At 37.3% G+C, this 144,179-nt stretch overlaps 1 protein-coding gene across 2 annotated transcripts; it reads left to right on the plus strand.

Annotated features, from left to right (window-relative positions):
- Positions 1 to 13,122: 13,122 nt before the first annotated feature.
- On the plus strand, positions 13,123 to 110,349 carry LOC129512947 (cytochrome b5 reductase 4). Of its 2 annotated transcripts, none has more exons than XM_055330543.1 (16): positions 13,123 to 13,324; positions 18,385 to 18,538; positions 37,479 to 37,579; positions 41,279 to 41,360; positions 49,189 to 49,218; positions 52,590 to 52,650; positions 53,825 to 53,882; positions 55,375 to 55,468; positions 57,373 to 57,405; positions 59,565 to 59,687; positions 72,469 to 72,609; positions 74,292 to 74,441; positions 77,213 to 77,363; positions 77,674 to 77,760; positions 87,273 to 87,437; positions 110,205 to 110,349. In XM_055330543.1, the coding sequence occupies exons 1-16, from the start codon at positions 13,250 to 13,252 to the stop codon at positions 110,332 to 110,334; spliced, it is 1,635 nt and encodes a 544-aa protein (XP_055186518.1). In that variant the 5' UTR covers positions 13,123 to 13,249; the 3' UTR covers positions 110,335 to 110,349. The 2 variants fall into 2 exon arrangements, with proteins under 2 accessions (XP_055186518.1, XP_055186519.1); XM_055330544.1 differs by lacking the exon at positions 110,205 to 110,349 and adding an exon at positions 92,225 to 92,752.
- Positions 110,350 to 144,179: the final 33,830 nt, after the last annotated feature.

Below are 144,179 nucleotides of genomic sequence, written 5' to 3' on the forward strand. Positions count from 1 at the left end.
AACTCTCAACCAAGTGTTATAGAGAGAACATACCTCAACATAATAAAGTCCATATATGACAAGCCCATATCTAACATCACACTCAATGGTCTAAGGCTGAAAGCTTTTCCTCTATGATCAAGAATAAGACAAGATTAACCACTCTTACTGCTTTTATTCAATATAGCATTGGGAGTCCTAACCAGGGTAATTAGGCGCAAAAAAATAAATAAAGAAAGAAAGAATAAAAGATATCCAAAATGCAAAGGAAAAAGTAAAACTGTTTCCATTTGAAGATGTCATGATGTATAGAATACCCTAAAGACTATGCAGAAAATGCTAGCTAATAAATGAATTCAGTAAAGTAGCAGGATACAACATTAATACATAAAAATCAGTTTGGTTTCTATAAACTAATAACAAATTATAAGAAAGAGAAATTATGAGAACATTCCCACTTACAAATGTGTTAAAAAGATTAAATTCCTAGGAATAAATTTAAGTAGGGAGGTGAAAGATCTATACTCTGAAAGCTTTAAGATATTGATGAAATAAATTGAAGCAGAAAGAAACAAAAAAATGGGAAGATATTCTCTGTTCATGGATTAAAAAATTAATATTGTTAAAATGCTTATAATACTCAAAGGAATCTACAGATTCAATGCAATCCTTGTCAAAATTCCAATGGCATTTTTCACAGAAATCAAACAAACAACCATAAAAGTTGTATGGAACCACAAAAGACCCTGAATAGCCAAAGTAATTCTGAGAAAGAAGAACAAAGTTGGAGGTATCATGCTTCTTGATTTTAAACCAAATTTAAAGCTGTACTCATTAATACAATATTGGCATAAACACATACATATGGACCAATAGAACAGAATAGAGAGCCCAGAAATAAACCCTTGCACTTATTCTCAATTAATTTATGACAAAGGAGGCAAGAATATGCAATAGGGAAAGAACAGTCTTTTTAATAAATGATGTTGGGAAAAGTGGACAGACACAAGCAAAAGAATGAAACTGTATCAATATCTTGCACAACACACAAAAATCAACTCAAAATGTCAAATACTTAAACATAGGATCTGAAAACATAAAATGCCTAGAAAAATAAAAACATAGGCTGTAAGATGCTTGACATCAGTCTTCACAATGAATTTTTTTTGGATTGGACACTAAAATCAAAGGCAAAAAAAGCAAAAATTAAATTAAGCAAGTGGGACTACATCAAACTAAAAAGCTTTTGTAGAGCAAAGGAAACCATCAGCAAAATGAAAATGCAACCTATTGAATGAAAGAAAATATCTGCAAATCAGACATCTGATGAGGGGCTAACATCCAAAATATATAAAGAACACTTTATACTCAATAGCAAAAAAGCAAACAAGCTGATTTAAAAATAGGCAGAAGATCTGAACAGATATGTTTCCAAAGAAGATGTATTGATGGCCAATAGGTATATGAAAAGGTGCGCAATATCACTAATCATCAGGGAAATGAAAATCAAAACCACCTCACACCTGTTAGAATGGCTAGTATCAAAAAAACAAGAGGTAACAAATGTCATCAGGGGTGTGGAGAAAAGGACACACCTGTGTACTGTTTGTGAGAATGCAAATTGGTGCAGCCACATGAGAAATGATATGGAAGTTCCTCAAGAAATAAAAAATAGAGCTACCATATGACCCAGCAATTGCATATCTGGGCATTCATCCAAAGGAAACAAAAACACTGACTTTAAAAGATATCTGTACTCCCATTGCAGCATTATTTATAAAAGCCAAGACATGGCTATCATCAATCTATCAATAGATGAATTGATAAAGAAAATGTAACATATATATTACATAAAAAGAAGGAAATTATGACATTTGGGATAACATGGATGGCACTTGAGGGCATTATGCTAAATAAAATAAGTCAGAGAAAGTCAAATAACATTTGATCTCACTTATATGTGGAATCTTTAAACATATAAACAAGCCCTAACTCATAGATCCAGAGAAGAGATCAGTGGTTGCCAAAGGTAAAGGGGGTGGGTGTACGAAATGAATTAAGGTTGTCAAATGGTATAAAATTCTAGTTATAAAATAAATAAGTCCTGGGGATGTAATGTACAGCCTAGTGACTATAGTCATTAATAATCTTTTGTATATTTGAAAGTTGCTAATAGAGTAGATCTTAAAATCCCTATCAAAGGAAAAGAATTGTAACTGTGTGTGGTAATAGAGATGTTAACTAGACTTGCCGTGATCATTATTTCATAATATATGCACATATTGAATCATCATATTGTACACCTGAAATTAATATAACATTCTATGTGATTATATCTTAATAAAAAAGCACATATTTTAAATGTGCAAGTGGGACCCATATAAATTTCTAAATAAATTTTAAATGTAACATAAATAAGTTCTTTTGGTCTTGGCCACACCGGAAATGAGCTTCAATATCTGTATAAATAGGTGGAACAAATAGGTAAATATATACATGGTCTAGTTCCAGCAATACATATTTCTATCTCTTAGTTTATCTAAATTTGATCAAGTTTATATTTTACCATATTTTTTTGTTAACGGGTTCTCCCTTTTTCTTTCTAGCAATGTATTTTTTCACAATTTTGAGATACTTTATGTTCTCTCAGATTCATATCTCATCATCACATTACTCCTCTTCTTCCTCATGCCAGATCTAGACACCTTGATTAAACTTGCTTCTTGAGTAATCACTGGTGTGCGTATCCTCCAACTGCATGAGAATCATCCCCATGGCTACTGATCTCATTTCTTCTTTCCTCCGAGGGGACCTGGAGCCATCGTCTAGCCCCCTTTCTCTAGAGGCCTCTCTGCTCCTGCCTCATCTCTTTATCTTATATTCTTTTGCCTCTTGCACCCTAAAAACAAAACCCCCCTACTGACCCAGCGTTCCTCGTCTCTTTCTCTTTTCCTTTCAAGAAGGTAATCTCAATTTACTGTTTTATTTTTTCACCCCTACAGCTCAACTCACTAAGAAAAAGCTTCATCTCCATACACTTGAGATGTTGCTTAAAAGTCCCTCATGGCAGCTAATTTCCAAATTCAATGAACACACATCCTTGTTGGACCCAGTGGTGGCACTTAATTTCTTAGGCATTTCCTTCTTATTTGGAATTCTTTCATCCCATTGTCCTACCACACTTGATCTACAAATACACCTTGTACTACCTACCATCACCATTCCTTTTCAGGGAGGTTTTGTTTTGCTTTGCTTTGTTTTGCATCTCTTCTCACTTTACAATCAAATGTTGCTCTTCAGAGCTCTGTCCTTGGTGCTGTTCTGAAGCTACAAAATTTCCTGGGAAAATGAATCAGTCCCTACTGTTTTATATTACTACTTCTTTTCTTAGGACTCCCATTTAAATCTTAGTCCTAAACTCTCTAGTGAACTCTGGACCTCATATTTCTGATTGTCCTTTGTATAGCTTCTCCACCTACATGTTACTAAGTCTTTTAAAATCTGTTAATTTTATTCTCTCCCCCTGTTATGACAAACAGCACTGTTCCAGTGGAAAGAGGTTCCATCAGCTTGTATTCATAAGTGAAGATGGCCTAGAGTAAATCCTACCCACCAAAAATGAAATACCATGAGTCAGGTATAAGCCTCTATGTTTTAAGGCTATGAGAGTTTGGAGTTCTTTGTTATTGCTGCATAGCCCAGCTTGACCTGACTGATTCAAGATCCCAAACCAAATTCATTATTTTTTCACTATTTTGCACACTATTAACAGAATAAAGCAACCTAAAGGCATCTCATCTGTTCTTCCTCCTATATTCCTTGTTTTCTCTGTCTTTGTTTGGGCCACCATAATTTACTGACTTAACCAGATTAGAAACCTAGGAGCATATATAGATTCTACTTTTATGTCTCCCCCACATTTTATTTTATTTCCCCCACACACACACATTTTATGATTTAAGTAGCAGTGTAGATTCTATTTCCTAAGTATCCCTCAGATATATTCTTTCATTTTTCCATCCTTACTATACATCTTCTCATTACCTTTTGCCTGAACTATTACAATGCCTTTGTAAATGATCTTGTTTCCAATATTAGCCTTCCCTAAATCTGTCTTCCATATGGCTGCCAGAGAGACTTTTATTTAATGTTAACTTGGACCATTCCATTCTCCTGTCTAAAATATTTCACCAGTGCTTACAGAATAAAGCTGAAATGCTTTATTATGGTATATTAGGCTCCTGTTAGCCCAAGCCCTTCTATCTCCTCAGCCATATCACTGCTCCAGCCATTTCTACTCCCTAGAAGCACTGTGCCTTCTCTGCCCCCTCCTGCACCATGTACACAGACTACACTATTTCTTGATCCTTCCAGAATCCCAGTTTAGGTTTCCTTTACTCTAAAAAGGTTTTCCTGGCTGTCCCAAATAGACTTACCAATTCCCTCTCTTGTACCACTTCTCAGGTTAAAATGTGGTTTTGTCATTGAATGTGACACTTTTAAAAAAATCTTTGCTTATGTGGTCATTGTGATGGTCATAGATCACAATGACCGTAACCCTCTTGAGGATGTTGGATGGGGTGTGGAGCCGATATCTTATTCACCATTACATCCAGAAAGCACAATACTTACCATATTACAAACACCTTAAAAGATTTTTATGAAACCCAAATGATGAAATATTTCATCAGATAGCTTAACATCTGTTAAGGGCTATCTAACATTTTTAAAAATAGCTTAAAGTTTGTTGAGAGCTTCTTATGTGTGAAGCCTTGAAGGAAGCATTCTGTAAATTTTGTTTTATTTAGCCAGTAATGTATTAGGTACCTATCCTTACTGATTTCATTATCTGAAACAAACCAATCATTATAGATCCTTAAATATTAATTAGGTTGTTTTCCTACACAACTACTGAATGAATAGCAAAGACACTATTGCTTACATTAAAAGCTTTTATTTGAAACTTTTAAGAAGTTCAACTCTATTATTTAAGACATTTTGAGAAAAATTATGGCATTTATACATCATCTTTCCTTTGAGGCATAACACTTTTCATACAAGGACCTTTGTAATAAGTGAGAGTTAGCTTAAGTAAGAGAAAGAGGGTCACGGAGAGGTTGACAACTTGTCCCATAACTTTTCAAGATTTCATCATCATTCTACACACACCCTGCCTCCACAAAATAATTTCTAATTATCATTGAGTGACAAAATGCCAAGTAGTGACTGACGTCTATACATGATATTCAATACTTCTCTCTTCGGGGGACACTGATAAGATAATCAGGGAAAATCACAAAGATAGGAGAAAATAACAGAGAGCTAGATGCCTGAATCACACGACTCCAGTCTTCCGCTCTGGTGGCTGGAACGTTCAGTTTTGTACAATTCATTTTTTTTGTGTGATTTAAAAAAAATTATCTACAAATAATAATGGGCAGAACCTAGTCTGTCAATGCACTAACAAACATTTCCTTTGGTAAGGAGTCGGTTCATTTCGCCCAGCTCTTACTCTGCCCGAAAGAGGACTTAAGGCCATTCCTTTCACAGTAGCCTCATCCCAGCTTGGAGCAGGCGGGGGATGCAGAGCCTGCTGCAGGGACCACCTTCCAAAAGGCTCCGAGTCAAGTAATTAACCAGCCACTTGGCCTTTTTTTTTTTTTTTTTTTTTTTGCAGAAATACACAAAATGTGTAGAATCGCTTCATTTTATCTCCTCCTAGACTCTTGGAAATTGGCTGCTCGGGCGAATGTTGTTTTTCCCCCGCGGCCATGTGTCGAAGGGCGATTAACGCCAGCTCGGCGCAACCCGTTCCCGAGCCATTTGGGAGCTGCACGCGTTCGCACCCGCGGCCGGGCCCATTCCGCCTTCACGCGCAACCTTTTTGTTTATGCGGCTCGCGGGGGAGAGAGGGGCGGGGAGGGAGCGACCGCGTCGGGAGGCAGCAGGCGGCCGGGGCTGCAGATATAAAGCCCAGGGCTCGGGCCTGGCCCGCGAGCCGGCAGCCGCCTCCCGCTCTGCCCCGCCGCGCCATGGAAACCGGGGGACCCTCGGCGAGCGGACCGGGCGAGCGCGCGCACCGCCGCCGCCTGCAGCCCGCGGGGCCCGCCCGCCCGACGCGGCGCGGGGGCGCGCACTCCGGCGGCCGCGCCTCCGCCTCCCGGTCCCCGGCCCCGGCGCCCGCGTCTCCGCAGCTCCTCCCCTCCGCTCTCCACCCCGCACCCGCCCGGGGTCCGCGCTCGGCGGCCGGCGCTCCGGCCGGGTCGGGGCTCCCGTCTCCTCCGCGCGCCTCGTGCCCCCCACCCCGCAGATCCGCAGGCTTCTGGAGACCGTGGGCTGACGCCAGAGGCTCCAGGGAGGAGGGGGCGCCGCCACCCGCGGCGGAGGCGGTGAGTGAGCCGCGCCCCCCCCCCCGGGAGGGGGTGCAGATGAGCCACCCGGACTGGGTCCGCCCTGCCCGCGGGAGATGCGCGCGCCGCCCGTGGCCCTCCCGGAGGCCCTGTGCGTCCCGATGCTGCGCGAGTGTCTCCCCGAGCTACGGGGCCCCCGGATCCGGCCGGGAGCGAGGGAGCGAGGCTGCTGAGAGCCCCGGGATCGCATTGCCCGCAGGCGCGAGGAACGCTTGCTTAGACCGCTTCCCCCCATTTCCAGAAGGTGACTGATAACTGCGGTTCATCTTCTTTCGTCCCCAGATGCCGGACAGCCGCGGGGTGACCGGAGCCTCAGGAAAGCTTTCTCAATACAGACACCCAGTCAGGTGAGTTGCAGGCCTCTCGGAAGGTCTCTGCTCTTCCAGCCCAGGGTAGAGCCCGGAATCGCATCGCCTGGCTCCAGGGCTGGCCTTGCCGTTTGTTTTTTTTGTTTTGTTTTGTTTTGTTTTGTTTTTGTTTTTGTTTTTTCCCCTTGGAAAAATCTGCCTTCACGGATCCCAGAGGTCCTTTACTCCTTGAATTGGTAAATTCATGAAGAACTGTTAATCAGCGCACACTCAATAAACTCTGAGAGAATATATTATAAGGAGGTGAAGTGGATGGCATCGTGAAAGTAAACCGATGACATAGTGTGTCTACACACCAGTTTCTTTGTTTTGTTTTGTTTAATGCTGAAGGGTTCTCAAGAAACGGACTTCACAACAGGCAGAGTGTGTTCTTATTCTCTTGCGAACCAGAGGAAGAATGGTGTCCAGAGTTGTTGTTGTACAGCAAATCGAGCTTGACTCGTCAGAGAAAATGGAGTGTAATGAAAGTCCTAAAGATCACTAAGCTTCGGAAAAGGGATCGAGGGACACCACAGGGAAAAGCTAGTTTACTGTTCCTGGCCATAGGAAGTCGGCCTCTCTGTAGAATTCTTTGCAGCTCTTACTCAGGTGAAAGGTTCATTCTGCAGCTTGTTAGCTTCAGAGAGCTGTGAAATGGAGAACTGTATGATATTTCTATGTATATGTTTATAAATAGCATGTAGAAGCCAATACATGTTGATTAATTTCCTACCGTGTGCTAGCACTAGGGGTGGACACAGGAAAAAATAATCACACCCCTTTGGCAAGTGTTGTAATAGTTTAGTTACAGCGGTTTTACCAGTATGTGCAGGACACAGAGTACCTAACTCTGCCCCAGGGAGTGGGGAAAGATCCGGGAAGTGTGTATGATGGGATGTGGTTGCCTAGCTGAGTCTTGAAGTTAGCTAGATGGATGGTAGGTGGGGGGAAAAGGGGACAGAAGAAATACTATAGGAAAAGGGATACAGGGTCATAGAACAACATGGCTCCCTACCGGAGCATCAAGGAGCTGGAATTTGGGTGCATGAAGCTGTGGTCATTCTGATAGGTGAGCCATAGGTGGGATCTTGTACCCGTTGGTATAGAGTTTTGCCCTATTCCTGAATGTGGCACTGGGAACCCATGGACTTTATTCTGTGGATGTATCAGGAGTTAGTCAAAGGTAGTGTGGTCAGATTTATATTTCGGAAAAGCACTAAAAAAATGGTGTATAGGCTTATTTAGAAAACCAGAATGAAATTGGAAGTTACTGTAATTTAGGCAAAATATGATAAAGAGCCATTCTAAGGCATTGGAAGTGGGGATCGGACTGGGTGAATTTGGGGAACGCTTAGGTGACACAATAGATTAGGTTTATAATTTATTGGATATGGTAGGTAAAGAACAGGTAAAAAGAATGGCTTCCAAGTTTGTGGCTGATGACCAGATGAATGCTGTATTAAGAGAGTGGAAATTAGGACTTAGATTTGGGGAACAAGATAACAAGTTCAGTTTTATATATCATATTTATTGTGTCTTATGGGCTATCCAAATAGGTATGTCCAGTAAAGAGCTGTGTGTGTGTGTGTGTGTGTTTGTGTGTGAGTGTGTGTGTGTAAGGGACCCAGAGTCAAGAACTGAAGTGGAAATACAGGCAGTTGGGAGTCTTCAGTAAAGGAATGGTTGAAGAACTCTTGGCAATGGATCAGGTGTTCCAGGGGAATGAGAGAGGAGAGATGATCACACTTGATGAGACACTAGGGAAGGCCAATACTAATCTATATACTGAGAAAAAGAGAGCCACAAAGGAGATTGAGAAGAATCACTCAGGACAGGGAAGAATTCAGGAATGTATGATGTTCCCAAAAGAAAAATGGTCAGTAAGAGATTCTGGACAGAGTATGGTAACAATTACACAACATTCTTTGGGTTTGACAGTTCTACTTAAGCATTAGAAAATCAATTATTTCCTATATAAGAAATCCCTTTCTTTTCTGAACTACTGTAGCCATTTATTTTTACTTCTTTTAGGTTAGTTTTATTTTTATTAATTTCTCTCTTGAGTAGTATGGTGTATTTCTCATTTGTTTTATTTAATTGTCAGTTTCCTGAGGATAGGGAGAATTTTTTCATCTTTGAATTATGAATTATGTCTGGCACAGATCATAGAATATTTATTGAATGACTGAATTATGGATGGTTGCTTAGTTAGGCACCAAAATTAGAAACTTTTGTGGTTTTTTTTTGTCATTTCGCTAGAAACATTTATAAACTGCATTACCTGTTTTTCTGCCTTTTAAAATGAAGTGTACTGAGCATAATATAACCTCTTTGTTAAAACCTCTCTCTTATAAATGGGCACATGGGACTGGTTACCCTAGACTAGAATGGCCACACTGTTGTTGGCGAGTCAGCATATCCTTCTTTTCTTTACTTTGGAGGAAAAATAATAGAAGATTAAAGATTGCAAGATTAAAGATTAAATTGCAAGATGGCAAGATTAAAATCTGTCAAAAATGAAATTCTGAGGTAATTGTGTTACATGCAAATTATATAAAGCCAATATTATTTTTAACATCTCAATAAGGTATTTTCAAATTTAGTTAGATGGGGGAAAGGCAGGGAAATGGGATCAAGGTTGGAGTTAGAGAAAAACTTCTTATAGCCCTGGTGTGAGTGCATAGAAAAACTTTAAAATATTGTTTTTTTGGGCAGCCCAGGTGGCTCACCGGTTTAGCGCCGCCTTCAGCCCAGGGCCTGATCCTGGAGACTTGGGATTGAGTCCCACATCGGGTTCCCTGCATGGAGCCTGCTTCTCCCTCTGCCTGTCTCTGTCTCTCTCTCTCTTTGTGTCTCTCATGAATACATAAAATAAAATCTTAAAAAAAATACTGTTTTTAGTACTTTTCTTTTTTTTTTTTTAAAGATCTTTATTTATGTATTCATGAGAGACACACAGAGAGAGGCAGAGACATAGGCAGAGGGATAAAAAGGCTCCCTCTGGGGAGCCTGATGTGGGACTCAACCCCAGGACTCCGGGATCACGCCCTGTTTTTGTCTAAATTTACATTGGGTACATCTGTAACTAGCCACAAAATCTGAATTTTAAGCAAGACACTAGGTGATTTCTGCTTTTCTGGAAGGTGTGTAGTATTTTGTCATCTTTACAAAATTGTCAGAATTTTTTTTTCAAAATTGTCAGAATTTTTAATGTAATGGTAGGATTCATTTTTTCCCCCAAATGAATTTGGAACTTGGAAGACAAACCTTTTGTATATTGTAAGAATAAATATATCCATAATACTCAAAGTAAGCTAAATATTTATCACAAAGGGTTTTGTGTGAATTTGTTTGATCCAATTTATAGATTGTATAAAGATTTAAAATGACTAGTTGTTAATACTTTGATGAGTAGACCCCCATGACAAACGAAGACAGTATCTTTTTAAACTATGTAAAGGCATACATCAATTGTTAAGTATGTGGAGCTCTTAAAATTTGAACATTTCATGAGTTTAAGGATTCTGAATGTGAAAAAAATAAAGCATATTATGTTGTCTGCTTCTTTCAGACTATTTTGGCCAAAATCAAAGTGTTATGATTACTTATATCAAGAAGCAGAAGCTCTTCTGAAAAATTTTCCAATTCAAGCCACAATTTCATTTTATGAAGATTCTGATAGTGAAGATGAAATTGAGGAGCTGATCTGTGAAAATTAATCTAATTAGTTACTTGTGATGACATTCAAAGCTTAAATTTAGTGTACAAATGTATCATAATCCTTTAAACTAATTTATTTGTATATAAATTATTAATAAAATGAAATATTTTGTAATCCTATAGTAGTTTGGCTTTTTTTTTTACCCCTACACTATAATTCAATGTTGGAATTTAAAAATAAATGCCATTTATGGATGTCTTGATTGGACTGTAAACATTTGGGGCTTACAAAAGATAATTTTGAACTTTTCATCAAATTATAAATTTAATTTTAGTTATAATTTTGCAAATATTTAGCTAAAACTTTGCAAAGAATGACAATATTTAATTTCAAGACCAAATCTTGTAACATCTGGTATTTTCTACTGATCTCCATTAGATATTGTAGTTGCAAATGGATATTTTTAGTTAATAAATAAAATCACCTTATGCTACCAATCACACAATATTATGTGTTTGCTAGCAGATGGCGAAAAACACTTTAAATCGTTGACCATAATTGAGAAGGGAATTCATGCCATGGCTATGATATTTTAGGAATTTTTAATAAATGATGAATCAAGTTATACTCACATTAATACTCTTCTGCTGTCCTTAAATCCAGTAGTAAAATAGCATTGGTGTTTAATAATTAGAGCACTTCATTGAGAGATCCTCAGAATTAAAACAAAAAAAATGTTTAAGTGAGCAGGACTCATATGGAGTCTAAGAAAGGGGAGTCAAAAGTTTAGAATTTGATCTTTTCTATTTCTGTACATGGGAGAGCTAAGACATTCTGCAAATATGAAACATTATTCAACAATGTCACTTTCCTTTGTTCTGGCTCCTTGATCCTGATGTTGTCATGGACGCTTTTTCCAGTGAGATAAATTTTCCGTGATTGGCATTTTTAAATGTAGACTTACAAAAGAACACATCATCATTAAATGACAGAGAAAACAGGAGCACATTGCAAGGTAGGGGTAACCCAATATGGTCATGAATTTCTTTAGTTCAAATACAGTCACACAATAAGCATTTTAATTGCAAATGTTTCTTAGTATCCTAGAATGATGATGGATAGAGGTGAAGGTCAGAGATGGTTACCTGGCTAAGAAATGCCTATTACTTGAATGGCTGCATAGATCACACGCTTTTCCTTCTAACTGAAAAGATACTACAAACATTGATTTACAGGCACTTTAAGGACAAGGCTGTTGAAGTAGAGCAAATTCAAATCACGTGTCAGAGTCAGGAAAAGTAATAATGGCAGGTGGATGGGGATAATGATTTAGAACTCTGTTTCTTCTGAAAACTTTCCCTTCACTGGACTCTACACTCAGGATATGTGTTTCCCCCAAGAGATATGCAACAAAACAAAACAAAACAAAGCAAAACACAAAAACCACACCACATCACCAATCTGGATCTTGATCATTAGGGACTTGTTTTTTTTTTATTATAAATTAATTTTTATTGGTGTTCAATTTACCAACATACAGAATAACACCCAGTGCTCATCCCGTCAAGTGTCCCCCTCCGTGCCCGTCACCCATTCACCCCCACCCCCCGCCCTCCTCCCCTTCCACCACCCCTAGTTCATTTTAGGGACTTGTTTTTAGCCGCACAGTTATCTGAGCTTCTCTCAGTATGTCAGAAAAATATGATGAGCCACTGACCTTTATTGAGTACCTACTATTTTTTTTAAAGACTTGTTTATTTATGATAGACATAGAGAGAGAGAGAGAGGCAGAGACACAGGAGGAGGGAGAAGCATGCGGGGAGCCCGATGCAGGACTCGATCCCAGGACTCCAGGATTACGCCCTGGGCCAAAGGCAGGTGCTAAACCTGCTGAGCCACCCGGGGATCCCCGAGTGCCTACTATTAACCAGAGACTATACTAGGTAGTTGACATATGACAGCTCATCTCATTCTTACTGAGACCTAAATCTATTAGGCAGAATGGGGAAAATGAGACTTTGAGATACTAAATTAACTCGCCTAAGGCTGTTCATTTATTAAATGCAAAGAATCCATTCAAACTACACCTATCTGACTCTTAGACATAACTGCTCGTCACTACATTTGGGGATGGGCTGTATCAGTACACAATTCCCTGTAGCTTTCAGTGAAGACAGAGAGTTAGATGAGGAGGAAGAACCTGAGAGTAGATGAATGGAGACCTCACTAAGTTTTTTTTTTTTTTTTTTTTGACTCCTTCGTTAGTCACTCCGGAGGGTGGCAGTTTGCGTTTGACGCCGTAACTCTTAAACGTTTTCTTTCCTGTACAGCCGGGTGCTGTAGAGGAGAAGAGTGGCAGAGAGATCAAAATGCTCTGATAGTGTTTTGTTCGTTTTTTTTTTTTTTTTCCATTTTTCAAGTAGTGTGCTGGTAGGGCTTTAACGACAGACGACGCGCGTGCTCCGGGTCAGCAGGAGTCTGTAGGAAGTTACGCTCGGGTTCTGTCAGCACCAAGGCTAAGGAACAGCTTCCCTCCGTCTCTAATCCTTCCGCGGAATAGCTGTCACCTCCCTGCGGTGCTGAAATTCGGGCTGCAGGACTAACGCCGCACACGCGCTCCTGTTGGGTCCCGCCCCTGCCGGCGCGGCGTTCGTCCTTTGGCTCCGCCCCCCTCACGGCCTCAGCGTGCTGCGTCACGGCGCGCCTCACCCCGGGCGACCCCGGAAGTGGGTCGGGGGCTTGGCCTCTGCCCGGCCTGGGAGCCGGAGCGGGAGGTTTTACCTCCGAGGGGTCGAGCGGAGCGATCCTGTCCGGCGGGAGACCCCGGGCAGGGCCCGGGCCAGGGGTCCAAGATGCTGAACGTCCCTTCCCAGTCTTTCCCGGCCCCCAGCTCGCAGCAGCGAGCCGCCTCCGGGGGGCGTAGCAAGGTAAGCGGGTGACACCGCGCGTCGCGCTCAGCTCGTCTGCCGCGGCCGTTCCTCGTACCGAACGGTGCATTCTCTCTCGGCGCCCTCTTCCACCTCCTGTCCTCCGCCCTAGCCTTCCCGCCTCCTGCCTTTGCCAGCGATCCCTGTCTGGTGCCCGGCCGTCTGCAGTCCTCCAACTCTACTAACCCCCATCTCCCTCTCACACCTGCTGGCCCTTTCCTTTCCCGTCCCCATAGCCCGTTCTGGTGAAGTCTTTTCCCGCGAATTAAACGGAGTTGCATAGGACAGGGCCAGCACCGTGCTTGCGGCGATCCTAGGCGCTCCGTTATTATCAGCTTCCTTCCCTCAACCTAGCCTCGTCTCCGGTCTTTTGTTCTGCGCTTTCCGAAGGAGTTTGTGAGTGATGTGGGTTCTGTAGGAGAAGGGAAAGGTTGGGCAGTGGCGACAGCGACCAGTGACCACGCTCCAAAGGTGGGGACTCCTGGAGCTCGGGAAGATGGGGGCGGGGCGGCGCGGGGAGCGAGAGCAAATGTCTACGATCCTCCGGTGGGTTTGCGGACGCTTCTCTGAGTCACGCTGCCTTTCTTCCTCTGGTACCTGTTCTTATCACACTGTCTTCTCTATTGGTATCCCTTTGCTGACTTTGAGGCTAATATAATACTCCTAACTTTTTGTGGAACATAGTTACTGTTGGCAACAGGTGGAACACAAATGTATTTTTTAAAGACTTTTTAAAAAGGATTTTATTTATTTATTCATGAGACGCACAGAAAGAGACAGAGAGGCAGAGACACAGGCAGAGGGAGAAGCAGGCTCCATGCAGGGAGCCCGACGCGGGACTCGATCCCGGGACTCCAGCATCATGCCCTGGGCTGAAGGTGGCACTAAACCGCTGAGCCACTCAGGGATCCCATACAAATGTATTTTATATTTATAAAATTTAATAAAATTGTCTCCGGTGTTCATTGCAACGTTAGGTGTTAAGTACTGCAGTTATTGGTTGGTTCCTCATTCTGTAAGCTCATCTTCATGTTTTGTTCATGTTTTGTTTTTGAAACTTCCACCTACTTGGGCCACCCTCCCCCCCCCACCCCCTCAATTTCTAGACTCATGGGTCTTAGCTTTATTTAGGATCTTCTCTGACTTTTTTTGTTTCCCCTCTCCACTTAAACCTGGCATTTGACTCCAGATCAGAATTATGGACTCAGGGATCTGTAACTTTCATTAGCTTTTCAGAAATCTTTAATTCCACCTATAATAATAATAATATAGCTGAGATTTATTGTGTTTACTGTATTTATGTTCTAAGTGTTCTGAACGCTTCATGTATATTAACTCATTTAATCTTTACAGTAATTTTGTGCTTTTGTTGTCTCTATATCACAGAAAAGGAAACTGGTTAAGAAATGTTGCTTTGGATCCTAAAAGTTTGTTGGGATGTGACTCTGGCTATAATATTTCATTTATTGCTCCATATATCATCTAGCTATCTAATCATCTGTCCCCTCCTTCTTTAAGGATTTTCTTTTTAATTTATTCATTCATGATAAACAGAGAGAGAGACGCAGAGACACAGGCAGAGGGAGAAGCAGGCTCCATGCCGGGAGCCCGATGCGGGACTCGATCCCAGGACTCCATCCGGGACTCCAGGATCGCGCCTCAGGCCAAGGGCAGGCGCCAAACCACTGAGCCACCCAAGGATCCCCCTGTCCCCTCCTTCTTGATGTTTGACCTGTTTCTCTCCTTGAACTAAATGCTTAGCTAAATAGTATAGACTTTCTGGAGAAAGAATCTGAATTAAAATATAAGAGCTCCTGGTCCTCTGTATTAAAACTAAAAACCACATTCTCAGCATCCTTTTAAAGAAGAAAGCTCAGAGGCAAAGACAAAAGGTCCACAGGTGGTGATGGTAAAGTTGAACCTTTGGGTCCAAAAAGAGAACAAAATACAATTATTGCACAATTCAAAGGGAAACTCAGAATTTTAAAGTGAGGTAATCTTACACATGTTAGAACCTGAGTCAGGATTGTATGAAATGGGTAGAGGTTGAAAAAATAGAAGCTAGTTGGGGAGGATATGACTATATTTAAAAGCACACACTTTTGAGTGAGAAAGACCCAGATTCTTTTCCCAGCTTCCATGACTTAGTGTCTGAGTTTCAGTTTTCTGAGGTGTAAATGAGAATAATAGAACCCAATTTATAGGACTATTCATAGGATTAAATGAGATAATGTTTCTCTTAGCACAGTCTTGGTCTGTGGTAAGCCCTCGCTGTGTTACTTGCTCTTAGACTTTTATTTATTTATTTGTTTATTATTATTTTTTAAAATATTTTATTTATTTATTCATGAGGGACACAGAAAGGCAGAGACACAGGCAGAGGGAGAAGCAGGCTCCATGCAAGGAGCCCGATGCGGGACTCGATCCCAGGACCTGGGATCACGCCCTGAGCTGAAGGCAGCCGCTCAAGTGCTGAGCCACCCAGGTGTCCCTAGACTTTTATTTATATTCTATGGATTGTTAAGTGTTTGTTGTGTAAATCTCTGAGGACAGCGTCTAATGCATAGTATGCATTGTATATAGGGTAGCTACTATTTCTACTAACACTAGTAAATAAATATTTTTTGAGAACCTACCACATGCTGGAGATGGAGTGTCAGTTTCCAAGGAGTTTAGTCTAATAGGCAGTACAGACTAATAAATAGTTATAAATGTCATTAAGTACTATAACTGTGTTATGACCACAGAGGGATTGGAGTCAGAGAAGTCTCTTGGAGGAGATAGTGTGCGTCTGTGGGGTGGGAGGGGGGTTCTTGAGCCAGGCAAAGGAGCAGATATTTCAGAGCAATCAAGGAATCAGTTCCTGTTTGGCTAAAGCATGTAATAGGAAAGAGCAAAAATTAAGACTCAGAGCTAGTGAGGTAAACAGTGATTGATACAAAGGGCCTGGTAAATCACTCTAGGGAATTTAGAGATATTATTATATGGTAGTATGGGGAGCCAGTGAAGGAGGAAGGGCCCATGATTAGATTTACATTTTTGGAAGATTATGTGTAAATACCCAGTGGATTATGGAATCCACGTAGACAAGAGAGGTGAGTGACTTTGGTTTGAGATGGGAAAGATCATATCCTCATATTTTACTTCATTTATTGAGATCAGGTGACCTAGAGAGTTTCAGGGATGGTAAGAATGGGATGATGTGATTGGTAGGAAGGAATGCAAAATTGCAATGTTACCACATACCTATTAACTAGGCTATTTAGGGGATAAATGAATACCTACGATAGATGAGATTCCAGAAAGTGAGGTATATAAATATCTTAGTCTATTCAGTCTGTTATAACAGAGGACCATAAGCTTGATAAGCTAGCTTATACACAGCAGCAATTTATTTCTCACAGTTCTGGAGGCTGGGAATCCTAAGATCAATGCACCGGTGAGTTTGGTATCTGATGAAGGCCTGATTCCTGGTTCATAGCCATATTTTCCCCACATCCTCACATGGCAGAATGGATGAGGGAGCTCTTTGAGGTGTTTTTAATAAGGGCATTAGTAGCATTCGTGAAGGCGCTGCCTTTATGATTTAATCACCAACCAAAGACCTTACTTCCTAATACCATCACACTGGAGGCTAAGATTTTTCTTTTTCTTTTCTTTTTTTTTTTTTTAAGACTTTATTTATTTATTCATGAGAAACACACAGAGAGAAGAAGAGACATAGGCAGAGGGAAGAGCAGGCTCCCTATAGGGAGCCTGATTGTGGGACTGGATCCCAGGACCCCCAGGATTATGCCCTGAGCCGAAGGCAGATGCTCAACCACTGAGCCACCCAGATGTCCCTGGAGGTTAGGATTTCAACATGAATTTTGGAGGGGCACAAACATTCAGTCTGCAGCAATAGACTTCTTTGAACATGCCTTCTTTTACATTAAATATTCCTCTGGTACTATGTTACAAACTGCTTATGAGTTTAGAGCTCAATTCCATCTTTGAAAGGTTGTCTTAACTGTTCTTAACTGTTAAAATATTAGTAATATCTCTCATCCAAAAGCATATTATTTAAAGCATATTTTGAAAAAACAAAAAGTTGGGACTCCTGAGTGGCTCAGTGGTTGAGCATCAGCCTTCAACTCAGGGCATGATCCCAGGGTCTGAGATCAAGTCCCGCATCAGGCTCCTTGCAGGGAGCCTGGGTCTCCTGCCTATGTCTCTGCCTCTCTCTCTCTGTGTCTCTCATGAATAAATAAATAAAATCTTAAAAAAAAAGAAAAAGAAAAAGCTATCAAAACCAAACATCCTTTACTAAATCTTCTGTTCAGGGGTAGGTAAACTTTTCTGTAAGGGGCCAGATAATAAATATTTTAGGCTCTGAGGGCCCCATGACGACTGAGTCTCTTCACTACCACCACTACCACTTGTGAAAATGATTCTGAACTCCAGGGTGTAGAGAAACAGGCATGGGCCAGTTTGCCAAACCTTCCTTCGAGCGTTACAGTTTTTTTTTTTTCTCCATTATTTGATAACTTTTGTTTCTTAGTGAATTCTTAGAAAACAGATTGCTGCCTTATGATTTTCTAATGTCTTGTGTATATTGACAATCCAGAAAATCAACTTTAGCTGGCCATTTATATTTTCTTCTATTAAATCTCTTGTGACTTTTGAGGTAAAGAAATTTTGGTCCAAGTTGCTAAGTAACTCCAACATGTGTGACAGAGTGGAGCCAGGACCAAAACTTGTTTTCTCACTCCAGGTTCAGTGCTGTTCTTGTTTCGTTAGATACCATTATGATGAACGTTTGCATGACAGCATTTCTAAGCCCTACCTCATAGTCCAGGTAGTTTATATTGTTCTATTTATAATTCTGATACAATGGAGATGATTTTGACAACCACCTAAATCTGTAAAACAAAACAAAACAAAATATAGAATTTGAATTTTCTTATCTTTTTGAATGAGAATAAGAGAATGAAGCAGCCTTCAGAGAAGCAGCGGGTAGGAGTGGGGAAAGCAGCTGACTTCAAGAAGCCACATTGAGTTCTTTCCTTTTCCTTTCTTAGGTCCCCCTAAAACAGGGCAGAAGTCTTATGGATTGGATTCGCCTCACCAAAAGTGGGAAGGATCTAACAGGATTAAAAGGCAGGTTAATTGAAGTAACTGAGGAAGAACTTAAAAGACACAACACAAAAGACGATTGTTGGATATGCATTAGAGGTACGTGGTATTTATTAGGTACAGCAACAAGTTGTAATGCTATGACCTCATGATCATATTATTTGGTGATACGATTCACAATTAGATAACAACAATATGCCTTACACTGGGCTACAAAGTATATAATTCTGAATTTGGACAGTATTTCTTTCTTAGGTAACTGTTTACGTACCATGCCTGCACTGTAGTTCCTTTGAAAGAAAACAAGCATTTGCCAGGCAATTATTCAGGAACACTCCAGTTTACATACAGTAATGGCCCACCTTGGTGCCTGATAACAGTCTTTGTGAATGGGAGAAAGTGTTTTGCCAGAAAAAATGTCTGTGAGCATCGCAAGTAAATCAGAAGATCTGTGTTTAGGCCAGATCGTTAAGTTCTCACATGAAGCAATTTTTATTATTTAATGTAAGTTTCATAGCAATATTAATTACCTGATTTTTCGCCTGTAGCAAATCAGAAGCGCCAAACTAGAAATGAGTGGGGAGGAGAGTGAGTAGAGAGATATAGGAGAGTAGTTGGTGAAGGCAGACCTCATGGTAATCAACAACCTCACATCTCAGATGGGAACAAAAGCAACAAAGAACATGGAAATGTACAGTTGGCTTCCATAGCGATGTCATTGAGTCATCCAGACATTGTTAGGTATGCCCACTGTCTTCAGTTTAAAGGGTTGGTCATTCATTGCCATTATACAATTGTAATTTTATCATTGTAAAATTGTGGGATGTTGTCCTTTGTCCTGATTACACTGTAATCTGTATGAGGGAAGAGACCATGCCATGTTAGTCATACTGCTCTGTCCTTGGTGCCTGGCACATAGAGATCATCAATATTTGCTGAATGAATGTGCTTAACATTTGTAAGAAGTTTTGTTACTTAAAGAGGTGTGTGGTTGTCATGGTAGTTTGGTGATGTGATAAATGCAAAGACACCAGTAGACACTATTAGTTTGCTAGGGATGCTGAAACAAAATAGCACAAACTAGATGGCTTAAACCATAGAAAATTATTGTCTCACTGTTCTGGAGGCTAAAGTCTGAGATCAAGTTGCCTTTTTCACAAGGCTATGAAAGAGAAATCCGTCTGTGTCTCTCACCTGGCTTCTGCTGGTTTACTGCCCATCTTTTTTTTTTTTAATTTTTATTTATTTATGATAGTCACAGAGAGAGAGAGAGAGAGAGAGGCAGAGACATAGGCAGAGGGAGAAGCAGGCTCCATGCACCGGGAGCCTGACGTGGGATTCGATCCCGGGTCTCCAGGATCGCGCCCTGGGCCAAAGGCAGGTGCTAAACCGCTGCGCCACCCAGGGATCCCTGCTGCCCATCTTTGAAGTTGCTTGGCTTGTAGAAGCATTACCCCAGTCTGCCTTCAGCTTCAATTGCATTCTCCCTGTGTACATGTCTGTGTCCAAATTTCCTATTTTTACAAGGGTACCACCAGGCATATTGGATTAAGACCCTACCCTACTCTAGAATGGCCTCATCTAATTATATGTGCATTGACCCCATATCCAAATAAGGTGGTGTTCTGGTTTACTGGTGGGTAGGAGTTCAACATATGAATTTGGGGGTATGCCATTCAACCCATAAGAGACACAAGTAGAACACTGAAATTTTTTTCAGTGGCAAAGGAGTGGACTCTTCCAGCCGGTGATGGCATAGCTTGTTCTAAGACAGAAGAACAGTTGTTCAACTCCCCAAAGTTTCTCAGGGAAATACAACTGTGTACCCACAACCTGAAATGAGGATTCTGCTAGATGCAGAAAACTCTTTTTGGCATTTTATTGTATTCATTTAAACATTTTTTTAAAAAGGATTTCTTTATTTATCTGAGCGCGAGAGCGTGCACACATGTGAGAGGGAGGCAGGGCAGGGGGAAAGGGAGAGAAACAGGCTCCTTACTGAGCATGGAGCTTGACACAGGGCTCCATCTCATGACTCTGAGATCATGACCTGAGCTGAAATCAAGAGTCGGCCACTTAACTGACTGAGCCACCCTGGCGCCCCTTCTTTTGCCATTTTATAGGTTTTTAATGCCTTCCTTGTGCTCTCTCCATGCTGCCCACCTGTTTTACAAGATGTAAGTACCTGGTAGAAAATGACTGCCACCCTCTGCGTGAGTGTTTTCTGCTAGACTGGGTGAAGTGGCGGTCAGTGTCCCAGGAGAATATCTCAGCTGGTCCAGGCTGTAGACACACGAATTCTGTTTCTGTATAGTAGGAAGCCGCTTCTTCAGAAAACTCACTTATGTGAACCCTCAGTATCTTAGTGATGTTAGATAAATAAAGCATTAATATAAGACAGTCATAGTTTATTATTCATTTGGTGTATTGATGGGTATAAGGGACTAGTGTGCTATGTTGGATGTATCCTGCTCCCGGTTATGTATCTCCTATAAGGATTTAAGGTATGGCACCTTTTCTGGTAAGATGATTGATTTAAGGATAAATTTGTTTAAAGGGTCTGTTGGAGAATGTGTTCTACTCTATTAATAATAAGCCTGGCAGTTGTGGACAGGTTTTGATCAGAAAATAAGGAGGGAGTACATCAAAGTGGAGGGAAAAGCCTAACCTATGGAAGCAGAAAGTCTTGAGATATATTCTGGGATTTAGGTTAACTATTAGAGAGTTATAAAGAAGACTAGATAGAAAGGTATGCTAGGTCAGATTGTAAAGGACCTTGAAAGCTAGGCTCAGAAATATGTCCTTAATTTAGATGACAGTATGAGCTCTAGGAGGTTATGAATATGGGTACAGTGTGATTAGAATATGCCTTGGAAACATCAGTTTAGTGGTAGGTGTAGTGAATTAAATGGGACAAAAAGCCTATCGCTCCTTAGAGAAGTTCAGGTGGTATTGGAGGAACCAAGACAATGGAAAGTAGGTTGAATGTAAGACAAACAGAACACTGGTAATTTCTAAGACAGTCGTAATTTAAAGTAAGCATGTGATTACATGTTACTGTCTTTTTCTTATTAGTTGCTCTAATTAAAAATATAAATGATAGCTTCTTAAAAGGGGAAAGATGCCAAATTTAGCTTCCAAGATCAGAGATAGTTTAGGCTTAATTTTTTAGCTAAGCTGTACCACAGCGAAACATGGTATCATGGTATCATTTTTCCTTCTTGATAAAATACTAAATTCTTCATTTGTCTAACAATTGCCCCAGTTTTAGGTCTGTTGAAATTTCAGCTGATTGGGTTAAGATAGACACAATCTTTTTAAGAAACCTAGAAAATATACACTGTGGTGTGGGTTTTTATGGCTACTATCATAGACATTATTTTCTTTTTATTTTCTTTTTTTGAATATATATTAGTGTTTATCCACATGTTCAAGTATGTTGAGTCTAGTCACATTCCTGAAAATGATGGTATGGAAAGAACAATTGGCTGGCAGCAGACTGTAAGACATAAACTAAAATGTGAGCACTGGCTTAGAATGATCTGTAAGGCAGTATATGGAGGTTCCAATTTGTTCACTTAATAATCACCATTTTCTGTTAAGTATTTAATTACTGTAATGCAGTAGGAGGTAATTGGAATGTTGAGGGAATGGATAGGAGAGATAATGCCTTTTAAAAAATCTTGTTGAATTTACCATTGATGTAGAATTTTGTAGTTTTCTCCGTTATTGCTGTTCTTTCTTGAAAACTAAAGATGATTTACAAACATGCGAAACTTTGAGCAAACATCTAAATCACTCATCTGTGAGAGCTCTGTAGAGCCTAAATCAGACATTGTTTCCCCTGTATTTATTGTAGGATGTAGTCCGTATGGGTAATGATATATTAAATTAGAAAATCATTTTTTGGCATCCAGATATACAGCCTTTGATCTCAGACGGGAATGTTAGTCTGATACTAACAGTTCTTTGAATGAATGGTATTTAGAAAAAGTTGATTACTATCAGTAGATTGGCTGCTCTGTTAAAAATTGATCAAATTTGGGATACCTGGGTAGCTCAGTTGGATACGCCTCTGACTCTTGGTTTTGGCTCAGATCATGATTGCAGGGACATGAGGTTGAGTGCCAAGTTTGGCTCTGTGCTCAGCAGGGAGTGTGCTGGAGATTCTCTTTCTCCCTCTCCCTCCACTTGTACATGCACATGTGTGCACCCTTTCTCTTTTTCCTCTCAAATAAGTAAATAAATAAAATTTTAAAAATAATTTAGCAGATTAAGTTGCTCATAAGGGATTTAATGGATTTCATTTATAACTTAGAAATAAACATGCTTTGATTTCTCCTAATGCTGATATACTAGTAAATTGAAGAGGCCTGCTTAAGATCACTGTAAAAGTGACTTCAAATGGGACCTTATTCTTCATGTTTCATTACTGTTTAGAATAGTTTGGTGCACCTGGGTGGCTCAGTCGGTTGAGTATTGGCTCTGGATTTTGGCTCTGGTCATGATCTCAGGGTCCTAGGATCAAGCCCTGCCTCAGCTTCATGCTGGGTATGGAGCCTGCTTGGGATTTTCTCTGCTACCCTTTCTCCTCACTGCATGTTCTCTCTCTCCTCTTTCTCTCTCTCTAAAAAAAGAAAGAAAGAAAGAAAGAAAGAAAGAAAGAAAGAAAGAAAGAAAGAAAGAAAGAAAGAAAGAAAGAAAGAAAAGAAAGAAAGAAAGAAAGAAGAGAAAAGAAAAGAAAGAAAAGAAAAGAAAAGAGAAAAGAAAAGAAAGTCTTGGCAAATTGATTCCGAGAAGTACATTTAGTCCTATTATATTTCTAATCCAAATTCCTAGATTTCTAGATACATTTACAGTAAACCTTTTTAAAATTTACTTTGTAGGATGGTACTATAAATTTTTGTGTATACAGTCAATCCTCATTATTCATGAATTCCAAATTTACAAATTTGCCTACTCACTAAAATTGCTTTGTAACCCCAAAAATCAATACTCACAGTGCTTTCATAGTTATTTACAGACATGCATAGGGCAGGGAAAAATTTGTTTGGCCCAAGCACGCATTCCTACATGAGGTTGAACAAAGCGATGCTCTGCCTTCGTCTTTCTGCTCTCATACTGTAAAGATGTGTCTTCTTTGAGGTCTATTTAGTGCCAAGTTTTTCTTATCTTGTGCTTTTTGTTGGTGATTTTGGTTTAAAATGGCCCCCAAGGATAGTGCTGAAGGCTGTGATGTGGCTACAGAGAAAATATTTATGTTAGATAAACTTTGTTCTGGCATCAGTGCAGTGCTGTTGGCTGTGAATTAAATACTCATGAAGCAGCAATACCTATTGAATATGGTGTCTTTAAACAGAAACACACCTTAAGCACCATGGTTATGTGTGGTTTGACAAAAATGTAGCCAGAGGCTTGCAGAAACCACACACTACTCTTTCCCCTAGGAGCAATGGTTCAGTATCTGCTAATTTGGTGTTCACAATGACTTTGTAGAACATGACTGCTGAGAAAATGGAGAATTGACTAGGCTGTTTTTTATTTATACTCCAGAAATAAAGTGAGTTGTATGTACTTTTTGGGTTAGATTCAAATCCACCAAGAACAGAGCTGATTTTTCCAAGAGGCTCTTTGCTTTAGGTTTCCTTAGCTCCTTGCGTCACTTTTATTTTGAGAAACTTCAGTACTATTTGCCTCTAGCAGAGAAACTTTTTTCCTCTAAGAACAGCTTTTCAAATTGGGAGCTAACTTTTTAATTTATAATGGAATGTATTATCACAGTTATGCAGAGTGTATCTGAACAATGATATACTGTTGTTATAGGTAGCTCAGCAGTCCTGTACATGGTCTACTGTCCTCATTAATTCTTTTTTTCCCCCAAAGATTTTATTTATTTATTTATTCATGAGAGACACAGATGAGAGAGAGACGCAGACTCCTTGTGGGGAGCCTGATGCAGGACTCAACCCCAGGACCCTGGGATCATGACTTGAGCTGAAGGCAGACACTCAACCACTGAGCCACCTAGGTGCTCCTGTCCTCATTAATTCTTGACTGTGGATTTCTGAGCACCTCTCTTCTGCTATCACTTGCTTGTTTAGGAAATACAAATCAACATTTTTTTTTTACAGCTACATTTCCCCTTATTTTCTAATTTGATCCATAGGTTTTCCTATTGCATGTTTCTCACTATTAAATACAGATAATTTCATCCTTGTTGATTTTATCTGTTCTATCCTTCTGACATCCAAGATGATTTGCTTTTCTTTTACTTTTACTCTATCTCCTGAACGGTCAGTCTTCTCCTTGTTTTTGTTTTTAAGTTTTCTTCTGTCTGTACCTTCCTTTCATTCACTAAAAATTCAATAGAGCAAAAAAACCTGGTGGCCTCGGGGCATCATCTGTAACCCACAGGGGTTTTGTTTGGTTGACCCAGTGGTTTATAAACTTCAGCCAACATTTTGAAATTTTCTTTGGGAAATTTTTAAATTATAAATTCAATTTTTCTTTTTTCTTTTTCTTTTTTATAAATTCAGTTTTTCAAAAACAATGGAGGGCTATTCAAATTCTCTTTTGTTTTTATGTCAACTTTTCTAAGTTATGTTTGTTCAGTGAATTTGTTAACTTTAATCTCAGTTATTGACCATATTGACATAACATAGTTTACAACATTCCCTTAGGAATGTCTTTAGGTTCTGTAGTGAGGTATCCATTGTAGTCCAGATATTGCTAATTTTTGGCTCCTCTCTTTTTTCTTGATCAGTCTTACTAGAAGTTTATTAACTTTATTAATTTTTTCACTTTTATGTTCTTTCCTGCTTGTCCATTTTCTATCTCATTAATTTCTACTATCATAGTTAGGAAGTGGCTAATTTAAGACTCATTTTCCTGCAGCATTGGCATCAATATATTTATGGAGATAATTTGGAGTTATCTTGTTATATTTTTGGTGAATATATGAACTACCTGATTCTAAGCTTTTATGCTTAAACTATTACAGTATACTGCCTCCTGTTTTATTATATTCAACTCTAGATTGAATCCCAGTTTAGCATTTGTGTGTAATTCACTTTGAGTGCCATATATAAATTAATTCATTAAGGAATTACCATGGGGTGCCTATTACTTGTAGTTCCTTTTTGTGTAATTAACAATCATATAGGATTATCCCTGAGACAGTTTTTATCTCTAGTAATTTAATGAAACATAGCTTTTGCTTTTTTTGGTACCTGTGTGTAGTTGTCATTCATAAGAAATAGAGAAGATGGGCTTGAACTCCTCTATCTTGGTTTATTCATTTAATCAATATTTCTTGTCCTGCACTCTACCAGGTTCTGGGGATAACCTGGAAATATAAAATAGAGATGACTTTTGATCTTAGGGAATTTACAATCTGGTGGAGAACACAAAAGCATTAATCAAGTCTGATAAGTAGTATTGTGAAGGAGAGGTATGCTGTGCTGAGTGATGCCTGCAGAAGATTGACGACCTGAGGTCTGAAAGCTAAAGGAGAGTTAACTAGACGAAGAAGAATGGGGACTGCACTCCAGGCTCCAGAAGAAGCATGTGCAAAGTTTGGGTGGTGTGGCGGTGTGAGAGAGAGAGGTCATGTGCACACATGTCGGTGTTTACCTGAATAGAAGGTGCTTGAAGTTAGTGACATGTGTCTTCTTCTTTCTTCTCTTGTCTGGTATTGGAAAGACACATTCTTTTCAAAGATACCACTGTCTGTAAGACATTTTCTTCCCTATAGTCGTCTCTGTGTGTTCTCATCAGTCCTCTCCAGCCTCATGACCATGGACAGTAGCCTGTCCAGCACTGCTTAATACCCTTCAATTCTGTCCTTTCTTTCTGCCAACAGTTTCTTCCTTTCATCAGCCCGTGACTTTGGCCCTCTCAGACTGTGTTTCTTTCGCTGGGCTTGCTTCCTTAGCCCTTGGTCTTGGACTTCTGTTAGAACATTTGTAACATTTTTTGACTATTTTTAGTATTCTTCCTATTTAAATTGAATTCGGGAATATTAGTATACTGTTTCTCTCCCTACCCCTAGCTTCTAGCACAGGGCATGGCTCCTGGTTAGTGTTTATAGTAAATGTACCTTGAATTGTGTATATATTTTGATAGGTGTAGGAGGTTGGGTTTTTTTTTTTTTTAAGATTTTATTTATTTATTCATGAGAGACATGGAGAGAGAGGCAGAGACATAGACAGTGGGAGAAGCAGGCTCCTTGTGGGGAGCCCGATGTGGGACTCTATCCCGGGACCCTGGGATTATGCCCTGAGCTGAAGGCATAGACACTCAACCACTGAGCCACCCAGGTGTCCCAATAGTTGTAGGAGCTTTATTTTTTTATCTTTTATTTTTATTTATTTATTTTAGTTGTAGGAGTTTTAAACCACAGTATGGTTTTAATTATTTCACAAAATAGTAACCAGGTTAGAAACATGATATTTGATGTTTCCAGATTATTGGCCTCTGGAGTTCCTTAATCAGTTTGAAACTGTTATTTTTGGATAACTTTTATATATAGATTCATGGTCCATTATTCATTTTTGAGTCCCATTTTAAAATATAGTAGTATTTCCATTAAGCTTCTTTTTATGGTTCTGTCTCTAATGAAATTTCCTTTCTGTTAAATATCATCCACATTATCTACTAGATTTTTAAAAAGATATTAATTATTGTAATTTTAATGTCCCTGTGTAATAGTCCTAGTATATGCATCATCTTAAGTCTGGTTGTGTTACTGTTTTTCTCTCTTGACAACGGGTTCTTTTGTCTTTTTTTTCTCAGTGTGACTTGTAATGTTTCATCAAATGTTACACATTGCAGAAGGTGAACAGTAGAACCTAAGATATTTATGCTTAGAAATGAGTACACTTTTTTTTGGCAGACAGTCTGATTGAGTCAGTCTGGATAGTAGTTGAGCTGGTTTTGAGGTTTATTGTTGCTATTGTTATTATCAGTATACCACAGACTTCAAATTCTTCCAGCAGTGGGTTGCTGCTCACTTGGTTTTAGAGCGAAGCCTGCAGTGTTGGAGGATTTTCTCCTTGTTTCTATTCTATTCTGAGCTGACAGCTTGCCTAGGTATCTGTGCAGGATTTCCTTCTGTGCTCTTCCCCTCTCCCCATGGTGGACTGCTCTTGCATGTTACCTGGTGCAAGACTTGTCGAGGCAGAAGGGTTTTGTAACCCTTTTCCTGTTTGAGCCTCAGTCTTAGGCAAGTCCTGTGCACTTGAGCCCCAGGGACTGAACCTTTTCACTGCTTGTATCACTTCCCCAGTGGAGATTATCTTTTGCCTCCTACATACTCCATGCAAGATCTAGAATGTAGGCAGGTTTCTTGTTTTTTGCCTCTCCCCATCCCCTCCCCTCCTGCCAGCTGAGCTTTGCCTTGTATTGGCAGGGGAGGAGGAAGACAGGGACAGCCTGAGCAATTTCCCTGCTTCCCTTCCAGTGTTAGAAGACGTCTATTTGTATCAGCACAGAGTCTGAGCATGAATGTGCTTTCTGTCCCTCCCCCAGTGTTTATCTTGCATTTGCCTAGTGTCAGACCAGAGGAAAGGAAGATGAGTATTTCCTTCCCTTTCCAGCAGCAGCTAACATTTTCCTGGTATCAGTGCAGGGGCTCAAGGATGAGAGGCTTGACTCTACCTTCCCAGCAAATGGACATTTGCTGCAGGTGAGGGTTCAGTCTGAAGCATGGGTGAACTTCTTGCTTCTGCCCCACTGGGAGCTGATAATCACCTTATATTTGGGTAGTCCAAAAGTATACATAGACTTCTTGGTACTCCTGCTCTACCCTCAAATCTTGGAGCAGGCATTACACACCAATACCAGCAATTTTACTTTCTCAGCTCTGCCCTGCTCATAGTACTTCTCATGAGCATCTCATGAGGTAGAAAACTGTAAAAAAGAAAATTGTGGGAGGGTACAGAATCCTGTGTCTAAGGCTTCCGGGGTTCTAAATTGATGTGAGTAAACATTTGGCCCTTAAAGAGTTTGTTAAAATTTCAGTGTTTTGTAAATGTCTCTTTTCCATGTTCTATCAAAGATGAAACAATTCATGTATCCCATCTCCTCAGAGGATCTTCTCACTCTGCATTTTAGATTATTGATTGCCTTATGACTTTAAGTCCCTGATGGGCTCAAAAACTGGTGGTTTTTATGGATTGTCTGCCTTTTTCTTTTTTCATTTTAATTTCTTTTTATTTTTTAAAGATTTTGTTTATTTATTTGAGAGAGAGAAACAGAGAGAGCACAAGTGGGAGGACAGGCAGAGGGAAAGGGACTAGCAGACTTCCCACTGACTTCAGAGTTTACAGAGCCTTGAGGCAGGGTCCAATACTGGGCTCGATTCTAAGACCCTGAGGTCATGACCTGAACTGAAGTCAGATGCTTAACTGACTGAGCCACCCAGGTGGCCCTGGCTTTTTCTTTTTGTTAAGGGTAGGAATACATTTTTTATACGACTTTTTACTTTTGAAGTTCATTAGTATCTCTTAACTAATGATAGCTTAGCTTTGTAGCTGACTTGTTTTGGAAAATAAGAAATAATCCAAAGCACAAAGACATATTTACTTTTTTTTCTCCCAAGTAATTAATAGCAAGGCAGTCAAATGCTGGTCACTGGTAGACCTAAGGCATAGGCAGACAGAGGGAAATAATCCCATGGAAAACTAATCTTTTAGAGAGAGGGTGTCTTGCTTAATATTGACAAATTGTAAATCCACTTTAAGTATATAGTAACTGTGGCTATTGCTAATGATGTTTGGTCATTGTTCTCCCTAAGAGAGGTTTGTGAATTTTTTTCAAAACATTTAGAGTAATGATTCCTGAGACTGTTGATAAAATTTTAATGCTTTTACTAATCCATTTCCTTTTGAATCAATTTCCTAGTTAAATGTCAGGGCTGTTTTTCCTAATACTAATGTCACATAGGATTATCTTTGATAATTATGCCCTGTTGATGTTCTGAAGTGCATAGAGTCCTTTATTACTTTCTATTTAAATTTTCCCATGCACACTGAGCCATTCAGATCAGTTTGTCTTAGCTCTTTTGTAAATTAGACTCAGCATGATTGAAGAAATTGTTTGGTGGAGTTAGAAGCTCTAAGTTGTATTCAGGACAGTTGTTACCTGGCTCTTTTCTAGTTTCTGTGATGTAGTACTGGCCTCATTTTTCATCTTTTTCTTTTTAAAATTGTGCACCAGAGGTTGACAATTTAAGTTGCTTAGATACTAATCTTAATTTTAGAGCCTTTCTTCAAATGTCTGTCCTTTTATTTTTTTATTTTTTATTTTTAAATTTTTTTTTTAAATCATCATTTATGATAGTCCCACAGAGAGAGAGAGAGAGAGGCAGAGACACAGGCAGAGGGAGAAGCAGGCTCCATGCACCGGGATCCCGACATGGGATTCGATCCCGGGTCTCCAGGATCGCGCCTTGGGCCAAAGGCAGGTGCCAAACTGCTGCGCCACCCAGGGATCCCCTGTCCTTTTATTTTGAGAGTGATAGACCAGAAAGCTAAATGGAAGCTCCGTGCATGTGGGCAGAACTCTTTTTTTGCATTGGTTGGCTGCACTGGCAGGTGTCCCCAACCGACTGTATATGTCTTTGGGCTGGAATCCCCCCATCGTCTGCAAATAAGTGTTCTGAAGGTTATTTGGGAAATGAGAGCTGCTGGGATGGTGGTAGGTAGGAGGTGGATCTTAATTTTTTTTTTTTTTTTTTTTTTAGATTTTATTTATCTTTTCATGAGAGACACACAGAGAGAGACATAGGCCGAGGGAGAAGCAGGCTCCCTATGGGGAGCCTGTTGTGGGTCTCTACCCCAGGACCCCAGGATCAAGACCTGCGCCAAAAGCAGACACTCAACCACTGAGTCACCCAGGTCTCCTGGATGTTAATGTTTTTGGTATGTTAATTTCTACTTTAGGTTTTTAGTTTGGACCTCTCCACCACTCCCAAGTGTGTTTCCTTCCATATAAGGTTTCTCTGGTTTATCCTCTGTAGAGAAAAACCCTACACTTGTTGCAGAGTTGGGAAGGGGCGGGTTGCTTGGTTGTGAAAGAAGAGAGGAGGGGATTTAAGGCTCATATTTCTTCTTACATTGAATTTGAGACCTTCCTGCCCCCTAACTTCAGAACCACCTGGAATCTCTGATTCTTATACTTTTTCTGGGAGGTGGGGGGTTCTGTTGCACACATTGGCTTTTTGTAGATTCCTCAACTTACACAGGGTTTATTTTCACCTTTTTCATTCTGCTGAGTATGTTATCACTCATCCATTTGGCTTTCAGGCTTCCAAAACTTTATTACTGTCATCTCCTCTGAATTCTGTGTCTTTTTGGTTTTATGTGTTATTTATCCTTTACATGTGCTCACTTGGCAGCACATATACTAAAAATGTTATTTATCCTTTACAGTCATTTTAGAAACTTTTTAGGAGTATAAGAGACAAAAGAATGCTTTTAATCTCAAAATCCTAAGGTATTCTACTATTTAACATCTAGTTGGGTACAGTATTAAGTAAACTGGTTAAAGTTAGGGATATATATTGTATTCCTAGAATAGTCACTTTAAAAATAATACAAAGAGGAATAGCTAAAAAGTCAATAGATAAAATGAAATTCTAAAAAATACTTCGTTAACCTAAAAGGAAGTAGGGAAAAAGGAATATATAGAAAACTTATAAGAAGAAAACTTATAAGATAGAAAACTTATAAAAAGAAAAAGAAAATTTGAGGATAAGGATGAAGAAGAATGTAGAAATGTCTATTTAGGTGCTCTGTAAAAGAATGTACTTTAAATATAAAGACACAGGTTGAAAGTATATGTGTAGGAAACTGTATATTATCTAGACAGTAAGTATAATAAGGTTGGACTATATTAATAATAGATAAAAGATACTACTCAAAACAAAAAAATCTTACTAGAGGTAAAGACATTTCATGTTAAAAGTCAGTTCATTATGAAGACTTTATGCTTTAACGAAGCTTCAAAATACATGAAGCAAACATTGATAGCATTGAAATGTAGAATAAAAATTCATAGTCATTGTTGCATATTTTAATACCCTCTCTTAGCAGTTGATCTAGATAAATATCACTAGACTTAATATAATGTGCTATTTCTTTACTGAACACAAGATGGCAAACTGGTCATGGTACTTGGAAAAATGGATCTGTGCATTTGAATACAGGGAAATATACTATGATTTTATTATGTGAAATTAATTTATTATGTGAATTATTTTACTTTTCCTTCATTTATTTTAAAACAAAATGAACAGTGGCAAATAGTGAAATAAATAGTAATACTGCAGTGTGGTTTTATAATACTTGACATATACATGATAAGCATTAAATGAATTTTTGAAAAAAAATTTTTGTTGAATGAATATAATGTGGGACTTTAGAGTTAAATCTATGTTTGAATTTTAAACAAAAATTATTTTTAAATCTGATTACAAAAATGCCACTTTCACTTATAGCAATAGTTCTCAAACGTTTTTGGCTTTAAGATCTCTTTACTCTTTTTTAAAAAAACTATTGAAGACCTCTAAGGAGTTTTTGTTTATGGTTATATCTATTGATGCTTTTACCTTTCAGAAATGAAAATTATGAAATTTTAAGAGGCAGCTCTTTCTGCCCAAGATTTTACTTATTTGATTATTTATTTGAGAGAGAGAGAGAGAGAGAAACAGAGAGAATGTGAGCGGGGAGAGGGAGAGGATCTTAAGCAGACTCCACACTGAACACGGAGCCTGACATGGGGTTTGATCTCACTACCCTACGATCATGACCTGAGCCAAAACCAAGAGTCTGACAGTCAACCAGCCAAGCCACTCAGGCGCCCCAATTAAACCACCTTAAAAAAAAAAAAAAAGATATTTAAAGAACATTTAAAAATTCATTTTAAAATAAAAACAATAAACTCACTATATGTATTGTATGTTATCACAAATAATAGATATTTTTATGAAAAATAACTCTCTTTCCAAGAGAGTTTTGTTTTTCCAAAACAAAAAATAGAGAAGTGGCATCATCTTACATTTTCACTAATCTCTTTAAAGTGTGGCTAAGGTGACAATTGTATTTTTCTATCACTTTCTGCATTTAATCTTACCACATGTGAAAGATTTTTTAAAAGGTGGATAACATCTTAGTATTACCACAAAAATGTTTTGGCCTTGGGCCACTCACCAAAAGACTTTTGAGCTCCCTTAGGAAGCCCTGGATCATGCTATGCTTTGAGACTCTCTGACATAAGATAGAGCAAAGAAAATGAGGAATTATCAGTGGGTGTGTAGCCTGAACCATGAGGATGTAGTTCACTCCTTATCAGTGGATTATTATGGTTCGCTTGTGGTTACCTAACCTGAAAAATTGTAGGAACCTTATCTGGGAGATAGATTAATAAGTGTAAATGTTACTTGAGTCTAACTTTCTGTTTCTGATGTAGAGCTGGGGTTGAGAATGAGTTGGAGCTTACTGCAATCCAGTTGTGAGTTCAGTTATCTGAGATAAGTGATTTGGGGTCTGTAGGTGGGAAAAGGCTTTTTCTGTCTATGGGAAGTTGAAGTGGTGGCTTAAAAAGAGTGCTCTGAAGTTGGAAGCTTTACACATTGCTGTTGAGAATAGAAAACATTCTGGCAATTCCTCAAGAGGTTAAACATAAATTGTATTATGACCCAGCAGATTTACGCCTATGTATATACTCAAAAAGAAATAAAAATATATGTCTACATAAAAATGGGTACATGAATGTTCATGGCAGCATTATTCATAATAACCTAAAAGTGAAAACAAGCTAAATGTCAATGAACTGATGAACAGGTAAACAAAGTATGCTCTGTCCATATACGGAATATTATTCAGCCATATAAAGGAATGAAGTATTGATACATACTGCAACATGGATGAACCTTGAAAACATTATACTAAGTGAAAGAAGGTAAACAAAATACCGTGTGTTATATGTTCCATTTATATGAAATGCCCCAAATTTGCAAGTCTCAAGAGACAGAAAGTACATTAGCGGTAACTTAGGAATGCTACCTGAAGAATGTTTCTGCATATTGGTAAGTCATAGTACCTGTCACATGGTCAGTGACCTGTACAGGGACTCATCATATCAACATCAAAAACTTAGAGGGGGTTTCTCCTTTTTAAAGAACTGATGAGTCCCCTTTGTTTCTTTTTAATACTTTTTAAAATCAGATAATGCAGCTAGTGTTATTAGTGTCTCTTTTTAGCCGTGGCTGCTAGGAAGTTCAGAATGACATTTACTGCTCAATCACAGTAACTTTGTTAGTTGGGTTAGGCAAGTGGTATATTTTCTTTTCTTTTACACATTTTGTTGTGGGTTTTTCAAGTTTCTACAAACAAACTTATTTTGTTATAAGATGCCTTAGTCTTTAGCAGTAGTAGCTAGGGTTTAAATTACAACAAATATAAAACGTATATGTGAAAAACTAGGGGCAGCATTTACCAAGATAGAGAAGAGTTCTTTCTGTGTAAAATGGCAACATTAGTTTTTAGGTAGAAAAATGATAATGATCCTTGAACGAAGCCTTTAAATAAGCAGTGAGCTCCTAGACACTGGCACTGTTCAAGCAGATGCTAGATGATCATCTGTTTGTAGATCTTATAGAGGTAAGTCCTGTATTGGATTGGAAATCAGACTAAACATTACCTTTAGAGTTCTCCCAGTCTTAAGACTCTTTCTGTGATTGAATTGGCAGTAATTTCTGATGATACAAAGCACTAAGTGGTAATTTTAAAGGGAGTAATTTTTATTCTAAGAACATATTTGAGAGCTTAGAGTTCCAGACATATAACACATGAGAGATAATTTAGTATGAAAATATTAGAACAGGTACTACCAGTACATTGCCTAAAGAACTCAGTGTAGCTGTTGTTCTGAAAGTGTGCTCTCAATTTCACTGCAGCTCAGCTAGGATAATTTAGCTAAAAAATCCACCTCTGAATGTTGCTAGAGCATTTGAAAAGTGATGTATTTAAACATTAGAGTATGTGTTCCTAATAAAACTGTTGTATCTTAATTTTAGTAAGTTCTTTTTTTTATCAATTTTTTCAGTTACATTGAGATATAATCGACATATAACACTTTGTAAGTTTAGGGTGTACCACACTATGATTGGTATGTCTATTGTGAAATTAACTTGCTCTTAACAGTACTCAGTCAATCCTTCAATCTACTCTGGGTTACAGTTTATAAAACAAAATACAAAACAAAAAATATCAGTATAAAGAGGGGATGGATGAATGGATGGGTGGATGGCTGGATGGATAGATTGATCAATTGATAGATCAGTAGATATTCTCCCTAAAGCCCCCTGTGTAACTGAAGGTGACCCATATAAATAACCTAAAAGCACTAGTTGGGCTGTCACCAAAATCCTCTGCTACATTCAGGATTGGTGTTTTATGAATCTCTTCCTGCCCATTTTTGTTCTTAATGTTATTGTTAGGATTCAGATTTTGCAGAATTTATTAATAGCCTAGAATTAAATTGAGATTATGCCTGTGGATTCCTAAATACTATCTATTTATATTTAACAGGCAATCAGTTGTATAGATCTGCCATACTGGAGCAGAGCATCTAGAACTGTGGGAAGAAGTTAATTGTGTCATTGCAAAATTAGTTTCTAAAAACCAGGTGGTAAGAATCCATAGGAAGCTAGAGGCTTAGACATGAGAGACTGCTGTCTAAAACCTGGGTATAGTACAAATAGAATATAATCAAGCATGAAAAAAAAAAGGCATAAAGTTAGGTTCTTTGCATTTATTTTCTTTTGCTACAGTTAAGTTTTAGTTGTTAGGAAATGCCTTTGAAAAGGAAAAAGAAAGGAGATAAGATAGAGGAAGAAAAAGAAAAACAGCAGTTGCATTTTGAGAGCTGAGTTTACATCTCATAATTAATAAATTACTAACACTGCCAAGTGTGGTTGGATCTAACATTTCTTGGACTGAAACATTAATAGTCTCAGTTCCTGAGAGTGAGGGTTTTTATTGATATTCCCAGTTTTGTCCATTTGAAGAGCATGGAAGCTGTTCAGATCTGGAGTGAGAATATGAGAGGATAAGGGTCCATCAAAAGGGTTGTGAGGGGGCAGCCCCGGGGGCGCAGCGGTTTGGTGCCGCCTGCAGCCCGGGATGTGATCCTGGGGACTGGGGATCGAGTCCCACATCAGGCTCCCTGCATAGAGCCTGCTTCTCCCTCTGCCTGTGTCTCTGCCTCTCTCAGTCTCTCTCTCTCTGTGTCTCTATGAATAAATAAATAAAATCTTAAAAAAAAAAAAAGGGTTGTGAGGTCAAGGAGAGCACCTGTGGGATGTTTTAAGCTTTATATGCTGATTATGGATAGCTGGCAGAGCTGTTTATCTTTCTACTGGTTGCTAAAACACATGACATTCCATTATAGAAGGTTCATGAACTTTCTATGTGTATTTTAAGTTTCATGTTCTTGAGAAACTCTAGTCCAGATTTGCTTGCAGAGAAAGTTTGGAATTCCTTTGTTTGGAAGACATTCTGTCTTAAAACAACAACAAACAAACAAAACAAAACAAAAAACAAAAACAAACCCCACGCCCATTGGGAATAATTTTGATCCTAATCATTACCTCTGGCATTTGTGGTCTGTGGATTTTAAGCATTAAACAATAGGAAAATTTCCTTCCAAATTTGGTGGGGAAGGTGGATAGGGAAGAAGAAAGGAGGGAACTCCACCAGTTGTTTGGATTTTTTTCTCAGACTTATTTGGAGGACTGCTGAAAGAGAGATTTTGTGAATTTACTTCTGTCTGTTGCCTAAATTGCTTTTAAGCCATTTTATAAAGAAATATAGCTGGTTGGTTATTCTCTAAAATTAAACTTGTGGAAAAAAGACGGTACCTGTTTGGGTCTGAAATCCAATCTCTTCTTTCTTCTAAAGATTATTATATAGAATGAATATTTTAAGTTACCTGAAGTTATTTAAATTCACGGGAGTCATAACATAAAGAGAGTGTAGTCCTGGGTATAAGAAAAACCAGTTGTCCTTGTTCTCTTGAGGTGTCTTTAGGGGTGGATTTGTCTACCATATAGTTTTCAAGTAAAGGATTAAACAGCAACTCATTTCCTTGGGAGGGCTGTTCATTAAGAAATTTTCCTCCATTTGTTGTTCCCTTTTTTTTTTTTAAATAAAAATACATTTAAATGTATGAACAGATAAAATAAATGTTTGAGGAAGATAAAAGGATTATTAAGATCTAAACCATAATCTTTGTTCCTTGGACAACTGCAGAGGATTGTGCTTCCTTTCTCAGAGCATGCATCAGTGGCCCAGTCACCCCTGCTTGCCCATTGTTCACTGAGATGAAATAATGAATGTTTCATTATTTCTTTATCTTAGGAGGCAATTCTCTATAGGTTTTTCAGATATCTGCACATCTTATAAGCAGAAACACTGGCTGTCTTTGTGCTGGACAATCTTTTCAGGGATATTTGCATAGTAAACAACCTTGGGTAGTAGAACTCCTGACTTCCTCTAGAGTAATGGACAGGCTTGCCTACTGTTTGGTATAATAAAGGTAATGTCACCCTCCAGAACAAAGGGTGCATGTCCTTACTGCCCATTATAAAAGATTCAACTTTCCTAAACTTAAGAGTTCCCCTCCTGTCATGCTGTGCATTGAGTGCATAGGTACTGTCTGGCCCTCTTCACATAGGTCTTCAGGGAACCCAGCAAATGCTGATATTATAGCCACTGCTACTGCTAGTGATGTGAGTACTAAATTATCCTTTGTGTCTGATGTTTTCTGCCCAGGACCCATGAAACTGGCAGGCTAACTTGTTAGCTTGAGAGTATAGTGAAATTTTATACCCTGTATGTACTAAATACTTTGAAATAATAATGATTTGTTAAATAGGACACATTTGAAAAGTGAAAAGATTTTTTGAAACTTATATTTATAGTTTGTACAACTCTTAAGTTCACTTAAGATATTATTTCCCCTTGTTTTGATATAGGGTTTGTTTATAATGTCAGCCCGTATATGGAATATCATCCTGGTGGAGAAGATGAACTCATGAGAGCAGCAGGATCCGATGGTACTGACCTCTTTGATCAGGTAAGGTGGTGAAGGTGATCATAGTATTACAGTAGAAGAATTCTCTTAGATTTAGCAGTATGATGGTGGTAGAAGAAAAAGACAATAGTTGCACAAATTTCATATGTGTTGCTTGAATTTTGAAATGTAGGAAGATGCTCATAAGTACAACTGTTTAATTTGCCTTTGAATTATTTTGCTATAATTTAGAGATGGTTTCAAATCTGTATCTGGTCGTCTACTCTTAAGTGCTTGCTGTTTCCTCTGCTGGCATCTGTTTACTTACTTTTGATTGATTTTGAGAATTATGATGATTGACTTATGGGAGGCAGTAACAATTAGAAGAAAGAACAAGACACTTAGCTTCTCTGCGCTTAGTTTTTTCTCCTTTGGGGAGTGTTAAATAATCGGCCCGTCTTGCTATGCTGAATCTGCAAATGATGTAGAAAGTTAGATGATTAATGAATAGAAAATTTATTTTTCCTAGAGCGATAGCAGAGCTTATGTATATTTCAAAAGATATTTAAATTAGTCATCTTTCCCCATATATTTACTAAAACCAAACATTAGCTCTTATGCTACTTAAAAGTTACATAGAGTATGTTTACTACTATTGTGAAACAACAATCTTGAGAAGAATAGAAATTTGCCTTTGTCTCACATATGCTTTATTTTGTATTTTAGTGATGACGATCCATGTTATGGCACTAGAGTTTTACCATTTGAGATACTGGAGTGAGATTGGGTTATTTTTAGAGTTGACTTTTTTTAAAGATTATTTATTTGAGAGAGAGATAGAGAGTGCACATGAGTAGGTGGAGGGGCAGAGGGAGAGAATCCTCAAGCTGACTCCCTGCTGAACAAGGAGCCTGACACGGGGCTTGATCTCACTACCCAGGGATCATGACCTGAGCTGAAACCAAGAGTCGGACGCTCAAAATGACTGAGCCACCCAGGCACCCCGAGTTGACTTCTGAACAAATATAATTTGATTTCTGTTCCTCCTACCTTCTCATCCATTTTAGGATTTACTTATTAAGCAGATTGCCAGAAATACTGTTTGTTTTATATTTTAATGATACTGAGGTGCATCTGCTTAAATAGCAGATTCCCATTTGCTGTTAATGTTCTTCCTGGGTTGGAGGAAAGTTGTGTTTGGCCATTGGTCATAATAGCAGTTTCTTTGGGAGGTTCTTATTGCTGATTTAAGGCAAATTCCTATTGTCATTTGGTATTTGTTATTGTCTAGCAGTGCAAGCTAAATAGAAAAGTTTGGGAACATTTGCGTGAAAAATTATCTGACATACTTTCTTCTTATATCTGTTCTGTAACCTCTTGATACTGAGTATAGTCTTCCATAAAAAGAGGTTTCATCCAGTAAAATCTAGTCTTTATATTCCTCAGTGTTGTGAGGTACAGGGACCTTATTTAAGTAATAAACCTTATTTAAGTTTTGGAGAAATCACAAGAACTGCTATGTTTTTAAATTCTTCAGCAGTTTAACAGTACATTAATTACCAGATTGCTGCATTTCCTTTGACTTCAACAGAAACAGTGATATTTGTTTAAGACTTTCACTTACCACAGAAGTAAACAACTTTATATTCTAGAAACTGTGGTGAAGCTTCTTGTATCTTTAAATATTTGAGAATTTATTCAGGGCTAGTATTTGAGTTGTACAAAGAATATTAAGTAATCTTTCTTACTGTCAAATTTCTGTCTCTACTTCCACTTCTGACCTCTTATTTTGTATTTCCAAACACCTAATGGGCAATTTGATTACCCGTTGGCACTTCAACTCATTTTGCTTTCAAATAATATCAACTCATCTTCTTTCCTTTTATTTCCCGTTTCCTGTTTCTGGTAACGGGAACTCAAAGCCACTTGAGTAATCTTTGCCTTCCTCATTGTGCACCAATAACCAGTCACTGGTGAAATCCTGTGATGCTGTCTTTAAACATTACATCCTTTTCTTTCTTCCTGCTGCCTTAGATGAAGTCATTATCACCTTCTCTGACCCTGCTATTTTAATACTGTCCTCATATCTTTGCCTTCAGTACCAATGTAAATAACATGACAGCTAGATGAGTATTGCTTAAAAAAGACAGTCATCTTCGCACCTTGTCCTACAACTCTTCAGATGTGCATCATAACAGTGGGATAAATTGAAAGTCATTAGCGTGGACTTTGAGGCCTTAAAAGACTGTCTAAAGGCAAATATTCTCAATGTGCATTTTGCTTTGAGCAAACTGAAGTGCTTTGAGCAAATCACTAGTTCCATGATTAACAAATGTCCTACCTTTGCCTTCTTGAATATCTTTCTCCTTCCTTTATCTGTTAAAATTCTACCCAATCCTATAGCCCCAGGGATAGTGCTTTATATGTCATTGGATGTTCATAAATATTTGGTAAAAGGAATTTTAATTTTTATTAACAAATCAGTGCCCATTTATAATTATATATTATGGATTTGCTACTTTAGTATATATTTATTTACTTAGGAGCATATATGAAGATTCTCATGTCAGTATTATTTGACCTTGTTATTTTACTAATGAGCTATCATTTTGTTGAATAGTATATTAGTTTTCCTTTACTGGTCTTCTACAATTGGATATCTAGGTCATTTCCAATATTTTGCTAATATAAGTAGTCCTATGATGAATATCCTGGTACCTGCATTTTTGTGTATATGTGAATATTTTCTTAGGTGAATTCACAAATTACTTAGTGAAAGAGCTGCGTATTTTTAGGTTTTTAATATATATTGAGAACGTCCTCCAGAGGATATTTAAATTTAATTCCCACTGGTGAGCTTGGCAACAAATACAGTCAGTTGTTTTCCTTGAAGTGACAGTCTCAGTCTGTTCATTTTCAAGCAAATGTCTGTCAGTTATCCAAGTCTGAATAACCAGTTTGTTTTTCAGTCTTTTTCATTTACATATAAATGACCTTCTGAGACAAAAAAGCTCAGTTCAGTTTGCAAATCAAGTAATTGTGTAGGTGTTTTTCCTTAAGGTGACCATCTTACTTTGCAGCAGGAATGTTTTTGAGAATGTCTCATTTTGTCACACAGAATGTAAACAAGACCTATACTCAAGCTTTGAGATTTTAGAAAATTTGCTAATTTCTTCTACTTCATGAAAGTTATTCTTTTTTTTTTTTAAATAGGCTCCACATGCAGCGTGGAGCCCAATGTGGGGCTTGAACTCACAACCCCGAGCTCAAGACCTGAGCTGAGATCAAGAGTCATATGCTCAACTGACTGAGCCACCCAGGCGCCCTTTCAGGAAGGATATTCTTAAGCCAGTCCCCCACCACCCCACCCCTGTGGATATGTGATGGTGAAGAATATAAAGATTGAAACTGCTGCCTTGATTCATACCAACATGCAAGCAGTTTAACCACTGTTGCTTTTTCCACATTAGTGCAAGTGTCAACACCAGTGGAAACGGCAAAAGCATCTCATATTATTATGAAACTAATGGAGACCTCATGGATAGTTAGGAACCTCCAGAGGTCTATAGACAACACTTAGAGAACATTGTCTAAAGAATCCCTATGTACTCTGCCTCCCTGTCACTCCATTATTGGCTGGTTGAATCTGCTTCTTAGTTTTTCAGAGCAGTGTAAGATTGTTTAGTTTTGCTGCAAATAAAATAAGAGCATCTCATGGAGTGTGAGTCATGTTTCTTTTTTGTCATTTATATCCCATCCTAGGTTCATCGTTGGGTCAATTATGAATCCATGCTGAAAGAATGCCTGGTTGGCAGAATGGCCATTAAGCCTACTGTTCCTAAAGGTGAGTGGTGCTGGTGCTAACCTGGCAGTGATGTGTGACACTCATCAGAGTTTAGACATAGTAGAAGAAAGAGCTCAGTGATGTGTGACACTCCTGTACCTTTTTAAACTTAGATTTCAACAGACAGATTTAAATAAATCACGGTGTTCTTGTTTTTCACTGTCCTCTTGGTCCAGCCACTATAAAGGTTTTACATTAGTTCTTTAGATGAAGCAGTGACTTTACCTTAAAATTTTGACATGTTTTGAGGGAACACTCATAGTGGGAGGAATGAGCATTATGAAAGTGAACCAACTTTATTTTCTCCTTATATAGTTTTCATTAGCCTTTTATTCTGTTGTCATATAGATTATCTAGAATAGTTAGAGTTCACTTTTAACTAGAATTTCTCTTTCTGAATATGTAATATATTCACATGGCTCAGTCAGGTAAGCATCTGCCTTTGGCTCAGGTCGTGATCCCAGGGTCTTGGGATTGAGTCCCTTGTCAGGCTTGCTGCTCAGTGGGGAATCTGCTTCTCCTTCTCCATCTCCACCCTGCTTGTGCACATGCTCTTTCTCTCTCAACTAAATAAGTAAAGTCTTTAAAAATTCAGAAAATAAAACAAGTTATATAGTGAAATTTTTCCTCCCAGCTCTGTCTCCCCTTTTTGCCCTGAACCTTTTGCCTCTTTGTCCCTTTATTATGGAAAATCTATGTTCTGATTTTAAGCCACTTTTAAAATACACCCAGTTTCTCCCCCTTACCTTTTGACCTGACTCTATAATCAATATGGTGTTGGAGATCAGCTCTTTACCTTCTAAGCCTATTTCAGAAGAGCACCCTCTGAAAATTTTAGACATGCAGTGGGAATAGTCGAATTGTCTTGCTTAATTCTTTACATTGGAAGGATATATTCCGGCTATGTGGTCTCAGAAATTTCAAACCAAAAAATAAAATGGCCTCTCATTAGTGGTTTCCCAGGCTGTTTGGCAGAAGTGTATACAAATTTTTCATCGTGAAACACATTTACAACCTAAAATCCTCAAAATTCCCACATCAATACACATCAGGTAATTATTAATACACAATAAAAATTTAGATAACACATGAGGAAGAAGCAGGTCAGCAGAAATGAGCAGATTTTTACCCCTAGGACTTCATTATTCATATACAGAATAAAATACAGAATAAAGATAATTATATTTGAAATATATTTCAAATAATTATATTTGAAAGAATGTATTGGCAACAAGTAAAAAAGAAGATTAAAAATCATCATGTTGAATTTAAAAAAATAAAAACAAATAGAACTTCTAGAAATGAAAAATAGAGCTAATGAAAACTACATAGCATGAATAGCCAGAGTTTAGACATAGTAGAAGAAAGAGCTCAGCAAACTGCAAGATTGAGCATCAGAAATTATACAGAATGTGGTACACAGAAACAAAAGGGTAGAAAAATATTTATGAGATGTAGGGGATCTGACACTTGTAATTAGATTTCCAGAAGTAAGTGGTAGTAAGAAGGAAGAGGCAACATCTGTAGGGGTAATGACTAAGAATTTTCCAGAATTGATGTCATAAATCCTCAAATACAGAGAATTCAACTAATTCCAAACAAGGTAAGTAAAAAGAAATCCACGCATAGACTCTTTGTAGTAAAACTGCAGAACACTAAAGACAATGAGAAGATACGGAAACAGCCAAGAGAGACAGATATACCAACAAACCAGTGCTTGCTGGAGTGACAGCTAACTCATATAGTTTATTAGCTGCTACAGCTTATTTACTGAACCACAGTAGAAGCCAGAAAACCATAGAACAGTATCTTAGAAATGCTGAGAGAAAATAACTGGCAACCTAAAATGATTCAGTTACAGTGAGGATGAAATACAGGTAGTTGAGACCAGGAAGAAAACTAAAACAACTAGGAAACCAAAATCAGGAGAGTTTGAGGGATTGAGGAAACAGGCTTTCTAATTAAATCCTAATCATAAAGAAATAAACTATAATGAGTATTCTTTCTCCTTCTCCTCCTCCTGGCTCAGGGGAGCGCAAACACGTTTCTCACCCAGAATGAGATACCGAGTCAGATATTATATATTCGTAAATTATTAAGTTTCCTTTTTAACCCTGTTCCCAGCCCTGCTATTGATGACTGAGGCAGCAGAGGATCTGCAGAAAGAGTGCAAGTTTCATAGACGTCAACATGGATTCAGATCACATCTCTGCCACTCATAAACTGTTATGTTCTTTGGCATCAATTAGCAGATCTGAGTTTTCCTCAGCAGTAAAATAAGGTTGAAGAACGAAACGTCCTAACATCACTGGGAGGGCTCAGGGAAGTCATGTTTGCTGACCATCTAGCACTAAGAAGTTGCCAACAGATGGCAGAGAGATAGAAGAAGTAGTTGCTGCTGTGGGAGCACCTTTTGCCCCTCCACTCTTTCAGACCTGAGACTGCTTACGTTTCCTATTCCTTCCTGTATCCCTACAATTACTAGGTATAAATGAGCCCTGAACCTTTTGCCTTTTTGCCCCTAGCATGTTTCACCTGAAAGATCGTTCTGTTTCTGTGAAAAAGAAAATACTATCATTATTATTGCTTTGGCCTGTGAGATTAGGGCTGTGAATCTGTGTTTCATTATAAAGCGTTTTTAGAGTGTCAGTGTTTTGCTAGGGTAAAGCCAGCAGCAGGTAGTGATGAGACAACTTGCAAAGCATTAGGAAATAAAGACAAGAATTTTACTAGTAGGCAAGGTGTTGATTGCAAGTAAGGAGATCAGGATTTTTTGTTGTTGTTGTTGTTTGTTTGTTTTTTAACAGTAGAGACTTAAGATCTAGCAAGATACCGTTTGAACTACAGGCTAACCAGCAGGAGTAGAGCATATAAAAAGGGGCAGAGTAACTAAAGAGAAAGATCTGATGTGTCAGAAATAAGAAATATTCACAATAATTAAGGCAAAATACCACTGTAACGTAAGTACTACTTGTGCCTTTCATCTCTGGCCAGGGATTGATCATTGAACTCAGCTGGCCTTATTGATAGAAACTACTAGAATGGGTTAATGGTGTAGTTGTCCAGATTGAGGCAGTTCTGAGTATGTAGGGAGGCTCTGTTAGTAATTGTGCTGGGATGATGGGGGATAAACTACGACTCTGGCAAATCAGAGCATGTGTTCACTCCACACTTCGAACTTTCTAGATGAGTTGGGAACAGAGGATGAAAACAGATGAAGTAGGAATAGACCGTGAAACCAGAGAAGAAGTGGGAATAGTAGGTGGAGAGAGACTATTGCCAATATGAGGATTTGTGGAGGAAGATGGGGAGACTGGCTACGCTGAAGAGGAATTTTATGCATGGGCTTCCTTCAATATAAGATCCCTAGTACCCTCTTTTAGGTAGGTAGCCTGCCAGACCCCGAAGCAGGGGTATCCAGAATTGGCATTCTATGAGCATCTACAGCTGGGCAGTTCTGGAAGGATAGTTTTTAGTTTATCTGGTGGTTTGTAGTGTAGCAGTGGTGAAATGCATGGGTGTCTAGGAAGAAAACAGAGAAGCTAACTGCATCAGAATATAAAACATAGTACTTGTAGATCCTTATGAAGCAAAGAATCAGTGATTTTTTAAAATAATCCTTTGTTTAAAAAGTATTATGGTTCGTGTTGTGCTTTAGAAAAGTATCAATAATGAATAAAAGGAGAAACTTGCTTGTAAAGGTAAGCTTCAGTTCTTGATTACTTATTTATGTGGATGGAACACTTCATTCTCTGGCAAAGATAAAAAATGTTCTTGTTTTTTGCCCTATGTTAATCCACTGTTGCCATTATTGTAGGCACAGACCACCTATGGCTATCCAGTGCTAGAATGTGCCTCGTCCATATATAGATGTGTTAAAAGTATAAAATACTGCATTCTAAGACTTAGTTGAAAAAAAGAATATAAAATGTCTCATAAATTTTACATTGATTACATGTTGAAATGATAATGTTCTAGATATATTATGTTAAGTAAAAATATATTATTAAAATTAATTTAACCTGTTCCATTTTATTTTGTTAATGTGGTTATAGAAAATTTAAAAGTATACTTATGGCTTGCATTATATTTCTTTAGGGCAGCACTGCTCTAGATCATAAGTAGACTTTAAAAAATTTTAATGGAAGTCATATTTTAAAAATGGTCATATTTTCCAGTGGCATAGGGTAGTGTCAGAAATATTTCTTCTTAATTTCTCATTGCTTTATCATGGTTTCTAATACTTTATGTTTTTCATTTTTACACCCACTCACTCAAGCAGTTATTGACTATAAAGCACTTGGAACCATAGATCAGTGTAGACTGCTTAGAGATGGAAGAGGATTTAGAAGTGTTCTAACACCTTCACTTGAAAAGTTAAGATGCTGCTTCTCCCTCTGCCCTGCTTGTGCTCTCTCTGTCTCTCTCTCTCAAATAAGTAAAATCTTAAAAAAAAAAAAAAAAAGATGAACACACTATATGTTAACTAAATGGAATTTCGCCCTCCTTCATCCTCCCATACCCCCTCCCCTTTTTTTAACTAACTGGAATTTCAATAAAAACTTGAAACAAAGAAAAAAATCACAAAAAATGTTTAAATAAGAATAAAAGTGAAGATACTGAGGTTTATATATATATTTACTTAAAGGATATAGTTACTCAATTGGAGAATCCTGCTATTTAAAGAACCATGTATGCTTCATGTTGTAAGGCAGAGAATTACCTCATTAAAGTTACCTACTTTTGCACATATGTGTGTGTGTGTGTGTGTGTGTGTGTGTGTGTGTATCAGTGATTCTTAACAGGTTGATTTTGCTCAAGGGAGCAATGTCAAGACATTTTGGTTGTCACAACTAAACTAGGTGCTACTTGCATTCTAGTGGGTTAGAGGAGAGGGCGGTGATGCCATTGCATACCCTTAACAGTGCACAGGGTAGACCCCTCAACAAAGAATTAATCAGCCCCAAACCCAGCCCAATACACAAGATAGATTCCTACAACAGAGAATTTATCTAGCCCAAAGCTATCCAACCCAAAATCCAAAGGGTTTTTGAAGTAAGAAGAGAAGATGAGGTATGTAGCTACATGTAAAACATTCAATTATAAATGCTTAGCATTTCTCTTCCTAGAATACTTTTCTTCAGGGCCTTGTGACAAATGCCTACATATTTTCAATACATAGCTAAAATATTACTTCCTCAATAGAGTCCTTTCAAATTCCTTCCAAGTAGAGATACCCTCCTCTATGCTTCTCTATACCTTACACCTTTTGCTTATCTCTTTTAAAGCATTTATCGTATGTATTTAAAATAATGTATCAACATTTTATTTTTAATTCTGTTTATTTAACTTATTTGAATAAGTAATGCATTCACATGACTCAAGTGTGAGAAATGTTAATTTCTGCCCCTGTTAATACCTGTCTCCCATCTACTTGTTTCCCCCTTCCATACACACACAAAGGTAACCATGTTACTACTTTCATTATGGATCTTTCCAAATTTGTGGATAATTTTAGTGATTCAGTAAGCAAACAATTTATATCCATATTTTCCTAACATTTTACCAAAATGGTTTTATATCAAAATCTCTATTAAGATGATGATCAATAAATATTTATTAAAAGAATGAGTATACTGGTAAAACAGAATTTTTCTTTCTTTATCCTAGAGGAGTCCTCCGTGGCTCCACTCTACAGAGGTAAACTGGATTAGGGTCACAATTAAAAATTCTCACCCACCCTCTTACCAAAAAGGAATAGAGTACAGTCTATAAATTGCAGTGTTGGCTTTCACAATGACTCTAATCTCTCTAGAAGGCAGACTCTTAGTAGAGTAATGCAGTTTAACCAACATTGTGAGAAAATACAAGTTCTCTTGGCCATGGAGCAACTAAATAATGAAATTATCTAGACAGAATATCCGATTTCTTGTCAGTCTTATGTGACTAAGATGATTCAGATGTAAATATACTTAATAATACAAAATAGTCTCATTTCTGTGTCTCAGTTTTTTAGAAGAGTTACAAAAGACTAGTAGAGTTTTTTAAATATAATTTAGATCATTTTTAAAAAAGCTTTTATTTGTTTATTCCTGAAAGACAGAGAGAGGCAGAGACATAGGCAGAGGGAGAAGCAGGCTCCATGCAGGGAGCCCAATGTGGGACTCGATCCCAGTACTTCGGGATCATGCCCTGGGCCAAAGGCAGATGCACTCAACCGCTGAGCCACCCAGGCGTCCCTAATTTAGATCATTTAATAGAAGATTTCTTCCTGCTGGTACTTTTTGTATTAAAAAATAGACTCAGGAAAAAAATTACCGATTTAGTAGGATCCAGAAAGTTCTGACAGGTTCAATCAGTTCACATCAGGCAGAAAGCAAGTCATATAAGATAAATGTACATTTTCCTCTGGAAACAAATTACCTGGGGCAATATTTTAAAATCTGTGATCCTCTTAGATAAAAACAAAGTGTTTGACTTGATAGATTAGACTCTTCAAACTGCCAATCTATATGGTGCACTGAAAATAGATTTAATTTACTTATATCTGTGAATTTGTTGTTTGTTCTAAGATAAAACAATCATAGCTGCAGTAGGAAAGATAAATGAAACCCACTGATGAAAGTAAACAATCAAGCAGGGACAATAGGTGATTCCTTACAAACTTTTTACTTGGCACTATGATAGACAAAGCTCATTTGGAGGTAGAATTTAGATGATTTTTAGGTCTTTTGTCTTTCCGGGAAATATTAACACTAGCAATGCCATAGTAAGAAATACGATGCTGAATTTGAGAGAAGTCCAGTCTTTGTTGCTGAAGAGCTGTGGATTTCATTTTGGTTTTCAGTCTTAAATGAGGGGATCAGATGGTAATTTATGTATGTTGTTGATTCCTTTCAGCTATGAATTTTTTTTTTTTTTGGTAAAATAAGGAGAATAAAAAGAATAGTCATCTGGCCTCCTTAATCATGACTATTTTATGATACTTGGGTGAAGTGGTGGAGGTAATTATGGGATCTCTGGTTGATTGAAAATTAGAACGTAAAAAATTTCAAAACTTTCATTGAAGTAGTTTAGTTTCTTTTTCCTTAAAACAGGTCACCTTAATGATTGATATGTCAGTTTACTACTTGTATATTTTGTTGGCTTGTCATTCTTTTTTTCTTTCTTTTTTTTTTTTTTTAACTCTGTTAACTTGCTCAGGGTTTTATTTTGACCATATGGTGTAGCACTTGTGATGATCAAAATACAATGTAGATTTGTGATTTGGCTGCCATCCTGAAAGAAAATACCTGTTAAATTTTCCTGGGTTTGTAACACTAATTGTATTACATTGTTTATACAAGTGAAAGTCTAATATTTTAATTATATTGCCATTTAAATTTGGAGCAACAATAATTATTTTACTGACATAGATTAAGAAAGATAATAAGGTGTCTTTCTTTAGATTGTTAACATGTATGTCTTACATATAATGGATACTTTTGACTACTTTAGAATATGATAACCTGGACAAAACTTGGGTTTTTATATGCTTTCTAAAGAAATTAACCAAGATATTAGGGGAAAGATGTTCAAAGAAGTAGAAAAAAAGATCAGTGAAATGGGAGATGAATACTAGGAGAAGAAATAGTCTGGTAATTTTCAGAGATGAAACTTTCTTATTTCAAACATAGGCCATCTATTTGTTAGCCTTTTCTACTCAGACCTTTAAAGAAAACCCTTCCAAAAAAGGGCTGTTATCTTCAAATATAATATTAACTGATATTCTCTTTGATGTTATAGTATAGTTACGTGGCTCTTTTTTTTTTTTTCAATCACCATACAGACTATCGTGAAGAAAAGAAAGTCTTAAATGGTAAGTCATATATGTTTATGGTAAAAAATGGATCATATTCGCAAAAGTAACATTGCCATACAAAATTGCTTTACAGAGTTATTTGGGGTAGCCTTGAGATTTTTTTTTTTTATCCAAAGATGCCTTTACTTGCCTAAATTTAGAGGATTTGGCTGAACTTTATTGATTCCTTATTCTAGCCATTACTCTTATAATAAGTAATCCCTCCTCTAACATCCCTGAACATATGTTCATCTGCCTGCAGCCTGAATATTTGTAGTGATGTTATTCTCCTCACAGAAGCAAAGATTGAACAAGTCACATCCTCAGGCATGGAGCTCAATGCTGGTGTTTGCATACAGATGCTGAGTAGCCTGTTAAGCTGCTTTTCCAGGCACTGCAACTCTGGCTCAGCCATCTGGTATGACTCAGAATTATGGCTGCCAATGTCCATCACCCCCTACCTAGCTCCCACTCCAAAAAAAACAAAATAAGTATGATGTAGTGGTCAGTATTGACTCTTAGGAAACGCTGGGGGCTATTCTGAACTATCTTATTAAGATATGTTTAGAAATGGGTTTTTTCTCCATATTTGCAAAAAAAAAATTTTATAGAAATTCAGCTACAAACTAGATTGCCAGATTACCTCTTCTTTTTTAACTTGAGAAAATAGTTTATATTACAGACTGACTTACTGCAGTTTATGATTTAATACCAGAAGCTTTTTGTCTGATAGCTTAGCACTATATTCAATGAAGGACTGATCTTAGGTTTCACATGATGATTGACTCTTTTGAGATAGGCATACAAGCTTCACTTAAAGACTCATTACTTATGGACTGGGCATTACCATTCCCACCACAGATGGCTTCTAGAACCTTTACTTTCTTATTACCCACTTCTGAATCTACTACATTTAACTAATACCTCAGTTCAAGGTAGTCTTAATCTTAAGAATGGATTATTCTTCAGTAATCTGGCCAGCATAGTAACCTATTATGATCTTGGATTCTATAAGATTGTATATTTATATTTATTACCTGCTTCTAATATTTGGCTAATTTAAGTTTATGTGGTAAGTCTGTGTATTTGCAGATGTGATGTCTGCCTGCAATGTCATTATTCAAATAGCTATTTTAAATCCTGAATGAGATAAACTACTATGGTATTCCACTAGAGACCTGATCCCTTCTAGTTAACATCAGTCATCAAGCAGCACTTTTGGGGGAGGAGAATGTTCATTTAGTCCACCTACCTTTAATTAATTATTTTATTCCACCTACATTTGCTATAGATTCAACTTTTCTAGAAGTATATTATATATAAGATGTTTTGCTTGCTAAATGTTGAAATTGAGACACATTTCACAGCCTATTACATTATTCTGTTTTAAAAAGTTATATTTGGGGATCCCTGGGTGGTGCAGCGGGTTTGGCGCCTGCCTTTGGCCCAGGGCGCGATCCTGGAGACCCGGGATCGAATCCCACATCGGGCTCCCGGTGCATGGAGTCTGCTTCTCCCTCTGCCTGTGTCTCTGCCTCTCTCTCTCTCTCTGTGACTATCATAAATAAATAAAAAATAAAAAAAATAAAAAGTTATATTTGTATGATACCGTATAGTTTTTTTTGAATACGTGGAAATTATTTCATTTGCTCTCTCAAGAGATTGTGGGGCAGATTTCTTTATTAGTTTGGATTCGAGGAGACAAAAATGGTGGTTTTTATAACATCACAGTGCTAACACCTGAAATCCAGATTTCTTGGTCCTAATCAGATCATAATAAGATCAAAATTGACTAACAATCTGTGAATCCTGTTGATAGCTTTTTCTTATCCATATTGTTAGGTTGTGATATATTTGTTTTTTATTTATATATCTATAAGGCCTCCAAAAGCTAAATGGCATTAATCTCTTAGTAAAATATCTTTCCAGTGATTTTCAAATAGTATAATAAGGTTATCTTTTCTCATTTTTTGTCACTTTAGACAAAAATACATTTTAATTATTATACTCCTGTTGTTATACTTTTAGTTTTCTGGTAAAGCATTCTTCTTTAGGTTCACCATTAGTTAGTTCATAACTTTGGCTTTGTTATATCACATCTCTGAGACTTCCTTTGTTTATCTGAAAGCTAATTGTGTTCTGTAAAGTTACATAGGGAGAGATGGAAACTGAGTAAGGCCTGAGCTCAGGGCTCATGATCAGCCTCACCCCCAAAATATGGCTATTCGATATCCTGTGCTTGCACTTAAATTGGCTTTGAACAGAAGTTTCTCAGCCAAAAAGAATCCTGAAAACCTCTAAAATAGCCTGTCTGTCCCAAAGGTTCCTCCCCTCTCTGACTTTTTTAATTACGTGACTTCTGTCATGAGAATTCTAAGACTTAACAGAGACTACTCCTAAAATTTGTTTTCCTGCAGTTTGAGGAATAGAAATATAATTGATACAGTGATTTTCAAGTCTTTTAGCAACAGTCCTCCTTTTTTCCAAGCTAAACTTTATAGATAGAAGCAATGCACTCCTGTTGTGAGAGGGAAATACTTAATGCTTGCAGAATCTCCAGAATTCTTCCATGTCTGAGTTTTCATTTGAAAACCACAGTTTTAGTGGGCTTTTAAAATGCTATGTTGATGCATGTCCACAACGATGACCCAGATGGAAAAATACAGAACACCACCTGTTGGTGAGGTTGTGGAGCAACTGGAACTCTCAAACACTTTTGGGAAAAAGTAAACTGGTATAACCATTTTGGAAAAGTGTTTAGCACCTTCTACCAAAATTGAACATACACGCACCCTAATAACTTACCAGAAATGTGGATATACATTCCTTAAGAATGCACATATACATAGAACAAGAATATTTATAACAGTGCCATTAATGTCTAATAGCAACTGGAAACAACCCATATGTCCATCAATAGAAAAATGTATAAATTCTCGTATATTTATACAATATAGTAATATTTAGTAATAAAAAGGAACAGACTATTGTTGGATTCAACAGCATGGGTAAAATCTCAAAAACCCAGATTTGATTTATTGCTTACTATCAATCATGCTTATTTGACATAATGCCTGTAATACAGGATGAAAAAAAAGCCAGACCAAAAGAAAACATATCTTATGATTACATTTTTATAAAAGCCAAATACAGGCAAAAACTAATGATATTAAAAGTAGAATAATGGTTACCCTAGGGGGAGGGTGGTGAATGGAAGAGGGGATAAGATGAGTGCTGGTTACAAGAGTATATTTTACTTTATGAAAATTCATTATGTAGTACATCTGATCTATGTATGTCCTTTTATGATATTTTAATAAGTTTACTAAAAAGAAAAAAGATAAATGCTATCTAGAAGAACTATAGCTGTTTTGTTTTTCTTTGTGAAGGCATGCTTCCCAAGACCCAAGTGACAGATACACTTACCAAAGAAGGTCCTGGTTCTCCAAGGTATGCATTCTTGTTTTACTTTTTAAAAGCTTAATCAGTTCTTTACCAAAATACACATTAAAAAGAATAAATAGCTCTGACTTTGAGTTATTGCTTACTATATTAATCATGCTTCTTTGACACAAAAAATATAGTGTCCCATTTATCAGGTATTATAGGAGAATGAGCTATTCTATCAATGTGAATTTTTAGTATATTTGAAGTTTGATCCAATTTAAAGACTTTTGTGTTTAAATATTTTGTGTTTAAAAAATTAAAACTTAAAAAACCTTCAAAAATATTTTTGGCTTTAAAAAACTATTCAAAAATATTTTTTCTGATTACAAAGTATCCATTCCTGATAGAAAACTTGAAAAATACAGTGAAATACAAAACAAGCCATAAAATCAGTTGTAATCTATCAGCTTTAGGTATATACTTAATATTTGGTTTATTCCATCCAGTTTGGTTCATATAACACCATTATCGAGTCCCACGTCGGGCTCCCTGCATGGAGCCTGCTTCTCCTCTGCCTATGTCTCTGCCTCTCTCTCTCTCTCTGTCTCTCATGAATAAATAAATAAAATCTTTTAAAAAAAATAGCATAAGGAAACCTTCAGGATTTACCTTTGGGTGTCCTAATGTATGTAATAAGTGCAAAAACAATATCAGTTTGATGAACAGCTATTACAGAACAGAAGACTTAGTTTTACCTTAGGTTTTACTGTTGAACCATTAAAAGACCTTGATGAATTACTATGTTGAATAATAACATTTGTGACAGGAAGAAGTGAAGGTAATAAGCACATAGATTTTGTCATGCTTCTTAAAATATGCCATATTATTGCTCTTATAAAAGATTTTGGTAGAATTTGTAACCTTTCTAAAAAATATCTTGTCAAGGGTATTGTTTGTATTAATCCAAGTTGGAATACATTTTAGTACAGGCATTTTAAAATCAGAAATAATTGTCACTTATATAATGGTACCCCCCCCATTATTTAGAAAAAAAGGTTTACCTAGAGAAATATATTTTTGCTGTAGACTTTAAGCTATATATTTAAAATTATATACTTATGTTAAATCATATTATATATTTTAAACCATATATATTTTTAAATCATATATTTAATGATTTAATATATGTTAGTACATGGTTGTTGATGTAATTATTCATTCTTTTAATATTTTACAGCTATGACTGGTTCCAGACAGACTCTTTAGTCACCCTTGTCATATATACTAAACAGAAGGTAAACTGTAAAATCAGAAAAAAAGTAAATGCTCGATAATGTTAGCTATATTCTAAGCACTCTTCTTTTACTAACTTATTTACTCACAGAAACTCGTGGGGTAGATCCCTTTGCTATCTCTGTTTTATAGGTGAGAAAAACAGAAAGATTAAGTAATTACCCAGCGTCACACAGTAAGTGGCAGATCTAGCATTTTGAACCCAGGCAGGCTGACTGCAGAGTGTATACTCTTAACAACCATGCTATAGCCTCTTTAAAAAAGCTAGACTAGGAAATATTTTATATACTGTGTGTGTGTATTTTAAGCATGGATAACAAAAGTGAGAATCCCAGTTAACCTTACTGGAAGAACTAATTTCCTATGCATAAATTGGGATTTGAGAGACCGTAGAGACTGTATCACTGTGACTTAGTAAGCTTAAACCACTAATGGGATTCAAATGCCCTCATGAAACTAAAATTAAGGAGATAATTTATTAAGTATCTTGAATTTCTGCTTTATTTGCAACATTATTTGAAAATTCAGGGACCTAATGATGAGCCAGATAGGTAAATACTTGGCTTTTTTGGGGCTTATAGTCTGTCTGGGAGATCGGATAAATAACAGGCAACTTGCAACATCTCCAAATACATCTTTCAGCAATTGGCAAGGTTCCCACATTTGAGGCATCATGTGAATTTTTTTTTTTTTTGCATCATGTGAATTTAAAGACAAGTTCTGGCAGCTAGGAATTTCTGAGACTGTATGCTACTTCTGTAGTAAGAAAGCTCCACTGACTGTGGCAGCGTGATATGAGCAGACTCTCTGCCTGATACAGTCCAGAGGGCTAGAGGCACTGCTTGAACCACTTGCACTCCCTCTCGTTACGCTTCCTCATCACACAGTCCAAAACCAAGAGGGCACAGCTAGGGAGGTTGGGGTCTACTCCCTTTGGTAATATCAGTTAGGCACAGGATGAATGACAGGGAAGGGGGAAGATTGCTATGTGGAATAATGTGGTCAGTATGGTATAAATGATAGGTACCAAAATAACTTACACCGAGGCTCTGTAGAAATTAGAGATATCTAAAAATTTGTTAGTGAATTTTTCTTATAAGCTGAAGTCAGAGGTTGTGTAATTTGTCCAGCATCGTGTAATAGTAGAAAGATTAAAATGAATGAACATATCTTGACTGCTGGTCTGATTCTAAATTTTTTTCCAAATTATTTATTCGACAAATATTTATTGAGCACCTACTAGATACCAAGCAATATTCTAGACAGTCCCATACATTTAGAGCTTAGAGATGAGTGGGTGAGCTAGGTATTAAGCAGAAACAAATGTATAATTAAAATTGCAGAATGTGCTTTAACAGGAGTAACCTTTATTTATCTTGTGGGTACTATACAGAAGTACCATGTGAACATCCATTGATTATCTTAAAAGTATAGTTGTAGAAATTTGGGGAAAATTTTACTTTTTAATCTTTCTCTTTTTGCCTTCTGTTTAAGGATATTAATTTAGATTCAGTAATAGTTGATCATCAAGATGATTCCTTTAGAGCAGAAACAATTATCAAGGATTATTCATACATTATACATATTGGTAAGTACTTTACTCTTTATTAATGGAAATAACTCCAGTTTCTTTTAAGTTTGGCAATAACTTGGTCTACAGTCTAGGTAGCTATAATATTTTATCTGATATTATTTTCGTTTGTCATTTTTGATCAACTTTTTTCGTTTTTTTCCTTATGCTTAGTGATAGTGCTCGCAAAAGGCAGCATGGCTTCACCTTTCCCAAGTTGAAAGAATTGAATGCAGTTGAAATCAATAATATGAAATAATTTGTCGCCTTGGCTTTGTTAAGTGTCTTTTACTTGACACCTACAAACAGATCTCTGGAGACCTGCCACATGCTCCTACTGAGCAGCCATCACTAAGTGGTAGTTCCATTGGCCTGGGTTTTTTTTTGCCACTTCTGTCGTGGGAAGTCACAGGCTACACCAAAGCAGCATGAACTGTAAGGTCTACAGATTCTTAATCTACTTTTCACCCAAACTACTCTAGAATTTCACCCTTTTCTTCTCTAATGAAAGTAATATTATTCTGGTTAGAAGTTAGAGATGAAACCAATAAAAACAGTAACAAGAAAATTGTGTTTTAAGCAGGCATTCTTATATTAAGAACATATCATTTACTTTTGCAAAACAGACTGATTCCCTGGACATCAGCTGACTCAGGATTCTATTCACTGCTTTATTGTATTAATGAAGTACTTTTTGTCTTCAATTTGATCAGAGTTTTCAGTATTTTTTCTTTCCTATATTCTCCATTCAGTAGATCAATCAAACTGAAACCTTAAACTTTTCTTCTAGAAGTAATAACCTGTCCTGTTTTTTCTTCACATAAGATCTAATGCATAGGGGCACCTGGGTGGCTCAGTCGGTTAAGTGTCTGCCTTCAGCTCAGGTCATGATCTTAGGGTCCTGGGATCGAGCCCCGCATCTGACTCCCTGGTCAATGGGGAGTCTGCTTCTCCCTCTCCCTCTTTCTCTCTCGGCTTATACTCTCTCTCTTTCTCTCTCTCTCAAATAAATAAATAAATAAATCTTAAAATAAAATACTAATATATATTGCCTTTAGGGGAGAGTTTTAACCAAACGCTCAGATATCTAGAAAAGTATAGGTTACTCATTAGCACTGCATGATTTTTTAAGTCAAACCTCTGTGTCACCATTTATTATTTTTCAAATACTTTATTACTAATTTTGTTCATATTGTACCTAACAATATGTAACACACAATACAAAAGAAACAAAAATTCCACAGTTAAAGATATGACTCTTAGATGCTGATACTGGATTGGAAGAACTAAAATAATGCAGAATTGTAAATTCCAGATAACCATGAAGTGGTTTAGAATGGCTGTCTATAAAAACATTTCTTACATCTCCCCCTTCTGGAATGCAATTTCCATAAGGGCAATGTTTTTTCTTTCATTAACTGTTGTATCCATAATGCCTAGAAAGTAACACATAGATACTCAATAATTTTATTTCAATAACTGAATGAATATTCAACCTTAGAGAACCATAAGAAAGGAAGAACTGAGCCCCAAGCCTGGTCTGTATGCACATCTGTACTTGTGCACACATTAGAGAATACACACTTCAGGTATTGTATCCTTACCAACCCTGCTCGCTTTGTGGTTTGTAGGTTTAGACTAGTGTGGGTTACCCTCTTGTGGGCAATTGAGTATTTGCTCTTTAATAGGGAGAGAAATTGAAAAGTTGAAAAACTTTATTTGTATTTAAATAATTGGAGATTTTGGTTGTGTACAATTTCTTTCTTTTGGCTATCAGAATATGTTTTACTTATTCTGTGTGTGTTTAAGAACTTGCTTAGATGATCTTTCATGGTATTCAAAGACTATGAATTGAAGTTGGATTTTAACTAAACATATTTTTATTTCCTAGGGCTATTAACTAAACATATTTTATTTCCTAGGGCTAAGCCATGAAATTCAAGAAGATTTTTCTGGTAAGCTACCAAAAATAATTGTGAGTATATGTACACATGTATATATAAATACATAGGAAGAGAGAGACAGAGGGAAAGAGAAAATAAGCATTTGTCTTATTTTTAATATGTATACTTTTATATTGCAAAACAAAGGTGACATTTTCTATATAAACAAATACACATAATTTTTATAAATATGTCCTCCCACTGGTTTCCCGTTTTTTTTTTTTCTCCTTATTCCTTTAATTCTTTTACCCTTTGTTTTTTATTTCCTTAGAAGAAAATTCTTATATTCTTTCCTTTTTCCCTTCCTTCCTTAGCTCTGTCCTCCTCCTGACATGCAACATGTAGAAATATATTAGATCAGACAAATTTTTCTTAGGTGTATATATGTAAATGTGTGATGTTGACAGGATATTAAATAATGAATATTGCTGCATATACAAATATAGTGTGGAATTCACAAAGCTGTTTAATAATAGAAGATTCATAGAATGGTGGTTTCTTTTTTTGTCGTTTGTTTTTAGCTCTATTGGTGTGTAATTGACGAGATTGTAATATATTTAATTGCATGATGGTTTGATAGATGTATACATTGTAAAAAGATTCCCACAATTGAGTTAACACATCCATCACCTCACATATTTACTTTTTGCGTATGAGAACACTTAAGTTCCACTGTCTTAGCATACTGTAATTATACAATAGTATCAACTGTAGTCACCATAGTTATATATTAGATCCTCAGACCTTAACTGAAATTCCATACCCTTTTATCATCTCCCCATCCCCTAACCCCAACCCCAGCAACCACCATTCTACTCTGTTTTTAATGAGTATATGACTTTTCTTTCTTTAAAGATTCTACATATAAGTGATACCATGCAGTATTTGTCTTCTGTGTGGCTTATTTCATTTAGTGTAGTGTCTTCAGTGTCATCCATGTTGTTGGAAGTGGAAGGATTTTTTTTTTAGGCTGAATAATATTTCATAATATAGATAGAGATATGTGCACACATGTGTAAATGTATATACTTTAAGAAAATATATATCATATCTTATTTTAAAGTACTGTCAGAATACCTTATGCTGGTACTGTGCCTTCTCTTTCCTATAGACCATATCAAGCTCTGTAAATTCTATCAATTAAAGTCAAGGACCATGTTTCTATATTTGTTAGGCTTCAAATAAATGCTCATTGAAATGAATGTATTTGACTAATCTATTTTAAAAAGGTATTGTTAAATTGCTGCTGAATTATATATTTACCTTGAGGAAGAACATATTATTTCTAAAGATAAACTAAAATACATTTTTAGGTCTTCAAAAGAATATTCAACTCATAAAATATAACCAATAGAGGAAAGTCTGTATTTTATTATTATACCTGTTTATTCTGAACTTAGTAAAAAGATTAAGATATCCTAAAAGGTTTTAAATTAAGATTCGTATGTACTTTATTGATTCATGAGGCTTTTTCTTTGTTTAGTTGGCTCAGTATTGAGCTACTGAATTTATTCATAAGAACCCATCAGGTCCCAATTAAGAAATGTTAAGACTATAAATTAAATTTGCTTTTAGGGATCCCTGGGTGGCGCAGTGGTTTGGCGCCTGCCTTTGGCCCAGGGTGCGATCCTGGAGACCCGGGATCGAATCCCACGTCGGGCTCCCGGTGCATGGAGCCTGCTTCTCCCTCTGCCTGTGTCTCTGCCTCTCTCTCTCTCTCTCTCTCTCTCTGTGACTATCATAAATAAATAAAAATTTAAAAAAAAAATAAATTTGCTTTTATAGGTCCACTCAATGATAATTTGTATATGTCAACCCCCTTCTTTTTTTTTTTTTTAAGCTATGTGTTAATTACTTGCCATGGCTGTATTTAAGCTTGTATGAAAACTAGCAATATGTATTAATTTGACCTTTGATAAAGTAGTTTGAAAGAAGTTAATTTGAATCATAAAATAAGCTGGATTTAAAATCATTTAAGGCATAAACAATTTTGATGTATATATATATATATGTATATATATATATATATATATATATATAAAGTCTTAACTTACTAATGGTCCCTGTTATTCGTATCAGATCACAACATTTGTATTGTTTGAGAAAGATTGATTTTAAAATGTGTTATATTTACTTTCATTGAATACAAATGGAACTTATCTTCTTTTTAGTGCGAGTTATTGAGAATGTGGGAAAAATAGAGATTGTCCTAAAGAAAAAAGAGAATACTTCTTGGAAACGACTTGGTCACCCCCTGGAGAATCACAATTCACTTATTCCAAAGAAAGATACAGGTATGCTGTGCTATTATTTTGAGTTCTGTGTTCATGAAATTGTATCAGTGATGCAGTTGTACCAGATTTTGGAAGGCCATTTTGGGATGAGCCAAAGGTTCTCTTGTATCTCCCTGTAAGAAGTTGAAAAAGAACATATCTGTATCTGTTTTCCTCCTTTTTTCAAATTGAAGTATGATTGACATATAATATTATGCTAGTTCCTAGTATATAACATAATGATTCCATATTTACAGACTTTATGAAATTAAGTCTAGTTAACATCTGTCACTGAACAGTCACAAAAACTTTTTTTCTTGTTGTGAGCTCTTTTAAGATCTATTTTCTTAGCAACTTTCCAAATATTTGTTACTGTATTATTAACTATAGTCACCCTACAGTATATTATGTTTCCATGATTTATTTATTTAATAGCTGGGAGTTTATACCTTTTCACACTCTTCACATTTTTTGCCCACCCTACCACTTCTACTTCTGACAACCTCCAGTCTGTTTTCTGTATTATGAGCTTGGGTTTTTTGTTTTGTTTTGTTTTTTAGATTCCACATATAAGTGACATCATATAGTATCTGTCTTTCTGTGCCTTGTTTCACTTAGCATAATAGCCTCAAGATCCATCCATGTTATCACAAATGGCAAGTCCTTCTTATTTTTTAAAATAGCTGAGTAGCATACCATTGTGTGTGTGTGTATATGTGTATAGATATATATGTATATTATATATGCCATATCTTATTTATTCATTCAATTAACAATGGACACTTAAATTGTTCTCATATCTTGGCTATTATAAAAAATGCTGCAGTGAACATGGTCGGGGTACATATATCTTTTTAAATTAATGTTTTTATTTTCTCTAGATAAATACCCACAAGTGGAATACTGGATCACATGTACTTCTACTTTTAATTTTTTGAGAAACCTCCATGCTGTTTTCCATAGTGGCTGCACCAATTTACAGTCCCTTCAATGGTGCACAAGGGTACCCTTTTCTCTGCATCTTTGCTAGCACTTGTTATTTCTTCTCAGAAGAAGCACTTGTTATTTCATTCTCACAGGTTTAAGGTGATAGTTCATTGTGGTTTTGATTTACATTTCCCTGATGGTTAGTGATGTTGAGCCCCTTTTCATGTACTTGTTGGCTTATCTGTGTGTTCTCTCTGGAAAAATGTCTGAGTCCTTCAAATTTTGTTTAATCTATTTTTTAATGAGGTTGTGTTTTTGCTGTTGAGTTGTATGAGTTTTTTAAAATATATTTTGGATATTAACTCTTGATTACGTATAAGATTTGCAAATAGTTTCTCCTTTTCAGTAGGCTTCCTTTTTGTTGATAATTTACTTTTTAAAAAATTTTTATTTAAATTCAGTTTAGTTAACATATATTGTATTAGTTTTCAGGGGTAGAATATAGTGATTCATCAGTTGTCTATAATACCCAGTGCTTATTGCATCAAGTGCCTTCCTTAATGCCTATCATCTAAATACCCATCCCCCCACCCACCTCCCCTCCAGCCACCCTCAGTTTGTTTGGTAAGAGTCTCTTACGGTTTGCCTCCGTATCTATTTCCATCTTATTTTATTTTCCTTCCTTTCTCCTTTGTTCATGTTTCGTTTCTTAAATTCCACATGAATGAAATCATGGGATATTTGTCTTTCTCTTGACTTATTTCGCTTAGGATAATACCCTCTAGTTCCATCCATGTTGTTGCAAATGGCTAGATTTCTTTCTTTCTGTTGGCTGAGTAATATCCCATCATGTATATCTGTGTGTGTGTGTGTGTGTGTGTGTGTGCGTGTGTGTTATTTGTCAATGGACATCTGGGCTTTTTCCATATTATGGTTGTTGTGGACATTGCTGCTATAAACATGAGGATGCATGGGCTCCTTTGAATCTCTATGTTTGTATCCTTTGAATAAATACCTAGTAGTGCAATTGCTGGATTGTAGGGTAGCTCTATTTTTAACTTTTTGAGAAACCTCCATAATGTTCCAGAGTAGCTGCACCAGTTTAATTCTTATCAACAGTGTAAGAAGGTTCCCCTTTCTCCACATCCTCGCCAACATCTATTGTTTCCTGGGTTGTTAATTATAGCCATTCTGACCAGTGTGACATAGTATCTCATTGTGGTTTTGATTTCTATTTCCCTGATACTGAGTAATGTTTAGCATTTTTTCATGTGTCTGTTGGTCATTTGCATGTCCTCTTTGAAGAAATGTCTGTTTATGTCTTCTGCCCATTTTTTGACTGGATTATTTGTTTTTTTGGTGTTGTGTTTGATAAATTCTTTATAGATTTTGGATACTAGCCCTTCAGTAAGACATATGCAAATATTGTTGACAGTTGATGGTTTTCTTTACCATGTAGAAGCTTTTTAGTTGATGTAGTGTCCCACTTTATTTTTGTTTTTATTGCCTTTGATTTTGATATCAGGTCCAAAAAATCATTGCCAGGATCAATGTCAAGGAGCTTACCATCTGTTTTCTTCTGGGAGTATATAGTTTTAGGTCTTACATTCAGGTCTTTAATCTACTTTAATTTTTGTCTATGGTATAAGATAATAGTCTATTTTCATTATTTTGCATGTAGTGTCCTGTTTTCCCAGCACCATTTATTTGAAGGCCAGGCCTTTCCCCATTGTATATATTCTTGCCTCCTTTGCCATAAATTAATTGACATATATATATGGGGGGGTTATTTCTGGACTCTATATTCTGTTCTGTTGATCAAATGTGTTTTTATGGCTACTATACTGTTTTGCTTACTATAGCTTTGTGGTATAGTTTGAAAACTGGGAGTGTGGTACCTCTAGCTTTGTTCTTTCTCAGGATTGCTTTGACTATTTGAAGTTTTTGTGATTCCATACAAATTTTAGGATTAAATGTTCTAGTTCTCTGAAACATGCTATTGGTATTTTGATAGTGATTACACCGAATCTATAGATTCCTTTGAGTAGTATGGACATTTAAAAAAAATATTCATGGATTCCTACAATTTGTGAACGTATTATTTCTTTCCATTTATTTGTGTCATTTTCAGTTTATTCCATCTATATCTTACCGTTTCAGAGTGCAGATCTTTTACCTCCTTAGTTAAATGTATTTCTAGGTATTTTACTCTTTTTGAGGCAATTGTAAATGAGATTGTTTTCTCAGTTTCTCTTTCTGTAGTCCATTATTAGCGTATAGAAATGCAGCAGATTTTTTTTTGTATATTGATTTAATATTGCAACTTCATTTATTATTTCTAACAGCTTTTTGGTGGAGTCTTTAGGGGTTTTTTATATGTAAAAACTATGTCATTTGTAAATGGTGACAGTTTTACTTCCTCCTGGCTAATTAGATGCTTTTTATTTTTTTTTTCATGCCTAATTACTCTGCCTGGGACTTCCAGTATTATGTTGAATAAAAGTGGTGAGAGGGGGCATCCTTGTCTTGTTCTTGATCAACTTTTTGCCATTGAGTGTAATGTTAGCTGTGGGCTTCTAATTCACAGCCTTTATTATGTTGAAGTGTGTTCCCTGTCTACCCACTTTGTTAAAATTTTCGATCATGAGTGTTGAATTTTGTCAAATGCTTCTCCATCTATTGAGATGATCATATTTCTGTATTCCATTTATTAATGTAGTGTATCACATTCATTGATTTGTAGGTGTTGAACCATTCTTGTGTCCCTAGACTAAATCCTTCTTGATCATGGTGTATGATCCTTTCAATGTATTGTAGAGTTCAGTTTGTTACTATTTTGTTGAGGATTTTATATTTATATTCATCAAGGTGTTAGTCTGTAATTTTCTTCCCTTCTGGTATCCTTGTCTGGTTTTGGTATCAGAGTAATGCTAGCCTCATAAAATGAGTTAAGAAGTATTTCCTCCTTTTCTTTTTGGGAGAAGAATTTGTAAAGGCGTGGCATTAATTTTACTCTGAATGTTTGGTAGAATTCACCAGTAAAGATATATATAATGGCCCTGGACTTTTGTCTGTTGGGAGGTTTTTACTTACTGACTCAGTCCTTTCTATTAGTTGGTTCATTGAGGTTTTCTTCCTTTTTAAAAAAAAAAAAAAAAAAGATTTTATTTATTTGTTCATTCATGAGAGACACAGAGAAAGAGAGAGAGAGAGCCAGAGACACAGGCAGAGGGAGAAGCAGGCTCCATGCAGGGAGCCTGACATGGGACTCAATCCTGAGTCTCCAGGATCACACCTTGGCCTGAAGGCGGCACTAAATGCCTTCAGGTTTGCTGAGCCACCTAGGCTGCCCTCATTGAGGTTTTCTATTTTTTTCATGATTTGGTCTTGAAAGATTGTATGTTTCTAGGAATTTATCCACTTCCTCTAGGTTGTTCAATTTGTTGATGTATAATTGTTCATAGAATTACTTTATGATCCTTTTATTTCTCAGGTACCAGTTGTAAAATCTTCTCTTTTATTTCTGGTTTTATCTATATGAGCCTTATTTTTTTTTCTTGGTGAGTCTAGCTTAAGATTAGTCAATTTTACTTAGCAGGGAACCAGCTTTTAGTTTCATTGATCTCTTTTATTGTCTTTTTAGTGTGTTTCATTTATTTCCACTCTGATATTTAATATTTTCTTCCTTTCGCTAACTTGGTACTTCATTTGTTGTTTTTCTAGTTCCTTGAGATGTGAAGTTAAGTTGTTTGAGTTTTTTTGTTTGTTTGTTTGTTTATTGAGGTAGATATTTAGCATTATAAACTTCCTCTTAGAACTGCTTTGCTGCATCTAATAAATTTTGGTATGTTGTATTTTCATTTCATTTATCTCAAAGTTTTTTTTTATCTCTCCTTTGATTTCTTTGTTCACTCATTGGTTATTCAGGCATGCTGTTTAATCTCCATACATCTGTGAATTTTTCACTTTTTCTTGTAATTAATTTCTAGTTTCATACCATTATAGTTTGTTATTATTTTAATCTTCTTAAATGTATTAAAATTGTTTTGTGACCTAACATGTGATCTATTCTGGAGAATGTTCCATGTGCACTTGAAAAGAATGTGTATTCTGTTACTTACTTTTGTTTAGAATGTTCTGTGTATATCTATTAAGTCACTTGAAAAGAATGTGTATTCTGTTACTTACTTTTGTTTAGAATGTTCTGTGTATATCTATTAAGTCACTCTGTCATTTAAGGCCTGTGTTTCCTTATTGATTTCTTTCCTGGTATAAGTGGGATATTAAAGTTCTTTTCTATTACTGTATTGTCAATGTCTTCAGTTAGGTCTGTTAATATTTGGTTTATATATTTAGGTACTCTAACTTCTGTTGGATACATATATATTTACAAATGTTATATCCTCTTGTTGGATTGACCCCTTTATCATTATGTAATGCCTTCTTTGTCTCTGATTACAACCCTAGTTTTAAAGTCTATTTTGTATGATATAAGTATAGCTACCCCAGCTTTCTTTAGGTTTCCATTCTCATGAAACATCTTTTTCCATCCCTTTGCTTTCCGTTTGTATGTGTCCTTACATCTGAAGTGAGTCTCTTGTAGGCAGTATATAGATGGGTCCTGTTTTTTAAGCCACTCTATGTCTTTTGGCTGGAGAATTTAGCCCATTTACATTTAAAGTGATTATTGACAGGTATGTACTTTTCCCCATCTTGCTCATTGTTTTCTGGCTGTTTTGTAGTTCTTCTTTGTTCCTTTCTTCTTTTCTTGCTCTCTTTGAGATTTGATGACTTTCTTTAGTGTTACACTTAGAAGATTTTTGTTAACTTTCGTGTATCTACTGTAGGTTTTTGCTTTATGATTACCATGAGGCTCACATACAAAAATCTATATTTGTAACAGTCTATTTTAAGTTGATAACAACTTTAAATGCATTCTACAACTCTACATTTTTCCTCTTCCCCCAGACCCATGTTTTATGTTTTTGATGTCACATTTAATAAGAACCTTTTTCTTGTATAAACCTTAAATAATTATTATAGTTGTTTTTATCACTTTTGTCATTAACCTTCTTACTAGCTTTATAAGTGATTAACCACTACCTTTACTATATATTTACCTTTATCAATGAAATTTATACTTTCATATATTTTCTTATTACTAATTACTGCTCTTTCTTTTCAGCTTAATGAAGAATCTCTAACATTTCTTGTAAGACTGGTTTAGTTGTGATGAACTCCTTTAGCTTTTACTTGCTTGGAAAACTCCTTTTTTTTTTTTTTAATAGAGATTAAGTTTCAGCATCTACTATCCAATGTTTAGGAATTACAAAGTTGTTAGGTAGTGATACCTGAATGTAGAAGCCCACTTGTGCTTAGATTGTTCAACCATTTACTCCTTCAAGTTCCTTTTTATAAAAGGTGCACAACCAAGTTTTAAGTTTATACGTTTTATGCACATCTCATTTTTTTATATTAAAGAAGACATGTTTATTATTTTTCTGCTTATCTCAACCATTATCTCAATTTACTCCTAAAGGATGTAATTCATTTCCTTCTTCATTTCATTTCTTTATTCATTTCCAAAAGGTATGCATTTTATAAATGTTCGACCTGATGAAGTTTCAATGAATGTACACTTTATTTTCTTTTTGGAAATTGGTAGGATTTATTTCTTGTTCCAAGAATTTTGAAATTTCACAATTTGATATGCCTTAGTGTAGGTCTGTTTTCATTTTTCATGCTGGCTCTTTCTACTTGGAGCTGTCTTTTCATTGTGGAAACTTAATGACCTTCCATTTTGAGAAATATTGATTTTCCTTCTCTTTATAGTCTGTTTTTGCTGTCTAAAAGTGTTCTTATTTGAAACCTTTTAAACTTTTAAACAGCTCATTTTTTCTCTCATACTTTCAATTTTGTCCTTTTGTTCTTTTTTGGGGGGTGATTTCTTTAGTTGTGTCTTTCAGCTCTTCTACTGAGTTACTTATTTTCAACTCTTATGTTTAACTTCTGAGAACTCTTTTAATTTCTATTCCTTTGTTTTAACATCCTATTCTTCCTTTTTTTTTCCTTCTTAAGAAAGGGAGAGAGCAGTAGGCAGGGGCAGAGGGAGAGAGAGAGAGAATCTTAAGCAGGTGCCACACCCAGTGTAGAGTCCAACATGGGGCTCCATCTCACAACCCTGAGATCATGACTTGAGATACAATCAAGAGTTGGACTCTTAACCAACTGAGCCACCCAGGTACCCCTAGCATCCTATACTTAATAGCCTCTGATATCTTTTAAATAATTACTGATAGAGCTTTTGAGTTTCCCTCTCCCTGTGTAACCTCCATCCCCAAAGTTTGTTTGTTTTATTCTTTCATTTTAGATGCTTTCTTTAAATGTCTGCTCATCCTTGACTATCTATTCCTTGACTATCTACTCCTATTTCTGGGGGTGGAACTCGCAAAAGCTGCTCAGAAACGTTGTGCATATGTGCGTGACTTATTAACAGTAATATTAACTATATGGGTGGAATGTTTCTTTGGGAAAAATTCAGTGACAGTTATTTTGTCAGAGTCTGGAGAGTGGACAGTCTCCTACTTTGCATCCAGAATTTCAGAAGTCTTATGGGAAAAGAAAACTGGGTATCTGTAAAATTAATTTCCTTTGTTTGTTTGTTACCTAGCATACTATATTATTGCTAAGGCTTTCATAACAAAGTATCAGACTGGATGGTCTACTAACAGAAATTTATTTTCCCAGTCTAGAGGCCAGAAGTCCTAGATCAAAGTGTTGGTAAAGTTGGTTGCTTCTGAAGATTCTGTCGTTGCCTTTAGGTGGCCATCTTCACATGGTCTTCTCTCTGTGTGTTTATGCCCCTTATTGCCTCCTTATAAGGATATCAATCATATTGTATTAGGATCACCCACACTAATGACCTCATGTTCACTTAATTAACCTTCTAAAAGAACCTATCTTCAAGTAGTCACATTGTGAGGTACTGGGGGTTACAGCTTCAACATAGGAAAATTGAGAGGAACACAACTCAGCCTATAACATCTACCCAATCCAGAGACCCTTTGTTTTACCCACCCTAGAGAATACCTTTCTAATACTTTGCCAGAATAGAAGAGAGTCAGTCATGTGGCTAGACTAAGTAGGGGAAGACTTCAGAAAAGATAGGGGGTGGTAGCATCTAGGTTTCTTAAATGAACTTTCATCCAGAAAGTGGTTTCAGCTCCACCTTCACTATGATTCCAGAGTGATTATGATCCAGAGATAATTGGTCCTGCCAATTTCTGAGCCTTCAGGGATTTTGTTGTTGTTGTTGTTACAAATGAGTTGAGTTTTGGCTTTCTTTATTTCTAATTTAAGATTCAGCTTCATGGAGTCTGCTGAGTCAGTTACCAGGCTCTCTTTGCCTTGTCAGTTCCTAAAGTTTTGTTGCTTTTCCTTATTTCCATTCTTTCTGTTCTTGCAGGCTTATGCCTCAAAACACACACACACACACACACATACACACACACACACACACACACACCTTTGCTATTACTTTAAGAGAGTTAGAAGGAATTAACTGCATATATTCGTATTAGCATCTTTAAATATTTAAAATTATTATAACTACTTAAAATTACAAAGTTATATTTGTGGATAATACATGATTTCAGAAAAGTTATCAGGTAGCATTGTTTTGAGTACACATTGTGAGTAGAAGACTGTTGTAGGCACTGTGTTAATTATTTTCCCAAATGAAAGAATATACACTGACATGAGATTGAAGAATACTTTTATAAAGCAAAAGACCAGCAAGAACAAGTTCTATAGTACAAATTGAGCATATTCTAAGCTAACCCCAAGCTAACAGATGTGGATCAGTTTAATTGTGAATGACTCCCTCAAAGAAGTGAATTTCAGGCAATGTTGTGAAAATAACTTTCAAACAGATAACAAAAAACTATGAAGGGTTTTCCAGGAAGAGCTTCAAATTGTTACTAGGTACTTACTGTGCCAGGCATTTTGTAGATTATAGAGAAAGAAAAATGTAAGCCACAAGTAGGGAAAGGTCAAATAGACTTCTTTTATAGGAGCAGAGGTCCAAATTTTGTGGTATTAGGAAGGGAGCAAGAACATAGAGGAATAATAGTGTGATCTAGCAGATCAGAAGAAAATAGATAAAGCCAGTGACAATGAAAAGAGGTATTATTAAAGTGAAACCTCTTGCCCTGAAATTATCAATCTAGTGGTTGAAAAATCATAGCAAACCAGATAAAAGCCAAGTCCAAGAGATAATACTAAGAACAAAGGGCAGCCTCCATTTGGAAATTGTTAGAATGAGCATCACTCAGGTTTTCTCAGTAATTTCCTGAGGCTTTCCAATGAACTCTCTTGCCTCTGCCATAAATTTCTGCTTGAGTCATGAGCCACCAAGAAAGCTAGTGTTAGCTTTCTGGTCTGAAATTGGAGCCATGCGAGTATTTTTCATTGACTTGGGTTTTCCACTTTGGAAAATGACTCAGAGTTTAGGGAACACTTTTATTTATGTGACTGAATCAGCAAAGGTGATTTCTTCTTTGTCCTTTCCACTCCTTAAATCATGACAGAAATTGTAGATTATTTTATTCACTAGCAAAGCTGAACACTTACATCATCAAATTATTATGATTAACTTGCTGGCAGTAATGTCACATGTTTCCAGTCTGTCATGTGGTTCCTAGGTTTTCAATATGTTGAAATGACTGACTTTAGTGATGCTAAAATGCTGGCTTCCTCTAATTGAAATTTCTTGGCTACCTGAATTTTGTTTGAAAATAAGCATGTAAATTGAAAACTTTAATTTTTTAAAAAATTGTTTTAAAGATTTTATTTATTAATTATAGAGAAGGAGAAAAAGTGTGCACAAGTAGGCATAGTGGCCGGCAGAGTGAGATGCAGAAGCAAGGAGCCCCAATGTAGGTGGGGCTCAATCCCAGGACCCTGGGATCATGACCTGAGCTGGAGGCAGACACTTAACCAACTGAGCCACCTAGGCGCCCTGTAAATTGAAAGCTTTTTTTTTTTTTTTTAATTTTTATTTATTTATGATAGTCACAGAGAGAGAGAGAGGCAGAGACATAGGCAGAGGGAGAAGCAGGCTCCATGCACCGGGAGCCTGACGTGGGATTCGATCCTGGGTCTCCAGGATCGCGCCCTGGGCCAAAGGCAGGCGCTAAACTGCTGCGCCACCCAGGGATCCCAAATTGAAAGCTTTTAATGTGATAACCTTCTCATATCAGATCTAGGATTTACTTATACAAAAGATTAAAATAGAGCAAAGAACATAATTAGAGAGGAGAAACTATTTTATTTTTACCTTTAATCCAAATGTTGTATTTGATATTTTAAGCTATATCAGTGGAACTAGACTACTATTTATAAATTGCATGCTTCCCATTTTTCCCCCCAAAGGTGACAATGATGAGTAAATTGTGTGTGTGTGTGTGTGTGTGTGTGTGTGTGTGTTTGTGTGTGGCTGAGGAACTTGTTTGTCTATTAAGGGTCAGAAACTGATAGGTAATTGGGTTACTATTTCTGTATCCAACCTAAAATTTTATTTTAATTGCAGTTGCCTTTACTGTGGGGACTTTGATCACCAGATAAAGTTAGTTTTATAGATTTACCAACAAACAATTCAGTAAATGAATATCAAGATACAAAATCATAAAGAAGAGTTTTAAAAATTTTGAACAATTTTGATGTCAGCAGCCACATATAAACCTATATGTTAAATATATGTATTGAATTTGTCTTTTTAATCTAAGTTGAGCTATATAAAATTGCTGATATCCTACAGTTTTTAACCTAGAAAGCTGACAATTTTGCATGGTTTGACTCATACTTTATTTTTTATTTTTTGACTCATACTTTAGTCATAGTTTCTTAACTGCAAACACCACACACATTATACGCCCACACACACCCACATACACACACTCTGAGGTACTGTCTGTGCTCATAAATATGCTTGTGGACACAATGTAAGCAATCATTTAATTCAGCCTTTTTTTTTTTGTGGGGCCTCTGATTCCACAGGCAAGCTACTTGCTCATAATGGAACAGACCTTGCAGGTGTAAGAAGAGCTACACTCACACTTCTCCCCAACATTTGCCTGTACATCCATGTTTCTTTGCTGTCTATAATAAGCATTCAAAATTACTATAAATAGAGAAATACTGCAAAGAAAACTTCCCTGTGCTTTGTTCTCTTAAATTATCTCTTCTACCCTGCACACATGAAGTTGTGCGTACTCAGGAACCATGCAATGCTTTGGCATCTTGCTGTCTTATTTTCATCTCTTTCAGAGTGGCCCAAACATGAAAGTGGTATTTGTAAATATATATATTCAAATGTTTAGACATATAATATGTGGGTCTCTGATTTATTCTCACTCTGGGTCCCAGAAAGGAAAGGACAAGGAGATCATTTGAACCTTCATTTCTCCTTCTAGCTGAGACCTTGTTCATTGATCCTTTGTCAGTCTGATACTGGATTAGGTGTTCTAGGATAACTACAGTGAGTCCTTTAGTTGTAATCTGGTCTAAGCTACATGCTGGCACTAAAAATGAGGTGACTTCAGTAATGCCCTTTGGTTTTGCTGTACAGTGCTACACTCTGAAGGTATGTGTGTACAGGGCTACCATGGGAACAAGTGGAAAGATTTAGTGACCAGGGTCTTTAGGGCCCAAAGGGACAAGGGAGGAAGAGAATTGGGTGAAACCATGGCCAAAATGATTTCTTAGGATTATAAGTGAATTTCAGTTTTCCACAAACCATTGATTATTAGATATTTAAGATCTGGAGTAAATTTGTACCTACTTAAATATTTTTAGGTTAAGAAAAAAAGAGAGGATAATTAGGAAAAGAAATACATTATCAGAGTTGATTCCTAATCATTTCTGTAAATGCTGTTTTATAAGAAAGGAAATAAACCAATATCATCAGTCTGGTCTGGCATGCTGTTTATGTTCACAAGAGTTTTGTAAGTGAAAATATTAATGCTTTTGGAATTTCTGTAACAAGTTCTTCTAACCTAAATGCTATTATTTGCTCTGTATGCAAATAATGTATATTTCCTGAGCTTGGGATATTAATTTCAAATATTTTCAGTATGAATAGAAACAGTTTGTTTCTTTTGTTTATTTGTATATTAGTAGAACAAACTGGGAATTTTCATTTTTCACTTAAATTAATTTTCCAGATCATGAAAACTTACACTCTTTAACATAAAAATTTATTTTTTTGTTTTAATCATTTCTTGAGAATTAAAAAGCTCTATAATTCATTCATACACATAGAGAAATAGAATGTTTATTTTTCCCGCATTTATCAAAGACGTTTTTCTAAAATTATTTAATAGCACTAATATTGTTAAACCTGAAATATTTGAATTCCAAGACCACTCTGTAAGAAAAGACTTTAGAATGTAGTTTTTTTTGATTATCAAATATTTTTCACATTTGTAATGTAGTTATATAGCTGTGAATATAAAGCTTAAAAGGTGAAATTTTTTAAAAAGTGAATTGATGGAGAGGTGAATTAGGTTTTAATTTCTTAGAATGTAATGCTTTTAATATGCTATAATTACAGACATGAGAAAATAAGACTCAATAAAGTTTGTTTCTCAAACTATAAAAGTATTGGTAGGTTTTAGAAAATAGATATTTCAGTAAATAAAATGAAATTCTGACTGTAAGATTTTCAGACTCCTGATAAATTTTTAAAGCACAACAGGCATTTTATTTAGTGATATTTAAGCTTGCTAAAGCATAGAAGCTGGGTCTCTGCTTTCACTTAGTGAGTCTAGTGTTACTTCTTATTTATTCATCAATAAGAAAATGAATTGCTTTCTAGGTTTAAACTACAGAAAGTGCCAGTTAATTTCCAAGGAATGTGTTACTCATGATACGAAGCTTTTCTGCTTGATGCTGCCACCAAGCACTCACCTTCAGGTGCCCATTGGGCAACATGTTTACCTCAAGCTAACTATTACAGGTAAGGTGAATAGAGGCTTTGGGGAAACATGTTCCTTACTTACGAGCAGTTTCAAATCAGTACTGTCCTTTTAGGAAGTAACCATTTAAGTTACTAATACAGGTTTCTGTCAGCTGAGTGAGTGATAGCCCAATTCCAGGTTTGTAGATCCAATGTTCTTCCATGTGGGAACCATAGCCATGCCTCATCACTTTAGGGAACAGAGAAGTTGCCACTGTCAGAGAGAGAGAGTTCCATCAGCATTGTAATGTGTTCCTCAGGAAACTGTAAAGGAAAGAGGTGAGGGAGTTCCCAAGTGTTTCTTTGGGGAGACAACTACCAGCAACACATAAACTATATCTTAGTAACCGTGTCAGATTGTGTCATTTTCAGAATGAGTAGGTGATTATAAATGATTTCCTTACATATGCCACTGGAATAAGAAGCTCTATGAAGATATTCTTTTTTTTTTTTTTTAATTTATTTATGATAGTCACATAGAATGAGAGAGAGAGAGAGGCAGAGACACAGGCAGAGGGAGAAGCAGGCTCCATGCACCGGGAGCCCGATGTGGGATTCGATCCCGGGTCTCCAGGATCGCGCCCTGGGCCAAAGGCAGGTGCCAAACCGCTGCGCCACCCAGGGATCCCTGAAGATATTCTTGACTGAATTTTCCCCCTCATTCTCATCCTAAAGTTACCTTATGTACTTGTTTTAAATACCCTTCTTAACCACATCTACCATTTTCTTGGTCTTTCAAAGCTGCAGAAGGTCACATTCTCACATCAGTCAGGCCAGCTGACTGCCAGCCAGAACTTGGTAGGTGCAGCATGTTACCATGACACTAGGGAGCTCCTCTCTACATCACCACCACTGCCAGGCTGTCATTCAATCCCTGGCATCCTCCCTAGTGCAGTTATTGTTGATGACTTATCATTTACAGGTAGATGAATTATGTATATAACACAGAGCCACATATAAAATAAATGTTGGTCTTTCCAGTGTGTGGTGTCTCCTCTTTCTTTGGAATTTGGCTAGCTAAAATATAACATCAATTCTTATTAAATTTATCCTGTTTTCTTAATATTATATTCTTAGAAGTAGTCAGATTAACATATTTTCCTTCAGTTGCCAAAGTAACGTATCACATATCAGAACGTTAAAACAATTCAAAATGTGTAAAGTAAAAAGTGAAATTCTTCCCCTTCTCAACCCAAATGATCCCAGTGACCATCAGTAACCATTGTTAAAAATTTGTTGAATAATTAAAGTTATTATGTAAATACCTTCTTACATCTCTGTGTAAACTTTTGGTTCCTTTTTTTTTCTGTAGGCCCATTATAAAGTTTATGTTCCGATAAAACAGATGGTTGTCTAAATTCATTACCATAAATCTCTATCATCTTATGCCACACTTAATAAAAATACATTGTTTATATGATGGGTAAAGTATTGATTTGTGTAAATTATTTGAGCACACATAGGCTTGGGATATATATACATACATACATATATATGTGTGTGTATGTATATATATCCACACACATATACAGTATATATAGAAAATATAGTTAGAGTTATATACACATTAAAAATACTGTTTTAAATATGTACTGCTGGCATCATAAAATTAGAATGTTTCATCTTTATTGAGAGCTGTTTAAATTTTTAGAATTGAATTTCTTTGTCGTGACTTTTTCTAGGTACTGAAATAGTGAAGCCATATACACCTGTATCAGATTTCCTACTCTCAGAGCTCAAGGAACCAGTTCTCAACAATAAATACATCTACTTGTTGATCAAAATCTATGCTGCTGGACTCTTCACACCAGAGCTTGATCATCTTCAGATTGGTTGGTATTCTTTATAAACCTCATTTGTGTTCTAGATTGAATCCCATGTTATACTGTCCTCTAGTTATGTACACGTGAGAGTCTATCAAATAATTAAACTCAACATGTCTACTACCAAAGTCATATTCTCTTTGTCCCACCAACCTATCCTCACTACCACATTCCTCATCTTTATTATTTACAGCCTCACTATTCATCCTTGGCTCAGTCTGCAGGCCTGAGTTACCTCTGACTTCATCTTCTCCCTCCTGGTCCAGTCAGCCACTAAGTTCTAGTGAGTCTGCTGCCCAGTGGCTTTTTTCTCTTTTTTTTCCTATCCCTTCTGCCACCCTGTCAGATCAAGCCTTCATCATTTCTTTCATGACCGCTGTTCTCTCGCAGTTGCCTCTAACAATGTCTTTCTCTTTTTTGTTTATCTGCGTTTCCAACTGCCCTGGGGATACATTTAATCATGTTGTTCTGCAGCTTTGAAATTTCCGATGGGCATCCATCACTTAACTCATTAAGTCCTCTGCATGGCCTACACAGACTTTCATGATTGTTCCAGCTTCCTCTCTCGCTGTAACTACTAGGATAAATATAGAGTGCTTGTGCTGCACAGAGTCCCACAAATTTGCCATCCTCATGCATAGGTACGTGCAGGCGCCTCACGTAGGATGCCCATCACCCCTTTCTCTACCTGTCAAGGAGCCTTTTTTTTAAAGACCCAAACAAAATATCAGTCCCTTATGAAGCCTCCCTTCTACTGAGCCCCTCAGGAGAACATTTTGTTCATAGCTCCAGGATAAGAATAAATAACATTCCTTCTTTACAGACTGTAACTTTGAGGTTGAGGATAAAGATCATCTTAACTTATCTTTGTAGTTCCTGTACCTAGCATGGCACTTGGCACATAATAGGCTCTCAATAAATGTACTCTGGAAGAATAAAAAGACTATAATGAAATTTACTAAGATTTCAAGACCCCTATTCTTAATTCTGTCCCTTTTTCTGTATCTTCAACTTTTCACTGCCTTCTGTTTCACAGTAAAAGTGCTTTTCCTATTTCTAACACAGCATTCGCAGTAACATCCAGGTACCGGTGAAGTAGATCACTAAAATTTGAAAATAAAGAAAGTTTGTTGCTTTCTGAAAGTTAAGCCAGTCTATACATAATGGATGTGATTAGTCCTCTTTGGTTACATAAATCAAAATACTGAATATAAATGTGAACCTAAAGAATCTTGAAATGCCTGCAAATCTAGTGAGGGTGAGGTTCATCCTGTGGTAGACTGACATGATTGTAATATAGCATGTGGACACTAAACTGATGTTCTCATAACCTATTTATAGAAATAGTGTGAAGAGCAGGGTGGAGAATTAGCCTAGAGCATGGAAAAGGAAAGCCCAAAGGACTAGAGTGTTTTTTCAGCTTCCTCCTGGGGAGCTAGACGTAGTACAAATACTTGTGTCACTTAGAGGATGACATACCAGCATGGTAGTATAACTCATGAAGCCTCATCATGGCCTAAATGAGCTACCCTATGAAATTATCCGCTTCTTTGTTTCAATTCCATGTTCATTGAGCGACTGTTATATGACTGTTTTGGACTTCCAAATGTTCTGATACTGGGAATGAGATGCCCTGGATGTGGTGTGTAATGTTCAGGTCACGAGGTGAGGGTTGCCTTCTGTAAATCAGTTGCCATTCTGGCAGGTGTATTTTATCTTGTGAACTGGATTAAAATCAGGTACCTTGCCTGAGTCTAATCAGTTTTCTGACATTCGAAGGACTGGACTGCTGACAAGAGTTATCAAGTTAACATCATTCTTTGAGGCACCTTTAGTAAACAATCAGCTGACTTTTTCCTGAAGATATTCTGATCTTATGGTCCTTTTGATTTTTGAACAGGGAGCATCTGTTCCTTTCTAATACTTAATTCATCAGTTACTAAAAGATTCTTACTATCCTGCTTACTATAGACAAGAAGGAAAATATTATGAGCATTAAAAATAATAAAGCAAAGTATTTGAAATTGTTTTTAAAATGTTTAACTGTATTTTTTATTTTTAAAATTACATCGAAAATTTCTGTAATGTCCTAAAGGCAGTTCTCTTATATGAGTGATACATAGTGATTATATCAAATGCACTGTAGAAAAAATGTTTCTCAAATATTCTTATTCTAGATTGAATGCTCTAAGTACAGTTTCTGGTCTTTGTTTTTATAGACATTAAATTCAGAACAGCTGTTCTTTTAATCAGTAGGTCTTTTCAAAGATTTGATGGAGGTGATGTTAGCACATTTACTAACATAAGACTTTAGAATACATTTTTATTTCCATTTTCTCTCTTATTTTTGTTGCTGTGGCTAAGAATCAATATGAAAGTAGTGAGTGTATATTCTCCACCTTGTACTGTGCAAGACAGGTATACATGGACTCTGCTTTTGAGGTGCTTATAATTTAGTTTAGCGATCAATCCTTTACTGATAATTTATACTTAAATACTTGTCAGTAGTTTGTAAATTAAAGGCTCCAGGTGGTTTGGGAAAATGATGATGGGAAATGAGTGTAATGAAACCTCATTATTAATTTGGTTAGAATGATATAATCTGAACATACTTGGGGGCTTAATGATTATTCCCAAAACTCCTTATACATTTTAAAAACTAAGGTGTAGTCTGAATGTTATGCATTCACCCTGTTACTCATCGGTGTTCTAAATTCAACTAGCTTAACCTCAGTTTCCCTGATTTTTTTTTCTGATTTAGTTTATATTTCATTGTTTAGGAGATTTTGTTTCCGTAAGCAATCCTGAGGGCAATTTTAAAATATCCCAGTTCCAAGAATTAGAAGATCTCTTTTTATTGGCAGCTGGAACAGGCTTCACACCAATGGTTAAAATACTGAATTATGCTTTGACTAACATACCCAGTCTCAGGTATGTAATTTTATCTTTAATTACTGTCCTTTGTGAAGCTGTTAGCTTAGTATAAGGTATTCTAAATTAATTAAATACTCAGTAGACCTTAATAGACATATTCTCATTCCCTCACTTATCATTTCTTATCCTACGTCCTCCAGTCCTAGCTGTCTTATTCACTTGATTCTTTTATTTTTGATATTTTTTGTTACTTAATTGGCACTGAGAAGCATTTCATGCCCGTTTATGTTTAGACTCTTCCATTCATGCATATTTTAAATGTAATCGAAATAGTTCTTTTTGAGTTGTTGTTGTTTTTTCTCTTAAGGAAAGTGAAGCTGATGTTCTTCAATAAAACAGAGGATGATATAATTTGGAGAAGCCAGTTGGAGAAATTAGCATTTAAAGATAAAAGGTATCAAACTGGTAATAGCTCTGTATTTAAATATTCAAAAATGTATAGTCAGTCTAGGCCTTATCTCCTTTGATTGGAGTTTTTAATTGGCCAGGAAGCTCCTTCAAAGACAAAATAAACTAATCAATAATTCTTTCAATGTAAATAATGTTAAGACCTCTCCCCCAAAGAAATCTTGTTTGATAATTAATATGACATCATATATGTATCAATAAAATATATACTGAGTTTTACATTTGTGTGACCTGTACTGAGTTGGGTTTCATTGAAAATGATCTGGTATAGAAATTTGATAATTCAAGATTTTCTAGTTATAGTGGGTACAAATCAAATAAATTTGATGAGATGGACAAAGCAAAAAATATTTTTCTTTACTACGGAATTTCTTAGGGCCTTTCATATGCTAATGTCCATTGTGACTTTTCAAGATGGGGGGATTCTTTATACATGGTTAAGATTTTCTTCATTTTTGTTTATTTACATTAATACTTAATGGCTGTGGTCCCCAGTGCACACTTTGGGAAATGGTGGGATAGGCAATGGAAGAAAGTTTGAGTCAGGCTGAACTGTGATAGAAATTGAAAGTACGGAAATCTGTTTCATTGCAAAAAGCCCTAGTACAGTCAGCTGAAATAAGATGATTGAAATGGGCATATGCCTCATATCCCGTAAACAGATTTAAAAGCAGTAAGAAATTTTGAAGGAACTTTTTAGAAGAGTGAATGTGACTAGGTGTCATACTTTCCAAAGGTTTCTAAAGCTATTTTTAAGAGATTCTGGACTTCATAAGTACTTCACACAAAATATCTGAGGTAAATATGTAGAGGATCATATAGTATAGATAAAACTCTACGCCTTTTGAAAGTTGGAATTAAAGACATCAGAAACACAGCTGTTCTGGGGCTCCTTTTCTTTTTTTGGGGGGGGGGGCTCCTTTTCTTGTGAATACTTTGGAAGTATCCTATCTAAGGCAATGCTTGGCCACCACTGGCTTTTCCTTCCTCTAGCCCTCCTTCTCTTTTTCTCTTCATAAATAACATTCACAAATTAAGGATGACCTGAACTTATTTATCCTTGAAGTATTTATTTAGTCTTCTTACATACTTAAAACCGTAAACCTAAGAGTATTTTCTATATCTAGGTAGCTATATGGCAGTTCAAAGCATGGTTTAAAGAAATACAAATTCCTGGGTTTACAAGTGTGTTTTTCACTATTTTCAAAGTGGAAAATTAGAAGCAGCATGAATCAAAAAGCTTGAAGCCCTACATTCTAGTTTTCATTCTACTCTTCACCAGCTTGAAACTTATTCAAAAATTACTTAGCTCTTTGGGCCCATCTCTTTATCTTCAAAATAAAATAATGATGCCTTTCCTACTTATTTCATAAGGCTAATGCGAGAATTAGAGAAAATTGTATAACTACTCTGAAAACTGGGAAGCCCTGCTTCAGATAATTGAATTGTGGTTTAGAAGAACTCTGTGTACATGAGTTTCATATCTGTATTACCTGTATGAGCTCCCATTTTCTAAACAAACATTTAAAATAATTAAAACAACATAGCTGGGCTTTTTGACTTGAGGTGTTTTTTTTTTTAATATTTCTGGCAGTGTTTTGATAAAGTTATACTTTAAGATAGTTCCCTTATATAAGAAGATCCATTTACTATGATTTTAATGAACAGACATTGTACTTGTAGTCTTTCAATAGGAGTTAAACTTGATTTAAGAAGTATTTGGTATAAAGAAATGTGTTGACAGCCTCTGAACATACACTGTTTTGTTTTGTTTTGTTTTGGTCTCTAGTAACCTGGGTTGGTGGATCTTGTAGGCTAGAATGTTGAGGATGAACACTCAAGGAGAAAGACCCCTTTTCTTTCACATGTGGATGACTGGCTCTAATAGCTCTCACCAGATGAGGCCTACTCTCCACCTTGCAGAAAGAAGTGATGTGTTGTGACTTCTGGCCTGCCTTTATCTTCCCCTTTTCTGCACCCTCTCTTTCTCTTCTTGCTCTGCTGTGGGCTCCTGTGTGTGCACTCCTTCTCTTTCTCTTTCTCTCTCTCTCTCTCTCTCTCTCTCCCCCTCTCTCTCCCTCCCTCTGCCTCCTCACTAACCCCTTCCTTCCTCTTCCCAGAGACATAGCTGTCCTTGCTTGAAGCACTGTGTTGGCACTGACTTCTAGCATATAATTTATGCTCCCTGGAGACTCCTGTCAGGCCCTCATTGGAAAACAAAAAGGCTGGCTATGCTTATAGAGATGGCTTTGCCATGTTTATCAGGAATGTTACCGTATTCTGAAGTTTTATGAGAAGCCTGGCTTCAGGACTTATTGGTGGGTTTTGTAGCACTATTGATTGATTATTGAGTCCCACACAGAAAAGGAAAGTGAAAGTTTAGATTTAACCTAAGGTTGTTTTAGTTGGTCGCATCTGTATTTCAGTTAGCATTTTAGGCCTCAGTTTTTCCATTTGTGGAATAGGGATATCCATACCTACGTCATAGAATTGTTTGGGCATGGGGGCCAGTGAGATAGTAGGTACATAGCCAGAATTAGCATATTTGTAACATTCATTTATTCATTAAAGACATGTGAAAAAAAAAAACGTGAGCTTCTACCATGTGCCCATATAATACAGGCATACTGTGTTGGCTTATTTTCTCATGCAATCCAAGGAATGTACCTCTTTATTTACCTACATGGCTAAACTTAATAGAATTGTAACACAGGTATATCATAAGTACTTTTTTTGGATATTTCTGTTTCAGTCAAGTTTCCAGTAAGCATAAAATTTGAACAGAAAACCGCTTACTTGATTTTTCTCCAAATATGTTATTACACTTGACTCTTAACTCCAGTTAGGTAAGACTCCATTCACAACATTTCAAATCTAGCAAAATCCCACACATTTATTTTCCTTAAAAAAATTGAGAGAAAACAGAAGGCAAACATGTATGGTAGTAGATGTAGCTAATTACTATGTAAACTGGAATGCAAATTGAATTTCACTCATCTTTCTCTTGACTACTGCACAGTGTTATGCATAAGGTCCCATCTCAGCAGAATTCCCTAGCTCTGTGAGTTTCTCAGCTTTTGCAGACTGATTTTTGAGGGGTGGGATAGCTTGACAATGAGATTGACTTCTGGGCAATATTTTGTAATATATAAATATAACCAGCGTTTTCTTTCCCCTTCAGAGCAGTCATTTTTAGAGAAAATAACCTTCTTTTAGTAAAGCTACCTCTGGCTCTAACACACAAACACGCATGCTCTTTTTTTTTAATTTTTATTTATTTATGATAGTCACAGAGAGAGACAGAGAGAGAGGCAGAGACATAGGCAGAGGGAGAAGCAGGCTCCATGCAGGGAGCCCGACGTGGGATTCGATCCCGGGTCTCCAGGATTGCGCCCTGGGCCAAAGGCAGGCACTAAACCGCTGCGCCACCCAGGGATCCCAACACGCATGCTCTTATGCATACTCATCCTTTTTGTTTCATATTTTTTAAATAATGTAGTCATACTAACTATACATTTTATTTTTTTTTAATTTAATTTTATTTATTTATGATAGTCACAGAGAGAGAGAGAGAGAGGCAGAGACACAGGCAGAGGGAGAAGCAGGCTCCATGCACCGGGAGCCCGATGTGGGATTCGATCCCGGGTCTCCAGGATCGCGCCCTGGGCCAAAGGCAGGCGCCGAACCGCTGCGCCACCCAGGGATCCCACTAACTATACATTTTATAACTACATTTTCTACTTAGTGTATTACACCTATTCTGTGTATATTTAAACCAGTGGTTCTCAATCTGGAGTAATTTTTGTCTGTGACGTCAACTCTTCACCCTAATCCCCATGACTTCACAGGCATTTATGTCTGAAAACATTTTTTATCACCACAACTGAGGGCATCTGGTTGGTAGAGGCCACGAATGCTGCTAAAATCCTACAGTACACAGGACAGCCTCTTGCAACAAAGAAATATCCATCCCCAAATGCCAGTAGTGCTAGTTGGGAAAACCTGCACTATACTATGAGTTTTCATAGCTACATTATATTCAGTCATGTAAGCATACCATGACATATTTAACCAATCCCCCGCTGGTGGGCATAGTGATTAGAAGTTGTTCTGTACCTCTCTGTGCAGGGTAAAAATTCAGCAGAAGAATCATAAGGTCAAAGAATACCAAGGCCATTGGTAACATTTTGACAAATAGCCTCTAGAAAGTACCCAGCACAGAATATTATACCCCACACATTTAATATGTTGGGTCATTATTTTTCCTTTAGAAAGGATGAGGTTAACATTTAGAGCAAAAGCGAAAGAGGGAAAGGAATCCCAAGCGGCAAAGAAGTGGGCCACAATGGACAGGGGATTGTGTACCCTGTTATGTGCACCAATGGATCACGTGCACCACTTCAGGTATTTGTGTGCTCACTATTTGCAAAATGTGCTTAATGTTGGGAAAGAGTGAGTAAGGATACCCTCATGGTGGAGAAGTTCTGAAGGTCAGCAGTAACTGTGAAGTCTGTGCGATGAGATGAACAAATCCTGTTAGAAAGGTCTAGGAAGAGGAAAGAGTGTTTTTGTGAGTGCGGGGTTGGCAAAGCTTCAGGGAAGAAGGGGTTTTTGAACTGGGCTTTGGGAAGCAATTAGCATTTCTGTGAACAGGAAAAGTAATTTGGGTAATAGGAATTTAGGAGCAAAAAGCCATGAGGGCCAAGGGCGCCTGGATGGCTCAGTCAGTTAAGCATCTGCCTCCAGCTCAGGTTATGATACTGGGGTCCTGGGATGGAACCTGCTTCATCATCATTGTTTACAGTCCCCTGTTTAGCGGGGACTATGCTTTTTTTCTCTCCCTCTGCCCCTCCCCCTGGGTTGTGCTCACTCGCTCTATCTCTCAAATGAATAAATAAAAATCTTTTAAAAAAACATGAGGACCAGTATGTTGAGTGATTTACCAAAAGAGCACAGTCCAATTTTGTTGAACTCTATACAGAGCCTAATGGAGAAAAATGTGAAATAACTTTGCAAAAAACAAAACCATATCTATATTAGAAGGAATCTTAGTGGTTGGTGATCACTTCTAATCATCTTTTAGATCACTATCAGCCAAAGAAACAGAATAGGTTAAAATCAGGGAATGAGAGACCTTAAGTGTAATTCATATATTAAATAAGTATCTATGAAGTGGACATGGGAAGCTCCAAGAACATGGTAAGCTCGTCTCCCTTTATTACCAACAGGCTCTCTAGGTAATGACTGGCTATGTTTCTGTACTCTGGTGTCCGCATTAGGACTAGCAGTGTTTCAGTCCAGTTGAGATAGCAAAAGCTAATGACCTCAGAGGCACAAGTAAATTGAAAATGTGCCCAAACCCCTTTCTCTTTCTCTAGCCTATGCTGTGCTCAGGATATGGGCCCCTAACATGGAGCCTGAAACACTCTGTTCCTCCCAGATGTTCCTCATTTGGGGTTTCTTGAAATGTATTTTTTGAAATATTCATGGGATCCCCTCTAAAGGGCTCTGTGAATGAATAAGTTTGAGAAACAATGTGTACCATATCACCTCTTTGAAGGTTTGCTGTGAAATTAGCATGTTCAAGGTTCTGAGAAATTTTGAAATCTATTTATACCTTTTCTTAACCCAGTAGTCCCAAATTCATTTGATAGGTTAGCTTTTTCTTGTGGATTATCACTAATATCTGGAAGACTAATAGTGTTCCATCAGACTTATTTTGATATACGTTTACATAATATGTATATTTTATGAAATTTTAGCCCCTAGCTATTTATTTTGCGAGCTATTTTCCTGTGAGCATATAGCAAGTCTTCCTGCTGTTTCTAGCTTTTTTCTTTTTCTTTTTATTAAGTTTTTCATTTTGATTCCAGTATAGTTAACCTACTGTGTTGTATTAGTTTCAGATGTACAATATAGTGATTCACCAGTTGTGTACATTACTCAGTGCTCAACGTGATAAGTGTACTCTTAATCCCCACCACCTATTTTCCCCACCCCCCTACCCATCTCCCCTCTGGTAACCATCCATTTGTTCTCTGTAGTTAAGACAAACTTCTTGGTTCATCTCTCTTTCTCCTCTTTTTTTCTTTCCTCATTTGTTTTGTTTCTTAAATTCCATGTATGAGTGAAATCATATTGTATTATTCAGCCATAAAAAAGAATGAAATTTTGCCACTTGCAACAACATGGATGGATCTAGAGGGTATAATGGTAGGCAAAATAAGTCACTTAGAGAAAGACAAATACCATATCATCTAGTATTTTTCTTTATTTTTAATTTATTTTTATTTATTATTATTATTAGTAGTAGTATTTTTCTTTATCTATAGAAATCTAGGCCCCAAATACCCTGAAATACTTTTCTCTAGGCAGTGCCAAATCACAGAGGCTTTGTAAACAATAAGTTGTAAGATGGGATTGGGGTTTTTAGGAGAACTAATATAGCAATGATGTGTCAGATAGATTAGGGTTCGTGGTATTAGAGCAGTCTTTTACTTATACAAGAGGTCTAAGGGCTTGATGTGTAGTTGTGGCAGTAAATATAGGAAGGTAGGGGACGTGTCTAAGAAATGTGAAGGAAGTAGTTTTTGGAAGTGGATTGGCTGGAGGGGAGGGAATGGGTTGTTGGATGACTGCAGGCTCTGCATGGGATTTAGACTGAATAAATATATTTATATTTCAGGATTTTTCATCTCAGATCATTATCAGTCTCCTCTAAAATAATTTTTTCCACAAGCTTATTTACTTCCATTGACATTTAGACAATACAGGCATTCCCCAGAAGCAGATCTTTTTTTCTCACTCTCTTTTTATGTTGATTTCACTTTATGGATTATCTAAATTTGTTTTCAGGTAACATTTTCAAGAGTTCTGGTCCTTTCCTGCATTTTGAAATCATAGGACAGAAAGGAATTTTAGGACATTTACCCTTATGCCTCAAAGCTCTAATTATTTCAGATACTAAGTTGGTCTTCTTTCAGAATAATCCAGAAGAGAGGATTCCATAGTAACCATCTATATCTTGATATGGTAAGAAGGAATCCTTTTTTAAAAGTATTCTTGAGTCTTAACTTGGTATTGTTCCTATTCCAGTTTAAGCTCTTTTAGTTCCTGTAAAGGGGTTAAGCAGCACATCAGCCTCTTTACAATACACATAAAAATTGCATTCAGGTGACTGCTGTTCACGTTTTCCATTGAGTGCCCAAAAGTTATGGCCAGGGGACCAGTGCAGTGTGTGAACAAATATGAAATGCATAAGACGTTCTCACTGTTTACGTTAGGATCACAGTTATTTACTACCCGTTACTAGATGTCTGCAGAAAGTATGCCAATGACTAGGTTTGTTTTTTTTTCTCTTAAACATCTCAGTATAAAGGAAAATTATGATTTTTTTTTCAGATGAGAGGGATACCAGTATTGGTTTATATTTCTTAGCAGTTTTATTCCAGTGACAGACTTGTTGGAAATAGAGCCAGAGAAGATACATTTTTATGTTTAACAATACAGTTGCTGTCTTTTATCTAGTTGTCTCTGTGTAATTGGAAATGTCTTAAGATAGTAGTTCTGCAGCTGCTTTTGGGTCTCCTTTGATAATCCAGTGAAAGGTCTTCCCAGAAAAATGTACTTACGAATTCATGTAAATTTTTTAATGTGATTTCATAGATGCCAACATGACTTTGTTCTTTTTTAGTTTTGGCCAGTATGCCTTCTTTGTAAATACATTTCTTTAGTCATTCATCAAGCATTTTTGCACACTTACCTCAAGCCAAGCCTGGATACAATACTAAATAAAGCAGACAAGGATTCTGCCCTCTTGGAGCAGTAGACAAATACTACATTCTGGAATTAGCTAAAATTATCCAAAACTATCTTCATTTTAAATGCTAGCAAGGAAAAAATCAGTGAAAGTATTTGGGGAAACTGTTTTGTACAGAGTAGATTGTATTGCTGCTAAAACTACATGGGAGCCTCAAAGGTAAGAAATAGAACATAACTCTGTAGGGCTTTTAAATATAAAATCAGAATTTCTATAGAGATTATATGGCTCTTCCACCTTGTTCTAAATGGACAAATAAGCCCGAGAGGCTGGGGTCTGGGTGAGAGCTAGCACTGGTTCTCTCACCCCTGGCAGGCACTCTGAGTTGGTGTGTGCTGCTTTGTGCTCATCAGTTTTGGGGAACTTCATCGCAGCTGCAGCACAGCAATGTGAGGGCAGCAGCACCAGCCACATCTTGTTTCTGTTATTTGGCTCCCCAGGCCCCTTCACAAGAGAAAATGTTTATTTCTGCTCTTTCTTAAGATTGACATGAATGGATGATTAATTTCTGCTAGTCTTGAGAAAATACCTCAGTTATTCCCCGGAAAAATGTAGAAAATATTTTGATCTGATGCTATAAAAAATGGTAAGAATTAATTGTGTTTGCTACATTGGAGAAAGTTTGTAATTTACTATGATCCTTTACCAGCAGTTCACTTAACATGACAGAAATCTGGGAAAAATTTGTCTGTAGTTACATCGTGAGATTTAGTTTGATGTTCTTCTTTCTCATCTTAATTCTTACTTTTTCTTTCATACGTTTCATTTCTTAGTATTTGAGTGCCTCCTGTGTGTTGGCCTAGGGATGCAGTGACAGCCACAGCAAACATGGCCCTTGCTCTCATGGGGCTTATGATCTAGCAGGGAAGGCAGACGTCAGTAGAATAATCGTCTTGATGACCACATATTTACAAGCTGAAGAAAAGGGAAAGGAAGACATTTCTCCAACACATATATCAGAGGACTGATGGGCTGTAGTGCTTCACCCTGTGGAAATGATGCTTGAGCTGAGAACCAAAGAGTAGGGCATGACAGAAGCATTATAGGAAGAACAAGGATGGGCAGCATCTGAAGACTGAGACAACTAGACACCTAGTTAGGAGCTAGGACTTGGTGAAGTTGTCCATATGGGAGGTGAGGCAGAGAAAGATCCTGAAGATAAATCCCAGGCTCCTGGCCTTTGCAACCAAGTTCCATGGTGCCATTCACAAGGAGAACATCAAGTGTAGGGTAGGGAGATCACAAGTTGAGGTTGAAGTGAGTGAGACAGCAATAGTAAGTAGTCAAATTGGCTCTCTGGGGTCTGGAACTCCTTGGAGAAGCTCAGGTCGGAGATTAAAATGCACATGTCTTTCGTAATTGCTCTGAACTGTGATTTATACAAGCAGATTATTAATAGAAATGTGGAGTTCTCTGAGATCCCTTGGAACTCAGTAAATAATGCCAGATTACTCTTCTTATCCGTAGCAAAAGCTGATCCTTAGTAAATATGGAGTTACCTATATGGTTTTGTTAAATTTTTGCTTACAATCTCTTCTGTTGCTTTTCTAGCAAGTGTATCAATCTTCAGGTATTAAATTGTTCTCAAAGGGAACAAAAGAAAACATTGTCATGAACTTGAAACATACTAATAATATGTTTAAAATAATAGACTTTTAAAAAATGTTTCTTTTCTTTAGATTCCAGGTTGAATTTGTTCTCTCAGCACCTACTTCTGAGTGGAATGGCAAGCAGGGACACATTTCACCAGGTCTTCTTTCTGAATTTCTGAAAAGAAGTTTAGACAGATCCAAAGTCCTCATCTGCATCTGTGGCCCAACACCATTCACAGAACAAGGAATAAGGTGAGTAGCAATGTGTTAGGGAAAAGAATACCCAACACTGTGAAATGAAAATCTTCCATGAAAAGCAATAGCCTTAGCTATCTGTTCTTCCCATTCATACAAACTTACACTGTAATAGTCTGGTACAGCCTAAGAAGATAGTAAAGTTTTTAACTTTCATGCAGGTGAGAGGTTGGAGGCCAGGATTATGCATGGGGTTAGATGTGAATGATGATCTCTGCTAATGACCGGCAGTGTGGATACAGATTCATGGGTTTGGTGCCACAGTCTTATGTGGGACATTGGATTCAACTTTTCTTCCACCAAAGCTTTCTAACATATGGTAATTAATAAACATTGTTCATCTCACTGTAGCTTTCGACTTTTCTTCATTCTCTGCAATTAGACAAAAGCTAGTAAATTCCAGCAGTTGAAAGCCAGACGGCAAGACAGAAGGAGAGACTAGGACATAAATAAGCAAAGACTAAGAGTTGGCTATGGATAATGAAATATCAGTGGTAGTGTTCGTCTTATTTAAAATTCATCTTGCTCTGATTTAAATCTAAAGTGAAACTTTAAAATATTTTGTTAAATGTCGCTGTGATTGGGTGGCTAGGTGATTTTAAAATATGACTGCCTTAAATGTCCTGTTCATCCTTATTTGATACATGACCGAACCTAACATTTTCTGGATAGTTTTTTCTCTTGCCTTTTTTTTTTTTTCTATTTTGTTTTTTAATTGAATTAATTTAGAAAAAGATTGACCTCAATAGATAAAGACATTGAGAAGTGTTTCTCTCCATGTTGTATTTTAAAAGTATTTTAATTAAATTTAAGTGTATTTCTCGATTTTAATGCCTTCAGAAAAATACTCTTTTGTTTAAGCACTCTCAACTTAAATTTTAAAAAATATTATGATTTAAACTTTTTTAAGCTTTCAAAGCTAAAACATGACTATTAAAATGATAGTGAAGACTAACAGTGTGGTTTGAAGTAAAATAATTTTTAAAAAAGAAAAAAGCTAAAAGCTACATTCTTCTATTTTACTGGCACTGCCATTTTAGATGTATCTTAATGCTTCCTTTATAGATCGTAGCATAATAAGCCTTTTACATGATGGGAATCTTGTAGTCTTCAGCATTGAAAGAGACTGTCTTTAAAGGCCACTTAGCACAGTTACCTGAGTGAGGACGAATCCCTGGTCCAGCCTCCTAAAGAAGTGGGTTGTTTTCTCCCGTGAATGGTGGGGCTGTTTGTGGGCTCTTCATTCTCATTCTCATTCCATGCAAGGCTTAGCACACTTCCTTGCACACCGGAGCCTCTATGTGTGGAACTGAATAGAAGGTCACATTTTAATATTGACTGTAATCTCTACAGCTTTAGTTTCTCAGCTTTACCTTAGCACTAATCTTTCTGTCCTGCATTAACTGCCTTGCCAGGAATTGCTCAGGAGTATTACTGATCATTATATAGGGATCTCTGCTTTTGCTCACCTTCGAACATGCTACATGGAGTTGCCTTGTGAGATTTAGCCTGATTCACAGCATTCTTCATTTTATTGTTCTTTCCTTGATTGTGTTTTGTAGATGTTGCTTTTTTATTTTTTTATATTTTTTACATATTGAAGGTTGGTGGCAACCTTGCATTGAGCAAGTCCATATTTTCCCAATGGCATTTTCTCACTTTGTGTCTTGGTTTGGTAATTCTCACACTATTTCACACTTCTTCATTATTATTATATTTGTTATGATGATCTGTGATCAGTGATTACAACTTGGTGAGAGCTTAGATGATGGTTAGCATTTTTTTAGCCATCAAATGTTTTTTAATTAAAGTATATACATTTTTTTAGATGTAATGCTATTGCACAATTACTAAACTAGAGTATAATGTAAATATAACTTTTATATCCACTGGAAAATAAAAAATTCATTTGACTTGCCCTGTTGTAATATTTTATTGTGGTGGTGTGGAACCGAATCCACAACATCTCTAAAGAGTGCCTATACTTGCAATTCATAGCATCTGCCCTTGTGACACCTAATTTAGGACTCTTGTTTCTTTGATTTTTTTTGCCTTGACCATCTTAATGGATGTTGTGTATCTCTTACTTGGCAGTTACATGGGTCTCTTAATATGTCACAGTTTTTGCTATCCTGAAAAGTGACTCTGTGATGCCCACTCCTTAAGGCACTCCAAGGTTAATCTCATGTTAATCTCATGTCTGCTGCATATGTATAAACATTTCAAACATATTGTCCATATTTGGTGAAATTTTGTTAAATTTATATGATATGATAACAGAGGAGGACTCCGAAATGGATTTTATTTTAATACAGATAAAGAGCAAGATAATTACTTGCGTAGTAAAGGTGCTTTCATCTACTAAATACCCACTTGTTTATTACAGAGATCAATAAAACAGTCTCTGCTTTTGAAGCTGACACTGTCTAGTGGCAGAAACAGATGCATACACTGATAACTAAAATATGACTCAGAATATCATAAGCACTCTTATGAAAAGTAAAAGAAAAGTGTCATGAGAATTCAGGAAGAGGCAATTTACTTTTACCTGGGCTGTGTATTGGGAGAGAGAGGAGCTGCATGGTCAGGAAGACCTGTTCTTTATTTATTTTTATTTATTTTATTTATTTTTAAAGATTTTTATTTATTCATGAGAGACAGAGAGAGAGAGAGAGAGAGAGGGAGAGCGCAGCAGAGACACAGGCAGAGGGAGAAGCAGGCTCCTTGCAGGGAGCCTGATGTGGGACTCGATCCCGGGACTCTGGGATCACGACCTGGGCCACCCACTGAGCCACCCAGGCTGCCCAAGACCTGTTCTTTAAATGATGGCAAAAACATTGCCAGTCGGAGGCAGAGAAGGGCAGGGTAGGCAGAGGACCAAATAAACACATGGAGGATGCAAGTATTCAAAAATCTAGACTAGCGTGGTCAATATGAAGCCACTCGCCAGTGAGGGGCAGCATGTATGGCTGGAAAGGTAGGATGAATCCAAGCAGCGAGAGGTGTGACTGCTACACCAGGTTGGCCCTCTGACTCCTGTACCATACTGGTACTTTGAATATGTATGTATGTGTAGAAGCTTCTAATTTGAGTTTGAATCCCAATTCTACCACTTAATAGTCATTTTGCACACTAATTAGGCGTCCTAGAGCCGGTTAACCTTTCTAATAAGCTTTAGTGCACTCACCTGTACAAGGGAATAAAAAATAATACTAGGCATGTGAAGTGCTTAGTACAGTGACTATATTCAGTAAGTACTAAATAAATGTTTTTATTTTCACCATTTTTATGAAGTATAATTAATGTACACTGCTGTTAGTTTCACACATATAATATACATTATATGATATAATAATTCAGCATTTCTATACATTACCTAGTGCTCATCACAATAAGTGCACTTGTGACCCCTTTCATCTATTTCACCCATCCCCCCACCTACCTCCCCTCTGGCAACCACCCTTTTGTTCTCTGTATTCAAAGGTCTATTTTTTCTCTTTTTTTGTTTGTTCATTTTGTTTCTTAAACTCCACATGAGTGAAATCGTATGGAATTTACCTTTCTCTGTTTTCAGCAGCATTTTAAACAGAGGTACTTCTAAGATTTCAGTCTCAGTGTTTTCCAAATTGAATTGTACTTAAGAGTATTTCTGCTTGTCTTGTTCAGTTTGGGAGAATGAAAATAGAATGCTAAGGGGATCAGTTCCTTACTTTGAAAACTGATGAATAAAGGGGGGGGAAATCAGGCATTTATTCTGTCTTGTATGAGCTGTACCACTGGGTAACCGCATATAGCAGAAGTTTGTTTTTCTCTGTAGAATTCCTGAGCTGATAAATGAAGAATTATAGTAGTATCACAACTTCAGTTACTAATGAACTAATGGATATGTATGTAGACCAGCAGTGGTTGTTAGCATCCAGAAAGAGAGGCAGTCAAGTATTATGTGCCTCCTGGCGGAAGAATACCACCAACGAAGTAGTCTTGTCAAAAAAGAATCAAACCTGTATTTGAAAGCCTCTGGATCCAATTATTAAACTGTGGGAAATAAGAGGACTAGGAACATTAAAAAAAAAAAAAGAGAGAGGACAGAGGAACATAAAAGAGGGCATGGGAACATATTATTAAAGTATACCACAAAGATGGAGCAAAATGAAGACTCTGGGATTCTCAGCACTTAAAAATATGGTTTTGTCAACAAAGAAATTGCAGGACAGAGAGAAAGAGAGAAGGGATATTCTAGATCAAAATATACCTAAAAGACATCACCCAATCACAATGAGTAGACTTTAAATTGGCATTAAACTGACTTTAAAATTATGGTGTTTAGGGACACCTGGATGGCTCAGGGGTCGAGTGTCTGCCTTTGGCTCAGGGCATGATCCCGGAGTCCTGGGATCCAGTCCCACGTGGAGCTCTCTCCATGGAGCCTGCTTCTCCCCCGCTCCCACCTGTGTCTCTGCCTCTCTTTCTCTCTCTTTCTCTGTGTCTCTCATGAATAAATAAATGAAATCTTTAAAAAAAAAAAGAATTATGGTATTTATTAGACAATTGAAAATTTGAACACTGACTAGATACTTGATGATCTTAAGAAATGATGTTAGTTTTTTTAGAAGTGATAATTTCTTTTTTTTTAAGAAATGTTTTTTTTGTTTGTTTGTTTGTTTGAAGAAAGTACATATTAAGGAGGGAAAATGGAAAAGCACTATGGTTATAATGGTAAACTTTGGTCTTACCTCTTCTAAACATTTTCCCAAAGGATCACGTACTTTGTATTTGTTTTTTAGGTTGCTGCAGGATCTGAACTTTTCCAAAGATGAGATCCATAGTTTTACAGCATAATGAAGAGCTGTCATTGTCCTTTACTCAACTGTTTTTGTCTAAATTTGTGATTATTTAGGATTTTTTAAGAGAACATTTTTGTACATACCAACTAAAAGGTCAGCTAGAATCCAGGTTTCCGTTTCTTCAATGAAATCAACTATTCCTTCAGTATAGATGACTTGTTGACTTTATTTTGTACCATAACTTATTTTACTACTGATCTTTGACCTGGAATCAATCATGGCAACAAGTCTATACAGGAGTCTTTTGTGATGAGTCACAAACTTCCTTACCATTTAAAGTGTATCACTGTTCTACAGTAAGCTCTTGTGTTTTATGACATGATAAAGTAAATGATCATTTTGATCACGTTTCTATGCCGTACAATGTCTTATTAGCAATACAGATTAAATTTTACATTGCACTGTTAACTCAGGAAATGATCATTTATGTCCTTGTATTACTATTAAAACATGGAATGTTATAACTTATTAAGTGATCTAAACATTTTGTGTGTGTGTGTGTGTGTGTGTGTGTGTGGCAGTGATACAGAGTAGAATAAAAGTACTCAGGTACTTTTTAATTCTTGTGGTAGAAATGTGTTTAAATGCAACAATATCCATCTAAAGGGAATTAAAAGGCAACAATATAAGATCCTGGAGACATTTCACATATACGGTTTTGATTAGACATTAGATGCGTCAGAGAGTTTGAGAGAACCTTAACAACTATTTTGATTCTTAGCCAAAATTAGAGGTGTCAGGAAAGATCACAAAAGTGTGGCATCTGGTCCCAAGACCTAAAATGATCATTTATGCTTTAGAATGAGTTAAATTTTAATTCTTTTTGAGCCTTTCTAGAGGAACACTGTGTCCTAAATGCCACCTTCCCTGGCTGGCTGCTTTCCCCACAGCTGGCAGTTCAGCAGGAAGCCCCGTGTGTAGGCAATTTATCGTCTGCCCCTGCTGCTTAGAGGCAGCCTTCAAATACTTTCACAGATTGGAATTTAGCAAAGGGTATCAAGAAAAGTCACTGTGACTTTCATGAGGAAGCTCTTGAATGCTTAGGTGGCTACTGCAGGAGCTTAGATTTTTCCATCTTACCCAATACAGCAGCACTGTTTTCAGAGAAATAAAGGGATTGGGAGAAGTCTCCAAATTCCCTGAAAATGATGTTGGAAATAGCTAAAATCTTCACTGAATGATATATTCAAGAGGAACACACTATTAACATTCCTGAGATGACACTCACAGTTTATGAAGCTGCACGTGTGCAGGTGCCTGGGGGACTCATTTCCTGTGCCTCCGGCTTTTGCAGCCATTTCCACCCACATTGACATTCACTGGGCCCAGCAGGATCCAGCTACCCTGACTGGCAGTGCTCCCTGGAGGCAAACAGGAACATTCTCTACCTTCTCCACCCCACGCCCAGTCCCACCCCAACACCTATTTTTTCTTCTCTAAAAGAGATCATGAACTCTTTAGGGCATACCTTTTTTGTAGTTTATTTGTAAATATACCAATTAATTCCACCTCAGCCAACAGTTTTCTCATCTTTTCTAACCTCATTTCTCTCCAGTCCTTTTCTAGTTACCTCAAGCGCACAAAATCCTGTTTGTCACTCTTTATATGTATCTCTTCCTCATTCCTCTTGTTGTATTTTAAAGCAAAAGGAAATCCATAAGCATCTTCTGGACCCATACGTTAATTATTCCCAAATTGGAGTCTCTAAATGAGAATCACCGAGCTTCACCTTTCAATATCCAGGCACCTCCTGGTGCCACATGGATGTTCCATAGCCCCCCATCTTCAACTCCCACTGTAGGCATCTCTCCCCAAGTCCCCTTCTCCTCTTGCATTCTTGGATTCACTGGACCTACCTTCTGCTTCTCCGGCCCTTCCAGAACCATTCAGTATGGATGTCTCCCTCTCCAACCTGACTTCCACACACTAGCTCACTCTCCCCTGTCATTCCTCAACTGGAGTAGGACAGTATCCTGGTTAGAGTCTTGATCTCACTGAAATCCATTCTCCACTCTTGAGTCTTCCAGAAAGCCCTGGAGAGAAAATGCCCTACATAAAGCTTCCGTCTCCCCTTGTAGACAGCCATATTATACTGAGGGGCATAGATTGTAACTTTTTTTTTTTTTTGTAACTTTTTTTGATCAAAGAACTCCAAGACTCCTACATCACATGTTTGCAATGAGGAAAGGGGATTATATTCAAAGTCACTTTTGCTTAAGAATTGTTTGCTTGCTTGCTTCTTAAAAAAAAAAAAAAAAAGTTTATTAGTTTTCTATTGCTGCCAGAACAAATTAACACAAACTTAGTTGCTTATAACAACACCCATTTATTATTTCACGGTTTTATGGGTGAGAAGAAGTCTGAGCATAAGGAGCCTCTGCTGAAGGCCTCACCAGGCTGACATTAGCTCATCCACCGAGTTGCGCTCTTCCCTGGAGGCTCTGGAAAAGATTGTGTTTCTAGGCGTTTTGAGGTTGTTGGCGAATTCAGTTCCTTGCAGTTGTAGGATGGAGTTCCCTGTTTTCTTGCTAGCTGTCAGCTAGGGGCCAGTCTTTGCTTGTAAAAGCTGCCCATGTTCCTCTCATGCTGTCTATGCGGCCCCTCTAGCACTGGCTGGTTCAGTCCCTCCCAGGCTCCCAATGTCACCCAGTTTTCCTCCTGCTACATCTTTTGCCCCAGCTGGAGAAGCTCACTGCTTTTAAGGGCTCACGTGATTCCATTGGGCCCACCCACATAACCCAGAGTAACCTCCCAATTGTAAAATCCGTTGCTTACTGCTGCAAAATCTCTTGCCATTTAATGTAACATATTCAAAGTTTGCAAGTGTTAGGCTGTTGCATTCAGTGAGAAACATCCTGCCTTCTACAGTCTACAAAGAACAGAGAGAAACTTGTCCAAGCTAAGATCATTGTGTTCTGTGTAGATGTTGCTGTGGACTCTTACTTTTTACCTTAATGTGATAGAATGTGAGAAGAGTGCAGGGTGCTCTTGTACCCCAGAATGCTCAGCTTCACTGTGCTGACAAAGGCTCTGCTCCCTCCATGATCCACCACCTCTGCCATACAGGCTTGGCCTGTTTGGGGCTATATCGGTGATGAACCAGATGAGCCAGACTCTGATCTATAATATCTAAAATTCTGGCTAGTAACAAAAAGGAAACGCAAACCTTAACCATTCCCAATCTCTTGGTTTCTTTCTGCTTTGCTCTTACCGGTGAATCTTTTCACCCCGGGCTGCCGGTTTGGCAGACCTCAGATCAATGGCAGAGCGATCTAAAATGCAAAAGTGGGATTTCTCTTCTGTCACCCAGTCACCACTCGTGGTGTGGAGGCTCTACATGGGATGCAACACACCAAGATTGGGATCCTACCCATGAGGCAGTGGCTCCATACCAGGCAAGCCGAGAGGGCACGTTAGGCTGCTTCCTCCCCCTCCCCCAAGCACTCAGCTCTCAGAATGGGTGTCACTTGGAAAAGCTTGCTGTTCCCCAGAACAGTCCCTGTCCTCAGAACATTCATGTCCAAATCTTTCTGTGCATGTATTTTTAAATTTCTCTTGGATGAATAACTAGAAGTTCAATTACTGGGTCATATGGTAACTATATATTTAATTAAAAAAAACTATTTTAGGGATACCTGGGGTGGCTCAGTCAGTTAAGCGTCCAAATCTTGATTTCGGCTCAGGTCCTGATCTTGGGGTCCTGGGACAGAGCCCCGCTCAGTGGGGAGTCTGCTTGCCTCCCTCTACCTCTGCCCCTCCCTCTGCTTACATGCCCTCAAATAAGTAAATCTTTACCAAAATACCACCTTGTTTCTGTATATATTTCTATGCCTAATGTAGAGACAAATATTTACTAGTTGGATTATTGTGCTTTTGAATATACTGTTTCACACTTTGAAGAAAATGCCAGGATTTTTTTGCCCCAAAAGTATTTGTGCCATTTTACATACAGTGTTGTGTGAGATTTTGTTTATCCTGCATCCTCACCAACTTTGAATTATTAGTCTTTTAAATTTTAGTGTATGGTATCTAAAAAAACACATGCTATCTTATTGTGTGTGTGTGTTTTTTTTAAGATTTTATTTATTTATTCATGAGAGACACAGAGAGAGAGAGAGAGGCAGAGACACAGGCAGAGGGAGAAGCAGGCTTCATGCAGGAACCCCAACGTGGGATTCGATCCTGAGACTACCGGATGATGCCCTGAGCTGAAGGCAGACAATCACTGAGCCACGCGGGCATCCCTCTTATTGTGGTTTTAACAATACACATCTGTCTGATGTTTGGTAATATTAAACATATCATCATGTGCTTATTGGCCATCGGTATATTGTCTTTCGTTAGGATGTGCCTTTAAATCGGCCCATTTTTAAGTTGGATAGATTTCTTGTTACTGAGTTGTAAGCATTCTTTCTATACCCTGTGCACACACATCTCAGATATGTTTTGCAAGTATTTTCTTCCACTGCATGACAGCAAATCATGTGTGTTCTCACAGCTATTAGTGCTTAGGGCAAAAACAAGCTTAGAGACATTTAGATTTGACCAAAATAAAAATGTACAATAAATAAGAGCACAGGAGGTGACTGTGAAGTTGATCTGCAAATGACTGCACTTCTAGAAAGATACCTTAGTTGAGGGACACTAGATTCTAGAGGGGCCAGGCCGACAATTAGGGCCATGATGCAGCACGTGCAATTCTGCTTCACTGGGAAACACTTTACATACTGAGCATCATAACTCTGCTATCGTGAAGGCAAATAGAAACCATCCAGAATTCCTGTAAGCTTGGCCATTAGGAGGAACAAACCATTTTTACATAGTACATTTTGTCCATTGCTTTATAGCAACTGGGCCCTTGGAGGTAAATCTGAAAATGAGCTGGCAACAGTTTTTCTCCAATTCAAAGAGCTTATGTTCTGAGTTGGGGATTCCTAATCAGCCATGTCAGCCCGTGGTGATTAGAACAGGAAAGGGGGTGTTTTTATTTGTAGTGTTGGCTGAAGTAGCCTGCGTAGACTTCATTACAGTTCCATTTCCTTGCATTTAGACCATGCTGTGGAAAGCGGTTGTGTTTGGCAATTGCTCTTTAAATATGTCTAAGGGAAGAGGCTGCTGAAATTTTTAGTAGAATATATTCAGATGTTTGTTATGCTGAGGATTTCCCACTTTCTGAGCAAGTTAATATTTTATTTATACAAGAAATGTCACAAGGCAATTCTCAGAGCAGCCACGTTCTTGTGCTTTTCAGAAAAAAAAAAATTCCAGAAATCATTACACATCTAGATTTCCATCATTAACCTTTCATATATTAAGTGCAGCATTTTAATATATATATACTTACCATTTTCAGTCTTAAATTTATTATTCAAAACCTTTGATGTAGTAGAAATTCTGCCCAATAAACCTTTAGAAGAAGGAGTCTCCCTCACCCAGTTCGGGAGTGGTAAAGGAAACCAAAGATCGGGTTCTCTGTTCTCACTGGGGTTTCAGGAAGAACATAGCACAAAAGTCAAAAGCAACATGTTGCAGATCCCATCAGCTCTCTCCTAACCAAACGCTAGAGCTCTGCCCCACTGAGTTGAACGCACTCCCGGGAAAAAACACTGTTCCTTGGAACCCCACCGCACTAGATTGGGGTGCAGGGGAAGGCCTTAAATTCGGGTATTACACAAGGTTTTCCGTGAGTTGTGGAACAATATTCTTGTGGGAGATATTTTCACCCTTAAAAGTTTTCCTTTTTGTTCTGTTGGTCATGAAATCTTAAATAGTAGTAGCTAATATGTATATAGTGCTTTTCAATCAACAAAGCAACCAACTTCCAGCAACACTCGCAGGGGGTGCTGATAAATGTTTAACAACCAGCTCTCAAAACAAACAAACAAACAGCCCTGGGATGCAGAAACTGTCAATTTCTGTGGTATATATCTTTCCACTATGGTCAGTTTCAAATGCAAGGTGACCAAATGTGGATTTGGGAAAAGATGGGCATCATTGGTTCTGCCCAGAGGGTAACCGTCTCAGGGAGTTTACAGACCTGGAACTGTGCTTATTTTCATTTAACTTGAACAAACGTGATGAGGTTTTGTGATGAGGCTTACAGAAGCTAAGTTGTGAGTTGGAAGTGGTGGAGCTGGGACTAGAATTCAGGTGGTCTGGTTAGTTTGCTAGAAGTCACACAACTGGTGGGAGCTACTTCAGGGCATCAGAGCCAGGTGTTCTGAATAGGGTGGCCTCACTTCTAAAGAAGCTCTCTGAAGAAGCCATCTGTATGTCTGTTTGTGTCTTCTCATTTCTTAGGAGAAAGGATACAAATCGTATCATTTCAATAGATACAGAAAAAGCATTTGACAAAATACAACATCCGTTCATGATAAAAACCCTCAACAAAGTAGGTCTAGAGGAAACGTACATCAACAGAATAAAGGCCTTAAATGAAAACCCCACAGCCAACATCATACTCAAGGTGAAAAACTGAAAGCCTTTTCCCCTAAGGTTGGAAACAAGACGAGATGTCTGCTCTCACCATTTTTTTTAAATACACATTTATTCAGTGTCCAGACTATTAACAATCAACAGCATGGGTGGAAAAAAAAAAAACCTGCATTAAAGCCCTTTGTCAGAATGCTTTATACTTTCCACAGAACAAAAACTAAAATAATCTGTTATACTATTAGTCACAAATGCAGTCCTCGAGTTTTTTGCCCATACACACGAGTATTGTCTAAAACATGTCTTTGTAGCAGCGAGGCCCTGCCACCACTGTGCTTGGCTGAGTTCACAAATCTGTTGTAACCTGTAGCTTTCCTGTCACTTCTCTGGCTCTTCTCTCCTGCTAAGCTTTGTTTCCTGACGTAATGAAAACCTTCTGGCACTGCCATAGCTGTTACTGCTGCTGCTGCTGCTGGAACCACCATAGTCACCTCGGTTTTGTGGTTTGGCAAAGTATTGGCCTCCACCACCATAGGGGACAGAGCTTCTGCCTCCAGAATTTCCTCCTTTTTTGGGTCCAAAATTTGAGGATTGATTGTGGTATTGCCAAAATCATTATAGCTTCTGCCACCTCCAAAGTTGCTTCCATCATTACTAAATCCGTTTTAGCCATCCCCACTGCCTCCATATCCACCATGACTTCAACTGCCACTGAAATCACCTCACTCACTGAAGGTCCCTCCACGACCAAAGTTGTCATTCCCACCAAAACCATCTCCATGACCACCACCAAAGTTTCCAGAACCACTTGGATCTCTGGTTAAATGAAGCACTAACCATCTCTTGCTTAGATAGGGCTTTCCTTACTTTACAGTTGTGGCCATTCACAATATGGTATTTTTGAATGACAATTTTGTCTACAGTCATGGTCAGCAAATGTTACAAAAACAAAACCTCTCTTTTTGCCGCTGTGTCGGTCAATCATGATCTATCACTTCCATTTTCCCATACTATTCAAAATAATCTCATAGGTGATGTTCTTCAGTGTCTTCTTTAATGCCACCAATGAAAATCTTTTTTCACAGTTAAGTGGACACCAGGTCTTTGAGAATCGTCTCTTGAGACAGCCCTCTTTGGTTCCACAACTCTTCCATCCACCTTGTGTGGCCTTGCATTCATGGCTGCATCCACCTCCTCCACGGTGGCACACGTGACAAACCCAAAGCCTCGGGAGCACTTGGTGTTTAGATCGCTTATTACCACACAATCTGCAAGCATTCCCCATTGCTCAAAATGGCTCTTCAGACTTCCATTGCTTGTTTCAAAGCTCAAACCTCTGATGAAGAGCTTCTGTAGCTGCTCAGGCTCTTTGGGAGACTCTGACTTAGACATGATGGTAGTGGTAGGGGAGACTTTAATGATGCTTACTGGCCAGCATCCACGGGCAGAAAAGACTAATCTAACAAACGTATCTCCACTCTCACCACTTTTATTCAATATACTACTGAAAGCTGTAGCCACACCCATCCCATCAGGCCATAAAAAGAAATAAAGGCATCCAAACTGATAAGAAGTAAAACTTTCACTATTTGCAGATGATACGCTGCTATATATAGAAAATCCCAAAGACCATCAAAAAACCACTATGCTGATAAATGAAGTCAGTAAAGTTGCAGGATACAAACTCAATATATAGAAAAGTTTTGCAGTTCTATACACTAATAATGAAGCAGCAGAAAGAGAAATTAAGAAAATAATCCCATTTACAACTGCTTCATAAACAGAGATAGCCAGGAATGGTTCAGTTTAGGAATAAACTTAACCAAAGAAGTAAAAGATCTATACTCTGAAAACTACAAAACATTGATGAAAGAGTTTTGTGGTTTTGATGAAAGACATTCCATGCTTCTGGATTGAAAGAACAAATATTGTTAGTGTCTACACTACCCAAAGCAATCTCTATCAAAATACCAACATCATTTTTCACAGAGGTAGAACAAACCTAAAATTTGTATGGAACCACAAAAACAAACAAACAAACAAAAAAAAACCCAAAAAACAGAATAGCAAAGTAATCTTGAAAAAAGAAAAAAATGGAGGCATCACAATTCCAGATTCAAGTTATATTACAAAGCTGTAGTAATCAGAATGGTATGGCACAAAAATAGGCACATAATCAATGAACCAGAATAGAAAACCCAGGAATGAACCCACAATTATATGGTCAATCTCTGACAAAGAATGAAAGAATATACAATGAGAAAAGGACAGTATATTCAACGGAGGGTTGGGGAAACTGGGCAGTAACATGCAAAAGCATGAAACTGGACCACTTTCTTACACCATACACAAAAATAAACTCAAAATGAATTAGAGACCAGCATGTGAGACCTGAAACCATAAAAATCCTTGAAGAAAGTACAGGAAGTCATTTTTCTGACATCATCCATAGCAACATTTTTCGACATAGGTCTCCTGAGGCAAGGGAAATAAAAGCAAAAATAAATTATTGGTACTTCAAAATAAAAAGCTCTGCACAGTGAAGGAAACAACCAATAGAACTGAAAGTAAACCTGCTGAATGGGAGGAAACCTTTGCAAATGATGTATCCAATAAAGGGTTAATATCCAAAATATGTTTTAAAAACTCCATGTATGTCTTTATACTTTTCTGTGTATGTACATAATCTTAAACCATAATCCATGGAACATAATTATACTTTATATTTTAAAACTCTCTGTGAATAATATTGTGTATGGTCTTCTACTTGCTTTGCTTTAATAGCACGGTTTAGGGGATTAATGCACATCGATAGATGTGGCACTAGTTCATTCATTTTAACTGCGATACAGTATTCCATTATTGTATAAATATATAACATTTTAAAAGTTCTTCCATTGTTAGACATTTAATTGGTTTCCAATTTTTTATCATCCCAAAATGGTTAATTGTACATGTCAGTCTTGTTCATACATATGAGAATTTTCTCTGGAATCCATACCTAGAAGTAGAATTTCTAGGTCACAGAGGGTGTGTGCACCTTCAGTTTTACCAAGGCAAACAAGTCCATTTTCAAAATTGACTGTGTCAGATTCCCTGCCCAGTGCCAGCGTATGAGAGTTCTCTTCAATCTGTATCCTTTAAGATGCTTTTGACTTGTCTGACTTTAGGAATATTCCAGATCTGATGGATATTAAATAGTCTCAGTGTAGTTTTAATCTGCAACCCCCTGACGTGTTGGGCATTTATTCACCTGTTTGCTGTCAGGTCCTGACTCAACCTTTCTCTCTTTCTATCCTGGAGGGAGCTCATCTCTGAAAAACATTTCCCAAGGTCCCTTGCCAGCTGGCTTCCATTTTCATTCAGCAAATGCAAAGCACATGTAGGAGATTGAAGGGGAGAAGCCAGGCTCTTTCTCCCCATGTACTCTGCTTCTGGTGTGGTCTCCAGCAGGCCTTTATGTTCTCCAACATCCTAGCTTCTTTTGTTCGGTCCCCCTAATGACTACACCTCTGCCCAATGGCCCTCTTTCCCTTCAGTGACTGCTGGGCAGCCTGAGCCCCCGGATTCTGAAAATACCATCTCTCTTTGCTTTCCCACCTGGGGGTTCCTGCAATTATGTTTCCTGGTTGCATTACCTTCTGGTTTTCAAAGCTTCTACTAAATTTAAATTTGACTAGTAGTTTTCATGTCATTTAAAAATCCTTTTCTACCCAGAAATTTGTGTTTGTATTTTATTTATCTAACTTGTGCATTTCACATTTGCATGTAACTTTGTTCTTCACATTTCAGGTATTTAGCTCATGTGAATGGACTTTCAAATGTGGTGTAATACAGAGGTCCATCGTTATTTTTTTTCCTACGTGTAACCAGTTTTCCTACAATCAGTGTACTGGGGTTGCCTCTTACCAACTCATGAGAGTCCATTGCTAAATCCTTGGGAATTTTGTTAGTCTGGCTGTTAAGCACATCACTGGCTTATAGTGGTCACAACAGGAATATTTATACCACAGCAGTGGGCAAACACTACAACTGAACTCCCCTTCCAACCTGGGGAAACTGTTCTTTATCATACTAACCCTCTACTGCTCAGAACTCTTTATCAAGAAACTTACAGGGGGATCCCTGGGTGGCGCAGCGGTTTGGCGCCTGCCTTTGGCCCAGGGCCCGATCCTGGAGACCCGGGATCGAATCCCACGTCGGGCTCCCGGTGCATGGAGCCTGCTTCTCCCTCTGCCTGTGTCTCTGCCTCTCTCTCTCTCTCTCTGTATGACTATTGTAAATAAATAAATAAAAATTAAAAAAAAAAAAAGAAACTTACAGTATAGTGGAGCTTTTCAAAGTGGTTATGGAATCAGTTTTGTGGGTTGCAACAGGAAGTATTTTTTAACAAAATGGGATGAATAGAAGAATACCAGAATGCATGCCACATAGTAATTGTAACTATTTCTCTTGAATATTCTGTTTCAGTCATCTGTATATATTCCTGTATATACACATCACTGTTTTGGTTTGTAAAATAAAATGCACTTCTTTTTAAAATTTTTGTTTCTGGGATCCCTGGGTGGCGCAGCGGTTTGGCGCCTGCCTTTGGCCCAGGGCACAATCCTGGAGACCCGGGATCGAATCCCACGTCGGGCTCCCGGTGCATGGAGCCTGCTTCTCCCTCTGCCTATGTCTCTGCCTCTCTCTCTCTCTCTCCCTCTGTGACTATCATAAATAAATAAATTTAAAAAAAAATTAAAAAAAATAAAAAAAACTTTAAAATTTTTGTTTCTTTATTGAAATATAATTAACATACAATGTTATATTGATCTCAGGTACACAACACTGATTCAGCATTTCTATATATTACTCAGTGCTCACCACGATAAGTATAGTCACCATCTGTCATATGTTATTACAATATGACTAACTATAATTCTTATGCTGTACTTTTCATCTCCATGACTTTTTTTAATAACTGTAAGTTTGTATCTCTTAATCCCATTTATCAATTTCACTTGTCCTCATACCCACCTCCCCTCTGTCAACAACCAGTATGTTTTCTGTATTGAAGAGTCTGTTCTTTAGTTTGCTTCTTTGTTCATTTGGTTTGTTTTTTATATTTCACACATAAGTGAAATAATATGATATTTCTCTTTTACTGTCTGACATTTCACTTAGCATAATACCCTTTAGGTCTATCTATGCTGTTACAGAAGGCAAGGTCCCATTCTTTTTTATGGCTGAGTAATATTCCATTGTGTAGATAGATAGATAGATGGATAACTCATCTTTATTCATTCATCTATTAATGGACCCTTTGAGTTGCTTCCATATCTTGACTATTGTAAATAATGCTGAAAGAAACATGGTGGTGCAGATTTCTTTTTGAATTAGTGTTTCATTTTCTTTTGGTAAATACCCAATAGTGGAATTACTGCATTGTAGGGTAGTTCTATTTTTAATTTTTTGAAGGAACCCCATCCTGTTTTCTTTTTTTTTAACATTTTATTATTATTTTTTAATATAAATTTATTTTTTATTGGTGTTCAATTTGCCAACATATAGAATAACACCCAGAGCTCATCCCATCAAGTGCCCACCTCAGTGCCAGTCACCCAGTCACCCCCACCCCCCGCCCACCTCCCTTCCACGCCCCCAGTTCGTTTCCCAGAGTTACGAGTCTCTCATGTTCTGTCTCCCTTTCTGATATTTCCCACTTATTTTTTCCTCCTTTCCCCTTTATTCCCTTTCACTATTTTTTATATTCCCCAAATGAATGAGACCATATAATGTTTGTCCTTCTCCGATTGACTTATTTCACTCAGCATAATACCCTCCAGTTCCATCCACGTCGAAGCAAATGGTGGGTATTTGTCATTTCTAATGGCTGAGGAATATTCCATTGTATACATAAACCACATCTTCTTTATCCATTCATCTTTCGATGGACACCGAGGCTCCTTCCACAGTTTGGCTATTGTGGACATTGCTGCTAGAAACATCGGGGTGCAGGTGTCCCGGTGTTTCATTGCATCTGTATCTTTGGGGTAAATACCCAGCAGCGCAATTGCTGGGTCATAGGGCAGATCTATTTTTAACTCTGAGGAACCTCCACACAGTTTTCCAGAGTGGCTGCACCAGTTCACATTCCCACCAACAGTGCAAGAGGGTTCGTTCCCCTTCCTCCACATCCTCTCCATATTTGTGGTTTCCTGCCTTGTTAATTTTCCCCATGCTCATTGGTGTGAGGTGGTATCTCATTGTGGTTTTGATTTGTATTTCCCTGATGGCAAGTGATGCGGAGCAAATGGTGCTGAGAAAAATGGACATCCACATGCAGAAGAATGAAACTAGACCACTCTCTTTCACCATACACAAAGATAAACTCAAAATGGATGAAAGATCTAAATGTGAGACAAGATTCCATCAAAATCCTAGAGGAGAACACAGGCAACACCCTTTTTGAACTTGGCCACAGCAACTCCTTGAAAGATACATCCATGAAGGCAAGAGAAACAAAAGCAAAAATGAACTATTGGGACTTCATCAAGATAAGAAGCTTCTGCACAGCAAAAGATACAGTCAACAAAACTCAAAGACAACCTACAGAATGGGAGAAGATATTTGCAAATTACGTATCAGATAAAGGGCTAGTTTCCAAGATCTATAAAGAACTTATTAAACTCAACAGCAAAGAAACAAACAATCCAATCATGAAATGGGTAAAAGACATGAACAGAAATCTCACAGAGGAAGGCATAGACATGTTTTCCACAGTGGCTGCACCAATGTACATTCCTACCAACAGCACATGAGGATTCCTTTTCTCCACATCCTGCCAACACTTCTTGTTATTTCTTCTCTTTTTAATTTTAGCCATTCTGATAGGTGTAAGATGATATCCACTGTGGTTTTGATTTGCATTTCCCTGATTAGTTAGTGACATTGAACATCTATCATGTGTCTGTTGGTCATCTAAATATTTTGTTTTCTTTTTTGAAAAATGTCTACTTAGGTCCTCAGCCCATTTTTTAACTGGATTATTTGCTTTTTTTTTTTTTTTTGGTGTTGAGTTATGTAAGTTCCTTATATATTTTGAACATTAACCTCTTATTGGATATGTCACTTGCAAATATCTTCTTCCATTCAGTGGGTTGCCTTTTCATTTTATTGATGGTTTCCTTTGTTGTGCAAAAGCCTTTTATTTTACAGTAGTCCCAATAGTTTAATTTTGGTTTTATTTTCCTCGTCTGGAGGGACCTATCTAGAAAAGTGTTGCTAAGGCTGATGACAAGGAGATTACTGCCTATGTTTTCTTCTAGAAGTTTTATGTTTTCAGGTCTCACATTTAGGTTTTTAATCAATTTTGAGATATTATGATGTATAGCTTAAAACAGTGGTCAGTTCATTCTTTTGCACGTAGTGATCAGTTTTCCCAGCACCATTTTTGACGAGTCTGTGTTTCCCATCATATATACCTACTGCTTTTGTCATAGATTAGTTGACCTTATAAGCATTGGCTTATTTCTGGGCTCTCTGTTCTGTGGATGTATGTGTCTATTTTTGTGCCATTAACATAATGTTTTGATACTATAGCTTTATAATATAACTTGAAATCTGAATCAAGGCCTCCAGCCTTGTTCTTCCTTCTCAAGATTGCTCTATTTGAGGTCTTTTGTGATTCCTTACAAATTTTAGGATTATTTGTTTTAGTTCAGTGAAAAATGCTATTGGTATTTTAATAGGAACTGGATTGAATCTGTAGATTGCTTTGGGTAGTGTGGAAAATTTAACAATAGTTGTTTTTTCAATCCATGAGCATAGAATTTTTTTCCATTTATTTGTGTCATCTTTGATGTCTTTCATCTGTGTTTTATAGTTTTCAGAGTATAGGTCTTGATTAAGCTTATTCCTAGGTATCTTATTAATTTTGGTGCAATTGTAAATAGGATTGTTTCTTAATTTCTCTTTCTGCTACTTTGTTATTATTAGTGTATAGAAACACATCAGGTTTCTTTTTTTAAAATTTTATTTATTTATTCATGAGAGACACAGAGAGAGAGAGGCTGAGACATAGGCAGAGGGGAAGCAGGCTCCCTCCAGGGAGCCTGATTCAGGACTTGATCCCAGGATCCCAGGATCATGACCTGAACTGAAGGCAGATGCTCAACTACTAAGTCACCCAGGTGCCCTGAAACACAACAGATTTCTGTATATTAATTTTGTATCCTGCAAATTTACTGAATACATTAATCAGTTCTAATAGTTTTTTGGTAGAATCTTCAAAGTTTTCTATATATAGCTTTATGTCATCTGCAAATAGTGAGTTTTACGTCTTTCTTACCATTTTGGATGCCTTTATTTCTTTTTGTCAGAATGTTGTGGCTAGGACTTCCAGTACTATGTTGAATAACCATAGCAAGAGTGGACATCTCTGTCTTGTTGCTAATCTTAGAGTAAAAGCTCTCAGGTCACCGTTGAGTATGTTACTAGCTGTGGGCTTATCAGATACGGTCTTTATTCTGTTCATGTATGTTCCCTCTAAACCTACTTTATTGAAAGTTTTTATCTTGAATGGGTTCTGTATTTAATCAAATATTTTTTCTGCAACTATTGAGATGATCACATGGTTTCTATCCTTTGTCTTGTAATGTGATATATCATGTTGATTTGTGAATATGGAAACATGCTTGCATCCCTGGAATAAATCCTACTTGATTGTAGTGAATAACTTTTTAAAATGTATTATTGAATTCAATTTGCTGATATTTTATGGTGGATTTTTGCATCTGTATTTATTTGAAATATTGGCCTGTAGTTTCTTTTTTGTTGAGTCTTTATCTGGTTTTGGTATCAAGGTCATAGAATGAGTTTGAAAGTTTTCCTTCTTCTATTTTTTGAAATGGTTTGAGAAGAATGGGTATTAACTCTTCTTTAAATATTTGTTAGAATTCACCTGTGAAGTCATCTGGCCCTGGACTTCTGTGTGTTAGGAGCCTTTTGATTATTGTTTCAATTTATTATAGTAATGGGTCTATTAAAATTTTCTAGTTCTTCTTGATTCAGTTTGGAAGGGTATACATTTCTAGAAATTTATCCATTTCTTCTAGGCTGTCCAATTTGTTGTGATATGATTTTTGATAATTTTCCCTTATAATCCTTTTTATTTCCATGGTATCAATTATTATTTATCCTTTTTCCTTTTATATTTTGCGTCCTCTTTTTTGAATCCTCTTTTTTTTTATGAGTCTGGCTAAAGATTTATCAATTTTGTTTATCTTTTTCAAAGAACCAGATGTTACTTTCAGTGATCCTTTTTTTTTTGTCCCTATTTCATTTATTTCTGCTCTTTTATCATTTCTACTAGCTTTGGGCTTTGCTTGTTCTTCTTTTCTAGCTCTTTTAGGTGTAAAGTTAGGGTTTTTTTTGAGTTTTTTCTTGTTTCTTGAGGTAGCCCTGTATTGCTATATTCTTCCCTTTTAGAATTGCTTTTGCTACATCTCAAAGATTTTAGACCATTATGTTTTCATTTTTGTTTCTATCCATGTATTTTTTTATTTCTTCTATGGTTTCTTGATTGACCCATTTATTGTTTAGCAGCATGTTGTTTAGCCTCCATATATTTGTGTTCTTTCCAGATTTTTTCCTTTTTTAAAATTTATTTTATTTTATTTTTTGTATATTTTTTATTGGAGTTCGATTTGCCAACATATAGTATAACACCCAGTGTTCATGCCATCAAGTGCCCCCCTCGGCACTTGCAACACTTTTGTTCTTGACTTCTGAAGAATTCTGCCCCTCCAGCCCACTTCTGAGAGTAGTAAATAAATCTTCTTCACTATACCCCAGGTAATTTTCAAACTACTGCTTCTGTACTGTGTCTTGGGTGGAGTTATTCATTATTCTGACACTTTACAGGTGGAACTCAGTTTCCTATCACCCTTATCTCTCCCAGTTAAGCCTGCTTATTTAAGATATTTGTAGTTTTATTAATCTTATTAGGTCAGAGAAATTTCTTTTTATTCCCAGTTTGCAAAGAGTTTTGTTTTTAATGTTTAGTGACATTGATTTTATCAGATGAGTTTTTAATTCTCCTTTCTACATTGAGTGTGATTTTATTGTTATGTTAAAAGTTTTATTAAGTTGAGGAAATTTCCTTCTATTCTAAGTTTGTAAAGAAATGTGCTCTTTTTTAAAAATCATAAGATATTTTTTAAACATTTTTTTCTCCATCTACTGAGACAATCTGATTATTTTTCATTTGTTAATCAGCTAATGGGATCATTGATAAAATATAGACATAGATTTAAAAATTTTTTTTTCTGAACTTAAATTCTTGGGGCCAGTTGGGTGATAGTTATTAGTATATTTTTAATCATTGACTTTGCTTGGCTAATATTTTATCTAGGATTTTTATGTCAAAGTTCATAAGTGGGATTAGCATGTTATTTTTATTTATTTTTTAATCATTATAGCCTGGTTTTAATATCAAAGTAATAGCTGGTCATATAACATGTGTTTTGGAATAGGCAGTACTTCATCTTTTTTTTTTTTTTTTTGAGGTAAAAATCCCTATATGGCAGGAATCTGTTCCTTCAACAGTTGGTAAATCTCATTTGTAAATGGTTTCATCACCTTTCCACTCATCTCATAAGGTTGGGTTTTATATTCCTGATTGTCTTTAATATTTTTAAGTCTACTTAGGGTTTTCTTAGTCCATTTGGACTTCTATACAAAACACTACAGACTAGGTCATTTATAAACAACAGACATTTACTGTTCACAGTTCTCAATGCTGGAAGTCTGAGATCAAGACACCAGCATAGTAACACTTTGGCAGAGGCCCTCTTCTTTTTCATAGCCAGTACCTTCTCACTGTGTCCTCACATAATGGAAGAGGATAGGGATCTCTCTGGGGCCTTTTTTATAAGTACTAATCCCATTCATGAGAGCTCCACCCTCATGGTTTACATATCTCCTGAAGGTCCCCTCTGCTAATACCATCACCTTTTGGGGGTAGGATTTAAATATATTAACTTGGGGGAAACAAAAACATTCAAACCACAGCAAGAATTCTATTAATTTTTTTTCTTTGAGTTAGTTTTGCTAACATATTTATCTATAAAATGGTTTGTTTCATCTAACTTTTCAAATTTTGCTGGAAAAAAATTATTCGAAGCATTTTCTTCTTTTTTGGGGGGCAGCCCCGGTGGCTTAGCGGTTTAGCGCCTCCTTCAGCCCAGAGCGTGATCCTGGAGTCCTGGGATCCAGTCCCACATCAGGCTCCCTGCATGGAGCCTGCTTATCCCTCTGCCTGTCTCTCTCTCTGTGTCTCTAATAAATAAGTAAAAATCTTTAAAAAAAAATTAAAGTATTTTCTTCTTTTTGATACTGCTTCTCTACCTGTAGTTAAGGCCATTTTGTCATTACCTTTGCTCTTTAGCTTTAATATCTACTAACTGTGGCTGCTTTACCATGATTCCTTTTCTTCTGGGATTAGAGAGCAGAGCCTGAGAGGACAGAGAAGAAAATGTACTATTCCTGAAATGAAATTAAACCAAGAAAAATTGATGCTGGCATTTCCTCTGAGAAGTACTAGATTTAAGTTGTTCTTTAAAGGGAAAGTTTGAAACCCTGCTTCTGAGCTACTTGGAAAGCCCCAGAAGGTATTTTCTAGGGGGGAGGGGTATATTCAGAGAATGTTAATGTTGTTTTTATTGCATAACAAATTTCTATGCAATCTTAGAGGCAAAAGGAAAAGGATCTTCTATTTTATTTATATGCTATAATTCATTGCAGAGATCATAAACACTACATGGCAACATGGCAGGTAAGAGAGAAGAAAATAAGAAAGCACTATCTATAATTTATTTGTAAGTCACAGTGTATGGACTGAATTCTTTTAGTTATCTGGTATTTTGCCTACCCGATGACCTCCTAAGCACATGCAGCCAAGACCCACACAAATGGCAAGAGTTTCCTTGCTTCCAGCATGCACCCAGGTACTATGGAAGTAGTAGGAAGAGTTTGTTCACAAAGTCTTTATTGTCACCCACCAATTTGATCCCTTTCATAGTTAGAATTTCTGATGTCATATGAGCTCACTTTGGACTGATACTTCTCTCTCTCAATATAACAGATTTTTAAAAATTAAGCTCCAAGTTTAATGTGCACAAATAAGTAGACCAACAATTGAAGTGCATTACCATAAATGCTATTATCAGAAATATGCAAAGGATGCAATGAGAGGCAGAGAGAGAATTCCTCACTCAGCCTTAAGAAGTCATAACAGGATTCCTGGAGGAAGAATGGAAGCTTAGGTTCTCAAGCAGATAGAATCTCTTTCAGAGTGGTCATGGATGGGTAAGAGTAGTTAAGGCCATAGAGATTCTGGGATTGGTGGTGCGTTATAAAGGCAATGATACTACATCTATGGAGGAGTCAGTTTTCTTATCTACTAAAACACTCCAGGAATGAGGAAGGAGGCAAGAGAGGAAAAGAGACGGGGCACAAATAGTGAAGCATACCTGTCTTAATTGGAATGGCTGGTGGTGCCTTCCAGCACAGGAGACATTCAGGTCTTACACAAAGGAGGAACAGTGCCACCTCTCTCAACCAGAGACAGTCCAAGGATGAGCCATCTGCTCCCATCTCACCTGACTGGCTTGCCATCTGCATGTGCTCTCAGATGAATGGTTTGGAGATAAGATCTCTTTCCCTGTCTATATCATGCCATTTGTTGACTTTTTCTCCTACCTTGTCATTTCTAGAAGGCAGTATCAACTAAGTCAGACCAGAGTGGTAGGAAATTGGGGCTTAGACTGATCCAGTCAGGAAAAAGCCAAACCTCAGGATGCGAACATGGATGACAGCCATGCTGGCTTACTAGCAGGCTGACCACACCATGTGCTTAGAGGGTAGCAAAAGCAAATAGGGAACCTGACATTCTCAGAGAATGTTCTGTTTCAAAAATAACTTCAAAGTTTTTGCCATAAGAAATAAAAGAAGATTGTGTTAGAGTTTCTTACATCAGTTTATATAAAGACCTTAATCTGGCCCCAGATGAAAGGTTGGCAAATTGGGACCAAGTCCCTGATCCGAAGGATTTCTTGGATGAAGGACCTGCAATAAGTAGTCCCTGGCTGACCCAGTCACAGGAATAACAGGTCTATAGCAAATATTGCAAGGCATTTTTATGAACCACATCTCATTTATTCCTCACTAACCCTATTAGCTGCACTATATTAATAATTCTTACTTTGTGGATGGGGCATAGATGCTAGGAGACATTATGTAACTAACCCAGTTCCTCAGCTGGCAAGCATAACATTCAGAACTCAAGCCTAGATCTTCTCTGCTGAGCCGTTGTTCCTTTCCCTCCCCCAAACCATGGCTGTAGGTAATTCTCATAATCCTCTCTTCACCTCAGCTCTAAGAGGATCCAGGTGGGGTAGGAAGTCTAATCCTTTAAGGTCTGGCATGTCAAGTAGAGCCTCACTGGAGGGGGAAGCTCCATACAGGTCCAAAGAGAGAGCAGAGTCCAAGGTCAGAGGAGCTCGCACCAAGCCAATAAATTGAACTTCAGCCAAGTTCAAGACCAGAGTCAGAGCAGCTGGAATTTTGCACATGTGAGAATGAAGAGGCCACAGATGGCACAGTGCAGGAGTATGGAGGGGGCAGATAGTTATAGCAGGGCTCTGCTTTTTTCATCTCAAAGTAAAGTTTATTCACATACTGCTCGATAACCATGAGAAAATTGTTCTACTTCTATATTTTTCTCACTCTGAAATTAACTGAATATATGAGTACCTGTTCTGTCAGGATGTAGAGATGATTCTAGTCCTCAAGGCATTTAAACCTAAAAGGGAAATAATGCATTTAAAGGATTTCCATATAAGGCCAAATATTAGAAGATAAAAGTTTTAAGAAACCTATTTTTTGGAAAACATATAAGGGAACTCTTTTAGATTATGAACATCAAACAAGATTTTGAGTGGATTTGATATATGAACTGACCTTTGTCAGGTAGTAGGTTTTGATGGGCAGGGCTGGGGAGCAAATAGAGTGGCCTGGAAGGGCCAGGTGTAGTTTGGCTGCTTATGGAAGGGTGCTTGACGTCAGGTAAAGTCTGAGTCACATCACAGAGGATCTTATGTGTCAAGATAAGGAGTTTGTATATAACTAAAGGCAGTGGAGACCCCTTAAATGATTTCTAGCAGGAAAATGGCATGATGAGAGCATAAGTAGTGGTAAATGATACTCTTCCAGAGAAAAGCCAGTGATTTAGGAAACATGGCTGGTTAATCAAAGCATTTTTTAGAAATCAAGTTTGCTATACTTTTGTGCCCAGTTTGGTCAAATATTTAGTTTAGATGTTGCTATGATGCTGTTTTTCGGATGTGATTAATCAGTAGATTAAATCAGTATTTAATCAGTATTTTTAAATAATAGAGTACCCTCTTTAATGTGGGTAAGCCTCATGCAATAAGCTGCAGGCCTTAAGACTTAACCTTGAGGTTTCCTGAAGAAGAAAGAGTTCTGCTCAAGACTGTGACATAGAAACCCTGCCTGAATATTCAGCCTACTTGCATGCCCTGGACTCAAGACTGCAACATCAACTCTTGATCTGAATTTCTAGCCTGCCAGTCAGCCCTACAGATTTTGGACTCACCAGCTCCAGACACGTGAGCCAGTTCTTAAAATAAATGTTGGCAAAGCCTGTCTCGTGCAGTCTTCTGGCCCCCGTTTGACTGGGTAAGAATGGCCCTTGGGCCCTTGAGATGAAGAATCTACACAGCCCAACCAGGCTCATCACCTTGTGTGGGAGCACCTTTCCTGTTTCATACTCTATGAGTGCTCCTTTGTTCTGCTTAAATGTGTTGGAAGTGGCCCTCAGGCACATCCCCAGTTTTCAGTATTTCAGTCTCCACAGGGGATGGGTCAGGGTCCTTCTAGTGTGGCAGGAGGGGGAGGCTCATAGGCCAATTGCCCTGTGTTGGCTGTGCTGGAGGTGGGCCCACTGGCTGTGAGGAACCAGTGTGCCCTATTGGAGCTAATCTTGCTCTGTCTCTTCCCTACGCGAATAAAGATTTGTTCCATCCTAGTGCTTGACTTGCATTGCATTTTTCTTGGTTGCTCCAATCTAAGATGCTCTAGTCTCTGGGGAACCCTAATACATACTCCAACTATTTCCAAAAGTATTTTGAAATGGCTAAGCAACCACCTTAATATAGTCTGGATTTACATTCTGTAGGTTTAAACAATTTTTTAGAGCAATGACTGAACCTTCAGTAGGTTTGAGTGGTTCCTTTCTTTCCTCCCAGTTCACTGCTTATTGTCCACAGGTCACTGCCCTCTCTACCCCATCTGATGATCCTATAGCAAATGCATTGAAATAGAAATGATGGGTTCGGCAGACTGAACCCTGGAATCTGGAAACCAGATTTAGTCTGCAATTGATACTAAGAAGTATTAACATGGCCTACATGCTGGCCATTCTGCCTCAGGATTTAGATATCATATGTTTATAAGAATGAGGTAACATCTCTGAAGGAAAGCAGAAATTTATGGAGTGAAACATATTTAAAAGCAGGGTGGACAGAAGTCTTAGAAGCTGTGACAAGAAGCTTACAGGAAGTTTGGCAATGTCAGTTAGGGGAAAATGGGGACTAAGAAATAAGACATTGTTTCTCCAGGGCTGACAAACCATGGCTGTAATGAGGACTCAGTCCCAGGCCTCCTAGATGGCTCTGGTCTTCCCCACACACACACTCTGAGACTTCTTTGTGACCTGGAAGACATATTTCCTCCTCTTGGATCCCCATTTCCTTGTCTGTAACCTGACAACATTGGGCCAGGTGATCTCAAAGTTCCTTTCTAGTTCTGGTCTTTTGTTACTTTGTAACTCATATTCTTGGGTCAGCTCTATGATTTGGAAGAAAATGAGATGATATTCCAGTAGACTTTGAGTTCTTCCAGTAAATGAAATTGAAATATTCATGTTTTCGTATTCAAGTCCTTTGTGGGCTTTTGTTAGCATGGACAAGTTCTCCCAAATGACATCCAGGCAGACTAATCAGGTCATCTGACCAGACCAATGTATTCCTTCCCAGCATCCAAGGTGTTTGCACAGTTACCACTGGGAATGGGGGTTCCCTCCCTGTAGCAGGCAAAGAAAAACTAGCTTTTAAATGCTATAATAATACAAGGTGAAAAATTAGGCAATTCACAAAGTAGTAGGAAAAAAGCAAAAAAGGTAAGAATTTTACCATTCAAAGACAGACACCATTAACACATCATTGATCATTCTAACATGTATTTTATGTATTTATATGCACACACATACAATTTTATATAATTGAGATCATATTATATAGGCAATTTTGCAAAGTTTTTTGAAATTTGCAATATTTTTTAAAGATCTTATTTATTTATTTATGAGAGACAGAGAGAGAGAGAGAGAGACAGAGGCAGAGGGAGAAGCAGGCTCCATGCAGGGAGCCCGATGTGGGACTCGATCCAGGGTCTCCAGGATCATGCCCTGGGCTAAATGCGGCACTAAACCACTGAGCCACTGGGCTGCCCGAAATTTTGCAATATTTAAAAAATTGTATTGAAAACCTATAATTAAAATTTTTATTTAAAAAACCATTGTAGAGTTCAATAATTTTATTGTAAAATTAAAAAATTATACTGAAACCAATATTATACTATATGTTAACTAACTAGAATTTATTTTTTTTCTAACTAGAATTTAAATAAAAACTTGAAAAAAGAAAATAATCTTTTTCACGATAAAAAATTATAAAATATTTAAAGAAGAGTACTGACATAAAAGATTAGAAGATCTGCTTTCTCAACTCATAGTTGTAACATCCATGTCTAAAGATGCTGAAAAAAAAACATGGAAACTGAATAATAGAGAATCCTCTATTTTTTAAAGAGACTGTGCAAAACCATAAATGAAACCAATGACAAAAGCTTTGTTTGCCTCACTTTATAGATGTTAATAATTTGCCAATTGGGTCTTTCTTATTCAACAGAAAATTTTCAGGTATTATAGAGTGTCAAGTCATCACTCTATATTGCCAATGTGGAGTTGCTAGTTTTCAGACCTGTAACTCAGAATTTAAAGCAGAAATAATCAGATATTTTAAATATAGATTTGATGAGCTCTTAAATGCCCAGGATTATTTGTTACAACTTTTTGTTTTTTTAGAAATGAAAATTCCATGAAGCATCTTCTAGGTTATGAAACTAGAGGAGTAGAAACAATAACTCTGAGACAAAGCCTTCAATAATTTTATAATCAGACATATCTCAATGCTTATTGGGGGAAAAGTAAGTCAAACAAACAACAGAAGTACCACTACCCAGTGTTACAGAAACTCAGTGAACTGAAGACTTCACTACAAACATGAAGACTGAGTTAACAACTCCTCTGCAGAACCGCATGTTTGCCTTACAATCAGAGCAATTTGCAGACATGAAACAAATGGCACCTGCTGCATGGATCTCCTACCAGCACTAAGCACAAAAAGGATGTTTGCTCCTTTATATGAATGCTTGGCCACAAGCCACAACAGCTCTAAAATATTCAAAATGTTGGATAACTTTTTTGAATCTATGGTTTATCCTTGGGACAAATGTGTTGACACTTTACTGGAGACACAGAAACACTGGTATGTGAAACCATACCCCATGGTATGACCTTCACAGGGTGAATATGAGCATCTCATGAGTGAGTTTTTGATCTAATCACTTTAAAGTGATGAGAATGGTGCCTGGTCATAGCTCTTTGTAAAAGTTTATTAAATACATTTAAAAATTAACAAATACAGTATGTCTTGTTTTTCCTTTAGAGGCCTGTTTGGTTCACAGTGGGGTGGGATTGGGGGTCTCAAGGTACCAGCATCTTCCTCTAGCACCTGTTTGCACCAGTGAGCAGCTCTCTGGGCCCAAGGCCTAGCTCCTCACAGACTACCCCAGTTTCCCCAACTGGATTGCATCTGTCTGCATCTTGAGAAGGCCCATCCTACCTAGAGAACAAAATTTCCACATTTAGGACAAGTGAAATGACTGCCCTTCAAATATGACAGGCATGTTTTATGACGTTTCCTTCCCAACTGTGTATAAATGTCAAGATGATCAAAAGAAGGATGAGAAGAGCATTCTCTCAGAACAGAAATTACTCAAAGAAACAAAAGAAGGGAAGAAAATAAGTTCAGACTGAGAATAAACATTTCTGGATTATGTTACAAAGTTGTGTGGTTGGGAAAAATTACCCTGCTTAAAAAGATTAATAAATCTTTTCTGTCTAGCGTTCTCTCTGTCAGACACCATGAAGGAGCCTTGAGAAGACTTGTCTACTAAAAGTACGTAATCTTTGGCTATAGTTTGTTCAATAGAAGTGGGTAATTATTATACATTTGAATTAGTCCCATCATGTTGGCTGAGCTTTTAAATTACTTCAAATTGGATCAGTTGCAAATCTTTTCTTTTTCCTATTTAAGCCATAGTACCTGGAATTTAGATGTGTTTAATTTCCTATGAGCTGTTAATGAGGATAATGTTCTTCTTCAGAGTTGGAATAAAAGAAAAATTATCTTAAATAAGCCCCAAAAGCCTAAGAAGTCTCATGGAACTATTATGCCCTACAGACAGGAACCAGCCAGCCATTGTCAGAAGACATATTTTAAAATAGGTATCTTTCATATGCTTTATCTACCATATTTTTTTTACACAGGAAAATGCCAGTAACTAAATTCACCTTTGAAGAATGGGTGGTCTTCAATAAACATTTGAGAAGTTGCTAGAATGGTGGCATTTGCCAAAGGAGAACATGACTCTAATTCATTGACCTGCCCAAACTAACTGTAACAACAGAGACACCATTGGCAAGAGTATGCAGCAGGGTAGCCTGCTCAGGGGTAGAAGGAGGAGATTATAGAAAGCCTCAGGGTGCCTGTGAAGAGTGACTTCAACCTGCAAGTTAATAGGTCAAGTGCTTAATAAATGTTGGTGCTGTTCTTTGACTTCCCTACTTGACTCCAGTGGCTGGAGGAAACTGACAGCCCCACCTGCAGGGACATTAGGGTCCCCTTTACATTCTGTACCTCAGGTGTAGGGTCATGAACAACATTTAAAAATGTTGTCTCATCAGTAGGCTCTCTTGCCTGGCATTTGATCTGATGTTGAGTGAGAACAGCATGGCAGTCCTTTCCTCTGACAGTCTCCACAGAAGGCTGGAGACATTCTCCAATGCATCCAATTCTCTCTCTTCACTTATAGCTCTACCTCACAGTCAATTTACCTAAATCTGTCTTGAGTCTTGTAGTCGTCACCCATTTCCTGCCCAGTGAGCAGGGCTGTTTCATTTGTTCTGTGACTCCTGTGGGCAGACTTTGAGCATAGATGGCCTTCCTGCTTTCCTTGGGCATTCTAGAGCTCAGTGAGCAGATGTACGCCCACTACATCTATGCCTGTGCAGTCAACAAACTTCAACTGGATTTGCCCTCAGCACTGGTCTTGCCATATCCATGAACCCTAATCACTGTTCATTCACTTTAGGTCTGTGCTTACATATGTCATTTTTATTGTTTGGAATATCTTAGTTCAATGAACACTTGTTGAGCTGGTGCTGGGTTACATTAAGTTGTCTGTCTTTTCCACTCACACCAGCCCACGGTCATGCAAGGCTGTGGTGGAGGCAGGGTGGCGTTGTGGAAAAGCAACAAACATGGGTTTTATAGGCAGACACACACAGTTTGATTTTAAGCCTTGCTCCTTGCAAACTGTCTAACCTTAGGCAAGCTACTATAGAATCAGAATAACAATGGCACTTAGCACTGAGTATGAAAATGAAATAAGATACTGTGAGAGCACCTCTAGCCCAATGCCTGTGTTCTGTCTCCCCATCTCCCCTGCCCACAGCCTGTTCCTGTCCCACCCCTTGCCTTGAACCTAATGCAACATTGAGGCACTGACTCACAGCAGCAGGGACCTCCTCTGGCTTCCTCTGGCTCTTCTCACATAGGGCTGGGCATCTGTAGCAGTAGGCATTCAACACCTAAGAGTGTAAGTGGTACAACTTAAAACAGTTTAGCACTTTCTTAAAAATAAAGGCATGTTTCTACTGTATGATCCCACCGTTCCTCTGCTTGGTATTTACCCAAGAGAAATGAAAGCATATTCACACACAGATTTGAAAACAATAATTCATAGCCTCTTTATAATGGCTCCAAACTGGAAACAACACAAGTGTCCATCAACAGGTGAATTAATAAAATGTTGGTATATCCATACAATGGGATACTACCAATAAAATAAATAATATTAGCAATGAAAAGAAATTAACTATTAATATAGTAACATGGATTAAACCTCAAAATAATTTTGTTGAGTGGAAGAAACCAGATAAAAAGGGTACATACTATATGATTCCATTTACATAGGGTCATGATAGATACTAGAAAATACAAACCAATCAATAGTGTTAGGCAGCAGATTGATCAGTGATTGCTAAGGGTCTCCTGAGAAGGCAGGCTGGTATTCTGAAAGGCTGGAGATTTTTCTCGTGGTGCCTACCTACCTCACTATCTTGATTGTGGTTTCAAGGGTGTATGCAGATGCCAACACTTATCTACACTTTAAATATGTGCAGTGTATTCTATGTCAATTATACCTCAATAAAGCTGTTAAATTTTTTTTAAAGGAAAAAACAGACAAAAAAGACTCTGAAGCAGGCAGTTCTGAGTGGTGCCTTAAGCATTTCCTATAATGAAACAGGCCACTGTTTCATCTGGTGACAAAAATTTAATCACTTTTTAAGAACAATTCCTGTTTTGTTGTTCCGGCCCATTGGGACTACTCCTAGTGCATTGCTTAGTTGCTAAGAGACTGTGCAGCACCTCCTAACCCTGCAGGAAGGTGACCATACTCCAAATCAGGCTGAGCATGCTGTGCCCATTCGTTGTAGCCACCAGTAAGTTCTTCTTCCCACCTTTGCATCTGAGTGAGAAAAAATGTCATAAACATCCATAACTTCACACAAGACCAACTTTATCTCCTTCTCCTTTCTTCCCCCTCCTGTGTCCTTCTCTAACCCTGATACAACCCTTGCTTTGATGTGTCATGGCCCCAAGCACTCTGTGCCCACAGGAAGTAGTTTCCTGAAGTAGGCTGGTTTTTACAAATTTTCCTCTGTAAACTCAAAAAGGAGTTTACAAGCTCAAGGAATCAGCCTGACTTGGAATTTATGTGTGAACATGATGCAGAGTTAATTTAAAAAAAAACATCAAGGGATCCCTGGGTGGCGCAGCGGTTTGGCGCCTGCCTTTGGCCCAGGGCGCGATCCTGGAGACCCGGGATCGAGTCCCACATCGGGCTCCCAGTGCATGGAGCCTGCTTCTCCCTCTGCCTGTGTCTCTGCCCCTCTCTCTCTCTCTCTGTGACTATCATAAATAAATAATAAAAAAAAAAAGATTTAAAAAAAATAAAAAAAATAAAAAAAAAAAAATAAAAAAAAAAACATCAAGAACACCTAAGACCAAAGCATCTTTGTTGCAGCTGCTCAGAAGGAGATTTTTGTGACTTCCGTTCCAGCCTCTTGGCAGTAATAATCCTGAGTTCTGGAAAAGTCAGCAAGGTCAAGGGAAGCAAATGGTGTAGAAAGTGATGTTCTGATAAAGAAATGAATTTGATATATAATGTGAATATCAGCAAAATAATTTCTAAAATTAAAAACTTAAAAATAAGCCTTTGGTTAGAAAAAATAAAGAGGACTAGATTTTATACCCCTGAGTATTAAGTTCTGGTTCAAAAAATTGTAAGAACACATAGAGGAGATTCTCTGAGGTGTTAACACAGCAGAAAACTCCATTCTGATGGGTGGTTGCCTGGTATGTACAGAAAGACAGGAGCACCTGGGTGGCTCAGTGGTTGAGTGTCTGCCTTTGGCTCAGGTCATGATTCCAGGGTCCTGGGATTAAGTCCCACATTGGACATCCCGCAGGGAGCTTGCTTCTCCCTCTGCCTTTGTCTCTGCCTCTCTCTGTGTCTTTTATGAATAAATAAATAAAATCTTTAAAATGGAAGAGAAAGGAAAGAAAGAAAGAAAGAAAGAAAGAAAGAAAGAAAGAAAGAAGAAAAAAGAAAGAAAAGAAAGAAAGACGGCAAGACAGCAGGCTGGTCCAATGGAGAATAACAAGAATCTTCGACTCCTGTGACTTGAGCATCATTCAGAGATGATGAACACTCACTGGTTGTGTGACCTCAAATGACTTTTGCTAAGTCCCATTTTCCTCTTCCATAAAACAGAGATCATAGTATCACCTGTCTCATAAGATTGTTTTCAAGTGAATCACGTAGGAAAACATTCAGTAGTATTTAGTGGTCAGGACTCAATAAATGTCACCTGCATTTTTATAGAGTCTGATTGACATATGCTTAAGCCATTATCTCCTATGTCAGTTTCCTCCCAAACTTGCCTCATCCCAGGAATCATTTGGGACTCTAGTCCACCATACAGTTCCTAGGGCCTAGCATCAGACATCCTGAACCTGCATGTCCACGGAAGGCTCCTGGGAGTGCACTGGACAAGAGGCCCCAGAGTTCCAGGCATATTTGGGAAACATAGATGATGTTAGTAAAATTCCATATTCCCTATATCTTGAGTCTCAAATTTGGGGATCTGGTTGAAATACACGCTCCCAGAATTCCCCACCCCACAGGAAATTCTGATTTAGTTCTGGGATGGTGTCCATGAAATAGCATTTTAAAGAAGCTTCCCATCCTCAGTGATTCTGAAGAAAAGGGCTCTCAGCCCACACTTGGAGAAGCACTGCCAGGTGTTGTCATACCTCCATTTAGACTAAAATGGGAATTCTAAGAATAGTTTACAATCTTGGGGGAAATGTCCTATAGTTTTAAGGAACTACTTTGTCTCTCTGCCAACTATTACTCTTTCTCATCCCAGTTTAAACTGATCTTTTCGATGCCAACTTCTTTGACTTGGGGTTAAAAAGTAATTCAAAGTCTACCATGAATTTGATGTATCTGTGCGGGGTTTGCAAGGTTGTGCCTGTGTAGGCCTTTTATCTGCTCTGATTACCTATTCTGATTTAATAACTCATAAGCACCCTGTAGGGAAGGATTGTGCTTGCTTACCTTGTGTGTGATTCTAGGCATTTCTGATGAGTAGAGGGTTTGAGTGAAGCATGAACAAAAGAGATGAGAGTAGGTCTGAGCATAGGAGCACTCAGTTCCTAGTAAGCCTTTCTTGTTCTGAACTTACCAGTTGCCCCATTGCCCCTCATAGTTCTGTTGTCACTTAATGCACTGAGATAAAGAAGCAGACAGATCCTTATAGTAGAGTCAGGCTACATGGACAGAGTATGTGTGGACTTCTATGCAAAGCACTTGATGGGTCAAAGATAAACACACAATCATATAAGCAGCCAACAGATAGGTCTGGAAAGATGTGCAGGATGTTTGAGCTGGAAAGTATTGAGATGTAGAAAGGAAGCACAATTCTAGCAAAGAATGGCAGAGAGCTTTTCTGCTAATCCGGGGGAACTCAACCATGAGCCAAGAAATCATTTCAGTGCGACAAGTGTGCAGCCATCCACATAAACTTAAGAGCCATACCAAAACAGAATTTAGGGTAGAAGTATAACCAAAAATGTGTTGCCAACTTGGGGGAGCATCTTGCTAAATAACTGACATTTCCAAATGTGTACTAGCATGTGTGATCCATATCTTGGAGAATGTCATCCATCTCCTTTGGAAATGGATTTGCTCTGTTTTTAAAAGCCAGTCCAGGTGCTCAGTCTTATTTTTCATAATGTTCCAATTCAAAACTACAGTTCTTGAAACTCATCTAAAATGATAAATCAGGGAGCTTTTATTTTTGTAGCTATCTCTTTTTATATATGACAATGTAAAACCTTGAAGTTTACTTTTCCCAAGCAGCATCATTCAGAGACGATGAAGGATAAAAATTTGGGAAGCACAAAAGTTTATTCCTATCTCCAGTTCTCATTTGCTCAGAGAATTCTGGCAAGTGATTTAAACTAGTTCCTGAATGTCTTTTCCTGTGGTCCACAGCCAGTTACTGGGGGAATCATTTCACAGCGGTCATAAGAATGGAGATTACCATGTCTTCCCATAACTGCACAGGAACCCTACTCACTGGATAATAAAGAGAATAACAGCTTACATTTGGGAATTGTCAGGATGCAGGTCTTCTTACAAAAGTTCTGGGAATACTCAATGTACCGAATGAAGGGGTTGGTTTTTTTGTTTGTTTTTCAATGGCCACACAGAAAATCTCATTAGTATCCTTTCTTTCCCCACACACCTGTTCCATTTAGCTTAGAGGCACAGGATTAATTTGCTTTGTATCATGAACAGAGAAGTATTCAGAAAATTAAACTGTGGATCAGTTGGAAATAGACATAGTCAGAAGTGATCTCATCATTAAGTTATGTTAAGTATCCAAAGTCCCAGGACTCTTCCAATTTACAGAACTCAAGCCAGCTTATAAACCCTATGTATTTCTGTCCTCCAATCTTCCAGCTTTTCCTACTTTCCTAAATATGAATTAGAAATGTTTTTAGCTGCAGGTAACAAAGCCCAACAAAGTGTAGCTTAAATGATGAGGCTATTTATTGTTTGCTTATAACAAGTCCAGAAGTAGATGGTGTCAGGGTTTTTGATAATTCAATAATTCCAATAAAGACCCAGACGATTCTTTTGTTTCACCATCTCTAGAGTGTTGGCATTGTTCTTTTGTCATTGAATGCTCATAAGGTGACTGGCATGACTCAGCATCACATCCTTTACATAGTTTTCAGTGCCAGAAAGCAGAAAGATAAGGAAGAGCTGCAAAAAGAGGTGGTTTGGCACTGACTAGTTATACAAGGAATGAAAGGAAGAGGACTAGCTCCTTAGCAGGGTGTAAGTTAGGAAAAGTTAGAGACAAAGAACAATATCAAGCACTTTATGTCAAGCATTATATTCACAATTGTTATCTTTTAAAATTCTCACACCAGTGCTAGGGGATCAGTACTATTAAAATACCCATTTTATAGAAATACAAATTTGACATAACAAAATTAAAAGTGATTTTTTACAAAAATATTTCAAATGACGTTTATGCTATCGTTCCATAGAAAATATTTTCATTTCTGTCCTGGATATGAACATATGTGGCTCCTTCAAGGAAGGAATTGTTGGCTCAGCTACTAGGACAACAGGTGAACTCAGGTGGAGGCCCCTGCAGGCTGACAGCTGCCTTTCCCAAGGTCACCCCTCCCTGAAGTGTGCCCAGGGACTGAAGGTGCTCCAGTGACTGAGGTGGGTGAGAGAGTGCAGGAAAGCTATTCTGGCCCACCAGGGGACAACTCTGATAGACCAATTCATCTAGACTTCTCCCTCTGCCCATCCTCCTTGCTTTCTCTTTTCCAGAGTTTGTTGATCTGAAGGGCTTGAACCCTTGAACCCAACTCAGTCTTAGAGTCTGTTTCCCAGGAAAATCAAATTGTGACAATTTTGAATATCCTTTCTACCTCTTGTCTACATATATAGTATGTTTATTTTATATTGCAGACATACCCAGCTACTTTTAATTTCTAAACTTAACATCCTATTCTGAACATTTCCTCACATTACATAGCCTTTTAAATTACCTATTTAAAATGTAAAGCTAAAGTAATATAACATGTTACAGATGTTGGAAAAAAAGAAGAGAAAGTTACCCATAATCCTACTACCAAACATAGTTGATTGATATTTTGATATATTTCCTTATTTTTTCCTCTGAATAGTTTGAGAAGGTTATAATCGCATGTATACATAGTGTCCTTTTTCACATTCTTTGAACTTTATTTATTTTTATGCTCTCCCTTGAACCAGAAAAGATTAAAGACAGGGTATAAAATTACATAAATTTAGTAAAATATAAGTTGGACACTAGCTAGGACCTCCTATTCTTCAGATATTTTTGTAAACATACATCTGACACCTGAACACATGACGAATGAGAATTCAGAGCCCTTCTAAGGGTTTTGAGAATTTCCTACTACTCATTTATCATATTTTTTGTTCCAGCTTTCTGTCTGCCTAAAGGAGACAACTAGCTGCATGAATCTTGCCATGTCAATCTGGATGTTAAGCATAGGACCTTCACCAGTTTTCTCACACAAACCACCCACAAAATAAACAAAACCAAAACCAAAATCTACTTTCCCCAAAACATTTTGTGACTTTGCTTGCTTCTCCAAAGTTTGGGAGACCCTGGGATGCAAAGCCTTCTGCTCTCTTGCTGGCCTCTATGTCCTTCCTCTTCTGCTGGAGCAACCAACAAATTCTTCTCTTCACCTCAAGCATAACAGTTCCACTCACTTTGGGGCCCTTCAGGCTGTGCTTCTCCCCCAAAGCAGCTGATTCTGATTCAGATTATTTCCTCAACAAGGTCAGGTCTGTCCTAAAGGAGTTCGCTGTTTCTCAAGGCTAAGAAAAGAAAAATGCTTTTGGATTTCCACATTAAAATTAGAAGGTGAGGAAATTGGTCAGAGAGAAAAGAAAAGAAAAAGAATATGATGCCAGGAGAGAGAACAGTACACAAAGTGTATGTTATGAAGTGACTGCATTTGAAAAGTTGCTAGGGAGGGCAGAGGAAGGGTCAAAGTCAAGCAACATGATAAAGAAGTATTTGACTAACTTAGTAGCTAATGGGGCCTGAAGAACAGAAGAGATGGTGAAATCAAAGGTAACACCAGAATTAGGAGTCGGGGACTAGGGAAAGTGGCCCCTCTCTGAGATGAAATGTGGAACTTGGTAAGGAAGGCCAGTTTGGGGGGGAAGTCAATGCATATATCTTTGCTGGTAAGAATCCAGCTAGATTTGTTTGTAAATGGACACAGTGTGTATGTATAAACGGAACTGGGAGCATTATTTGCCCTATTTTGGCTCCTGGCTGCCCGTAAACATTTGCGAAGAACTATGGAATGACACTGTACCATCGCATCTGTCCAAAGAGAAGAGGAGATTTATAGTAAGAGATGGGATGAATCAAAATATTTTTGGTAGGGATCAGATGATAGGGTGGTGTGGAGAGATGGATTAATGGAGCAAATAAGATTGTACCTATGAATTCTAGCATGTCCACAGTTAGAGATTTTCTTTTGTGTTATTTTGTCTGTCAGGGTGTTGGTGTTATTTTGTGAAAAAGGAAGGAATCGTGCTGGGAATGAAAAATGATTTTCAGCCACTTGCTGCTTTAACTCTGTTACCACGGCAACCAATTTCCTCAGCCAGGAGGGAGGATTTTACTACAGAAACACCCTATATTGGACTGTTGTGATTTCAAAGGAAAATATTTACAGCTCAGTCAGTATAGCTCTTCCAGTTGAGATTGTGACAGCATGGCCCTATAAACTCGATTTCAGTGATTTCTGAAGAGTTTTTCCATTATTGACTCCAAGTAACATCACTATTTTTGACCATGCCATGGGTTTGCTGTAGGAGGCATAGCCCATGTTGGTTGGGGTTCATTTATCTTTTCCTTTCATCTCTATCAGTGATAAAATTAGATGATCCCCTTTGAAGTTAAAGCAAACCAAAAGACTAAAATAATTGTGTGACAGATGTGGTTGGGCCCTGTGGACAACTTTTGTCCTCATCTCATGACTGGCTTGGAGCAGAACTCTGGAGGCTCCTCATTTTTCCAAATAAAAAGCCTCTTCCTCAAACATTGGTGAGAAATGGAAATTTCACTGCAGGCTTGATGGGGAAGCTGGTTGACATCAGAGAGCTCAGAGCCTTTCCCTTCCTCTCCACTGTGGGCAATTTTCCTCTTGTCTTTTTTGTAGCCAGCTGCAGTCTCCCCTGTTGTCTCTCTGAACCACTCCCCTTCCCTCCAGCACTTCCCTTCTTTGGGTACCCTCAACTCTCTCCACATCTCCATTTTTAGATTGACAGAGGGTGCTGCAAACTCTTCCAGCTGGGCCTCACACTCATCTCCTCAAATTCTCTTTGAAGGAAGCCAGAGGTCACCATACTCATGGCTTTGTGCCCCACAAATAAAATCCTTCACTTACCAGAATACTTCCTCCTTAGATCATAGGGTATACTCATATATAAAAATTGTCTTCTCTGTTTGCTTGTTTGTGTTAAAAACTATATGAGGCATTTTTTATTTCTGCAAGTGTTTGGTGTGGAAACCAGGTTTCTTGGCTGTTGAAGTAGAGCACCTCTCCAGATTCCGATAATAACAAAAGCTGGATGTACTGTTCTGCACCAAAAGTATAGAGAATGAGACTAAGGGTCTGAGGCTTTCAGAGTCAGATTGTTTTCCTCCTTCTAGTGTAAGATTGCTTCCAACCTTAATTAGCAAGGTGTGGTTCTGATTTGAACTGAGCACTTGATTAGCATTCAGATGATTGTTTCTCTTATTCCTCTTCCCATCCCATAGTGTTATTTTCCACTTTGAAAGATGAGCTTATTAATGAAATTAATCTGAATTGATAAATCATTTGTGTATTAAGGGAGGCTTCAAGGGGGGGTGGATAATGAGAATTCTTGCATCTTTCCAGACCTATTCTGGAACCAGCAATACTTCACTCTCAAACATAGTTCATCAGAGAATTAAATACATAGGATCAGCTTGCAAACACTCATCACCAAATGCTTTTTAACTTTTCTTTCAAACTGTCCTTAACTTCACTTAAAACAGGAAGTCTCTTATTCACTTTTTATTCATGCATAGGCTTGTTGAGAACCTGTTATGGACTTTGGACATATGGACATATATTATGGACATTACATTTTTCATATTCTTGAATTTGCTTCTGGCAGAGTTGACTTTTTTTTTTTTAAATGGCACTCCAAAACCTCCCCTAGACCTAGAATCTGAGGTTTTTATTTTTTTAAGTTTATTTTTTTATTTAGTAATCTCTTTACCCATCATGGGGCTCAAACTCGCAACAATCAAAAGTTGCGTGCTCTTCCGACTGAGCCATCCAGGTGCCCCTGAGTTTCTTTAGGTGAACAAAAAAGCACCACGCTTCTATTTTTTGAGAAAAGATAAGACTAATTCAGGACTTCAAAAAATTTAAATGGTTGGCATAATAGGAAACTTCCCTCTGAATTCTTAATCAAAACACCATTAACACCTATACTTTCTTTTAATTTTAGCTGTGTGAATTAAAATATTTTAAGAGTCCTTATTTTTACTTCCCCTCTAAATGCAGACATGGTGCTAGAAGATAGTAATGTGAAGACTGATGAAGACACAATCTCTTTTCTCAAGAGGGAAGAATTAAAAGTAGGGGAGCTAAATGGGTAATAAATAGTCTATTGCAGTAATAAAGACAATGACAGAGGTATGCCTAGAATTGCAGGAGACTCAAGAGTGACTAACTAGCCTAAAGAAATGGGAGGAAGTCAGAAAGTTTTCTCAGGGTGTGCTGACACTGGTATTGAAGGGCCAAGAGGAGTTTACCTCATTCGGGCACTGTATAAAGGGGCAAGTGTGCTCCATGCTGAGGAAACTTGAAGTAAGGTCTATAAAATATTGATTGGCAAATGAAACCATGATTTAAAAAACCACAACACAACTTATTGAAAATCTATTATGTGCCAGGCACCATGTGCTGCCAATTTCTAGGTTATTCATAATTCAAAGCTCTCTAGGGAATGTTGTTTTTATTATCCTCCTTTATAGGTGAGGAAACAAAGATTTAACGAGGATGAGTACATGGCCTAAGGTTTATTGTATGATTCACTGCAAGTTCAGCCTAGTTGGGTCTGACTTCTGTGGCGTTTCATCCTATTTCTCTGGTGTAGATTCAATATGAAATTGAACTGAAAGAAGACATTAGTATTTCTGGTTGATTCATTTTCCCAGTAAGTCATATGATAATTTATTACAATTACGGATAATGTGATCAATTATGACAAGTGAAATGATTGCCTTGGGTGTTTGTACAAGCCTTTAGATGTAAAATATGAACCTGAGGAACACCTGGCTGGCTCAGTCAGAAGAGTATGGGAGTCTTGATCTCGGCTTTGTGAGTTTGAGCTCCATGTAGAGTGCAGAGCTTACTGAAATAAATTAAAAAAAAAAAAAAAAAAAAAAAAAGCGGGCAGCCCCGGTGGCTCAGCGGTTTAGCACCGCCTTCAGCCCTGATCCTGGAGACCTGGAATCGAGTCCTACGTCGGGTTCCCTGCATGGAGCCTGCTTCTCCCTCTGCCTCTGCCTCTGTCTCTGCCTCTCTCTCACTCTCTCTGTGTCTTTCATAAATAAATAAATAAATAAATAAATAAATAAATAATCAATCTTAAAAAAATTTAAAAAATAAAAAATTTTTAAAAAGCAAAAAAAAAAAAAATCACTTTGAAATATGAGCCTGAGATTGCATTTGATAATGGAAACTTTGGATGAACCATACATTAAGATGTATTTTTCTGACATGGAAGAGACCTACTTCCAAGACCAAGACTTCATAAAGAGGTCCTATTTGTGTTTGTTTTATAATTAGAGATGTGGTGTTGGTGAGGTCAAGGTAGAAGCATTTGTGGACTTTTTCTCCCTTTATTTTTAAGGAAATAAACCAAAATACTAAAATAAACCAGTTGTACATTAAACTCGGAAATTTTAAATACCTATGCTATAGTAAAACAACACACACCAAAATTATCATCTTCCTGGAGTATGATTACACAACTGACAGAGCTTCACTTTCACAGTATGCTTTTGCACATTTATATTCCTTGTTGTATGATTACACTGACAGCAAGCCCACTGCACAGCTTTTGAAATGGAATATATTCTGATGTATTCAGTACAGTCCAAGGATTGCCTTGGATTTTGTCCCTAACATTATAAATATAGTAGAGCAGAGTAGTAATCATCTCATTTCTTCAAAGTGTTTGAAATATATAAGCACAGAATGACTGCCCAGTTTTTCTCATTCCCAATTATATTTTTTATACTTCACTATCCAGGCAGTCAGCATTATTTGAGATCAGGAACTGTGCTAGCTGTAGGCCATCATATTGGTTTCTAGGGATAAAAAGATAACATCTGATATCTGCCAATTTTAATGGGGCATCAAAATCATCATACAGCCTAATGAACAATACAAAACAGAAATACGGGCATTTGACATGGGAAGGCATATGAGAGAACAACAAATTGTGCCATAATTAGGAAGGTCTCCAACACTGTTTCACAAAGGTGTTACTTGCTCTCTTGGAGGATAAGTAGAAGGATATTCCAGGAAGTGAGACCAGCATCAGTAAAGGAAAATGCACAGGTTTTAAAAACAGGAAGTTATGACCAGGCTAGAAGTGAGAGTGTCTTGTGTGGAAGAGGGAAAGCAACAAGGGCCTAGCAGCAATCGCTCTAGGTTAAAAGGTCGGCTGGTGCAGATTATGTGTATATTTGTATTCTTTGTATTCTAAAGCAACTGGACCAAAAACCTGTGCAGGGTATTTAATAGAGTGAACTGAGAGTTCTGTATTTCAAGGGAGGCTTCAGAGAAAGCAAGTCTGTATATTCCTTGGACAATCTAGCCCTGCATTTGCATTCTTATTTGGATATCAAAGTGAGGCCACATTTTACTCCTAGTCTCTCCTGTTTTCAGAGAAGATGCAAATGGCGAGCAGCCATCTTATATGTAGGAATTCTGTTTTATCACTTCTCAGTTTTCTCTTTTCTAAGCTGAATTACACAGACTCACTCTTCATTCCTTGTGAAGCTTATTCACAAGTCTTTTGGTACTGCCTCTGTAGCAGTCCACTGACTGACCTCCTGCCAAGTTCTTTTCCTCCTGCAGTCTCCTTCATTTAAAAAATCATTTATTTATTTTTGACTAGGCAAAATATTTATAAAATCAAACCATGAAACCCAGTAGCATCCTTCTTGCTCTGTCCTTCCTCTACTCATTTCTTATTGTCCCCTCCCAAAGGTAACCACTCTTGTTAGTTTCCTATTTGCTTTTCCAGGGATGTTAGCATATAGAAGCCAATGCAATTCATGTGATTTCTCCTTCTTTAAAACAAATGTTAGATTTCTTTTCATAAAGTTCTGCACCTTGGTTTTTTTTCACTTAATGTATGGAAAATATGTCCAAAGCAGTTCAGAAAGTTTTTCTTGATTCTTTTTAAAGGTGGGTAATAACCCATTGTATGACTACACCATTATTTAACCAGCCCCTTATTGATGGACACATAATTGTGTGAAGATATTTGCTATACAATTCACATGTGTAAATATAGCTGGAGGAGAAATTCTTGGAAGTGGAATTTCTATGTTAAATGAAATATATACTTGTAATTGTAATTTTGATAGGTAATGCCAAATTGCACAATCCCACTGTAATATGAGTCTTATTTCCTCACATGCTCACCAGTATAGCATCCCGCCACATGATGTTTCCAGTCAAACAATGAAAATTATTATGTTGGAGTATGTTAAACTTGCATTTCTCGTATTAACTTATAAAAGTGAATGTGAATATCCTTTCATTTATTTAAAAGCCATTAATAGGCATCCTTTTTCTTTGAACCATTTATTCATACCTTTGCTTATTTTTCTGTGAACTGTTTATATTCTTGCAACTTCTCTATATCTTATTGACATCTTAGGAACTATAAAATTATTATTTTACGTTTATGTGCTGGATCTTTTTTTTTTTTTTTTTTTTTTGGCAACCTGCATTCATTCACATCCCCTGTCATGCCATTTCCTAAATCACGGGGGTGGAAGCTGGAAAGTTCATTTAGTAGGCTTGCTTTCCCCTTTGGATGCAATTTATATTGTATGAATAAAATGCATGCCTTTATTATTTTGAAAAGTGGAAGGAAGGCAGAAATCATGGTTTCTTCTGGCAGGGAAGGCAGATGAGTGAGCTTTAGCCACAATGAGTGTTTGCAGGAACCTTCATGGTCCCCTGTTGGTCATCTTCTTAAGCACTATAGAGGCGCTGTGAAGTTGATTGCAGTTTCCTGGCCTGCAACAACCAAAATCAGCTGAAAAATCTTCTACAGTTCAGTAAAGGAGCATAGTTTAAAACTAATATTCACAAATCATATATATTATACATATAAATTATATCTATATAATTATATATTATATATCTATATAATTCTCTCCATATATATATTTATAATCAGTACAACAATATAGTGGAATGAAAGAGCCTATTAACAAAGTGGCAAAGAAGATAAAATACCAAGAAATAAATGTAGCAATAATTAGGCACAAACTGATGTGGAGTAAATGCTACTAAAGGAAAACTGAAACTTGGACAAATAGAAAGGCATTCATTTTCTTGGATGGCAAAACTCATTATAATAAAGAATTTATTTTATTGGGACTTTCTTTGTTGCGTAGTTTGGTCAATTTTGGTGACTATACTATGGATGCCTAAAAAGATATAGTCACAATTTTTTTTTGGATATTGGGTATTTATTGATTTATATATCCTATTAATTTTGTTATCTAGGTTGTCTGTATTCTTATTTTTTACCAATTTATCTCTCATGGGCTGAAAGATGAAATAAAGCTTCCTGCTAGAAATGGTTTTGTCAACATTTCTAGTATTTCCTATCCTTTCTGAATTATAAAAATTTATCTGTGTTATTTTGTGCTTAAGTAATAATTTACAGCTGTCACATAATCTTCATTAATTGCAGGTGTTAGGATTATAAAATGCCTTTGTTTTGTCTCCTTTCATTTTCTTTTTCTGGTAATCCACTTATTCCGATATTACAGTTGAGATATCTGCTTTCTTTTGGTTTATATTTACCTGATTCATATAACTTTTTCCACACATTTATTTTCAATTTTTCTGAATCACTTTTGTTTTAGGTGAGTTTTACACACAGCTTGGAATTGTGTTTTACCTTTTGATCTAGGGTAGGGTACATTTTTTTTTCTTTTAGTAGATGAATTAAATCCACATACACTTCTTAATTTGAAAACTATATGTGGTCTTATTCTGTTATGTTATTTTTATTTACTGCCTTTTTTATTTTAAAGTATTTCATGGGCAGCCCTAGTGGCTCAGCGATTTAGCACTGCCTTCAGCCCAGGGTGTGATCCTGGAGACCCAGGATCGAGTCCCACATCAGGCTCCCTTCATGCAGCCTGCTTCTCCCTCTGCCTGTGTCTCTGCCTCTCTCTGTATCTCTCATGAATAAAATAAATAAAATTAAAAAAAAATAAAGTATTTCACTCTGCGATCTATTTTCTTTTTTTTTTCTTTTCTTTATTTTGATGTGGGTGATTCATCTTAGAAAGCTCAGTGTTTCGTTTTGCAGTTACTTGTGTAATTATAAATCTATAATCCCCTTAGCCCTTTAATTTTTTAGAGACAGTATCCGTTTTTCCTTACTATGTACAAATATTAAGACACGCTTATTTGCACAACCTTCTCTCAACTTCCTCTGCCTGCCCTCCCAATTTTGATCAATACAATATTTTTAAAATTTATCTTTGTACAATTCATACATGCTAGTATTTCCACTACTTCACTCCCAGCTTTAAATGATATCTTTTCACTCAGATATATTACAGATCTGTGTACTTACTCTTCCTTCCACTTTTTTCCCATTTTCCCATTTCAATCTGTGATAATTAAATCACCTTTATATTGCTACACATTCAACATTTACATTTCTCTGTTGCGGGGAGGGGGGTATAATATTTACCATTTTGTTTCTGTCCCTCTAATCACTATATTGTTTGTCTGTTTTCCTTTCTTTTTGGTGATACCAACTATGTATTGGATTTCCTTCACCCATTTCTCTATCATTTTCTCCCTAATTCTTTTCACTTTTAAATAGTTTTGTATTACTTTTTACAGTGTTTTATTTGATTTCTGATCCTTCCAATTTTGCCAACTTCAAGTAGGATATCTCTAGGTCCTGTCTAAAGGTAGCAACTCAACTGGATTATTTTAATGAGGCAAAGGGCACTGGCCTGACATTTCTTTCAAAAGCCAGTTGCTCAGTTGTGGCCTTCTGTATAACACAGAACTTGCTAACATCCAAATCTCATAGGTTAACCCAAAGGTATACTTTTTAGGGGTGAATAGGACTACAAAATGGTTTACACAAAATGGCTTCTTGGCCTTTAGGCATTTTTGTTAAAATCAGGAAAAAAAAAACCTGTTACTCCTGTGAGTTGAACTGTGTCCTACACAAAGATATGTTGAGGTCATATTCCCTGGTAACTGTGATTGTGACCTTATTTGATAAAAGGGTTTTTGCAGATGTAATTAAGATGTAAGTTAAGATGAAGTTGGCAGAGCCCCTTATTCAATAAGACCAACATTCATATGAAAAGAGAAAACGGAGAGATACATAGAGAGTGGGAACACCATGTTGATGATGGAGGTAGATATTATAGCAATGCATCCACAAGCATGGTAAGATATTGGCAACCACCATAGGCCAAGAGAGAAGCACAAGACAGACTCTCCTTCAGAGCTTCTAGAAGGAACCAAAACTTGCTCGTTCCTTGATTTCTGACTCCCAGCCTCCAGAATTGTGAGAGAATACATTTCTGTTGTTATAAGCCCCCAAGTTTGTGGAACTTTGTTACAGCAGCCCTAGGAAATTAATATGCTGATCAAAGTGAAGGAGTCCAGTGGATATTACCTCAAAGGTCAGTATGATCATAAATAATCTCTTCGTGTTTTCTGCAATCTCATTACCCATTTTTTCATCTCTTAGAACCACACCATGCTATGAATGATGCTTTCAACATAGAAAAGACTGTAAAATAAAAATATAAGATTCACCAGTATAAGCATGAACTAATGTATAGATCACATTTAGGTGGTTACTTTGACAAGACATTCTGGGTTGGATTATGATTTTGGATGGAGAAGGAGGCTTATCACTCCCTTGACAAAATTTGTACTTTCCCTGCTAACAGGCTTTCTTTCTTCCAAAGGAAGAGAAAATAGTTTTCTAAAAAGCCAAACAAAATTTAAGTCAGCTTCTGGCTTTTTTAAAAATAGTTTTTCTTAATTCTAGTTAGTTAATGTACAGTTTAATATTAGTTTCAGGTGTAGAAGATAGTGATTCACCCAATGAATGATGTGATTCATACATCACCCAGTGCTTATCACAAGTGCTTTCCTTAACTCCCATCACCTATGTCACCCATTCCCCTGCCCACCTCCCCTCTAGTAACAATCAATTTGTTCTCTATTATTGAGTCTGTTTTCTTCATTTCTCTCTCTTTTTTTCCCTTTGCTCATTTTGTTTTGTTTCTTAAATTCCACATGAGTAGAATCATTGTATTTGTCTTTCTCTGATTTATTTCACTTAGCATTATACTTTCTAGCTCCATCCATGTCATTGCAAATGACAAGATTTCATTCCTTTTTGTGGCTGAATAATATCCATTGTGTGTGTGTGTGTGTGTGTGTGTGTGTATCCCATTGTGTGTGTGTATACATATATACGTATATATACTACTTCTTCTTTATCCATTTGTCAATCCATAGACACTTGGGCTGCTTCTATATTCTGGCTATTGTGGATAATGTTAACATAGGGATGCGTGTATCCCTTTGAATTAGTGTTTTTATATTATGGGGGTAAATACCTAGTAGTGCAATTGCTGGATTGTAGGGTAGTTCTATTTTTAATTTTGGGGGGAAACTCCAGTCTGTTTTCCAGAGTGACTGCACCAGTTTGCATTCCCACCAACAGTACAGGAGGGCTCCCCTTACTCCACACCCTTATCAACACCGGTTTTATTTCTTGTATTGTTGATTTTAGCCATTCTGACAAGTGTAAAGTAATATCTCACTATGGTTTTGATTTCCATTTCCCTGATGGTAAGTGATGATGAACACCTTTTTATGTGTCTATCGCCCTTCTGTACATCTTCTTTGGAGAAATGTCTGTTCATGCCTTCTGCCCATTTTTAAATTGGTTTATTCATTTTTGGGGTGTTGAGTTTTATAACTTCTTTATGTTTTTTGGATACTAACCCTTTATCAGATGTCATTTGCAAATATCTTCTCCCATTCCATAAGTTGCCTTTTAGTTTATTTCCTTTGCTGTGCAGAAGTTTTTCATTTTGAAAGAGTCTACTAGTTTATTTTTGCTTTTGTTTCCCTTGCCTCAGAAGACATATCTAGAAAAAGTTGCTAAGTCAATGTCAAATAGATTACTGCCTGTGTTCTTCTCTAGGATTTTTATGGTTTCAGGTCTCACATTTAGGTCTTTCATCCATTTTGAGTTTGTTTTTTGTGTCTGATGTAAGGATGTGGTCCAGTTTCATTCTTTTGTATATCTCTGTCCAGTTTTCCCAACATCATTTGTTGAAGAGGCCTTTACCCATTAGATATTCTTTCCTGGTTTTTCAAATATTAGTTGATCATATAATCATCAGTTCATTTCTGTCACGTCATATTCTATTCTGTCCCATGGATGTGTCTATTTTTGTGTCAGTACTATACTGTTGATATATAACTTGGTAATACAGCTTGGTAATATAACTTGAAGACCAGAATTGTAAAGCCTCCAGTTTTGCATTTCTTTTTCCAGATTTCTTTGGCTATTCTGGGTCTTTTGTGGTTCCATACAAATTTTAGGATTGTTTGTTCTAGCTCTCTGAAAAATGCAGTTGGTATTTTGATAGGGATTGACCTAAATGTGTAAATTGCTTTGGGTAATACAGACATTTTAACAATATTTGTTCTTCCAACACATGACCATAAAATGTCTTTCCATTCCTTTGTGTCATCTTCAATTTCTTTCATCAGCGTTTTATAGTTTTCAGAGTACAGTCTTTTATAAACTCTGTGGTTAGGATTATACCTAGGTATCTTACTGGTTTGGGTGGCTTCTGGCTTATTTTAAATAGATTGTTTATTTCTACTTTTGTCATGAGTTTCCTCATTAAAGTCATACTTCCCTGGAACACAAAGGATGCCTGGCTGGCTCAGTTGGTTAAATGCCTGACTTTGGCTCAGATCATGATCTCAGGGTCTTGGAGTCAAGCCCCATGTGGAGCCCTATGTCTTAGCAGTGAGTCTGCTTGTCCCTCACCTTCTCCCCCTGATCATACTACTTTCTCCCTTTCTTAAAATAATAAACAAAATCTTTTTAAAAATTTTAAAAAAGAACGGGGACATAAATACACATCAAGCTTTGATATCATTTTCATCTTTAGAAACAAAGTGAAGTATTTTATTCACTTAGAACCATGGGCAGATTTTCCTTCACTTGTTGTGATTTTCATGGTAAAGTCTTTAAAATTTGGCAAAAGGATGAAAGTAGAAGTGTGTAACTTCTATGACAATTTTCCTTTCCCTTTGTTCATTCAAAGAGCCACAGTTCTGGAAACATGTATTCCTGAGCATCAAGAAATGAGGGAGTGGACTTTGAACTTTCCCAGACTTTAGGGTCACTTGCTATTAATTGGGTTAAACACAGGTACTAAATGAATAGAAGGAAATAATTTGTATTACCTGGGCATTGCAAGGTATGTGGCCTAGGATAAGCAAGATCATCTTGAGAGATGATAGGGACTGGATATTACCTGATGAAGAGTTTTAAAAGAAGGCTTTTTGAAGCTTTTATAATTGATATAAAATGGCTTTCATCTGTTGCTACCCAGACATACCCTTGTGAATATGTTCTTACAGCTCTCTCAGAGGATATACTAGCACTTTGAATTACAGCATTAAAAATCATGATAGAATTTTTTCCCTTTCTTTTTGTTCTAAGGGCCTCAGATTCAATTCTAAAGAGACACATAGAGCTCTACAGTGATGCACTGGCTTGCTTAGGAACAGTCAGGCTAGGAAAAACAAGTGTGAGCTCATAAATGTACTTTCTTACTGGGATATAAAAGTGCCAGAGTTGTAGTTGAAGGCGAATTTGATGGAAGCCTTACATTGGGTGATATTGAGAGATCCATGGACACTCTTAAGTTTGGGGTCTAAAAATTATGTGGTCTTCTGAATCCCAAACCCTAAACTAGTTGAAGGCTATGTAATTAATTGCATGTTTTTAAGTTTTGTTTCCTCAACTCTTATCTGTAAATCCACTGGGGTTAAAAAGGAAATGTTGAGCATATTTTCCTTACCCATATATCTTTCATACACATTATAAATTAAAGCCCTCGTGTTCCCATTAGAACAGAGTTTTTTCAATTACTATTTCTTCTTTAGCTCTCTTTTCTCAAATGAAAATGACATAAAAATAATTTCTGAGCACTTATTGCCTTTTCTTTAAAGGTCCTGTACTCTCATACTTATCCCATTTACCAAAATATTGCTTATATGTAATGCTGAATTCCCAGAATTCCTAGGTCATACAACAACAATAATTTATCCAGATATCATTAGGGACATTAAGGAGGATGGGGGAAAGGTGGCCTATTAAGAAAGTAAATCTTCCAGCTCCAACAAGCATGAAGCCTGGGTTTGTTGTTGTCGTTGTTTGTATACTTCATTGCCTTTTAGTTCTAGATTGACCAGCTTTATTTTATTTGCCTGAGGAGCATTCCAGAACTTTTTGTTTTTGTTTTGTTTTAAAATATTTATTTATTTATTCATGAGACACACATATAGAGAGGCAGAGACATAGGCAGAGGGAGAAATAGGCTCACTGCAGGGAGCCCGATGTGGGACTTGATCCCAGAACTCTGGGATCACACCCTGAGCCACCTAGGTGTCCCAGAACTATATTTTTGGAACACAACTCTGGAAATTGCTCTGTGGTCATTATCATTTGCTTTACATACTTATACATAGTTCAGTAAATATCTATGAAATGAATGAAGTCTTTCAAAAGGCATTGGGGTTTTTGCCTAGTATAAGCAATACTTAGACTATAGCACTGACCATTTTGCCCTGAGCCAAGATTTTATTCTAAGAGGAAATAATGGAGTTTAGAGTGAAAAGAAAGATGCTTGTTCCTTTTGGAAAATACTTGCTCCTTGAAGCTTGATGAAACTAAGAACAGAGAACACAGCTCTGGTAAAGGAGGTATAAATATCTCTCAGGATCTGCTTATCTAGTTTGTTTCATTCTGGTTAGGAAGGACCCCCTTCTCCAAGAATGCCTTTAGAAATTTATGAAGATTGTAGAGAGTAATTATAGGCCATTCTAAGAAGAATATGTAGGTTTATTATACTTCGATAGCACAATCTTCAAAGATTGTAAAGTGGATCCTATTATTAATCACCGTTTTTCATTCTTAAGAGAACTATGGCAACTTAAGGAAAGGTATCTGAGTTGTAGAACAGTCTGGATTCATGTGTGTGTTCCTGTGGCTCTTGTCCTCCCCATTTGTATTGAATTAATTTCTTTCATTTGTTCAGGGCACATATTACTAAGTGTTTGTCTTTTTTTCTAAGATTTTATTTATTTATTTGTGAGAGACAGAGAGAAGGAGGCAGAGGGAGGGGCAGGCTCCCCATGGAGCAGAGAGTCTGATGTGAGACTGGATCCCAGGACTCCGGGACCATGACCTGAGCTGAAGGAAGATGCTCAACTGACTGAGCCACCCAGGTGTCCCTAGGTGTCTTTTTATTATTTTTTTAATTGAACTATAGTTGACACATAATGCTACATTAATTTCAGATGTACAGCATAGTGATTTGACAAGTCTATACTTCATGCTCTGCTCACTGCAAGTGTGGCTACTATGTGTCAACATACAGTGCGGTTACAATACCATTGGCTATATTCCCTATGTTGTACATTTTATCCCTGTGACTTACTCATTCCATAACTTGAAGTCTATATTTCCCACTCCTCTTCACCCATTTTGCACATTCCTCCATCCCTTCCCTTCTAGAAATGATCAGTTTGTTCTCTGTATTTCTGGGTCTATTTTAGCTTTTTGTTTGTACATTCATTTGTTTTTTAGATTCCATATGTAAGTGAAATCATATGGTATTTGTCTTTCTCTGTATACTTAATTTACTTAGCATAATACCCTCTAGGTCCAACCATGTAATTATAAATGACAAGATCTCATCTTTTTCATAGTCCTCTGTGTGTGTGTAAGTATATGTGTGTGTACCACAGCTTCTTTATCCATTCATCTATTGATGGACACTTGGGTTGCTTTTGTAATTTGGCTATTGTAAATAATGCTGCAGTAAACATAGGAGTGTATATATCTTTTCAAGTTAGTGTTTTGTTTTCTTTGGGCAAGTACACAGTAGTGGAATGATTGGATTGTATGGTAGTTCTATATTTAATTTTTTGAGAAACCTTCATATTGTTTTCTATAGTGGCTTCACAAGCTTCCATTCCCACCAACAGTGCATGAGGGTTTCTTTTCTTCCACATCCTCACCAACACTTGTCATTTCTTGTCTTTTTGAGTCTAGCCAATCCGACATGTATAAGGTGATGTCTCATTGTGTATGTGTGTTTTTAAAGGTTTTATTTATTTGTTCATGAGCAACACACACAGAGAGAGAGAGAGAGAGAGAGAGAGAGAGAGGCAGAGACATAGGCAGAGGGAGAAGCAGGCTCCACCCAGGGAGCCCAATGTGGGACTGGATCCTGGGTCTCCAGGATCACACCCTGGGCTGAAGGCGGTGCTAAACCGCTGAGCCACCCGGGCTGCCCTCATTGTGGTTTTGATTTGCATTGCCCTGATGATTTGTGATGTTAAGCATCTTTTCATGTGTCTGTTGGCCATCTGTGTGTTCTCTTTGGAAAAACGTCCATGTAGTTCCTCTGCCTATTTTTTTATCTGGATAGTTTGGGGGTTTTTTGGTTTCAGTTGTGTAAGTTTTTATATATTTTGGATATCAACCTCTTATCAAATGTATCATTTGCAAATATCTTCTTCCATTCAGTAGATTGCCTTTTTATTTTGTTGATGGTTTCCTTTGGCGTAGTTCCAATAGTTTAATTTTACTTTTATTTCCCTTGCCTGAGGTGACATATCTAGAAAAATGTTGCTATGGCCAATGCCCCCCCCCCCAAAAAAAAATTACTGCCTATGCTTTCTTCTAGCAGTTTTATGGTTTCAGGTTTCACATTTAGATTTTTAATCCATTTTGAATTTATTTTTGTCTATGGTGTAAGAAAGTGATCCAGTTTCATTCTTTTGCATGTAGCTGTCCAGTTTTCCCACTACATTTATTGAAGAGACTGTCTTTTCCCCATTGTATATTTTCCTCCTTTGTTTCAAAATAATTGGCCATATAAGAGTGGGTTTATTTCTGGGCTTTCTCTTCCATTCTATTTATCTATGTGTCTATTGTTATGCTAATACTCTGCTGTTTTGATTACTATAGCTTTGTAGTAAATATTGAAATTTGGGATTGTGATTCTTCAGCTTTGTTCTTCTTTGGCAAGATTGCATTAGCTATTTGGGGTTCTTTGCATTCCATACAAATTTTAGTATTCTTTGTTCTGGTTCTGTGAAAAATATTGTGATATTTTGATAGGGATTGTACTGAATCTGTAGATTGCTTTTGGGTAGTATGGGACATTTTAACAATATTAATTCTTTCAAACCATGAACATGAACTATCTTCCATTTATTTGTGTCATCTTTATTTTTTTCAACAGTATTTTACAGTTTTAAAAGTATAGGCCTTTCACTTCCCTGGTTAAGTTTATTCCTTGGTATTTTATTCTTTTTGGCACAATTGGAAGTTGGATTGTTTCCTTACTTCCTCTTCCTGCTAATTTATTATTAGTGTGTAGAAATGCAACCAATGTCTATGTATTAATTTTGTAGTCTGCAACTTACTGAATTCATTTATCAGCTCTAATAGTTTTTTGGTGCAGTCTTTAGGGTTTTCTATATATACAGTATCATGTTATCTGCAAATAGTGACAGTTTTATTTCTTCCTTACCAATTTGAATGCTGTGTATTTCTTTTCTTGTCTGATGGCAGCAGCTAGGACTTGCAGTAATATGTTGAATAGAAGTGGTGAGAGTGGGCAACCTTTTGTTCTTCGATCTTAGAGGAAAAGCTCTCAGTTTTTCACCATTGAGTATGATGTTAACTGTGAGTTAACATATGTTGAAGCATGTTCCCTCTAATGACACTTTGTTGAGAATTTTTATCATGAATGGATATTGTACTTTGTCAAATACTTTTTCTGTATTTATTGAGATGATCATATGATTGTTATCTTTTTTTTGTTGATGTAATGTATCACACTGATCAATTTGTGAATATTAAACCATCTTTGAATTCCCAGAATAAATCCCCTTTGATGGGGTGAATGATCCTTTTAATGTATTGTTGAATGTGGTTTGCAAATATTTTGTTGAGTATCTTTGCATCCATGTTCATCAGTGATATTGGCCTGTAGTTTTCTTTTTTTTTTTTTTTTTTTTGTAGTGTCTTTGTATGGTTTTGATATCAGGGTAATGCTGGCCTCACAGAATGTATTTGGAAGCTTTCCCTCCTCTTCTTTTTCTTCTTTTTTTTGGGGGGGGAAATAGTTTGAAGAATTAGGTATTAATTCTTCTTTAATTGTTTGATAGAATTTACCTGTGATGTCATCTGGTCCTGAAGTTTTGTTTTTTGGGAGTTTTTTTTTTATTTACAGATTCAATTTGTTGATAGTAATTAATTGGTCTGTTTAGATTTTTTATTTCTTCCTGATTCAGCTTTGGAACATTGTGTATTTCTAGGAATTTACCCATTCCTTCTAGGTTGTCCAATTTGTTGGCATATAACTTTTCACAGAATTCCATTATAATCCTTTGCATTTTTTTTAAAAAAAGATTTTATTTATTTATTCATGAGAGACACAGAGAGAGAGGCAGGCAGAGAAATAGGCAGTGGGAGAAGCAGGCTCCATGCAGGGAGTCCGATGTGGGGCTCGATCCTGGGACCATGGGATCACACCCTGAACCAAAGGCAGACACTCAACCTCTGAGCCACCCAGGTGTCCCACTGCTGAGCCACCCAGGCGTCCCTCCTTTGCATTTTTGTGATGTCAGTTATTACTTCTCCTCTTTAATTTCTTTTTTTTTGTATTTTTTTTATTAGAGTTCAATTTGTCAACATATAGTATAACACCCAGTGCGTGCTCATCCTGTCAAGTGCCCCCTCAGTGCCCGTCACCCAGTCACCCCATCCTCCCGCCCACCTCCCCTTCCACTACCCCTTATTTGTTTCCCAGAGTTAGGAGTCTCTCATGGTTTGTCTCCCTCTCTGTTATTTCCCACTCATTTCCCCTCCTTTCCCCTATAATCCCTTTCACTATTTCTTATATTCCCCGTATGAGTGAAACCATATGATGATTGTCCTCCGATTGACTTACTTCACTCAGCATAATACCCTCCAGTTCCATCCACATCAAAGCAAATGGTGGGTGTTCGTCCTTTCTGATGGCTGAGTAATATTCCATTGTATACATAGACCACATCTTCTTTATCCATTCATCTTTCGATGGACACCGAGGCTCCTTCCACAGTTTGGCTATTGTGGACATTGCTGCTAGAAACATCGGGGTGCAGATGTCCCAGCGTTTCACTGCATCTGTATCTTTGGGGTAAATCCCCAGCAGTGCAATTGCTGGGTCATAGGGCAGGTCTATTTCTAATTCTTTGAAGAACCTCCACGCAGTTTTCCAGAGTGGCTGCACCAGTTCACATTCCCACCAACAGTGCAAGAGGGTTCCCCTTCCTCCACATCCTCTCCAACAGTTGTGGTTTCCTGCCTTGTTAATTTTCACCCTTCTCACTGGTGTGAGGTGGGATCTCATTGTAGTTTTTCATTTATTTGTATCGTCTCTCTTTTTCTTGATGAGTCTAGCTAAACTTTCATCAGTTTCATTTATCTTTTCAAAGAACCAGCTCTTGGTTTCATTGATCTTTTCTTTTGCTTGTTAAGTCTCTATTTTATTTATTTATGTTCCGATATTTATTATTTCCTTCCTTCTACAAACCTTGAACTTTTTAATTGTCCTTTTACTAGTTCCTTTAGGTGTAAATTTAAGTCATTGTCTTTTTATTTATGATTTAAAATCTGCTCCAATTACAATTTATGTACTGAATCTTTGTCAGTTTACTTCTAAGGGAGTGTTTGCTCCCATTCAGTATGCTCTGGCTCTTGCTGACTTTTCATTTCTTGAAACCTTAGGCAGAAAGACTCCCTTCCCATTGAGAACCCTCATGCACCCCACCATAACACTGCCTGTATAACTATTTAGTCTCTCCCTCTACCCAGCAATATCAACTCTGGTAATAAAAATTTAATTACTTAGTGCTCAATATCATATATTTTCCAAAAGCTCTAACATGAGGAATGTCAGTCTAGATAAGGAGCTCCTGAAAATGTAACTGCCAGATCAGGGCATCTCAGCATCAAAGTCAATCCTAGAAACATAAACTTAGAATTTTTTTATAATTTACACTAATAATTACCTAATTATGTACAATAATAATTACTTATTATTGTCAGCCTTTTCCAAAGACTGTATGTTTTATGAAGCAGGGAC

The sequence above is a fragment of the Nyctereutes procyonoides genome, unplaced genomic scaffold (genome assembly GCF_905146905.1).
Source record: "Nyctereutes procyonoides isolate TBG_1078 unplaced genomic scaffold, NYPRO_anot_genome, whole genome shotgun sequence".
In the NCBI taxonomy this organism is placed as follows: domain Eukaryota; kingdom Metazoa; phylum Chordata; class Mammalia; order Carnivora; family Canidae; genus Nyctereutes; species Nyctereutes procyonoides.

Coding starts and splice junctions, on each gene's coding strand:
- LOC129512947 (XM_055330543.1), top strand. CDS start 13,250: ATGCTGAACGTCCCTTCCCAGTCTTTCCCGGCCCCCAGCTCGCAGCAG. Junction 49,219..52,589: donor AGAAAAGAAAGTCTTAAATG/GTAAGTCATATA, acceptor TTCTTTGTGAAG/GCATGCTTCCCAAGACCCAA. Junction 59,688..72,468: donor TATTCCAAAGAAAGATACAG/GTATGCTGTGCT, acceptor ATTGCTTTCTAG/GTTTAAACTACAGAAAGTGC.